Source organism: Lathamus discolor, chromosome 6 (assembly GCF_037157495.1).
Source record: "Lathamus discolor isolate bLatDis1 chromosome 6, bLatDis1.hap1, whole genome shotgun sequence".
NCBI lineage: Eukaryota > Metazoa > Chordata > Aves > Psittaciformes > Psittacidae > Lathamus > Lathamus discolor.
This window is the reverse complement of record NC_088889.1, coordinates 38,127,186-38,263,873: the sequence shown is the minus strand read 5'-3', so window position 1 is coordinate 38,263,873 and position 136,688 is coordinate 38,127,186. Positions and strand designations below refer to the sequence as shown.

At 49.7% G+C, this 136,688-nt stretch overlaps 10 protein-coding genes across 16 annotated transcripts in view; 3 read left to right on the top strand and 7 right to left on the bottom strand.

The window, feature by feature from the left end:
- Positions 1-5,442, bottom strand: part of PROX2 (prospero homeobox 2) — a 7,388-nt gene extending 1,946 nt beyond the window's left edge. Inside the window, exons 1-3 of one of the 2 annotated variants that reach the window (XM_065686122.1) lie at positions 5,273-5,442; positions 735-2,347; positions 121-228 (exon numbers count right to left, since the gene is read on the bottom strand). In XM_065686122.1, coding sequence (XP_065542194.1) covers positions 121-228; positions 735-2,234 — 1,608 coding nt within the window. In that variant the 5' untranslated portion in view covers positions 2,235-2,347; positions 5,273-5,442. The other variant, XM_065686123.1, reaches the window with a different exon arrangement.
- A 2,091-nt stretch (positions 5,443-7,533) lies between these two features.
- On the top strand, positions 7,534-25,332 carry DLST (dihydrolipoamide S-succinyltransferase). Its single transcript, XM_065686121.1, has 15 exons — positions 7,534-7,650; positions 12,100-12,133; positions 13,434-13,482; positions 14,513-14,568; positions 14,914-14,988; positions 15,364-15,419; positions 16,243-16,354; positions 16,852-17,007; positions 17,296-17,381; positions 18,065-18,162; positions 20,026-20,156; positions 20,899-20,972; positions 21,844-21,927; positions 22,452-22,619; positions 23,099-25,332. Exons 1-15 carry the CDS (start codon positions 7,582-7,584, stop codon positions 23,231-23,233), a joined length of 1,383 nt encoding a protein of 460 aa, XP_065542193.1. The 5' UTR covers positions 7,534-7,581; the 3' UTR covers positions 23,234-25,332.
- A 1,216-nt stretch (positions 25,333-26,548) lies between these two features.
- RPS6KL1 (ribosomal protein S6 kinase like 1) lies at positions 26,549-34,029 on the bottom strand. Of its 3 annotated transcripts, XM_065686119.1 has the most exons (10): positions 33,728-34,029; positions 33,285-33,409; positions 32,057-32,149; positions 31,194-31,241; positions 30,680-30,812; positions 28,663-29,391; positions 27,827-27,916; positions 27,658-27,740; positions 27,308-27,403; positions 26,982-27,190 (listed from the first exon to the last, which is right to left on the bottom strand). In XM_065686119.1, exons 1-10 carry the CDS (start codon positions 33,963-33,965, stop codon positions 27,080-27,082), a joined length of 1,746 nt encoding a protein of 581 aa, XP_065542191.1. In that variant the 5' UTR covers positions 33,966-34,029; the 3' UTR covers positions 26,982-27,079. The 3 variants fall into 3 exon arrangements, with proteins under 3 accessions (XP_065542189.1, XP_065542191.1, XP_065542192.1); XM_065686120.1 differs by lacking the exon at positions 27,308-27,403; XM_065686117.1 differs by lacking the exons at positions 27,308-27,403; positions 27,658-27,740 and having other exon boundaries at positions 26,549-27,190.
- Positions 34,030-35,511: 1,482 nt separating this feature from the next.
- PGF (placental growth factor) lies at positions 35,512-42,841 on the bottom strand. The gene is made up of 7 exons (XM_065686103.1): positions 42,686-42,841; positions 42,475-42,514; positions 41,678-41,874; positions 40,169-40,245; positions 38,479-38,508; positions 38,326-38,388; positions 35,512-37,572 (listed from the first exon to the last, which is right to left on the bottom strand). Exons 1-7 carry the CDS (start codon positions 42,749-42,751, stop codon positions 37,551-37,553), a joined length of 495 nt encoding a protein of 164 aa, XP_065542175.1. The 5' UTR covers positions 42,752-42,841; the 3' UTR covers positions 35,512-37,550.
- Positions 42,842-52,718: 9,877 nt separating this feature from the next.
- On the top strand, positions 52,719-59,802 carry EIF2B2 (eukaryotic translation initiation factor 2B subunit beta). Its single transcript, XM_065686099.1, has 8 exons — positions 52,719-52,937; positions 53,515-53,635; positions 54,156-54,304; positions 55,051-55,214; positions 55,492-55,587; positions 56,504-56,641; positions 57,354-57,420; positions 58,436-59,802. The coding sequence occupies exons 1-8, from the start codon at positions 52,775-52,777 to the stop codon at positions 58,591-58,593; spliced, it is 1,056 nt and encodes a 351-aa protein (XP_065542171.1). The 5' UTR covers positions 52,719-52,774; the 3' UTR covers positions 58,594-59,802.
- Positions 59,803-59,865: 63 nt separating this feature from the next.
- On the bottom strand, positions 59,866-80,823 carry MLH3 (mutL homolog 3). 3 transcript variants are annotated; one of them, XM_065686096.1, is made up of 13 exons: positions 80,738-80,823; positions 76,656-80,007; positions 73,023-73,121; positions 72,312-72,382; positions 71,240-71,344; positions 69,110-69,182; positions 68,387-68,458; positions 67,303-67,411; positions 63,869-64,028; positions 62,648-62,671; positions 62,365-62,446; positions 60,979-61,130; positions 59,866-60,348 (listed from the first exon to the last, which is right to left on the bottom strand). In XM_065686096.1, exons 2-13 carry the CDS (start codon positions 79,939-79,941, stop codon positions 60,277-60,279), a joined length of 4,305 nt encoding a protein of 1,434 aa, XP_065542168.1. In that variant the 5' UTR covers positions 79,942-80,007; positions 80,738-80,823; the 3' UTR covers positions 59,866-60,276. The 3 variants fall into 3 exon arrangements, with proteins under 3 accessions (XP_065542168.1, XP_065542170.1, XP_065542169.1); XM_065686098.1 differs by lacking the exon at positions 60,979-61,130; XM_065686097.1 differs by lacking the exon at positions 73,023-73,121.
- Positions 80,824-81,043: 220 nt separating this feature from the next.
- Positions 81,044-82,167, bottom strand: ACYP1 (acylphosphatase 1). The gene is made up of 2 exons (XM_065685138.1): positions 82,016-82,167; positions 81,044-81,619 (listed from the first exon to the last, which is right to left on the bottom strand). The coding sequence occupies exons 1-2, from the start codon at positions 82,097-82,099 to the stop codon at positions 81,404-81,406; spliced, it is 300 nt and encodes a 99-aa protein (XP_065541210.1). The 5' UTR covers positions 82,100-82,167; the 3' UTR covers positions 81,044-81,403.
- Positions 82,168-82,456: 289 nt separating this feature from the next.
- On the top strand, positions 82,457-85,110 carry ZC2HC1C (zinc finger C2HC-type containing 1C). Of its 2 annotated transcripts, none has more exons than XM_065685137.1 (3): positions 82,457-82,571; positions 83,046-84,249; positions 84,909-85,110. In XM_065685137.1, the coding sequence occupies exons 2-3, from the start codon at positions 83,053-83,055 to the stop codon at positions 85,077-85,079; spliced, it is 1,368 nt and encodes a 455-aa protein (XP_065541209.1). In that variant the 5' UTR covers positions 82,457-82,571; positions 83,046-83,052; the 3' UTR covers positions 85,080-85,110. The 2 variants fall into 2 exon arrangements, with proteins under 2 accessions (XP_065541209.1, XP_065541208.1); XM_065685136.1 differs by having other exon boundaries at positions 83,034-84,249.
- A 992-nt stretch (positions 85,111-86,102) lies between these two features.
- On the bottom strand, positions 86,103-111,122 carry NEK9 (NIMA related kinase 9). The gene is made up of 22 exons (XM_065686093.1): positions 110,795-111,122; positions 109,511-109,688; positions 106,465-106,520; positions 105,513-105,583; positions 103,559-103,664; positions 100,837-100,968; positions 99,814-99,924; positions 99,169-99,233; positions 98,150-98,200; positions 96,908-97,100; positions 95,533-95,677; positions 94,397-94,597; positions 93,949-93,995; positions 92,952-93,107; positions 92,471-92,579; positions 91,746-91,907; positions 91,225-91,395; positions 90,936-90,995; positions 90,183-90,373; positions 89,786-89,950; positions 89,023-89,235; positions 86,103-88,647 (listed from the first exon to the last, which is right to left on the bottom strand). The coding sequence occupies exons 1-22, from the start codon at positions 110,981-110,983 to the stop codon at positions 88,525-88,527; spliced, it is 2,895 nt and encodes a 964-aa protein (XP_065542165.1). The 5' UTR covers positions 110,984-111,122; the 3' UTR covers positions 86,103-88,524.
- A 4,431-nt stretch (positions 111,123-115,553) lies between these two features.
- TMED10 (transmembrane p24 trafficking protein 10) lies at positions 115,554-131,654 on the bottom strand. Its single transcript, XM_065686094.1, has 5 exons — positions 131,370-131,654; positions 127,290-127,410; positions 122,784-122,857; positions 118,532-118,658; positions 115,554-117,827 (listed from the first exon to the last, which is right to left on the bottom strand). The coding sequence occupies exons 1-5, from the start codon at positions 131,595-131,597 to the stop codon at positions 117,706-117,708; spliced, it is 672 nt and encodes a 223-aa protein (XP_065542166.1). The 5' UTR covers positions 131,598-131,654; the 3' UTR covers positions 115,554-117,705.
- Positions 131,655-136,688: the final 5,034 nt, after the last annotated feature.

The window sequence follows — 136,688 nt, the reverse complement described above, 5'->3', positions numbered from 1 at the left end:
AGCCCCCGCAAGCCCAGCCCCGCACCGGTGGCCTGGCCCCAAACCCAGCCCTGCCCCACGGGATGGTGACATGGGGGTATCCACAGTGCCACTCCCCACTGAGATCCACATCCATTTTACCTGCACATCGAGGAAGTAGGTCTTCAGCAGAGCGGAGCTGGGGTAACGGGTGAAGAAAAACATCAGCTTGGCCTTCTTCAGGTGGCCAGGGGTCAGCGCCTCCTGCATCTGCCTCGGGGTCAAGGAAAACCTGCATGCAGCAGCCCGACCGGCTCAGCGTGTCCCTGAGCACACACATGCCTTGTGTCCGTGATAATCCCTCCCCAAGGGCTGGCAGCAGGATGAAAGGGGTTCATCCCTGGATGGGCAGCCACTGGCTTTTCCCTTCAGCCGCCCCAGGGAAGCTGCCACTCCTGACAGCTCTTCCCAGGCTGGTGGGAGAAGATATTTCCATGAAACTCCTGGCATAAAATTATGAGACCACAGGATGGCCCAAGAGCAGGCTTGGGAGCGCCTGACTCAGCTATGCTACAGCATCCAACCAGCCCTGAGGAGCAGCAATGCCCCTTCATGGCTCAGGACCCCTTTCCTGCCCACCCCATTTTAGCCCCCTGTGGAACAGCGAGGACCCTGGCCCTGGGCAGTCCAGCTGGGGTTGTGCTGAGCTCTGGGTCTGGAGGACTAGGGGAACATGCCCAAGCCCAGGGACCTCTCCAGCTGCCCCCAAAGGATATATGTGTGGAGGTGAAGGGTGCCCTGTCCACCGCAGCCTGCAGCTCTCCACAGCCATCCCTGCCAGCCGGCAGCAGTGCCAGGCCCTCCATGCCAGCAGGGCTCAGGGGCCACTGCTGCCTCATGACCGATGACCTCAGTTTGACGGTTCCCCAGTGCAGGTTGAGGGGCTCCAGAGGACCCCTCTCCAGAGAAGAGGGGCTCCCGTGAGAGCTGCTGCTCCAGAGGCCATGCTGGCCATAGCCCAGCAGCTGGCTCAGCAGCTGGCTGTCCTGGATGGGGGCAGCCAAGCCCAGTGGGTAGCTCATGCTGGGAGCCTGAGAGTTTTTTCTCACCCCTTTTGAACTGAAGGAGCCAGCGTGAGAGCCCAGGCTCTTCACTGGAGCTCCTGAAGGGGCCTCAGCTTCGGGTGAACCCAGCGCACCCAGTGTGTTCCTGGGAGATGGCTTAGCAAGTGGCTTTCTGCATCTCGCAGCAGCAAAATGCTCTCTCCTGGCATCTGGCCCTGGCACTGGGAGTCTGCGGTGCTGCTGCAGGAAGTGGCTGGCTGCCTTCGGCCAGGCAGTCTGCAGAACAGAGTCCACCACCCGCGACATTGCCTCAGCCAGTTCATGCTTCAGTGCCTGTGACAGAGCCCTTGCTGCAGAGGGCAGGCCACCTGTGTCATCTCTGTCCTCATCCTTCTCTGGCCCCTGCGCATCCAGGATGCTCCTCCAAAGAGGCGCTTTGCGTGGGTCACTGGTGGCGGTGGCTCTGTCCTTGTCCAGTCTGTCTCCAGGATTTCCAGGCAATGGATGCGCTTTCTTGGAACCTTCCTGGGTTTGGGCAGTGTCCGCAGAGTCACAGACCTGGGAGAACTTCTCCTGAAGCCTTCTCAGCTGCTGCTCCAAGAAGCAGAGCTGCTCCTTCAGCTGCTGGCAGCCCTCGGCATGGGGGCTGCCCCCCAAGGGGGCTACTCGCTTGGCTGCCCCTGCACCCTGCTGGGGCACCCTCGGCTTCCTCTTGCTCTCCCAGGACACGTCACTACCCCTCTCCCTCTCCTGCCGGAAAGCTGCCTCCAGGCTAGTGCCAAATGCATGAGGGGTTGGTGGGAGGCTCATGCCTTGGATGATGCTCTCCACCCTGGCCCGCTTGGCTTCTAGGTGCTGGTCAGAGATCTGGTCCCATAGGTGCTGGTCAGAGAGCTGGTCCCTGTCGCCGGCACAGGGCATGGGAGCTGGGGCACAGATCCTGGGGAAAGCCAGGGCTTGTGCTCCTTCTCCAGGAGATGTACCACACTCGTATTCCTGAGGCAGGGTCACTGCCTGAGAGGAGGGGAAAAGGATGGTGGGATCCAGGCTCCTGCCAACCATCGGGTGGCTGAGAAGCTGTGATATCAGGGGTGTGCTGGGGGAAGGCAAGAGAGAGTCACTCTGGAAGCAGGGCTCCAACTTCAGCCGCTGGCTGTGCCCTGAAGTGGCGCAGTCTCTCTCCTGCTCAGGGCCAGTCCTGCCATCCATCATCTCTTCTTCCTGCCAGGAGACCAGAGAGCTGATCCTCGGCTAGTTGAGGATCATTTCCAGTGACAGGCAGTTTCCCCAGCTGTCTGATGTTGCAGCCCACTAGCAGAATGGAGCTGGAGAAAGAGCAAGAAACATCAGTGGGCAGGACCTTACACCACAGCTGTTTATGCACATGGCCAGAGATTTTTCCTCCCAGATTTCCAGGGCATCCCTGCTCTCCTGCAAAGCCTATTTCAATGGTGAATGATCCACGCACTGCAAAACCCACAAGCAGGCTGTTGGGTGACACATGACAGCAGCAACAGCTTGGACACTGTCACAGCTCCCACTCACCAGCCAGGCAATCCTGGTGCCTGGAGTACACTTCACATGGTTTGTGCCCTGGAGGTACCCAGCAGCGCAGACTGCCCACGCTGCCAGCTGCACCCACACTGCAGGCACCTGCGGGAACTCCCCTGTGGGCTGTGGACTCAGGTACAAGGGTGGTGAGTGCCCAGTGGAGCCCTCTGCCACGCACACCAGGACAAAGGTGGCTTTGGGTGCTCCTTGTGCTGGGCAGCAGTAACAGCCCTGGTGAGGCATTCATGGCACACAGCAGCTGGGCTAGGGCACGGCTGCTGCCTGCTTCTGCTGACACCAAGCACCTGCTACCAGGGCCCCAAGGGCAAAGTGATGGGCTATGGGTCCAGGGCAGCACAAACAGGCTAGTGGAAAGGGGCACAGTGAGGATAAAAATGGGGTGTGACCTGCTGCAAGCGGGACACACCGGGATGTTCAGGCTAATACAGCACAGGGCTCCTAGGCACTGGGCAAAACAAATAAAATAACAATAAACCTGAATAAAAGGTATGGGGATTACCGAAGAAGAGAAAAAACTACTGAGCCAGCATCCCTCGGCTTAAAATTGTCACGCTGACCCCAGGCAGGGGTCCACCCCCTCCACCCGTTGGATCACTCAAACAGCTTTGCACAAGAAGGTACAAAAGCTCATATCCTGAGCAATTACAGAATAACCGTCCCTGTGGGATGCTTCTTACTCATTCACATTAATTAGCAGGAGCTTTGCCTCCCTGAAGTAGGACAGTTTGTGTCTTTTCCAGACACCTTTAAAGTGTCTGAGATTCTTTTGCTATACCCAGAAAAATCTGAACATTTTCAACACCATCAGTCTCCTGTCTCTGTGATTTTCTGCTCCACGGCAGGTCCCCCAGGGAAATGAGCAGTGTAGAAAATGAGTTTCTTCTGTCTTTTAGCAGGTAGCCATTCTTTGAACAGCCCAATATTCCAGGCAGGCATCTGGGAGAGCGTCACCTTTTGCAGAGCTCTAGTCTTGACAAACCAAGTATTTTCTGGGTTGTCCTACACCACTTGTTGCTCTCCTGTGCTGTCTCCCCACTCCCAAGCATTAGGGTTTTATTTTCCTAACAGTCCACCATAGTTTACCCCTGGCCAGGGTTAGGCTGGTGTACCAGGAGCTCTCAGCATCACCCCTGCTCTTGTATAACAAGCTTCACCATCGCCTGTGGCTGCCTCTTTGCCTGCCAGCCGCTTCTAACAAAGACACATGGCAAACGCAATGCAGTCACAGATTTCATCCACCCTTAAGCCTTTCCGCATGGCATGGGCATGAGACAGCCGGTCCTGCCACCTCACTCGGTCTGTTACAGAAACACCTTCTTTTGGTTCTTGCTCACAATTTCTCACCTCCTCTGTGTTCAGCAGCAAGGCCAAGGATCTTACCTGTCCCCTGCACTGAGACTTCCCAGCCCCAGAAACTCAGGGCCATACATCCCTCCTAAGATCTGCTCAGCGCTGGTGAGAAGCCCTCCGCTTGTATAAGGCTTCCAGCACCAACATCTCTTTCCCAGACATTTGGAAGAAGGGAGCAGAGCCTACGGTGTCAGGCCATGGCCTTGACTCTCTTCCCACCCACACCTTCCCCAGCACTGGAGAACCAGGAGGTCCTGCCCCAAGCAAACTGTTCCCGCTGATGCAGCCCCTTCCCTGCTGAGTTAGCAGATGCATGCTTTGGTTCCTACTCTTACTGCCAGCCTGCATCAGTATCACCTTCCAAAACACCAAAAACCAGCTGAGACTCCTCTTACCTGATGAAAAAGACTGAGGGACAAAATGAAGATGCTCAGAAGAGAAGGCAAGCATGTCTTCTCCAAAATGGGAGTCATGCCCCACAGGTTCCCCAGGTGCTCCTTGGTAGGAGGGCAATGCATGGAGCAGCCTGCCACTTCCCCGGCACTGCAGTCCCCCCTGAGCCCTCCCCAGCCACTGCATCCCTCTGTCTTCAGCACGTGGTCCCCATCCTGCATCACTTGCACCTCTCTGCCCCACTCACCTCAGCTCCAGGGCTGCAAGGAGCACGGTGTCCCAAGGACAGGCATCTGGGGCTGTGGGATGCACGGAGGCAGTGCCTGTGTGTCCTCCCACTGTGCTCAGCTCCTTCAAAGAGGGAGTGAGGAGGCCAGAGGCAGCCAACCGGCTGGGAACGACTTCTGAATATGCAGATGGACCTCCAGGAGGTCGGGTCCAGCGCCTGCACCCAGCCATCTTCCCTGCTGCTTGGCCATCTCCCAGCTCATAGACCCGTGGGCTCAGCCAGGCAGGAGCCCGTGCCGAGCCGCTGGCTGCACAGGTGGGCAGAGGCCCAGATGAGCAATTCCCCCCTACAATTTGGCCTGGGGATCCCATCCAGGACCCAGGATGGTGAACCAGTGGTGAGATGATGCAAATATACCTGTGCTAGAGGCAGGGAAGGAGCCAGCCCAAAGCTCCAGGTGCTGCCCAGCTCCCACAGAAAACACCCAAGCACTTCCAGCATTCCCCGCCATGGGGACATGGAGGCATTTTGGCTGGCCTGGAGGTCTATGGTGCAGGATGTGGCCAGGAAACGGAATCACACAGGAAAAGCAGCAACACTGAGTCCCTCGCTTATTGCAGGGTGCTTTAGAGACACAGCAGCAGCCAGCAGAGCCAGCACTGCTCTCAGCTGAGCATGCCCTCACCCCAGCCCAGGACAAACCTACCTGCCCCAGGGGCACACGTGCTTGTGAGATGCTTCATGCAGGAGCTGTTGGGTGGCTGTGTTGTCCCAAAAAGCAGGGTCCGTAGCCTGATGTGCAATACCCAGTTCCCACGGACAGAGCCAATGTATTTGTTCATTCCAAGTTTGTGCAGAAAGGGGTGCTGGGTGGCATCCCACAGAGCTAGCACACCACCCCATGCCCAATGCATGTATTTATATAGTTCAGGTTGGTGACTCCCTGTAACCCTCCCACCACGTACCGATTGGTCACTTAATTTACATGAGGTTACATCATTGACTTCTCACCACGCATGCTCCGGGAAGGGTCTTTAACCTGGACAGGGGTTTTTTGACCTCCAGTAGTGATTTTTAATATTATAATGAGGATAGTTTGTCTAAAGGACAGAGTCCTCGTGTCTTGCTGACGCATCAGAGTCACGTCTTGTGGATGACAATGGGTTTTCAGGACGCACCAGTCTTCAAGGATAGCCTTTTCCAGTAAGAGATTCCTTAGCCCCTGAAGGACACCCTAATCAGATCTTGCTGACACACTGAAGTCGTATCTTGACAATGTCGATGGATTTTCAGGATGTGCCAGTCCTCAAGGATAGTCTTTTTTCATAAGGGATTCCTTAGCACACAAGGCCTCCTCCCCAGCTATTAATTCTCTTCATTAGTCACTGCTGTTTCCAGGTCATCCTGACCTTTTAGGAGGTGCTTGTATCCGTCCAGGCTTTTCCATAGCAACAGAAGTTTCCATTTATAATTATGCGCCTACCTAAGCTCCCGTTTTTCTTAACTATATGCCTACACCACCACTTGGCCATCTCCCAGCTCATAGCCCCTGGACTCAGACAGGCAGGGGCCGGTGCCAAGTCGTGGGCTGCACAGGTGGGCAGAGGGCCAGGCGAGCAATTCCCCCCTACAATTTGGCCTGGGGATCCCATCCAGGACCCAGGATGGTGAACCAGTGGTGAGATGATGCAAATATACCTGTGCTAGAGGCAAGGAAGGAGCCAGCCCAAAGCTCCAGGTGCTGCCCAGCTCCCACAGAAAGCACCCAAGCACTTCCAGCATTCCCCGCCATGGGGACATGGAGGCATTTTGGCTGGCCTGGAGGTCTATGGTGCAGGATGTGGACAGGAAACGGAATCACACAGGAAAAGCAGCAACACTGAGTCCCTCGCTTATCGCAGGGTGCTTCAGAGACACTGCCACAGGAGCTATGGGGCAGGTGGGCAAGGCCTAGCCATGTGTGCTACTCCTAGGGCTTCATCTGCTTGGCCTCCACATGCTTAGTGAACATGACAATGTTTGCCATATTCAGTTGGTAGGCAAAAGGCTGTGGTTAAAAGCCGTTGACACCATGGTCTCATTCAAGGATATTAGCTTTTGAAAGGCAGATCACGCAGAAGTCCCTGGCAAAGGGCCTTTCCGGTACTGCTGCCTTTCATTAAAGCAGTCAGCACATTCTCAAAGCCTCAGTCTATCCCCTGTTGGGTTTTATTCAACTTCTTTTCTTTTCCTTGAAATCAATCCCAAGGATGTTTGTTGTGAATTTGCATTAGGAGGCTATTCTGAAGGCTGCAGTTTACCATTCATGTATTATTAAGCAATGGCTAAATTAAGGACACGTGCATAACCTGGACTTGGCTCCTTCAGCCACGTTTGCTGCCAGACAGCCTTTTATGAATACCCCAAGCTAATTCTAAGATTCTGCAAATGGGTTCCTTGGGTTTTCTTCCACCCGTGGTTCCCCACGCATCAACAGGCAGAAAATGGAAACTAACCGGAGGAGTCACAAGCCTTTTCAACATGAAAACCACATCTGAGCAACAGGGCTTGCCTGGGGACTCACTTGCCTGTTTGCCATGGTGAGGTGACCTCCTTGCCCATTTCTAAGCACGCAGCATCCCACTGGCTGATGCTTGCAGCAATATCATCCTACGCGAGCCCCATCCCTGTCAAGGGGAGCAGGAAAACCACTGGTACTGCTGTCCTGACACAATCCCAGACTGGTTCAATGAAGAGTGTCATGGAACGGCACCTCCTGGTAGAACACAGCTGAACCGTCTGCCTGCCACCAGCCCCGCATGGGGTCGTGGGGGCACCTTAGGTATGGTTCAACAGGAGGCTCCTGAGGTACCACAGCCCGTCCCTGTCACACAGCCCACACACCCCCACCCTCCATGGTGCCGTCCCTCTGGCCCCGCTCCCCCCGTCCCGGAGAGGTTGGTCCGGCCCTGCGCACTTCCGGCTTGCGCCGGGCCTGCTTCCGGTGTCCGCCCTCCGGCCGCTCCCGCTGCCGCGATGCTGCTGCTGTGGCGGTCCCGCTGCCTCGGCCGGGTGGTGGGCCGCTCGCTGCGCGCCCTCCGGCAGGTACTGCCCGCTGCGGGGACCCGCATCGGCCGCGGGGAGGGAGGAACGGGGGAGGGCGGCGGGCGGGGACGGCGGCGCCAAGGACACCGGGACGCGTCCCCCGGCCCCCCCCTCCCCGCCCGCGGAGCACCGCCGCGCCGGGGGCACACACACCGGGAGGGGCGGCCTGGGCCGGCGGCGGGGCTGACCCCCGCGAGGGGCCGGGTGAGCGGCAGTGCCCCCCCGCGCTCGGCGCCCCCGGGGCGTGTGCCGCCACCCCTGCCGCCCCGCCCGAGCAGGGCCCCGCCGCGAAGGGCGTCGGCTCGCCTGCGGCACCGGGCAGGGCTGAGCGGCGGCGGAGCTGGCCAGAACCGCTGCTCTCGGGCTCCGCCGTCACCGCCTGTCGCTGCTTGCTGATTTAATTCTGTGCTCGGTTTTCGAAGCAGGCGTCGAACCGATGCGGTGGCAGTAACCTGTGCTGGTGGAAGCTTGGGCTTGCAGAGTCTAACGGCCAGAGTCTGCTACTCCCATCAGCACCGGCGCTCCTGCCGTTTCCTCACTGTTAGTCACATCTTCCGTCTGAATGCTAAGCACACATAGCTCTATGTACATCCGTGTGTAAGTGCGTGCATATGCATACATACATCCACCTACCTACAGGAGGAAGAATATTACTTCCAGCTGACCAGCTGAAGCCTTACAACATGAGATTTCATTTTGCCCATTGTGTAAATGTAGGTGAGCAAGTGTTGACAGCTGATTGTAATGTTGAACATTTAAGTATGTTATGCGATTCATAGAACTGTTCTGTGTTAAATGCTTGTCTCTGGCCTCTACAGACAGATATGTCTTTATAAATGTCTGTGTACATATATATATATATATATAAAACTGCACTATAAAGCCTTTAGTTCTATTTTGTTATATATATATGTAGATACAAATTGATTATAGTGCAGTTTTAAACAAGCTTATTTGAGAGGCATTTTAACAGTATTTAACCTTTGTTAGCACTCAGTGGTTCTGTGTAATTATAAAGAATGGGGGAGGAGCCAGACGGAGTATTCAAACCTTTTACAAAGCTAGTCTGCAAATCAGGAGGGTATAGCTGAGTACTAGGAAAGGGAGATAATTTTTGTTAATCTGTTAGATGTACTGGAAAAGTTGAGAAACCAGGATGGTGGTAGTTGCTTTCCATTTGAGTAGGTGTGTGGGACGTAAGTTTTGATGAAGAGGGTAATACAGGCTTTCTGGAGAGACAGAAAGAAACACCAGAACTTGGCAAACAGAACAAAAATAAGGGTTGAATGGGAGAAAAGCAAAGTCAGCAAGAAACAACAGGGGTAGGGAAGGGTTGGCTGGATTTTGATGATCTTGCAAAAGAGAACAAGGTCGTGGATTCATAGATGAGGTAGAAACCATGAACGTGCATCAGCTGTCTACATCTGAGCGTGTAAAACTTCAGGTAGGTGGGGCAGCTGTTGAAGGATAACCCAAAAATGTCCTGAGAACTAGCCTGAAATGCTTTGAGAATCAAGTCATTCTTTTTACCTGGAGAAGAGTTTGTAAAGAACTTTTTCCTTCCTGCTTGATCCTCCCCACATGCTGGAGGAGTTCTCAGCCTGTTGTCTTAGTAACAGTATCCTTTACTACTCAGCATTGTTATCTCCATCCAATCTTAGCATCTGCCCTGCCAGGCTATATATAATTGCGTTAAAATCCATGGAAGATGTGCAGTTGGTTTGTGTGTGCAGGAGTGGTTTGTGCTCATCCTTGTTGCTAAAAGCAGGAGCTGCTTTGCTTTGAAGAAGCCTGGGCAGGAGAACCGATTGCTCCTTTGCCTGTCGCCAGAGCTGCTCAGCACTGGGCTTCTGGTTGAAATTAACTCCTGTTCTGTTAGTGTCCTTACCTGAAGCGGTCCCTGTTCTCACTGTTAGAGAACAAATCTGTAGGTATACAGGCCGTTGCTTTAGCTGATGCATTACATGATTCATTTCTGTGTGTAGTGAACTACTGGAAGGTGACGTCTCCGTGAAAGGTGTGGCCTGGGGCGCTGTGTGCCAGGGTCACTTTGACATTGGTTGTGAAAACAATTCTGAGAAGCCATGTGAAACATGGGGGAAAAATTAATCACTTGGTACATGAGTCACTAGCTAATTAGACCAAGACTTACTTCTCCAAGTGAAGGCTGGCTGTTTAAAGTGACCCAAAGTGCAAATGCTAGCTAGAAAATCTAAATGTGTCCATTTTCACTGAAGAAATGCCAAGATCAGGCAGAGGGCAGATTTAGCCAGGTGATACCAGGAACAGGAGCAATCACATCGATCCCTTCAGAGAAACAGGGATCAGGAAACAGTGCTGTTAGCCATCTCCCAGAGCTGCACTGTGCATCTTCAAGGTACCATAGTTAAGAGATGGACACACAACAGTTCTGCAGAACAGAAGACAGAGGAGTCTCGGTACCTTTTACTAGTAGCTTCCTCCACACATTAGAGCTCTTGCCCTCATTTCTTAACCTAAAAGACAGAAGCACAGAGTGATACCAATTTTTTTTTTTTCCTTAGTTTTGCAGGACTTGCAGAACCCAGACTTGGTACCTCTCATGGAACAGAGCTGCAGATGTGTTTTCTCACAATAATTTAGTTTGGGACAGGCCTTCTAAACTTTTTTAACCTTACACTGAACTGGTCCTGAGCAAATAAAATTGCCTGTTTGTGCTTCAGTCTGAGGCTGATCCTCTTTATTAACAAATTATTGTCTGGGATGCTAGGAATACCTTTAACCACTTTTTTATAAAACACCCAGGAAAACATTCATGGGCAGGGAGGAGCTCAGGTCACTTGACATTTTATCTGTGATTGACTTCATATGTCTGGGGCACTGTGGAAACTGGAAAGAATTTGATCAATACAGGAACTAACATATGTGCTGAAGATTGTGGTGCTTTAGATACTTGGCCAAGCAGAGTTAAGCTGAAGTTTGTTTTACTGATCCCAGCTCAGGGCTGGCTCTACACAAACCAGATCAGAGCTAGAAGGGGGCCAGTGCTTCACCAAGGTTAAGTGTTCATGATGACTGTGCAGAGTCTGCACAGTGCTCCCTGTTTTCCCTTCCCCAGCCAGACCTGGGGCAGGGGATCCAGTGGGCCCTACCAGAAGCCAGCTTTTCAGGATTGTCTCCATAATTGTTGGTCCCTGCTGTGCTGGAGCTCCTGAGCTCTGCCAGACCAAGGCTCCTGTAGCAGCAGGTCAGCCCAGCTGCCTGCCTCCGCAGCATAGCTGATCAGAACCTTGTTGAACTGCCCATCTGTCATTGAGTTGACTGGGTGTTAAAATTCCAGAAGCCAAATCCATCAGTAAGTTTGGATAATTAAACAGTGAAGGCCAGTTCCAGGCCTGCCAGTAATTTTGATGGTACGAAGTGTTCATTAAACGTATTTTTGCATTCTACATGCACACTGTCTACAGCACTTAGTCCTGTAGACGGTGTGACAAGCCGAAGTATCTCTTTGATTCTTGATCTGTGTGTTGCCTTATCACACACACCTCCACAAATTATTTTGATACTCAAGATCGGTTATATCCCATCCTGCTTGCTCTGGTTAAGCTGAAATCAGGGCTTACAGCAAACTTCCCTCCAGACACTGAAGATGTGATGTTTTTACCTCTTAGCTTAGCTGCTGGGTAAGGGTGCTTTGACCTGTTGAGTAGCTGCTCTTTCAAGCTGTTGTTCCAAACCATCAACTGCATTTTTGTCATGGTTACTGTGATATTTTCCTATAGCTTTTAAAGAGTTCTTAGGTTCTCCAGATCTGCTAGTTCGATGCCAGAGAAATGTATTATGATGATAGGGAAAGTAACTGGAATATCTTGAAATGTCTTTTGAGGAATGTTATGCTGAGCTAGGAGTGCAGTCCATGATGGCATGTGTATGAAGCGAAACATTGCCAGAAGGTGGAATTCCTGGCTCACTGAAAGCAGTATAAATTTTGCCTTTGAGGGCAGTTCTGGCCTTCTGGAGTTCAAAGGCTCCATAGCCTTAAAACAAACAAACAAACAGGTGCTGCATTCATGACTGCAGGAGCAAACATCATGGGATGTTTTGTTATCCTATCCAGTAGCTACCCTTGACCCTCTCATTCATAGCAAATTTTAGTGAATTGGTCTTTAGAAATCTGTTCCTTCTTTAAGAGGAAAATGTGTATGAGAAGGTCAAAACAGCTGGAGCCACAACTGAAAGCCAAGTGCATCAGGTTTAACATCACTGTGCAGGAAGGAATCCTGGAAGGGAGACAAAGCAAAGAGAAGGATGTGGATTCTCTCACCATCTCCCACTCTTGCGCTCCGGGCCTGCAGTCTGGATCATGGAATGATGGGACCTGTCTCTCATCCGGGTCTTGTGGGAAAACCAAGTTGTTCTAGGGTGGGTCTGTCTTTTTACAGTACTGATAGTTCCTCCTCTCTCTGACAGGGGAACTGCACTCTGGCAAGATGCTCTCTGTCTGGTGAGTCTTACGCTTTTATTTCGTTTCAAACTGCCTAGACAAACCGGAGCTGATGATGGAAATGGGTAATAGATTTGATTGGCAATCATGTAATGAAGAAACAGCTGGTGAAATGAGCTTTTTCCATGTGAGTGCCTCCCTTGCTGAATATACATGCTGCCTAATCCATTTGAGTCTGGTGAAGACTTCACAGCAGCAGCACGGTGTGTTTCAGGCATTGCAGTGCTTGAAACACATACTGTTGCAGAGCCTAGCTCTCAGATAAACTCCTTTAAAAATGATGGGTGAATGTGAAGTAACATGTCACATCTAGTATGCCTGTGAACTCCTCTTTAGTGCTTAAACTGGATTTTCCCAGAGCTCTGCTTTTTTCTTTCCTAGCTGTACTGTGTTTATATAACATGACATCACTCATTTCTGATTGCACTTTGAGAAACCAGTTTCATCTGCTTTTTCCGGTTTCTAGAGCTCCAGTATCAGCTCTTTAGGAGGGGATGGTGTCAAAATGTGTAGCTTTTTTAAGAAAATCAAGTGGGGAAATGGTTCTTCCTTCTGGCGTTGTGTGATTGGGATAACTGTGTTCTCCACTTGCTGTGCTGACTCGCTCTAAGATCAGTCTGGAAAACTGCTCAGTGCCCTGAAAGAGATAAAGAACAGGAGATCAGTTTGTAATAAAAATTGCAGTGTCAGGGCATGTGAGCAGAGTGGGAAAGGGCAGTGGGGTGTGTGAAACCAAGAAGCTCTGCATGCAAGTACCTGCTCTGGGTTTCAGAAAAGAAGTTCTTGGGACAGGGGTGGGCAGAGAATGGGGATGATGGTGGCTTGGTGCTCTGCCCTAAACCCTATGTTAAGTTCTTTTTTGATTCCTTACTCCTGTCCATGCAACTGTGAGGCTGCCTGGAGGTGCCTCATAGGTGACTGATGCTTTGTTCCTATTAGAAACCCCTTTGTATTAGGATAACTCAGCAGCAACTGAGGTTTTAGCAGTCCTTCGTAGCTGTTTCCTGGGTTGGTTTGACTGGAGTAGCTGCTGCTTTGTTTGCCCTTTCCAAAGTTATCTTTATTAGCTTTGAGATCAAGATATAACTCTTTTTCCCATCTCTGTAAATCTAGATGAAGGCGAGACTACTGTTCCTGGCAAGCTCTGGGCAGGTTTGAAGGCACTGAGGTGGCTATATTGCCCACTTAGTCACAAGCTTCTTTCAGAGTGGACAGTGATGTCCTCTGCAGTCTTGTACCTGACAAGAACACTCACAGGCCGGACAACATTCCTGTGGGGTAACACCGTTTTCATTCACAGGTGTGGCTGGCAGCCAGGGGCTGGCTTATACGAACAGCAGGAAGCTTGTGTAAGTATCTCCAGGAAAGCTGTGATGGGGAGAGGCTGGGGCTGCTCTAGCCCTGATAAGATCTGGGGGCTGGAAGGCAGAATATGGTTGGCTTTCATAAAATCCCAATGCGCATTATAGGAGCTTGGAGCTAGCCCTAAGAAAGTTTAGGGTTTTCAGGTCAGGATGTGTGGTATGCTTAAAGAAAATAAGCTTTGTTTGGAACCAGATACTGATGCAAGGAAGGAAAAGGAAGGAGAAGGTTTGTGATAGATGGATCTTTACCCTTTGATTATCTGACTAGAAGTTTTGTTTGCTCTATGGTAGCCTCCTGGTAGGATTTGGTGGTCCAAGGAGCTGTTGTTCATATGGCATGGTTTGCATTTCTGAGGTGGTCTTGTAAAAATGTATTTGGAGAAATAACTTTGAAGCATATCCATAATAGCTTACAAAGCTGGTCTGTTTGCACCAAGTACCCTATGTTACAGGAAATGCTGAAGCACATTGGCTTCAGGTTTCTAAACAAGGTGTCAGTAGGTATTAAAAACATCCTTTGAAATGCTTGGGATTGTCAGCTCCCTGTGAAGGGACATGATGGAAAGAAGTAGCTGTCTCTGATGTGTTACCATTGGCAATGTATGTTGCTTTCTCTTTTTTTGGAGCAATCTAGCAGGTTCTGTAGAGATGACAGTCCTGATGTGGAGGTAAAAAATGGTTATTGTGCTAGTCTTGGGCATAGGGTGGTCTGGCTAGGTCAGTGTTTAAACCACAGGGGTTCTTTTGGGTTCTCTCCCCTAAAATTCTAATTCCATAAATGTTAGTTCTCACAGAGTTTCAGAGAGCACTAGTGATGGTAAGCTGTAATGTTTCCTTTCATAGTGGGATTGTTGCAGCTTGAACAATAAGTAGGAGTCCTTTGGAACAAATAGATCAGAACTGCTGAGCAGCCTTTCAGATCAGTTAAGCAAATGTAAATTCTGAGCTTGAGCTTGGTGCCTGCAGCCTGCAAAGAAGAGTGCTTCTGTGTTCACATCTTTCTCTTTTTCTGCAGAGTAAATAGCTCCAGTGTCTTCACTGTCCGTTACTTCAGAACCACTGCAGTACGTAGTAAGTAAAAAGTCAGGAGTCAGCGGGATGGCTCTTGTGCTACCTATTGCTGTCCTGGCAACAGCTGAAGCTCTTCTATCCTAGGCCCACTTCTCTCCCACCTTGATGGATGGCTGAGGGTTTATGTTCCAGGGCCCTAAAGACTTTTGTCTGATGTTCCTGTCACAGTGTGCCTTTCAGTTAGATGGCGGTTTCTTTTCTTGTGTTTAAATGTTATTCAGTATCGAAGCAAGGAGAAGGTCTGTTGACCTACCCCCTCTGCTAGAGTCCTGATGACAAGAGTGAAGCAATGGCATAAGTGTTGAGCTCTGAGTGTGTTCAAGTCTGTCTCTCTCTCTCTCACAGGGGATGATGTGGTTACGGTGAACACACCAGCCTTTGCAGAGTCAGTCACAGAAGGAGATGTCAGGTGGGAGAAAGGTGAGCAGTTACCTCTGAAATTCTCAGCACTGGTGCTGCTACATTGGAGAGATTGGGTTCACTGGCTGACAGCCTGCTTTGTGCCTTTCAGTCTGTGACAAAAGGGGCAGTTAATTGCAGTTCTCCTAAGGGGTAAAGATTGAAGTTACTATCTCAGTACTTCTCTGTCATGGATGATGTTGAGTGAAGGGTGATGTCTCAAAGGGAATTGGACTGACTATGCAGTATATTGATTGTTTGAGATAGACTTTTCTTTAGGAGTCACCAAGAACTGGAGTGAGAAAAGTCTTTTTTAATGGGGGAGGCAGCTGTGGGTTAAGAGCATGGCCAGAGCATGACTCCCTCCTCACAGTGGTCTTCATATCTGTCATTCAGCTGTTGGAGACACAGTGGCAGAAGATGAAGTGGTGTGTGAAATTGAAACAGACAAGGTAAGAGTTTTCACAGAATCACAGAATGGTTTGGGTTGGAAAGAAACTTAAAGATCATCTAGTTCTACCCCCCTGCCATGGGCAGGGAGGGACACTTTGCATTAGACCAGGTTGCTCAAAGCCGCAACTTTTGGACCAAACCTTTTTCTAGTTTCATAATAGGTACTCTGTATGGCTCCTCTAATGCCAAGAGCTCGTAGAGCCTGTAAGCCCTGCCTGTGCCTCCTGCTCCCTTCATGGAGAAAAGCTTTTCTCATCTAGTATGAAAGCTGACTGTGCCTTAAGTGAGAATTCTTTGTCAGCTCTTCCTTCCTCATACATTTGATTAAGCATCAGTGGTACTGATATTTGTTGGAGCTGCAGTTCCCCTGCTCCTTCCAATTTTGGTTCTCTAAGCTTTGAAACCTGTTTGTGTTTAAACAAAGGAGATATCTGCAGAGCCATAGGATGTCTTCACATGGCTGTAAATTTAGCCTTTAAATTTACTCACTCCTTAAAAGAATCTTAAGCTTTGAAGTTCTTGCTGAAACTGCCTGCCAAATTCTGCTTCCATTGTTGCCGTCAAGAAGATGTTGACAGCAGGTCAATTCTTGATTGTATCCTGAAGCAGGAGATCAGGCTGTACGTTACACTGCCACCATCTCCTAAAACTTCTGTGTATCGGCACAAAATTCTGGTGGAGGGTGTGAAAACTGGTGCAAATGGTGCAAGACCCGCTGTATGTGCCGCATAAAATGTGTAATTGCACGTATTGTCATCTGCTCTTGGGCACTTGTTCTCCATCCAGTGGTTGGGGAAATTTCACTGGTTTTCCTTTTTGCAGACATCAGTGCAAGTTCCAGCTCCAGCAGCTGGTGTGATTGAAGCCCTTCTGGTACCTGATGGTGGCAAAGTGGAAGGGGGGACACCTCTGTTCAAACTCAGGAAAACTGGAGGTGAGTCGTGCAAGTTATTGCACAGTTCTTCCTGTTTCCACCAATCCTTTTTCTTAAGATAGAAACAAGGCATTTAAAGGGATCCTGAGAGACAGTAAATGTTTTCTCCATCTGCCTCTGCAGTTGGAAGAAGATACTTCTGTTCTGTTGTCCAAGCATAACTGTAGTCCTTCTGAGGGGGAGCTTTCCTTTTGCTCCCTCTGTAGGAGACTGCAACTCTAAGCTAAAATTAGGTGAGAATTCTCCTGTATAACTCCCTTCTGCATCCTCTTCTCTTTAGCATCCAGTCTCCTGCACAGTGAGGAGATCTAGGGTGTCGATGAGTAAAACACTTTCACCATGGGATCCTCTTGTGGTGGCCTCTGTCAGTTCAATAGTGCTGAGAACTGTAAAAGCACTCTGCCAGAGGGTTAACTTTTATCAGGTTGGTTGGACTCAGGGACACCTGACAATGGAAGTCTTCATTGCTCTTACCATGGTTCTTCCTTGTCTTTTAGCTGCTCCTGCCAAGGCCAAACCAGCAGCAGCCCCTCCTCCTCCTGCAGCCCCTGAACCTGTAGCTGCGGCTGCTCCTCCCCCTGCTGCAGCACCAATTCCCACTACAATGCCACCAGTGCCACCTGCATCAGCTCAGCCCATCGACAGCAAACCAGGTGAGGCAGCAGCTGTTTTCTCCTATTTTCAAGCCTCTCTTCCTTAAGGAGCATATGTAAGGTTAAAGACAGCAAATAGTCTGGCATTTATGGTGAAGGTCCCCTACCCTATTGTCCTGTGTGCTCCATTTGGAGAGCTCAGCCATGCCTGGAACCTGCCCAGCCCAATTCCAGACTGCTTCCACACTGTGTTGCTCGAGCAAGGAGCTCAAATGGGCTTTTTACCTCAGGGCATTTTGTGATCAAGCCCTAACTCCCCTTTTTGACTGATGTGTTCTTTACCCTCAGTGTCTGCGGTGAAGCCGGCTGCAGCCCCCACAGCAGCCCCTCCTGGGGAGGCAGCGCCCAGCAAAGGTGCCAGATCAGAGCATAGGGTAAGCTGTGGGAGTAGTGGCCTGGCCAGCGCTTCTGTTGCTGAGTGACAATCTGTTCTGGCATAAGCCTTGAGCTACCCTGATGTGTCCATATCTACCTGTTCACACCCAGCTCAGTGGGGCTGTGACAGATGGGGAAGTTCTCTACATGAGGGCACCACTTTAGTGGGGTGGAGGAAGAGACAGGTCCAATCTGACACAGCCAAAAGTCTTGTCTCGAGCTCTGCTGATCAAGCACGGAAGGCTCCGTGTGATCTGCTTGGTCTGTCCACAAGCCCTCAGCGAAGGGCTGAGGCTGCTACACCTGCCTTGTGCATGGTTAAGAGAACATGGTTGGGCAGCCTGCTTTCTTAGCAGTTCTTGCTCTTCTCACGTTAGCCTCATGCTGGAAACCCATGTGTGCTTGGAGGTCCTGAGGAACACATAGGTCAGAAGTAGCTACACTGTGATGCATTTCAGCACTGCTTTTCGAATGACCTGTGAGTTGAGCTGGGCAGCTCCATAGTGAAATCGACTCCTCGTCCTGTCATGCTCCTCATGGAGACCTGGAGTGAAAACCTCAGCCCTAGGCATCTATTACTAGTCAACAAAATGGCAAGAACAAGAGTCTTTTGAGTTTCTTGTGTGTTATCCCCCTTGGATGTGCTTGAGGCAGCTTCTGCTTATATCTTTTTACTTTTCAGGTGAAAATGAACAGGATGCGCCAGCGTATCGCTCAGCGGCTGAAGGAGGCTCAAAATACTTGTGCCATGCTGACCACTTTCAATGAGATTGATATGAGGTGAGGAGCAGACCTCTTTCCCTTTATGAGCAGAAATAGATGTAGGCAGTCGTCTTTACCTAGCAGTCAAGACCTTGCTGATTCTCTTTGGAAAGATTTAACAGCCTGTCTTTTGGGACCTCTTTCTTAGGTGTGTACCACTGTCTGCACAGCTTCATCAGGGCTATGCTGGGGTTGTAGTATGAGGGATGCATAGCTTCCTAATGGCCTTTCATTCCTTGGGAGTCATCCACTGATTGTGAAAGGGGCAGTCTGGTTCCTTATCTATGTGCTTCTTGGTTAAGGACTGGTGAATGTTGAGCAGAACAGCAGGAGTGACTGGTATCACTTGTGTAATGGCTGTTAGAAGGCAGCAAGATGTAGCGTCTGTTTTCTGCCACCCCACCAGTTTTCTGCTTTTGGAGGTGGGCATATTTAGGTTCCAAGAAGGTGATTCCCCAGGGCTCATCAGCCTTTTAGGTGAGCATTACATAGGCCTGAGGCCTTTGCTGTCCGACGGTGCAGGTTTCCAGAGGCAGGCTAGCATCCTTCCCCATCCCCTCTGGGCAGGTGGGGGGTCTCCTGCCTCAAGTGCTTGCATGGACTGAATGCACTAATGGCTTTGGAGGGTGGGCAGCTTATGTTACAGTGCATTAAGGGGAAATTGTGCCCAAATCAAATTGTCTTGTGAAATCCTATTCGGCTCCTTAAGACAAAACATGTAAATATTTGGGTCTCAGAACAATAAGGCTGGCAAAATAATCTTGATTGGAGGGGAAGTGCTGCAGCTTTATCTCCTCTCAGAGGCTCATTGAGGTGTCACTTTACGCTGGCCTCGAGCTCTCATTGCATCTGGTAATCTGGTTTGGATTGATTGCTGTGAGGTTGACTCATGAGGACCTGTGCTGGGGCCTCCTTCTTCCCATGGGGGTCAGTGTCTGAAAGGAGGAAGCCATAATGAGCCAGTTTTGTAGCAAACCTCATTCCCATTGCTGCAGTCCTTGTGTCTTGGGAGGCACTAATGTCTTTGGGTGGTAATCTTAGCCCTAAACAAAGTTAGACGCAGGAAAACAAACACTCTAGACCATGGAGAACCCTGCCCCTAGCTGAAATTGTCTCTTGAAAGACTCGAGGTCTCTAGATGGGGGAGGGACCACGCAATTCCAAAGCATCTGGTACTAGCCTGGAATACATAGAGGTTATAGTCATAGATTGGTTGACTTTCTGTAAATGGCCTCAGTTCTGATAAATAAAACAGTGGGGAAACATGATTAGTCTGGTTAAGGGCTGTGGTTGGGCTGGCACCCACTGCCATAGCAGCTGGAAAAATTTCTTTCATGTTCACTCAACTCGCAAAGCCAGAGAGTTTGGTATGGGGGCATCATTGTGCTGGCTGGTGCTGGACTTGCATGATGACTGAAGTCCTTTCCCTCAATCACCATGTGTGTCTTCTCTGCTCTTGGCATTTCCTGGTTTTTAACCCTTCTGGGGCTGGCACAGCCGCAGCTGCGGTTGCTGTCTGTGGTGCCACACTGCTATCAGCACTGGTGTCTTCAGAGAATCGGTGGCAATATCAGGCCTAAGCAGGAAATAGGCCGTATCCCATCTTGCTTTTGTTGCTCAGGAGTGTGGACCATGCAGGCTAACCCTGTCCTGTTGAGTTTGTGGTCCAAGTCCAGTTCCTGTTAGATCCTTTGGCAGGGGCTTTAGAGCCACCTTCAGCCCACTTCAGCTATGATACTTGAAGGATATTTCAGCAAACTGAGGGTTTGCTGGTTGGTGGAGGTTTGCAATCCCAGGGGATGGCACTGAAATCTATTACAGAGCAAGGGAGCAGTGTTTTCTTGGACTCCCTGCTGACCAGTGTTACCATGTGTTTTACAGCAACATCCGGGAGATGAGAGCTATACACAGGGATCCCTTCCTGAAAAAGCACAACCTGAAGCTGGGTTTCATGTCAGCTTTTGTGAAAGCTGCAGCTTTTGCTCTGCAGGACCAGCCCGTTGTGAATGCAGGTGAGTTGCCTTTCTCACCGGTGAACATGGCAGAGTGGGGGAAAGCAGGTAACCAAGTCCGTGGTGAAGCTAGTAGTTTGGACAAGCAAGTCAGACAGGAAAAAGGAGGACAGTCCTACTTACTGATTTTGCTAAAGCCATTTATGTATGGGGAGCACAGCTTGCCAAGAGCCGCTCTATTAGATAGGGATTGCTTGGAGTCAGGCTGGGGCCTTGCATATGCAGTCTGTGGAAGGCAGAGCCAGCAGACTCTGCTGGCTGGTGCAGAGGTACCGGCTGCAGGTGCAGTGCAGTTCCTGGGAGGTGTCGAGGGACTTCCTCGACACAGAGAGAATAACCAAGGGGATGTCTGAGGGCGACTGAGGGTGCAGAGCACTGGAACAGACTGCCAAATACAGTTGTGGAGTCTCCCTCCCTGGAGACATTCAAAACCCACCTGGATGCATTCCTGTGTAACCTGCTGTAGGTGACCCTGCCTTGGACAGGGGTGTTGACCAAAGTGACCTCCAGAGGTCCCTTCCAACCCTGGCGATTCTTGGATTCCGGAACTGTGTTTCCTTTCTGTCTGTCCTTATGTTTCTCCTGCAGGCAGTGAGGGCTTGTGCTTCTCTGCAGTTACGTTTAGCTAGAGCTAAACATAACTAGAGCTAGAGATGAGTTATGGTTTTGTGGCTGCTTCTGGCCTGTTGAGCCCTTGATCTTGGGTACTGCATGTGTAACACATCTTTTTTTCTCCTTCTAGTGATTGATGACACAACCAAAGAGATTGTGTACAGGGACTATGTGGACATCAGCGTTGCTGTAGCAACTCCCCGGGTAGGTACCTTGGCTGCTTTGGCTGTTCTTCCTGCAGCTTTGGGTCTAGGTTGGTCATGTAGTTTGAGCCAATTCAGCTTGAGCTCTGCTGCAGCAGAAATTTACTGATGAGACTGATTTTCTAAATGACGCATCTGAGACATTGTAGACTGCTGAGATGGGTTTGGGGAGAAGATGGAGGACAAAGAATACTCTTCCACTGTAGTAAGAGATATAGTAACAAGGTCAATAAAGATCTCAGTGGCTAATGAGTAGGGCCAAGTTAGGGAAACTGGTTTTTTTTTTTTTCATGGACCGATGAGGATGTGGAATAGACAGTAAAAGCTTTGCATGTCCTGTCCAAAGGCTAATGCTGTTGTGCTGTTCCACCTTTTCTGTAAATAAAATTGCTGATTCAGAGATGTTCCTGTCCAGGTAGAGTATGGGATGGAGATGCAGGTACCTAAGTAGATAGTTCTGTTGTGAGCAGAGGTTTGGCCAGGACTGAAACTGTCACTGCTCCCGAAGTCTAGACAAGTACCAGCATAAAGGGGTTCCACTCTTCTCACAGAGAAAGAGGTGGCAGCTGAAGTCTGCCCAGAGCCTCAACTGCCTTTGTGGACGTGGAGCTGGATCCAGACAGACCTGGTTGATTTTATGGGACAGGCTTACAAGGCAAAGATGAGGTCTCATTTATGGAGTCAGCCCTTGGTGTGTGTCATGCCCAGTTTCCCGGCCAGCTGCCAGGGTGCAAGGCAGCTCTGCCAGCTACCTGCTGTGTGCTGAGGCGGAGACAGGAATGCTGCTGGGCTGAGGCCAGGCTCATGCCCAGAGCAGGTGTCTGTGTGGCACCACAGTGAATTAGCTGATCATGCACTTTGCTTCTCCCTAGGGTCTTGTGGTCCCTGTCGTTAGGAATGTAGAAAACATGAACTATGCTGACATTGAGCGTGCTATCTACGAGCTGGGGGAGAAGGTAAGGAAAGTTGGAGCTTTTTCTGAAAAGGGTGGAGAGGAATGGGAAGAATTGGGGGTGCTGGATAGGCATGAATTGATTCAGTCCCTCTGTTGTCGTCATCTCTGACCTCTGACACACTGACTTGTGCTGGGGGGAGTGATCCAGTTACATCTGTAGCTGTGCCTGTGCCTTACAGGACAGGCCTATTTATTTGTTGCCCTTCCAGAAGACCGCAAACTATGCATTAGCGTCTTCTTCTCTGTCTTTAGAGGCCATGGCTGAAGTGCCCTGGGGTAGAAGTCTCTGTGTCTGTCTCCTGCAAAAGCAGGAGTTGGAAGGAGAGAATCTTTCCCCAAAGCCAGTAAATATTCAGACCTAACAACAGGATACATTTTCAAGTAATTGGTTCTAGTTTTGAGCTGAACAGATCAATAAGTGAAGCTCTTGCCATCATTTATTCCTGGAGAGAGTGAATGTCCAAACCCTCATGCTTTGCCTTCTGTGATTTGTGTGGCTTTCTAAGACCTTCCTTTTTCTTCCAGGCACGGAAGAATGAACTGGCCATTGAAGACATGGATGGTGGCACTTTCACAATCAGCAACGGAGGGGTTTTTGGGTCACTCTTTGGGACACCTATCATTAACCCACCCCAGTCTGCCATATTAGGCATGCATGCCATCTTTGACAGACCTGTGGCTGTGGGAGGCAAGGTAGGCGGAGCTGCACAGGACGTGTCAGTGAACAGAGGAGAAGGCTCAGTGGGATAAGGACTGTAGCCCACATGCTTTTTCTAGGGGCTTGGTGTCAACTTCTAAAAGGCTTTGCTGTGAATGAGGAGCAGGGACTAATGGATATAGGGCAGCTTTGCTGGCACCAGTACTTGCTTGATGTGCACAGGGCATGCTTGTCCTGTCTGTGATGGGGAGAACTGGATAATCTGCTTAGGTGTGAGGAGGATGCTGTAGCCTCTGTGACAGAGAACAGCTCCAGAAAGGGACCTTGTCTTTTATGCTGTGGACCCAGCCTGGGTGTTGGTCAGTGCCTGGGTGAGTGAGTGGATAGGTAATCCTGCCAAGCAGGACACATCCAAGAGGGTCTGAGCCCTGGATTCAGGGTAGGAAAAAGCCTGTGGAGGGCATCGTGCCTGTGGTAGGGCTGAGCTCACTGGTGTCTAATTCCTCCTTTTCAGATCGAGGTGCGGCCCATGATGTACGTGGCGCTGACGTATGATCACCGGCTCATTGATGGCAGAGAGGCAGTGACTTTCCTGCGCAAGATCAAGGCAGCGGTGGAGGATCCCCGTGTGCTGCTGCTCGACCTGTAGAGCAGCTTCACCCCCACGCAACCCACCCAGGGCAGGGCCACAGCACCGGCAGGGCCAATGCAGGGCATTCAGGAACTGGCAGGGGTCATTCCAGTCTCCCTCCCTCCGCTGTGATCGGAGCTGTCCCAGAGGGAATTGTGGGGATAGCTCCTACCTCCTTTCCTATTTTGTTTAGCAAAGGTTCATTTTCTCACGAGGGTTGCTATGCAGTGGGCCGACTGCTGTTTGGCACTGCCTTTCCAGAGCTGTCTGTATGGCATCCTCTCCCTCACAGCACCAAACTCTCACCTCTGGCTTGTCCTGTACCACTGGAAACTGCTTGCTGCTGCTGTGCTAGGGTACCCTTCCCTGCCACTCCAAGGTGGGTTCAGCTTTATTTCCTGGCACTGAGGTTCCTGGGAGGGAGAGGAGAGGAAAGGCTAATCTTATGTCCCTGTTTTGCTTTAAAGTATTTCACACTCATCTGCCTTGCAAGGGCAGTCTGGGGACCTGCAGGCTGCTTGCAGCAGAGGGTTTGATCAGAGCCGGGCGTGAGGTAGGTGTCATGCCTCTGGCAGTGCCCTCTGCAGACAGGCACACAGTGGTGGCAGCTCCCCTGTTTTCCCTTGGAGATTGATTGTCTCTCTCGGGCCCAGTCACTGTGGCGTGAATGTTCACGTCCAGGTGGGCAGAGCCCATGACCTCTGTGGAGGTAGCACTGTTCCCTGCGGGGGGACAACCCTTTCACCATTACATGCCTGACACGGGGGTAAGAACCAGCCCCCAGCAGCTGTCCTTGAATCACAGCTCACTGATGGTGGATCCGACTGCTGGCTTCCTGCGTGCGAGGGCTTGGCCTGCTACCAGCACAGAAAGTGCTGGAGAGGGCCAGGGCTTTAACTGTAATGTATATCCCAGCCTGAGGATGCTGGTTTGGGGGGAGGGGGGCAGTCCTTAATCTGATAGCGCACACATGTATGGGGGACTGAGGGGGTTGCTAGTGCCTGCAGAGTCTATTACTCTTACCCTCTACACAGAACTTGTAACTAAAATATTTAACACAGCGGATTTTAAATGAAATAAAACTGGGCAATGACTGCGAGGTGGGGTGTGTTTGGAGGCGGGGGGTGTGAGCAGCTCCTGGGTCTGGGGCATTAGCTGCATCCCTAGTGTGATGTAAGAAGCCTGTTACCTGGTGGTGTGAGAAAAGAGGAAATTGGAGCTGGGCCCATCACTAGTGGTACTGAATTGAGGCTTCTCTGGCTGTGAACTCTACTGTCCTCAAACCCTCTTTGGCACAGAATTGGCTCTTCCCAGCATAGATGAGGTTTTCAGGGCTGGAAATCATCCTTTTCTTGGTCTAGCAGCAGATCTGTTACAGACGGTTAGGAAATCCCAGTGTTTGCTAAATAGGGTGGTGGCCAAGAGGGAGACCTGGGACAGGCTCTTTGAAGTGCAGGTGTGGAGCCAGGTTGTTTTTTCCCTGCTACAGTGGGAGAGTTGTAAATCATGCAAGTGGTGAAAAAGGCTGTTTGGGTTGCAGAGGGAGGAAGGAGGGAATATCTAAGAACTGTAAAGTAAAAGCTGTCTGTGGTGCTGAGAGTGTTTCCCCAAGGAGCCGTCCCTGTTGGAACAGTTTGAAATTGTTCCTGGATCATAGCAGGGTTTTTCCAGCTCTGACATGAACTTTGGAGGGTGGTTTGCCCTTCCCGGCTACAAGTGAAGAAAGCAGCTCCTTGTAACAGAAAACGATTGCACTCACAGCTGGCAAGCTGGCCAAAGGGAGAGCAGTGCCTAGGACTGGTTCCTGCATCTTCCTGGCAGCTATGGACAAAACTGTGTGTGGAGCCAGCTTCTCTCTGATTGTCGCTGGTTGAAGTAGAAGGTTGTGAGGAGAGGAAAAACCCCATCCTGTGCTGAAAAGGAAGGACAAAGACTCTAGATGCTCTTGCATGAATGAATGGAGTGAAAGAAAAGGTTCTGATTAAGAACGCTGCTAGCACTCAGCCCTCCATGCTGGTTTAGGATACAGACGGCCCATTTTGACTTTGCACATGAGCCTGGGGAAGGGCAATGCCTGTATTCTGTCTGGAGCTGCAATAAATGAGGTCTTTAAACTACCCAGGGAGTGACTGTACAGTCAAGCTCTTAAAATGATGCAGCCTAACAAACAGCTTTATTTACTCTGCAGTGCTGGGGCTTGCTTGCTGTAGGGGGGTCATGCAGCTGCCATGCTCGGAGCTTCATTGGTTTTGGCCTTTCTGGGTGACACTGATGGCACCGTGTTGTGAGGAGCCAGGTGTGGCTTCTCCTGCTGAACCCCCCCTGAGTCACAGGATGAGGTGGCTGGTGGCCGAAGGCGCAGGTTTGGTGCTCGAGGGTTCGGCTACTGCATGCTGCACTAGAGAGGGGAGGCCCTAGGCTTAGCTGCTCCTGCCGGGGCGTAAGTGCTCAGCTGCCTGGTTAGCCCTCTTGCTTCTGCACATCCCTTGAGGCGTCCCCTGCCTGTGCTGGGCGGAGATGAGTTTCGCTCAGGCTCTGCTTCCCTCTGGTGGGCAAGCGCTCCTGCTGCTGCTTGGGAGCCAGGCCGTCAGTCAGGAGCAGAGTGGTTCTGCTGGTGGTTGTGGCAAGCAGGTGCTGGAATCAGCTACCCGCAGAAGAGTTTCACTGGTGCCAGTAATTCCTTACTGTTACGGGCACCAGTGAATTACAATATTCCTTACTGGGGATGAATGAGTGCTGGGAGGGCCAGAACTACACCACTGCCATTGATAGCTCATCCTTCAGCCTACAGTTTTGATTTGCACTGATGAGCACAGCAGCCCCTGCTTTGGGCTGTTAGACACCTTTTGTTCATGCTGCTGCTTCTATCACAGTTTCTTCTTATCTTCCTTCCATCTGTGCTGGCTCTCAACAGTTCATCATCCCTTTAAACCATGGATGACCATGCTGAAAGCACAGCAAGGAGGGCAGTGGGACTGCTGTCCTGCCAGCAGAGAGGAACACTTGGGCACAAGTGCTAAGTGGAGCTAGCATGGGTGATGATGACAAAAATCAAGGCTGGAAGGAGACACAGGCACTCTGCGCCTTTTTCCCAGCTCCAAGCTGCAGCTGCATGGCTGTGCAGACCCCAGAGGCCATGGGGCAGGCGGGGGCACAAAGGGAACTGGCCAGGCACTTGGTGCCATCTTCTGCATTGTGGCTGCAGGGTGCTGACAGCCGGTGGGCAACACCAGCCCAGGGCTCAAAGTAGGTTTTAGAACAGATCTGAGGCTCTCCCTCAGTTACCACACTGGGCCCAGGCCTGGCTCATCCAGGTCAGAAACAAAAGGACACTTCTGCAAGCAATAACAAGTGGTTTATTTTCCTCAGAGGGTTGGAGAAGTGCAGAGGCTCCTTCCCACCTCACCCCACAGCAGGCACTACCCACACGCACATGCAGTCAGGGACAGACAGGCCCCGGGCTTGGGCTCCAGCCAGCGGGGCCCAGAGGTGATGCACTTGGAAGCCACAAAATGTAACAGGGCAAAGGGGGACCACTGTGGTAGGAGCAGAGATACAAACTGTAGTGAGGAGCCCTGGGGCACAGTGCTAAGCTGAGCAAGGGGTGCCCCAGCAAAAGGGCACATGGCCTTTCTCCAGGGGTGGGCACCTGGGCTCCCTTTTCCGCCAGGGAGGACCTAGAGAAGACAGCCAGGCCCAGACCACAGCCTCCTCTTGGAGACACCAACAAACACAGGCAGAGACAACATGTAAGGCTGCAGACCCTTATGTGTAGCCCTCCCCAGGGCAGCCCCTGCAGGCAGAGCTCCCCGTGCCACCAGGGGCAGTGGCTGTGCGCAGCTCTCCGCGGGAGGGACGGCCTGCCTAGCCCACCAGCTTGTTCCACAGGACGGTGCTGAAGAAGGCATGGGACTTCAGCTTTGCCATGCCACCTCCTCCAGAGCCCAGGCGCTGCTTCGGGTTGTACTGCAGGAGCTGCGGAGAAAAAGGATGGGACAGCAGGATGAGGAGAGAGGGGACTTTGGAAAGGTGACCCAGGCTGGATGCTAGCTGGTAGCCCTGTCCTCCCCGCCAGCCACTCAAGCCCCTCACCTCGGTGAGCAGTGAGGTAGCAGCCAGGCTGAGTCCCTCTGGCACATGCAACTGGGTGTGAGGTTGAATCCCTGAAGGGTGGTTTTGGGACAGTGGCTGCAGGAAGCAGAGGGTGATGGTGAGCAGAGGCACTGAGGAGGGTAGGAGCACCCTCATGGCCATGCATCCCCAGTCCTATACAGCAGGATTTAAAACCCAGGGCCCTGCACACCCCGAGACCAGGCACAGGCACTTGGAATCTCATGCCTAAAGCAACCTGGCACCCTCCCAGTGCCTGCATGGCAGGGAGCCCTTAAGCTACAGCATCACCTCCTCCTCCCTTCTCCTTGCACAGCTCTTCTGCCTCTTACCACTCCTGTCAGCAACTCATACAAGAGAGAGCCAAAGCTCCAGCAGTCAGCTGCTTCGGTGGGCTCTGCAATCCCCCCAACTTCTGCAGAAAGAGCCAGAGAGGCGTTAGAGCTGGAGGCAGGGAGCACCAGTGGCTGCACTGTGCAGGGCACCTCCTGCTGCCCTTACCTGGGGCACTGTACAGCTGTTCCCGGGCCTGGCTGCAGCACTGGGGCTCCACCTCTGTCCACTGGCCAAAGAAGGTGAGACGGATGTGACCTGCAAGGCAGCACCAGAGGCTGGTTAAAGCAGGGCGATTAGCACAAAGCCAGGGACTTTGCTTGGAGCACAAAGCCAAGCCCTATCCCAGCAACTGGGAAGAGGCAGGGCCCCTGCCGTGCCCTGAACACAGAGGCACTGCACATCCCCTGGATTCCCAGTGCTTGCCTAAGCAAGCCCACAGACCTCTACAGGCTGTAGTGAGGAAAGAATCATCTCTTAAGGGGGTGAGGGGATAACGTGACCCTCGCAAAGCTTCCTGCCTTTTTCTTTTCCCAAGCAGTTTGTGCCTCTGCAGTTTGCCCCAGATGTTACCAGCTGAGCAGGAACTCGCTCTGACAGTGGTACCCATGGCTCCCAGCGGTGAGACAGCCCCAGAACACCCCATCATACCCACAAGCAGGGAAGAACTGCAGTCCCACTAACCTCAGGCGCAGTTCAGCTGATCTCATCTATCTTGCCCATGCTGGGATTTCCCAGCAGCCAGCCCCTAACTGGGCGCAGGGGCAACGCATTCCTGTGGCTACGGCCCCCTGACCCTCCCGCCGCAGAGCCAAGTCTTGTAACTGCTTGGAAATCCCAACCAAGACCACGTTTCCAGGCTCAGAAACACCCAAAGCTCCCCCGGCTCCCCGCCTCCCCCAGAGCACACTGCAGGAAGCCCATGTGCCCCGAAACGGAGCAACAGGCAGCCTCCCGGCGGCGAAGCCAGCCCCCTCCTGCCGGCAGCAGCCCGCACTACCCACCCGCCGCATCGAGCAGCAGGTTCCGGGGGTTGAGGTCCCGGCACAGCACGCCCTGCTGGTGAAGCCCCTCCAGGGCCAGGAGCAGTTCAGCTGCCCAGAGCCGCGCTTGCTCCTCCCGCACGGCCCATGCCCCGCGCCCCTGCCCGCGGGCAGCCAAAGCCCCGCACTGTTCTGATGGCGGCTGCTGGCCCAGCCCTGCAGAGGCTGCCCGCGACGGCTCCCGCACCACCGGGCCGGGCGGAGCAAATCCTGCACGAAGCTGCCTCTGACCCGAGGGCAGGAGGGACCGAGCCCCAGGGGCCTCAGGCACTTGCTGCGCCCCTCTGGCAGTGTCCAGTACAGGCTGGGGCAGGCGGGGGCCCGCCTGGGAGGCTGCTGTCTCCGACACACAGCCGGTGCTGCGGGTTAGGGCGTCCCAGGGGTAGACGACCGGGCCGTGGCTGGTGAGGTGGCTGGGGCCTTTGGCTGGTGCTGCTGGAACACGGTCCGTGGGGGTGGGAGTCTGCTCCCGAGGGGGCAAGGCAGCAGTGTTTCCCAGTACTGGGTGGGTTGTGGAGCCTGGGAAACCACTGCCTGTCCGAGCAGAGAAAACGGAGACTTGGCTGCTGCTCTGGCAGCTTCCCCCGCCGTCCTCCCTGCCAAGGTCCCCGAGGGCTGGAGCAGTGCTTGAATCCGCAGAGCCCTGCTGGACACCGTACTTGGAGCGGAGGTGAGACCACAGTGTCTCTCCTGGAAAGCAGAGAGAAGAACAAGTAACAGGCAGAAAGCATCCCTGGTTCCCCCTCTGCAGACACAGCCCATTCAGGGGCAGGCCAAGGCCCACACACTGGGGACATGGTCAAGCATCATTAGTCTCCCCTGCAGCAGAGCTCAAGTCCGTGCAGAACACATGAGCACACCATGCTCAGCCTCCCCTGGGACCAAGCACACCACTACCCCCTCCAGTAGCAGCCCTGCTGCCCATCCTGCACAGTCTCCTCGATCCCAGCTCTACCACTTCCACATGTTAATACATGCCCTTGACCCCACTGCCATCCCCACTTTCCTCCTGTGTGACAGAGATGCCAGAGAGCTCCCACCACATGGCACAGAGCCATGGGTCAGCGATGAGCCAGAGCAGCGAGCCCTGAGCCCGCAGCGTGGTGCCAGCGCTTCCCAGCCTCACCACGCTCAGCTGCTGTCTGCAAATACATCCTACAGCAGTGCACAGGGATCGAGGCTGTTCTCCAGCACATCAGCCTGCATTTGTCATTGCTGGACTCCAGCTGCTGCTCTCTACACATCCATTGAACCAGCAGAGAGCGAAGAAGCTTCCTGGGACAAACCTCCACATTATCAAACTTCTTTGCCAGGATCTGGGACAAGCCTCAAGTTTACCCCCATGTTGTACCAGAACCCCTTTATGCCCCAGTTCTCCATTTCCTCTCTTTGGTGTGAGCTCAAAAGCCGGTGTGAGCTCAAAAGCCAGTGTGACCTCTTCTTTTATAACAAAACAAGGAAGTTTTATAAAGCTCTTAGCAAAAGATATTGTTTTGTTCTACACCATCCCAGTGAATCACATCATTTGGTTCTCCTCTATCACCCTCCTGTCACGGTCAAACAACGCCAGTAAGATGAAGAGGTTTTTCTTTTTAAGACTCTGGTCCCCATGAACCCCTTTACCTCAAGGCATGACCATTCCCTCCCATAGGAGTCAGTTGTCCTTAAGGCTAGTTTCCATATAACACACACTCACCCTTTCTCCTTGTAGGTCTCTACAGGCCCATTTCTAGTTCACTTCCCCAGTCAGCTCTCACCAAACCCCCAGAATCCCCAGTCCAGCAGAGCAGCTCCTTCCCCGATGTCTCCAAGCCCTACCAATACCCACCACCTATCTATGAAGAAGACAGCTTGTGCTGTCACTATAAAAACCAGCCCCAAAGCAGCAGGAGAAATATATTTGAGATTTTAAAGCAGGGGAGGTTGGGGATAAGAGCAGGATGCTCCACGGACGGAAAGCAATGCTGTCCCCACTCACCCTGCACATGCTCCAGGTGGAGGAAGATGGAGTCCTCACTCACAGAGTAGCACAACAGCTTGACCATGAAGGGGACCCCATGAGGGATGATGGTCTGTCGCTCACGGGTCTCGACATGGGATTTGGGGAGGCTCTGAGGAGGTACAAGTAGATGGGTGTTACAGCATGGTAGGGACTCCCTGCAACCTAGCACGTGGCAGGGCAGGAGGCCAGCCGAAAAGGTAGCATGCCCTATGGCTTGTACTAAGCACATCTTGCCCACCTCACCCATGATCTGTTTCAGGGACTGGCCCACATTCACATGGTCATAAGGCTTGGCTGGCAGCATTACAAGGGAGAAACAGATGACCGAGGAGAACCACTTCCCTTACGGAAGCTTTATGAACATGAACTTCCTCCACCACCTCTCTGAGCTGCGATTTTTTAGTCCTGTCACCTGCCCCAGGCATCTGCTTGGGCAAGGAGGCTCTGGCAGGACAAGGAGAAGCAGGCAGATGAAACTGAAAGCACCCACCTTAAGTATAAAGGTGGCACCAGTGGCAGGATCCTGGACGATCTGCACCTGGGAGTGGTATATACAATGGTGGTCAGAAACAGTGACTGCTCCCACCCCAACACACAGCCTACAGGAATGGCCCAAGGGACGCGGCTCTGGAACTGAAACAAACTCCCGCACAGCTAGAGGAGTTTGGGCTGCTCAAACCCCTTCTCTTGAAAGCCAAACCACAGGTTGTCAGCAATGAGGCAGCCATGCAGCCAGGGAGTAGAAAGTTAATGAAACCAAGAGGTGGCTCCCATACCACTTTTGCTTCCTTGACAAAGGAGGGCTTCATGCTGCTCCCGGTGGGCTCTGTGAGGTGTGCTGAGCCACCCACCTGGGCCTGGGCAGGACAGGAGGACCGCATCAGCCCTCACAAACTGAGATGTGAGAACGCAGTGGAGAGCAGAGTGCCAGTGTGTGTATGGAGACGGTAAACCTGGCATCTTTGCTCCAAGATCATGAGCTACTAATTAGTTTATTCATGCAGATAGCTTGCCTTCTGCAGAAGCCTCAATTATCCATAGGAGTCCACCATCGAGGTACCTAGGCATCAAGCATAATTCCATACATGGGAAAGAACTGGGTGCGTTAATCTCCTTGGGAGCTCTGGTACGCAAAAGTAATGGGGGCATTAACAGATTTCCCAGCTAACTCCTAAAGGGTCTTGCATCCTTGCCTGCCAATTTTCCTTGGTGGGAATGGTGTGGATGTATACCCTCATGCTCCTTGGTGGGTGTGCAGGGTCCCAGCACCCCCAGCCCAGCTGCCAGGACCATCCAGCTCACACTTTGGTGCAGGCCCAGCCTCACCCCCCCAGTTCCAGGTCAAGTCATTACCTTATCGATCACTCCCACAACCTTGCACCGTCTCAGGTTCTCCACTGCCGAGCTCAGAGTCCTGATGGGCCGGAAGCGCAGGCTGCTGTAACCCTGCAGGCAGTGAGAGGAGAGCATGAGGGACCTAGAAAGCCTTCCAGTACCTGAAGGGGGCCTATAGGGATGCTGGGGAGGGACTCTTTGTCAGGGACTGTAGTGACAGGACAAGGGGTAATGGGTTAAAACTTAAACAGGGGAAGTTTAGATTGGATATAAGGAGGAAATTCTTTCCTGTTAGGGTGGTGAGACACTGGAATCGGTTGCCCAAGGAGGTTGTGAGTGCTCCATCCCTGGTGGTGTTCAAGGCCAGGTTGGATGAAGCCTTGTGTTGGATGGTTTAGTGAGAGGTGTCCCTGCCCATGGCAGGGGGGTTGGAACTAGATGATCTTGAGGTCCTTTCCAACCCTAACCATTCTATGATTCTATGCCGGCGGGTAGGAGGAGTCCCTGCATTTTCCAGGGAAGGCAGCAATACTGCCAGGCTGGTCATCATCCGGAGGCAACACCCCCATGGCCATGGCTGATTCCAAACATCAGCTGGACCATTTTCCTGGATTTCTGAAGTTTCCAGGGAAAGCTTGCACCTGCAGCAGATGTAAAATCACTCCAAAATTTGGACCTGGACAGGGACTGCTTCAGTACTAAGGGGATCTGTATGGATATGGAAGGGAGTTGCCTTTCTCCCCTTGTCCTTCTCACCAGGCCCCAGCTCTACCTGCCTCACTGCCTTCTCGCTTCATTAACCACCTCCTCCCACAATGCAGCCAGGAGTCCTCTTTAGTTCCCATCCAGAAGGGAACAGCGGTGGGAAAGACAGTATTTTTAACATGTTACAAGGTGGTTTCCCCCAGCAGCCTCAGTCCAACCAAAAATGGCCATTTTCATCGGGGTGGCAACAAGCTAAACGTACCCACCTCAGGGGGTGGGGGTCCTGGGAGCACCCCAGCCAAGCTGGGCCCACCTCAGCTCTTTGAGCCAGGCAGGGTGAAGGGCTGCCAGTTCCCTCACAGCCACCAGCATGCCAGGACACTGCAGCTGATGTGTCTGCCATTTTATCTGCACCACCTTATGGTGGCATCTGGCAGAGGCAGTCAAAGAGGCTCGCTGGGGCTGCGTTATGTGTGTGTGTGTGCCAGTGCCACAGATCCGCTGCCATCCCACCCAACGCCGCCCCACGCCAGCCCCTCACCGTGGCGGTGGGGTTGCTGCCCTCTGCAGCCCGCTGGAGGTGGCAGTTGAAGATTTCCTCTGCACGCCTCAGGTACTGTGTGATCTTCCGCTTCACGGCCTCCCGGCGCTCCTTGTTGGGGTCAACTGTGGGCAGTGCAGAGGGCGGGCATGAGAGGCCGCATGCTCCCCGGAGGTGTGCCCTGGTCCCCGGGCCACGCTCCCCGGAGGGATGCCCCGGTGGTCACGCTGCCCGGAAGGATGCCCTGGTCCCATTGCTATGCTTCCAGGAGGGACGCCCTGGTCCCCATTGATACATTCCCCGGAGAAACGCCGTGGTCCCCTCAGCCTTCTCCCAGTAGGGATCACTGCCGCCCTGGCTGCAACCCCTGGAGGGATGCCCCGGTCCCTCGCTGCTCTCCCCAGGTGGATGCCCCAGTTCCCCTCCGGGGAGGCCTCACGCACCCTGCACGCCGCGGAGCAGCACGTCCACGCCGTTCTGGTAGTGGTTGAAGGCCTCCTCGTAGTCCTCACTGACGTCCCGCTCCAGCGCCAGCCGCAGCTGCCGCGCCGCCTCCACCAGGTAATCCCGGCGCCCGCCGCCCTCGGGGCCCGCCGGCGAGACGCGGCTCCGCAGCTGCCCCAGGTAGACGCGGGCCTGCGCCAGCGCCCGAGAGCAGGGCTCGGCCTCCGCCCGGCTCATGGTCCCGCACCGGAGCCGGGGACCGGCAGCATCCTCCGGCGGGCGGGGAGGGACGGAGGGGCGGGGCCGCGCCCCCGGGACGGCGCTGATTCGCTGCGGATGAGGTCATCACCCCCCCACCCTCCCGGCCCTGCACCGGGGGTCCCGGGCAGGGGTGCGGGGGTCCCGCTGCCGCCGCCCCAAGGCCGGGCCCTCACCGTTCGCTTGAGGTGCGGAGAGCGCCGCCGCTCCGCTTGCTCCATTGCCGTCGTTATTCACCGCTAATTGCCCTTAATTAACAAAGCTCCCGTTGTTCATTCAGCACTGCCTTTGCCACGGTGTTTCCTTCCTCCCGTAACACGTAATTCGTTGCGCTTTAAATAGCCTTTGCCTTTACCTGGTGTGCCTGTTTCAGCAGCTCCCTGCTGACCTGACCCGTCATTTCCCATCCCAGGGCACGGGTGGCTCCTTCTGACCTGCATCCTGCAAGTGGGTGTCATTGTTCCAAAGCCCTGGGCTCTTGGCTGTCCCTTGTACCAACCCCCGCAGGCCCGTTCGGTTTTACAATCTTATTTCAGATCTATAGAGGGTGGAGCATCAGCAGAAATGCACTAAAGCCTAAGCGATCAGTGACGGGTGGTTTTCCTCAAGGCTCAGTATTGGAACCAGCTTGTCGGTAACACAGTGGGATTGAGTGCACCATCGACAGGTTTGCCAATGACATCAAGCTGTGCGGTGCGGTTGACATGCTGGGGAGGGAAGGGATGCCAAAGAGAATGGCGCTGACAGGCTGGTAGGACCTTGTGAACCTCATGAAGTTCAACAAGGCCAAGTGCAAGATTGTGCACCTGGAACTGAGAATGGATTGAGAGCAGCCCTGAGGAGAAGGACTTGGGGGTATTGCTGATGAGAAACTCAACGTGACCTGGCAATGTGCACTCACAGCCCAGAAAGCCAACTGTATGCTGGGCTGCATCGAAAGAAGTGTGACCAGCAGGTCGAAGGAGGTGATCCTGCCCCTCTCTAGCAGCACAGAGCAGGGACATGCAGACAGTTTCTGGTCCCCTCAGGAGGGTGAATGGGTGGTGGCCACAAGGCTCAAGGGCCAGGAGCCCCATTCTCCTCCTCAGAGCAGCAGGCCCTCGACCTGACCCTCACTTCACCAATGGTTGCGATGTCCGGCTGGAAGTCCCTGGGACTAGGAGGGTGCCAGCCCTCTACCCTCTGTCAGGAACACGCAGGGGCCTTCACTTGCCAGTGAAGCCGCAGTAAAACACTCCTTGGAGCTGAAGGGAGCCCCAACACCTGGAGATGCAGCTCCCAGACCTCCCATGCTGACAGTAACTTCCCCTGCTCCTGCCCTGCCAGAGCTGATCCTTTCGTCACTGCTGCAGCAGGACAGCCACATCCCTCCCAGGCATCCAGGTCCTTGGTGTGCATCCCAACACTCCATGGCTGAAAACGCTCACTGCCAAGCAGCAGCCCAAGAAGTGATGCCAGACAACAGAAGCTGTTGGGGAAAGCTGCTGGGCAGGAGTTCATTTGATTTTTTAACCTTAATCACTACTCTTGACAAACTTACTTTTATTAATTAGCATCCTCGGGTTTATGCAAGTTCCTTTTTAAAGGTTTAATACTACTGTGGTAAAACTTTTACTGTTAAAACCGATGCAGAAACCATGTACATCCCTCAAGTGCTGCACACTTCTCCTTAGCCTCAAAGAGCAACCAGCCAGGCTGAAACAGCATGGGGGTGTGGGGAGAGCCTGCACAGGCGAGGACTGGCCACTGCAGCTGGGTGCCACATGGCCCACACAGCTCCTGAGTGGCATAGGAAGGGGAACACCAAGTTGCCCTCATCCATGAAGCAGCCAAGGAGAAGCTTCCTGGAAGATACGCCCAGCTGCACAGGCACAGCTTATCCAGTCCATGCATGCTGGCAGCACAGAGGTTCACATCACCTCAACACTCACCCTTTTCCTCCCAGGGTACCACTGCCCCAGACTCCATGCCCCTGTGCCAGCCACAAGCAGCACCAGCATTACAGCTCTGAGGGAGACTGCCCTGACTACAGGCTGCTATGTCAGAAGTGGGGAAGAGCTGCCCTGGATCCTAACACCCGCTGCATCAGGCTCCCTTGTTCCTCAGTGCAGGCTAGACCATGGGTCACCTTGTTTGATGGTAATGCTGAAGCCTTTGCACATCTTGCCCTCCTGCCTTCTGCTTGAAGCTTTCAATAATAACCCTTGATTTTGTTTTAACCCCATGCTGGGGGTGCCCCACAAGCATGCTGGTGTCCAGTTTGCCCTTAGAGTTTCCAGCTATGTGCACCGCTCCAGGTGTGGCTTGCAAGGAGCAGTACAGGATGCACTTGGCAGCCAGTCCCAGCACCCCTGTAGCAGGAACAGGAAAGGGGATAAGAGGATCCCCAGGAGCACTGATTGAGGCACACAGAAACTGGGCTGGCCAGACCCAGGCAGAGTGGGGAAAGCAGGAAATGGCAGCAGCCGCAGCCACCTCCGTGAGGGCCACCAGCCCCCTCCACACCCCAGAATGATCCTTGCCCCCAGGCCAAGTGAATGAGACCTGGCAGAATGCTTCTTGGGTGGAAAGGCCCACAGGCAGCCTGCAACCCCTACCCTAACCTTCCATCAGCCCAACAAGGGAGAAGGAAAGCCACAGGACAGCGAGTGAGGGTCCCCATGCTACAGCGTGGTGGAGAAGGGTATTTTGCCCAAGGGTCTCCCAGTACCCACCTGAGCTCCAGCACATGGGTAGTCCCCAGCCTGGGTAGCAGCCTGATCCTGACCCGACAGTTGCCCGTCTCCAACAAGGGCAGCCTCTTGGATGCTGCAGGAGTTGCTGCTGGGGACAAGCCCTGGGCCGTGGCAGGACTGCCCTCCTCCAGCCTGGGACAGAGCCCATGGGAAGAGCCCTGCCTGCAGGCAGTTGCTGGGAAGCAGACAGGAGCACTCACACTTCCAGTGCCTGCATCCGCCCACCAGGTTTTATTGAGCAGGGCAAGGCTGGGATGTGGCTGCAAGTATGTGAGGAGCCCTGGCAACCCCAATTCCCATTCCTTCCCCTCCCAGAGTGCTTTCCAGGCACCCTCCTGGGCTGCCCCATGCCAAGGCTCAGGCGGACACAGCCCTGCAGCCTTGCCTGCCCCCGTTTCCTTCCTCCCCAGCTGCAGGGCACTGGCAGGACAGAGCAGTTCTGCAGCTGCAGCCCTCCAAGCCTCCTCCACCCATCCCCATGATGCTGTTCCCAGCCAGCTCCAGCAGCACATCCACCAGCTTCATTCCTCATTGCCCACAGGATGCCCTCAAACACCAAGATGCTGCTTGAGCTCCTCATCTTCAGCCCCAGGCCTGGTCGCAGGTCCTTTTGTCCTGCTGCTGATGGTGCAGATGGGGCGAGCGAGTCCTCAGTTATAGGTTGCATTCCAGCCAGGGCCAGGTGAGAGTCCAGTCAGCTTTTCCCTGCTGGAGTCGTGCTCCCCACTGCTGCATGGCAGGACACAGCTCCACAAGTTCCTCACGCCAGGGGAAGACTCTGCTGGCTCAAACCCAAGCAACAGGAGCAAGGCCAGGGGCAGAGCGGAGGCTACCTGCGTGGTGTGCCACATCTGCAAAGAGAGCATGGCATGGGTGAGCACTGCTGGGACTGAGGGACACCAGGACCTCCAGGCTCGCCCGCTGTGCCCCAGGTTCCCCCTTCTCTGTGCTGAGCACCTCCTGCACCGAACCAAAGCGGTAGGGACCACAGACAGCCCCTTAACAGGGAAGAGCAAGGGGAATGGGGCTGTAGGTGCTGGCCGAGCCCTGAGCAGCAGGCTTCAGAAAACAAAACAGGGAAATACAACATGGAAGTGCCAGCCATAGGCATCACACCCCAAAAATGTATGCAGTGAGAGTCCAGCCTGCACTGTTGCAGCAAGTGGCTTGAAGAGTCAGCTAAATGTAAGGAGGCAAAGGGTAGAGTAACCCAAACAATGACCAGCCAAGGACAGCAGGAAGGACACAGCTGACAGCAGGATGAGGCTAAAACTGGAAATTCAGGGATCCAGGAAATCCAGTGTGGTCCGTGATAGTGATAGAGCCATATACCAGCAAGTAACTCCATCCATCCATCCATCCCCACCCTGGATGGGACTGGCCAGCTTTGAGCAGGGGAGCCTGGAAACTACTGAGCCTTCAGTAAGAGGCCCATTTCCCTACAGCCACTCATTGTCCCTGCTGTACTGCTTTCTCCTGTGCCTGCTCTGCACAAACTCCTCGCTGCTTACAGTGTCAGTAAAGACCTAAAGGCTTAATGAAGCTGTTCATCCCGAAGAAATGAACCCACAAGACACCACCCATACCTGCCCATACTCACTTACAGTTCACAGCCTTTACGTCTTGTCCTCTCTTGTCTTCTCTTACCTCGGCCCTTAGGCCTTCTCCTTTGAAAGGAAAGGACCACAAGAAAGGCTGATGTGTGGGAGATGAGACACACAACCCCAGCCCGTGACACTGCCCCTGACATCACTTACCTTCCCAACCTCATCAGGTCCTGCCGGGGCCTGTGGGATAGGAAAAGGACAGTGAAGCAGTTACTAGGGCAATGCTGGCTGTTGGGCTGCTGCCCCAGTGTGCAGCACAATCTACCTGTTATCACTCATGCTTAAACCAGACCAAATACAACTTCCTTTCACGTTATCATTCCCTCAGAGAGGAACTGACTGCAGTAGACAGAGAGAAGACAAAGACAGCAGAGGGGCAGGGGGATGGTCAGCTTTGGCAGCTCCCCTGGGGAAGTGACATTCTGACCATGAGGTTTGGGAAGCACAGGTTCAGTTTCAGCTGCTCTCAGTGACAGCTTTCATAGCTCAGCTGGTTAAACAACATGCAACGTCCTGAGTAACGTGTGGGATTCACTGCAAAGCCTCAGTAGTGGTTCTCAGACAACAGCCACAACATACTTGGCTTAAGCATCCAATATAGGTGCTGAGGCCAGGACATCCACTGCACCCACACTGCATTTCAAAGGGAAGCACTGTAAAGGCATGGAAGGCAGCTTAGGGAGAAGCCGAAAGGTGCTGCAGAAGCAAGAAGTTTACAGAGATTCAAAGGCAGCCTGCACGAGTGCTTGTAGGAGATCCCCTGGGAGTTACCCCAGGTAGGAAGACCACAACAGGCTCAGGAAATTCCCTGCATGGAAAATAGCTGGAAGCAGGGCAAGAGGGGGGAAGTAACACATGTGCTTCTTCCTACTCTCCCTTCTGCATCCACCAGCAGATGCTCCAGAGACAGAGTAGGGCTGGACAAGCCTTGGGTCTACTCCAGCACAGCCGCTTCTACAGCTGCAGGGGAATACCAGCCCCAGGATCCTCAGGCTCTTCTTCCAGGCAAGGATCTTGTGTCTAACGGCTGCCCAGCAGGACATTCAATCCCCAGTTTTCACAATACTGGATCACCCTGGGGTCATGATGGAGAGCAAGTGCCAGGACCCCCCATGCAGGCAGGGTTGAAGAATACTTGTGGCAGGGACGATCTGTGAGCAGCCCTGGAGCTGCTCCTGGCTCCCAAGGCACTGCAGACCCCAGGCAGGGGCCCCATCCTGCCCAAGCTTTCACCGCTTCTGGGAACAGTGAGCACCCCAAGGTGGGGTCTGTGGCAGGTTGGTGCTGTACATTCATACCAGGCTGGCACTGCACGTTTCAAGCTTTCATTTGTTAGTCTGGATGTAAGCCCCTGCTCCAGCTCCCCGGATGGATGGGGCAGCCTCCATTAAATGAAGGTCCAAGGCCCAGCTCTTCAGCTTTCTCTTTGGGCCACAGTCATGCTCAGGTATGGCAAGCCATGGAGGTCTCTGCTGAGCCACCACCAGGCACCTGCCTCAGAGCCACCGGCCTTGCTGTTACCCACGGGCCAGAGGATTACATGACAAGCGCGCCAAGGTAGCCGTGGGGTTGGAAGGCACAGACACGGCTGCTCACAGAGCCAAGGTGCACCAGCAGCTCCAGCCCTGAAGACAATGCATGGTGCAGGGAGGCTGCTGCAGAAGCACAGCGCAGCCTGCACCTGAGCAAGGGCCATAAGCACCAGGAAACAGAGGCAGCAGGGAGAAGGGGGTTCCAGCAGAGCCAGGGTGCCCCCCTCATAGCTCACACACGGTGAGCTGGCAGGGTTGTTCCCGCTGGAGGGGCACAGGGGTGCAAAACTAGCTAGGGGGGTCCCTACCTGCACTCGCACTGCTTGTGCTCGGTGAACGCCATCTCCACGTAGGGAGCCTCCCCATTCGGCTTTATCTTCAGGAGCTGAAAGAGGAGCAAAGGTTACTTCCCAGCCAGCGGCAGGAGGGGGCTGGAAGGGCTCCCACGGCGCTGCCTCGCCACCGCAGCCTCTCGGGCAGACGCATGTCTAACCTGTTCCCCGGCACCTCCGGCAGCAGAGGCTCCACCTCCACATGCAGGCAGCACCGGCCAGGCCCAGCCGCCCCGGCAGCTTGGGAGGCTCTGCTGGTGTCGCCCCGTGTCTTCAGGGCTGTAATTTAAGCCTTATGTTTTGGGGATTTCCCAGCCTTAGAAGAGATTTCTGTGTCCTTGCCTTTGGGGAGAGCTTCCACGCGTTTGACCGCTTCGCACATCTCCCTTGTCCGATGGGAGCACTCGTGTTTTCCAGACCATTCCCATTGCTGCTGCCTCCTGCCCCTCCTTCCCACAGCACGGAGCCTGGAATCATCACCACAGTGCCTCCCCAGCCCAGGGCTGCAGTGTTTGCCCTGTTACATGGCAGTCCATGGCCCAGCCCAGGGTTTGGGTTGGACATCAAGGAGCTTCACAGGGTATGCTCATCATCGCTGTGATCTATGCAAGCCCTTGTGGAAGTACCTGGCCTTGCCATCCCTCACACAGCCATCTCCATGGAAGGAGACCTGTGCATGGGGAGCTGCCCCTTTTTCATCCCAGGTTCTTGTTCCACTTCAGTGGAGACTTTTTGGAGACTCCAACCCTGCCTTCAAACACACTTCCAGCCTCCTAGGGACCAAATTCACTGGTGATTTATTGCAGGCACTCGCTAGTCCATCATCCATGGGCAGAGCGGAGCTTTGCTGTGCTCCCTGAAGCAGGAGTGGGTTGATCCCTGGCAGCACAACGCAAGGACTGCAGTGTGAGGACAACGGCTGCCAGGCACGCTGGGAAAAGGTGACTAGCAGCATGTTTGCAGCTCAGGATCTCCCACCCCACTTCACACAGCTCCCACAGTGGGGGCTGCAAACGTGGCTGGTGCAGCCCTTCATGCTCACCATGCCCCCAGCACACACTCTCTGTCAGCACCACCACAGGCATCTCCTGACACACAGAGCCTTGCTTCTGTCTGTGATTCAGGGCCAGCATCTGCTTTACCCCACCAGGCAGAGTCATGGGTACCTGGGACACCTGCAGCCCCACTGCAGGATAGGGAAGGTTGGAAAGGTGACCACAGTCAGCAAGAGGGACCACACTGAAGGCAAGGAAGCAGGAAGCGAGGCCAGTGCCCCCAGGGATGTCCCCTGGCCTCAGGGACAAGCCCAAAGAGCAGGCAGTGGGACCATCCTGGTTTGGCATGTTGTGAATAAGCCCTCGCCCCTGCTATCCACGCTGCTACGATGCCTGGAGGATGTGAAGCTGCAAGTTCACCCTCCCAGCTATTGGCCATGAGGCCACCACACCCCTGGTGCAGCCACAGCACCACAGCAGCAGCGTTTACCTGCACGGTGACCGTGTTTGTTTCCACAGGGACACAGCGGAGACCCTCATCCCCACAGCAGCCTCCACAGCGCTGCAGGGAGACGCAGGAGGGTCTGAAAATGTACTCCACCTCGTTGGGGAACTCGCTGATGACGTCCACCAGCTGCTCCAGGGGCCGGCAGAAACTACGGTTCCAGATCTCCCGAAAGGTCAGGACTGCAAGAGACCGGGGTGAGGGGCTGTAAGGAGGAGCCCAGAGAGGCTGAGCCCAGCCGGCCGCTGCCGGGGCAGGTGCAGCGGCCGCGGTGGGGTCCTGCTTCCATGACGGGCACCCAGGGACGCAGAGGACCCCCTTGTGCTCCAAGAAAGTCCATCACCGCGCTGGCGGGGACACAGCCACCGCCATGGGCTCGTTCTTCACCTGCCCGCCAGCTCTGCCTCCTCCTTCTCCGCTCTTCCCCCTCGCCTCCCTGCCCCGCAGCGCGGCAGAGAGCCGTCCCTTCGGCTACCCAGCGGGAAGAGCAGAGGGGAGCCGAAGCGGAGCGCAGCCCTGCGCCAGACTTGCCGCCTCCCCGTGCCCGGGGTGCTCTCCTGGGCAGGAGCACTCCTCTCGGGCTCCCGCGGCGGTGCCCGGTGCCGAAAGCGGGGAGAGGGGGCTGCTCCGAGCCCCGGCAGAGCTGCCCGCTGCCCGCCCGGGCACTGCGGCGGGGCTCCACGGGGGATAACAGCCCCAGGCGGTACCGAAACCCGCCCCAGCCCCGCTCGGAGCTCCCCCCCTGCTGCCGGGGCACCGGCTGCCGTCCGCTGCCAACTCACCGGGCGGCTCCGCGCTGGCTGTCCCCCGCGCCTCCGGGGCCTGCAGGGAGGGAAAGGCGGGCGCTGGCTGGGCTGCACGGGGCAACCGGCCGCCCCCCCCAGCGCCGAGAGGAGCTGCACCGGCGACCACGGCCACCGCGGGCAGCGGCACCGGCCGAGCCGGGCTGCCGCCGCCCCGACCCCGACCCCACTCCCTCTCCGCGGCTCTCACCGGGGCAGGAGGCGCCCCCAGCGTCGCGGCCACCAGCAGCCTCAGGAGGGCACCGAGCAGCCGCATCGCCGCTCCGGCAACAACTCCGCGCCGCCGCTACCGCCCCGCCGCCCCCGGCATGCCGCCGGGCCACCGGCCCCGCCGTGCCGCCTCCGCCGCCGCCGGGCCATGGGAGCGCGCTCCGCTCCGCCGCCCTATTTCACCGCTGCCGCCCCGCCCCCGCCCGCCCCGGCCCCGCCGCGGGGCGGGAGCCGGTGCCCGGCCCCGGGGACGGCCGATGCCCCGCTCCGCAGCGGAGCCCCCGCCGCCAGTGCCCGGCACTGGACATTGCCCCATCGGGCTGCCCCGGGGCTTCTATGGATTGGCCCGTGACCGGGGCAATCGCGGAGGGCGGAAAGCACCGGCGCTCTGTCGGGGCTTCCCCGCTCGCTGGGTTCCCCGGACCCTGTTCGCCTCTCCCAGGCTCCGCGTGAGCTGCCCCATGCCGGTCGGGCCACCCCGTGCTCACCCAGCAGCCCCGTGTCCCTCCAGCCACCCCATTCCCTCCAGGGTGCCCTGCACCTGCCCAGCCAGCTCGTCGAAGCCCTAGCAGGGGGTTCCAGCCCCTCAGCGCGAGGGACAGCATCCCCGTCCTGTCTGCCATGGGGTGTCCCTCTCTCTTGGGGGGAAAGGGGGCACAGTGGTTCTCTGAAGCAGATCGGGTCCAAACCCTGCTGCCGAGGGTAAACCCAAAGGAGCTCTATGGCCTTTTCTGTTCTATTTTTAAGTCCCAAAGGCCAGGGAAGCTGGAGCTATGGGAGGTGGGAAGAGAAGTGCCAGCGGGTCCCAGGGAAATAACGGGATGTGTGTCCCTGCCTGCCAGGATTCACGTTTCTGTCCTGGGAGAGCAGGGAGGCTGCTCCAGGACTTCCCTGCCCACCTCTGTGTGAGGTCTGTCCCTGCAGCACGAGGACGCCAGTGGTTTGTCCCCAGCCCTGTGGGGTCTGTCCCCAGGGAATGCGGGACGCGCCAGCTGCCTGTCCCCAGCGCTGCCGAGCCATGCAGGTGGCAGCAGCTCAGGCGTCAGCGAGAGCTCGGCTCCGGATAGAGGTTTCAGGCATGGGTACGGCTGAGTGTGTGAGAAAGCTGCTGGAGCGGGGCCTGGCAAATTAGCAGGGAGATGCAGTGGAGATAAGCGCACAGACACGCCGGCCCCGCCGGGGGTCCGGCAACGCTGCAGTTCATCACTCAGCACCACAGCACAGCGCTGCCAGGGGCTGCCGGGGAGGCATTCGGTGCCTGCTCACGCTCTTGCCCCTGGCTGGACAGCGAGGAGCGGGTAACAGCCTCACCGCGACGGCTGGAGCGTACCTGTGCTCTCCCTCTGCCACGCCATGGACCCGCCTGGGCCAAGGGACCCCACCACCTCCTCCCCAGGGATGGTTTGGGGATGGGGGACGAACGGAGCATTTCCTTCCACTCGAGAGCCCGGACCAGAGGCTGCCCTGAGCAGCAGCTGCTGCCAACTCACTGGACAGACAGAATCCTGTTATTGTGAAGACCGTGACCACACGGGGCCTCACGCCTGTCCTTGCTGGAAGGTCCCACGGGGCCACCTCTCAGACACAAGGCCAGCCTCTGGCGCTGGAGCAAAGGGCTCTCCCCCAGGAGCTGTGTGGCTGGGGAGACCAGCCCTTAATTGCCGAGTGCAATCCTGTTCCTGGTCTGAAGCTATTTCCTCAGAGGCCATGGGCAGAGTTTACATTCCTGGGATGAGCATCCCCTTTCTAGGCAGCACGCAGCACGCAGCAGAGACAGGAGCAGAGAAATCATATTTGGAAACTGGTAACCTGTGACCAGCAACATCCTCCTGCAAACGGGAGAAACACCCAGCTGGCCGGGGCCATGGCTGCTCGCTTTCCCCTCCGCCGTGCTCCTTCCCCGGGGGCTGAGCCCACCCTTCCCCAGCTGCAGGACGAGGCTGGACGTCAGCGCTATAAATGCACCGGCGCGTCCCTCGCACTGCCTCCCACCGGGCCCTGGGGAGCAGAGCTACGCACTTTGGGAACAAGGGACAGAGGAGGCTCGAGGGACATAAGGCAAATAGAGACATTTCCTTAAAGGGCGAATGCCTCCCCCGTGGTGAGCCCCGTGTGGCAGCTGCGGGCTGGGAGCATCACCTCGAATATGCCACTGCCAGCCTGTGCCACCTTTCTGCCGTGCTGGGAGGGCAGCGGGTGGGGAAGGATGGGTGTCCCTGCTCCGGGTGAGCACTGGCAGTCCCGTGGGGCAGACACCCCAGCTAGCTAGAAGCTCACCACGGCACAGCCCTGCCAGGGCGCGGGCTCACCTCTGTGCCTCCTGCACCTTCTGGGTGAGGGCCCCGGCATGCCCATGAGCCCTGAAGCAGCCCCACACAGGCAGCTGCTCTCCCCCATGAAACCTCATCCTGCTCAGCACGGGTGAGGTCCTTCCAAGTCCTGTTTTCCATTAATCTGCCCTATTTGAGCAGCAAAATCCCATCACAGGCACCTTCTCCCCTGCAAAATCCCACGTTCGGCATCTCAGATGAAAAGAGCCCAACAAGACCTCGTCCCTGCATCACTCTTAAGCCAACTGCAAGCCAGGACCTCCTGTGCCACCCCTAAAGGTTTTGGGGAAAACCCCTGAGATCCTTGGGCATTATTTCTGTGCTGCTGCTATTTAGGACACCGGGGTCTGATCAGAAGCCTGGAGGCTTCTGCCGGGAAAAGTGCTGTACCCCTGTGCCCCAGTGCAGGGCACAGCCACCCACTCTCCCCCTCAGGCTGCAGCCACCACTCCTGCCCAGCAAGACAGAGTCCCACCCGCAGCTGCCTACATCTTGCACTGTGATGGGAGTCCGAGGGTCAAGGCAGCATTAATACGTAAGCACTGAGCTTCCCGTGCCTGCCTTTCATCCCAAAATGCCTGTGTTTCACCCTCAGTGTTTCATTTGATCGCCTTCCCCAGCTCTTAGGCTCTCCTAAGCTCCCCAGTAAGCAAGCACTGAGGACTTGGTTTGTAGCTCAGGCTGAGACAAACCGGCTCAGTCTTCCGCAGGCTGTCTCTGCAGTGGGGATGGAAGGCAAAAGGCAGCGGGTTGGAGACTGGCTGTGTGGAGCTGGGTGTACCTGCACATGGGAACGGGGATGGGCATGGTCTGGGAGGGGCTCGCCTCTCCTCACCGGGAAACCCAGGCCTCTCTGCCAGCGATTGATGCCCATTTCTTCCAGGAATCACGGGGCTCGCCAGTGCCCTGGCAGGCACGCAGGGCCGCACCGGTGACCCTGGATGGCCGGCACTGCTCCTCAAGGAAGCAACCTGCAAACAACCTGCGTGGCTCCGGGGGCCTGAAGAGCTCCCAGAGGCAAGCTGTGGTGGCAGCACATCCCTTGCTCCCGGTGGCTGTGCGGTCAGAGCCTCCTCCCGGCCCAGGTGCGCAGGGGGATGTGTTTGTCGAGGGGCAGGCTGACAATAGGGGGAAATGGGCCGTGCTGCTCACCCCGATGGTGGTGGCTTGCGGCCCCGGCCGCTGCTGCCCGCAGCAGGAGGAAGCGTCCGGCCTTAGTCAGCCCCGGGCGCACGTGGCAGGAACTCTGCTGTTTGTTTTGGTTCCTCAGGAGGGGAGTTCGGCCTCCCCAGGGACTGGTGACCGACACCGCAGGCACCTGACAGCACGGCACGGCCCCGTGCTGGGGAGACTGGGATCTGCCCTCCCTGGATTCCAGGCACCAGGGCTGGCCCAGGTCAGGCACGAGGTTTGGAGAACACAGGACAGGCACCAGCACTGCCCAGGAGGGCTCCAAGCAGGAGACCCGGGCAAGAGGAACCTGTGGCAAGGCCTGGCTGCTACTGCCAGGCACAGCTTAAATCCCCAACGACAGGGACAATGGCACCAAGGAGGAAGTCCTTGGGACCACCAGACCCGAGCCCTGGGAAGCCGCAGCCCTCAACCAGCCACCCTGTGCTCCAGAAACACGCTGATGGCTGGCTGAGCCAGTGCCGCTCAGCCGAACGCTCCGTCTTTCAGTGCAGGGCTAGTTTAGTGCTGAGGCTGAGCCTGTGGCTGGGGACAGTGGCCTCCCCAGCAGCGCAAAGCTGCGGGTAGGTGCCAGCAGCAGATGGGAGGGTTAACAACGACCAGCCCTCAGTGAGCGCTGCCCAGTGGGGAGGTGACGGAGGGCACACGCTGCCGGGCGCAGAGCTCAGTGGCCACATGGGCAGCCCCATGTGGCAGGGACCACGGTGTCTGCAGGGGAGCAGAGCCCTGCAGCAGGGCGAGGCAGCGGGAGCCGAACCGCAGCCCCAAGCATACGTGGGTGCCTACAGGTAAGCGTCTCGTCAGCGGGCTCCCGAGGGCGCGCAGGTACCGCGCCAAAACAGCCCCTCGCACACCAGGCGCTGAGAGTCCGGGGTGGACACGCAGCGCTGGCGGCACGGCTCAGCGTGAGCTCCTCGCCTGGAGCCCTGAGTGGGAGCCGAGGCCCCAGGCCCCAGGCAATCTAAGGGAATTGCCTTCTGGCAGCTGCAGAGCTCTCTGCTTGGGAAAGCCCAAACAAGCCGCGGCCAGGACAGGCTGGCGCAGCAGCCTCTGTGACCCTCCACTACCAGCAGAGGTGAAACACCCCAGGCCCACATGGGGCGGGCAGGATGGGGTATGACAGCTCTGGGGCGGATGGGGTTCTCCCAGCAGAGCGGCTGCTCTCCCCAGGGAAGAGGCAGAGGTTACTTTTCCACTGGAGAACAAAACATACTCTGCACATCTGCCATATTTCATCTCCCCGGGGAAAAAGGCATTGAACAGGGAGGAGAGGGGCCTGGGCACGGACCACGCGCTGCTCTGCCACTGCCCCTCGCCTCCCAGCTCTGCCGGCCCAGCCAGCCGGTGGGCAGGGGCTGCCAGGCGCTTTTCTCCCCTGCCAAACTCGAACCCGCTCCACACCCAGCCCAGAGCTTCTGGCTGCTTATCGTGTGGATGCAGTGCTCCTGCTTTTAGCTGTCATAATATTGACACAAAGCAAAATAATAGTGATGGCGAGACTCTGCCTGCCTCTGGAAGGCAAACAGGCGAGGAGACAGGGAGCAGCAGGCTCCGCTATTGTATGGAAAGAGTCAGCAGCCCGGGCTGCTTCCAAACTCTGCTTCCCAGCATCATGCCTGATAAGGGGGGGGGTGGATTTGGGATCCGGGAGGAGGGGGGATGCGGGCTCAGCAGCACGCTCTCCTCTTTGAGGAGCGAACGTGTGCATCGGCAGGGCTTCATCCCAAAGGCTTTCCCAGAATGTGGGTGGAGGAGTGGCTCATCTCTCCCTTTCCATGAAACCTGGCAGCCGCTGAATAACTGCCATCACCCGCAGCAGACAATGAGCAAAGCGAGCCCGGGGCCAGCTGCAGCACCGGCAGCGGAGGAACTGCGGGGAGCTGGCCGGTGACCAGGAAGCAGCCCAGACTGCTGGTGTCATGGACCCCTTGGTAACCATAAAGCTGCCGGCCCTGCTTTGTCTCGCCCCGAGGGCCTGGCTTCCTGCAGCCACACCAGCTTTGCTCAGTGGCTTCTCTGAAGCCAGCCTAGAGGGCCGGGCCCGGGCATCACCGCCCGCCCGGCCTGGCCAGCATGCCACATGCCCTCTGAGTGGTGACAGTGCCCCAGCCATCGCCGGTGCGGTGCCGCTGAGCTTTCTGAGCCACCGGTGCCCTTGGTGGCACTAAGCAAAGCCAACGCCTTTCCCAGGTATGGAGGCCCGGCACACCATTAGCGGTGCTGGGGCCGGCACCTCCTGCCCAGCCCCACACCGCGCTGCCTCGTCCCTCGCTGGGGCTTGTTTTCCTCCATGACATGCAGCGACTTCCCACACTTCCCTCGCCTCTTCCTGACCAGCCCGGCCTTTGAACCGGCTTCTCCAGCTGCCTGCATCCCGAGAGGAGACCTGGGGAACTGCCACAGTTGAACGAGGCGACGAGTGAAGTTCCATATCCAGGGGAGGTGATGGACGCCAGCTTCCCATGCCTCTCCAAGGGGCCAGGAAGGGCGAGGGACACCCCAGCCTGGGCTGCTTCCACAGTGAGCCCTAGAAAACCCCTCCTGCTTCCCAGCCTTGGTCTCTATTTTTGAGGCTCCATAAAGGAAGGGGGCACGAATGGCAAACTTGCTGGCAGGAGACGGTCCTGAGCCAGATTCAGAACCACCTCCTCATTTCCCGTAGGGGGCATGGACTCCATCAGTACCGCAAGGGTCTGGCTGTGGGCTCAGCCTGCCTGTGGGCTGCGCTGACATGAGGATGAGCCAGCAGCCGCTCTCCAGCAGACAGGCGCACGTACACGCGGGCTGCTGAGCAAGGAGCTGCATCCAATCCTTCGTTACCCTGAGGTGCTGAATCCATCCTGTAACTCCCCATAGCAAGCCCTGCTGCCGCTCCTTGGCCACCCAGGCAGTTACAGCAGCCACGCTTCCCTGAGGATGACCAGTTTAGGGGACAGTTGTTACCGGGGTCATCAGCAAAGACCAGCAGAACACGTGCCCTGATACCTGCAGTGTCAGCTGTGAATTTTAAGCATGCTAAAACTGCTGATGACTCAGGCAATGTGTGCGTGCGCCTCCAGACCCACAGAGCTGAGCTGTCCAGCTATTCACGTACCTGCTTTTGATCACCAGCTGTTTGTTTGGGTTTTTTGTCTTTCTTCCCCTGGAAGCTCGAGTTTTCAGCTCGTGCATTCAGCACGCAGCTCAGCCCATCACTTCCATCCCCTTCACTAAGTGACCTACTTTCTCCCCTGTAGCATGCAGAAAACACTGGTTTGGGCTCCCTCAGCCCTTCAGCATATTCACTCCTGCCTCCTTACAGCCCAGCCAACACACGAGGGCTCTAAGCTTTTTGGGCTTGAGCTGACCCCTCCGTTTTTGTCTCAGGTCTTTTAGCATAGACTTTCTGAAGAGCAGCAACGTCACACCAAAGATACCTTCTGCGCAACTTCCTCCTTAAGACTGTGGTCATGTGCCCCCTCCTGCCACACACCATGCTGTCCTCATGCTGTGCTCAGCGAGTGGCTTAGGCACACAGCAACAACCCTACGCTGCCCCTGCCCACGGCACCTACCCAGTCCTCACAGCCTGTGCTGTCCCGACAGCCTGCTGCTGCTCCTGCTGGGCCACGGCTCTGCTGGCTCCTTCCCTTCGCCTGCACTGAGTGTGAGCAGCTCACTGCTTACCCGGGTATTGCAGACAAGTCCAATTACTAGAGTTCAGCAAACTTTGATTCCGTTCCCTGGCATTTCATCCAGCCCACTTATCCACCGAGAGTTTCTAATCCAAACAGCCTCCCAGCACACGATGTTCCCGTGCTCCCAGGCTCTACCCAGCCTCCATCCTGCCTTCTCCTCCCTCACACAAGCACTTGGAAGGATAACATTCAGCCCCTGGGGATGCAGAATTCACTGGGTGGAGGGAAGCAGTGTCTCCAGCAGCCATCCCTGCTGGCACAGAGCAGGACACTGTCCTGGCCAGGCTGGCAGCTCTCCGAGGAGATGAGCCAGACTCCAGCTCCTCTGCAGGCCCAGAAAACGTGCTGCCTTGCTCGGCCGGCCAGCTCATCGCTGCTCAGCTCTTTTGCCCACAGCGCCAGCACCGGCTGCAGTGTGTCAGCCTCCTCGCTTGCTCACACACCAGCTGGGAAGCCACAGGGGCCAACTCTGCCCCAGGGGACCCGGATATACCCGGGAAGGGAAGGGAAGCATGCTGTGCAGGAGGCAGCTGCCTGTGGCCACTGCGGGGAGGGGGTCCTACTCCGTAACACCCAGCAGCTGAGGACCACCAGGTGAGTCTCCTTCCAGCTGCCCAGGGGTGCAACCCCACACACACACATTGCCTCTGCCACAGTGACCATAGCAGCGCTCCAGGCAAGATTCCAGGCCCCCAACATGCATCTTTCCAGCTGCCCTCCCCACTTGCCCCATGCTCCCCGCACTGCCACTCCTCATCCCCACTCCTCTTGAGCCCTCTTGGGCACTCCTTGTCTAGCTCACTGGGTTCTGGTGCAGCTGCTGGCTAGTAACAACCACATGTCTTGTAACCACAGTCCCTCTGAGCAGCCAGAGCCTGGGATTCGCCTTTCAGCTCTCCAGAGAGCCACAGGTTCTGGCTTAGCCCAGCTGCACAGGGCTAATAGCTCCTGAAATCCCCATTCAGAAGCTTTCATTCATGAAATACAAGGCAGCAGCACAAGTGCAGGACTCTGCCCCGAGGGACATCGGATTGCCAGCTGTCTTTGGCTGGCTGTGGCAGCAGTGCCCAGCAGAAAGTGCTGTGGGGACAGGGCAGGAACAGTGTGAGCAGGGAAAAATCTCTGCAGTCAGGCCAGGCCCTGAGAAGAAACTGGCCCGCATTAGTTACTGGGACCAGAGCAGGGAATGTAAACAGCCCAGCATCCACAAGGAGGTCATAACCTCAGAGTCCGGTTTCCCTTCCTCTTCTCCCTCCTGCCTAATCTCCCGGCGCTGCTCTGTTTACTACCCAGAGGAGTAAACAAGCAAAGGAAAGCTCTGAAGCAATGCTTTTTAACTGATTTTATTTTGCCAATTGACTGCGTGCCCCAATCCCAGGGCGGGTCCCCCCGGCGTGGGACCGGGCTCTGCACCCCATGGCAGCCGGCACACAGCCACGCACAGGCAGAGCCGGCAGCGGACGCAGGCAGCACACCCCTGCCTTGCCTGCAATGAGCTGCACAGAGGAGCAAAGGGGGAGCGGTGTTACCCTGCTCAAATGCAGGGTTGGGCAGACCTTGCTCCAGGGAGCCTCCGATTCACGCAAGATGGAAGAAGACAGATCCCTAAAGCCGGGAAGAAGGGGGAAGAGAAGGCAGCAGGGAACAAGGATGTGTCTGGTCAGCACAGTGGGGCCCAGCACAGCCAAACCACCAGCAGGTCAAATGCTGTAACCCTCTGAGTCTCTCCAGAGGCAAAGGACGAGACAAGCTCACCAAGGAGGGAAGCTGACTTCCAGCCAGGGCAGCAGCAACCCCCAAATCACACCGAGGCAAGCCCAGACATGTGGCTTTTCGCCAGGCATTAGAGGGATGCAATGAGCTTTCTTCCCCAGGCTGTCAGGGTCTCTGACTTCCAGGCATGCAGTGGCACTTGGGGAAGCGGCAGGAGAAGAGATGTGTGGAAGGGCTCTCAGTCCACCCCAGGCTTTGGGTGACAAATCACAGCAGTGCGTCCCCGAGACCCTGTGCACCAGCTCTTGGGATCTTGCTGAGACCCAGCACTCCCTGGGCGGCAGCTGCCTGCAGGGCAAGTCCCCAAAGCATCAGGCAAAGCACGAAAAGGATTCGATGAGCACCCAAGGCTCTACGGGCCCCTGCGCGAAGCACCCGCTGAAAGCTTCCATCGTAAACCAGTCAGCTTCGATTTCCTAACCTAAACCAACAGGACACAGAGCAGAGACACGGAGTAAAGCAGCGCCACAGTGAGAATTCCGTGGCTCCTGCCTGCTCCCTAACACAGAGCTCCAGGAACTAGATACAAAGGAGCCACATTCCTGCCTTATCCCGGGCCCGTTCTGGCTCTGCCAGCATGAACAATTGGACTGCCAGGAACTGCGCCTTTCCCACCCCATTTGCTTTGGCTCTTTGTGTCTGGAACACCGCACGGTCCAAAGTAAATTGCCGCGCACGGACGGGCTCTCCCCGCTGCCCCGCAGAGCCGGCTGCCTCCCCCTCCCGCGCAGCAGCACCGACGCCGCGCTCCCTGGCGCAGCCCCCCGCGGGGCCGGCCCGCAGCACTGCCCCGCACGGAGGCGCCGGCCGGCCGGGCGGAGGTGACGGGCAGACGCCTCCCGGGCTGCGCCCGCAGTCACGCCGGGCCCGGGGCCCACCTCGGGCACGTCCCCGGGGAGCCGCCCGCACCCCGCCGGGCCGGCCCCAAGCACCGCCGCCGCCGAGCCGCGGCCCGCAGCCGGCCGGCGTGCTTCTCATTGGCAGCGCCGCCTCCGGAGGGCGGGAGCACATTGGTGGCTCCGCCAATGGGAGAGCGGCGCGGCGGAAGCGGTGCGTGCGGCGGCGGAGCGGAGCTCGGCGTGTCCGCGGCGGTGCCGCCATGCCCGGTGCGTCCGAGCGCGGCTCGGAGCTGTCGGAGCAGATCGAGGCCTTCGTGGCGCGGCTGCGGGGCGGCGCGGAGCGGCCGCGCTCCGAGGACACTGCGCGGCAGACGCTGTCGCTGCTGCGGAAGATCGTCGCGCACGGGCGATGGAGCCGGGCCGGTGAGGGCCGGCACCGGCAGCAAGGCGGCCGCAGGGCCCGGCGGCGGGGATGGGCTTTGGAGGGCGGGGAGGCCTCGGGGCCGTGGGGCCGCGCTGCTGCGGAGCCCGGCGCGCCGGTCGCGGCCGTCAGCTGCGGGGGAGCGGCAAAGCGGAGCTGCCCGGGGAAGCGGGGTCTGGGCTCCCAGTGCTCGTCCCGCCGCACCGCAGCTGCCTGCGGCCTGCCTCGCTTCACGGCGGCGTTGGGCGAGGAACTGGGCCGCCGCAGCCCTGCGCTCCCCCGAGGGGTGTCCGCCCCAGCGCCGGCCGTTCCAGCAGCCGTCGGTTTCCTTTCCCTGACCTCCCTGCCTATGGGCTCCTGCACGTTCGGAGGCTGTGTCGCGGCCATGTGACTCATGCACAGAACACCCGGTGGAACGAGCTGCTCTGCGAGTGGCTTCCCGCTCCTGCCTCCCTGCGCGTTCTGGGTGTTGCGTTCCCGGCACCAGAACCAGCCTCAGCCATTGGGCTGTTGTGGGGTGGGCGCGCCGGTTTGACACTTGCTCTGGGTCGCAGTAACCAGGGCCCTCCCCTCTTGCAGGGGAGCTCATGGCTCTGATCCGGACAGAGGGCCAGAGGATGACGGCAGCCCAGCCATCTGAGACAACCGTGGGCAACATGGTGCGGCGAGTGCTGAAGGTTATTCGGGAGGAGTATGGCAGGTGAAGCGCCCTTCTCTTGCTGCCTGTACCCCTCCAAGGAGCTCAGAACAGCCCTTCCGTGCAGTGTTCTGCTGCTTCTGTGAGGCCTCTTTGGTTTCCATCACTCCATTTTCCAACTCTCCTGTAGGGGGGTTCGGTGATTTTGACATCAAGGGAAACCTGTAACTCTCAGTGTAGCAGATGGCGCTTCCTCTAGTGAAACTGTGCTTGGCATGTGTGTTGCGGGTGCGTGAGAGCAGTCTGTGCTCTGACCTTGGGAGGGTCCATCCTACTGGAGCAGCAGCTTTGATCCTGCTCCTCACCTGTGGGCTGCAGTGTTTGAACACAATTTAGGAAGGCGCTTTCTGGCAGAGCTTCGTGTCTGCCAGAGGCAGTTAGGGAAGCTCTGTGGCATGGTGTGCCTGCTGTGCCTGGTTTTCCTACCTCTCTGGTCACGTCCAGCTGTGCCGTGGGGATGGTACTCCACCTGAACGTGCCCTTTTGCTCTCTCCCAAGGCTCAAGGGCTGCTTCTCCCCACAGGCTTCATGGGCGCAGCGAGGAGAGCGACCAGCAAGAATCCCTACACAAGCTCCTGACATCCGGAGGACTGAGCGAGGATTTCAGCACCCCTTATCCCCCCCTCAGAGCTAATGTTATTGAAGCTATTAACGAGCTACTAATAGAGCTAGGTAGGGATGGGTCTGAACTGCCCCGGGAGTTGGAGTTTCTATGGGATGGGACTGATGCTTCCACCTCCTCTTAGGTGGAAAGAAAACAGCAAGGTTCTGGGAGGCTTAATCTGAAGGAACTAAGGAATAGAAGTCCTGCTGCTCCCTGGACTAATACTAAATCCTCTTTGGCTTGCAGGGGAATGGGTGGGACATTGTGGAGGGTAAGTTGGCTTGTGTTCTTGGTCTTCTGGGAAGTCTTAAGTTGACTTCTCTGAAAAAGTATCAAAAATGTGCCAAGGTTGGACTTAATCCCTGGGCACGTATAACCTGGCCCTTGTCGCAAAGCACGGTGATACGTTCTTTTGCGATCCTGTGATAGATCAGGCACCTGACCCTTCTTCTGGGGAGGCTCAGGTTGCTCTGCTTCTCCTTTCTATGTGGTTCTGGTGCTACTGAACTGTAAAACCATTGAGTTTCTGCCACTAGTTGTGTGGGCATGGTGCTATCTGGAGCAGTGCTGACGTAGTCCATCCCCCCTCATTCAGTACAGCTATTTCTATGCATAGCTAGGGAGCACGGGGCATTAAAGCGCCAGCTTTGTGGTCCCTCTCCACTGGTAAAAAGAACAGGGAGAAAAGCTGCTCTGGCTCTACCAGTGCTTATAGCATTGTTTTAGCAAAAAAAAGATCTTGGAGGACAGCTCTAGCAGCACCAGTGTTGCTTTTCCTGGCTACTTTTCCATCCATGCCTTCCTTCTGTTACAGAGGGCACCACTGATAACATAGCTATGCAGGCGCTGGAGCACATCCACTCCAATGAGGTGATCATGACTATTGGCTACTCACGCACTGTTGAGGCGTTCCTGAAGGAAGCTGCTCGCAAGAGGAAGTTCCAGGTCATTGTAGCGGAGTGTGCGCCGTTCTGCCAGGTAAGGCCCAGGCTGGCTGTCTTCAGGTGCTGCGCTGTGCCATGTGTTCTTACTGAGCTCTTGTCTCTGGAGGCAAGCTGAGTGTTATGGAAGTTCTTCTGCAGTTGAGAAACTGAAGACCACTTGTTGGCCTACCCCGTGTCCATCAGGGAAAGGGCTCTGTTTGTGCTGTCACTCACTATTTTTGCAGTTCAGACAAGAATTGCGTGCTAATGTCTCTACAGCTGCGCTGCAGGAGCTGTGTCCAGGGGACCAATTGGATTCTCCCTCTTTTTAGGGTCATGAAATGGCTGTCCGACTGTCTAAAGAGAACATTGAAACTACTGTCATGAGTGATGCAGCTATTTTTGCTGTCATGTCCCGAGTCAATAAGGTAAGAAGCGCTCCATTGGAGGAGGTTGTTCACAGCAGGCTGGGTGCTTGGGCCTCCCAAACCAGCTGCAGGTTGCAGCAGTGATGGATGCATTTCTTCACTGAAGACTCAAAATCATAATAGGCCCTGCTTACAGCTGGGGTGGAGATTCAGTGCGGAAGCCCAAGTCAGTATGACGGTGACTGACTGCATGCTGGTAGATTTTTCTGCCTTAGTGGCTAACAGGCAGCACAGTTACAAGACACTAAGCCACAAGAGCCTCAAAGGATTAGCCTCAGTTTTTAAAGAAAACAGAACAAGAAGCAGCATTTCCAAAGGGGAGAAACCCATTGCCTGGAACACAAGATGGGTGGTGAAGGGAATCACCAAGGTGTGCCTTTTCGAACAGACCTTTCTTCTGTACTTTTATAGAGGTGAGGACTTGGCACCCCAAACTAAAAAAAGCCAACAAAAAACCCAAACAAAGACAAAATAAAACAAACCCACCAACCACCACCAACCAAAAAGGTACTTGTAACATAAGAAAATCCAGCCACACCATTTTACATCGAGATTGCAGCCAGCAGTCAAGTTACTTGTACAAAGCTTACTTTCGCAGGCTTGTAAAACAGCAGGGAATGCAGCCCAGTTTCTGCTTGGTTTTCCCTGCAGTAGAACATACATTTGTCCTCTCAAGTTTTCTGTGCTGGCCTCATCATGCTGGAGTCATGCTGTTGTTAGAGGGGAACACCTCGGTGCAGAGCCAGTGCCAGATGAAACAGATGAGGCATCCAGCTGCCCTGTAACTCCAGCCACTGGCTGGCTGGCTGTTCTGACAGACTCCTCCTCCAGCTCAACCGGCAGTATCCAAGCCAGGAAGCTTTCCTTCCCCAGTTTGCTGTGGAAGATGTTAGCTAATGCTGATTTGCCTTTTAAGGTCATCATTGGTACAAAGACAATCCTGGCCAACGGCGCCCTGATTGCTGTGAGTGGGACACACACTCTGGCACTGGCAGCTAAACACCACTCCACTCCGCTCATCGTGTGTGCCCCCATGTTCAAGCTTTCACCACAGGTATGTACAGCAGCTCTGCAGGACTGCTTCTGCTCTACATGAGGAGCAGTCCTGCAGAGATGGGGGTGATTTTATGCTTATGGGAGATTAAGTTGGAGAGCACCATCTGTCCCAAGGTGAGGGTGGTAAACGTGCCATCTCCCACATGGAGCGCTGCTACTTCAGAGAGGAGATCCTCACCCGTATCTGGCACACCTCAGGATCTCCTTGAAGCACCCTCCTCTCATGTTGAGTAAGCAGTGCGTTGGGTATAAGGATGTAGACCACTGCCTAGTAGAGACTGACATCACCATACTTACTGTTCTTCAGCCACAATGGATTTCAGTTTCTATGGTCAGCGTTGAAAGACCCTGTGTACTGACAGAGGTGGTAGATAGAAATGCTTGAAATTGTTTCTTACACTCAGTACTTTTTCAGTATTGTCAAGTGAAGTTGCAGATGAGGAAGTCACTTCTTTGCTCCAGTTCCCTAGGCTTTGCAGAAGGGCAGCCAGGTCATAGAAGGCTCTAAAAGCCCTAAGGAAAAACCTTTCATTTGTAGATGTTACAGAGGTTCTAGGCACAGGAGCTACGTAATCATTGTAGACAGATGCAGTGTCACCTGGCAAGTCATCTTCCTCTGCTTTAGTTCCTTCCAGCCCCTAGGATATGTTTTCACTAGGATAACGAGGTGGTCTCTTTTTCATGACGTTTCTGTACTCTTTCTCCTTCAGTTCCCTAATGAAGAAGACTCATTCTACAAGTTTGTGTCACCACAGGAAGTGCTGCCATTCACAGAAGGTACTGCTGCTTCTTTATACAGGCTGGTCAAGCTGGTCCAGGCTATAACTTTTAATATTTTTTTTTCTGTAATAGGATCATAGAATGGTTTGGGTTGGAAAGGACCTTAAGTTTATCTAGCTCTAACCCTCCTGCTGTCGGCAGGGACACTCTCCACGAGACCCTCACACAAGTTTAAACATAAGACTGTCCCGTAGCCCAAGACAGAAAATCCTTTCCTATTTTCTTACACAGGAAAAAAAGATGTTGGGAACCATTCTGTTTTATATGTAACTTTCTATTACAGAAAGTAAAAAAAGGATTTCCTTTGAACACTGTCTTTGCACTTTTGCTTCTGCTCTGAAATAGCGGTTTATTATAGGATTGTGACAATGGTGCCAGGCAGTTTCCTGTGGGACAGAACAGGTGCCCAACAATGAAGGCATCTGTTCCTTCCTACAACTCATGCTAACTTCTTGAAACATGGTTATGAGAAACATGGTTATAAGAAACTTGGTTATGAGATACTGGGTTGAAACCCAGTATCTTTGCAGTGGGCTTCCACACAAGCACCATCTTTAGAAAGGCATCAGCTCCCAAGCCTGTTTTCAGACAGCAGTCTCTTTCAGAGCCCCATTTCTATGTGACAAAGACTTTTGAAATTGAGATACCAGGTTTGGCAGGGGGTTTTAGGTTCGGACTTCTGAGCTTTTCTTTAAAGAATAACTTTGGCAGCATTGGGATTCTTGTGTTCTGATTCCATACTGGCATTTCTTTTGGCAGTTAGTAAATTGGGAGGATCTGGGGTTTTTATCAGTAAAAACTATCAAAAGAAGTGCTGCCATCCACCCAAGATTGCTGTGTACCTGTAATTCAGTGACATCAGTGAGGAAGCTGGAAAGTATTCAGGAAATTCCATCGCTGACGGCAGGGTGGCATATGCATAGCCAGTTTCTTCAGGGACTCAGGAAGATGTGCAGAAGGCTGAATGTTCTTTGAGTTGTTCTGCCTAATGTCGCTGCTGTTCACTTTACAGGGGAGATCCTGGCAAAGATCAACGTTCACTGCCCAGTGTTTGACTACGTCCCTCCAGAGCTCATTACTCTCTTCATTTCTAACATTGGGGGTAACGCACCTTCCTACATCTACCGCCTCATGAGTGAGCTCTACCATCCAGATGACTATAAACTCTAATGCTGTGAAGCATGTCAGTCTCCAGACTCTTCCTATCTTTCTCTTTAGAAAGATACAACAGCTTATTAAAGTGTACGTTGCAAAGACGTGTTGCTGTGAGGAATTTGCTCAGCAATGTCCTTCCTACCCAAAAGCAACAGAAGGCAGAACTCTTGCACAGATTTTGATCTGTGCTGTGTTAGAAGCCACATGGAGCTCCTAAACCCCCCTTCCATTTTGAAACAAGAAGGCCTACATATAACTGGGGCATCTAACCTGTTACTTCAAAATATGCTGTGATAAAGGCTGTTTACAGTGTTTAGCATGTTTTCCATATTTGTTTCTTTAACTAACAGGCATTTTACCAGTGTAGTGAGCTGCCTGCACCCATGAGGCAGTAGCAGGCTTTGAAGTGTGCTTTCATATGCGAGTGTGATATGAATCCATTGGCAATTGTCTTGAAAAGGGATTCTTTGGGTAGAGTTTTCTGACAATTTTTGGTGAGTTGCTGAAATACAGACCAGCTTTTTGTACATGCTGGAATGGAAGTTCCATTCTTGATGAAAGGCAGACCTTCAGAAGTTCCATCAGCCAGCATGTTCTCCTCTATGTTGGAAGGCAGAGCTCACGCTCTTTATTCACTGATTGTAGTCTGGGGGTCTTTCCTGTCCTGTACTAATTGGGTGACTGCGATTAATCTTCCTAGGTGGGCATCTGGTCTTACTTAGGAAGGTTTTTATTTTTGTGACAGGCAGCATGGAATATCTTAGAAATAGCAGGCTCTTGCAGGTCAGTCAGATCACTTTTCCTTAGTCCCTTTTATCAATGCATGGCAATACACTACATGACAGTTAAGGCATCAAATGAAAGCGGTTTCCACTCCCTGTTTTGCTTTTGATTGAGCAGGTGTCACTATATCTCTGATTTGGTTTTAAGTTGGATGTCTGTGATTAAACAAAGACATCATCTTTTTCCGTTTTGAAATGAACTCTACTCCTGTACCTTAGACTGAGACACTAAACAGAACTGAACCTGTAAAAAAAGTCTGCCTGTTGTAAATAATGCCATGGGCTATTTAGCTACTTCTGTGGGTAAGTTTCTGTGCCCTCAGAAGATGGGGCTATGCTAGGATTTAGAAATCTCTTACTCAAGAATGCAAACTGCAAGGAGCTGGAGAAAATGGCTGGTGTGTCATTCATTGCCTAGTTAAATAAAAAGAATGTTTTCTGATCCTGAGGTGGCCTATACATACTCTGAAGCTGGTCAGTCTTCATTCCAACTACTGCCATGAGAGAGCTTTGTGTTCATTTTATTTTATTAATAAATAATACCCATTTCCAAAGCACTATAAAATAAATTAAAGTCTCTCTTATACAGAATCGTGCTGCGTTTGCAGACAAAAAAAAAGCACTTTAGTAACTGTGAATGGCTGTAAATTCTTATGTCAAGCACTGGCATAAGGTGCCGGCTTATGATGCAGTTCCTCGATGTGAAGACACTTCTTCAGGCTACAAGGGTGGGCATCCTGTCACGTTCTCCTGGCTGGTCTCTGCGGCTTAGGTCAGTACTTGGAGCAGAACTTCAGTGACTGCACTGGCTCAGAAACTTAGCTCCACACAGGGCACTGAGGTTGAACAACAGGGGGACCTGGCTCCTACCAACACCAGTGCCAGGTGGTTGCAGCTTACAGTCTGCTTTTTTTGATTAGGCTCTTTTTTTTCCAAAGAGGTGCCATGCCCGTGCCATCTTCCGCAGTCTAGCCAGGTTGGGCTTGGGCTGGAGGAAGGAAAATGAAGAAGCATTAAATCATAACCAAGTAAATAAGCTTCAATGCTTTCATACTCTTCACCCCAATAGAGTAATTTCCAAGGGTTTTTAATATCTAATTCAAAGTCCCACCTGACTTTCAAGAGAATTCAATTTCATAACTTATTATAGCACAGTAATAGCAAAAGGGAAGGAGTAGTGACTTTGTTTTTTTAATGTTGCTATTTTTTCTTTTTTTCCCCCCATTTCATAGCATCTTAAACTTCGGGGAAGTAGGTGTTTGTTTAATTAGCATCTTTCTTTGCCACTAGCAGAGTATCAGAATTTATGTTTTCCAAGTTTTACACTTAAAGCCTGCTAACACTAAGTATTTGCTTAAGATTGGTGGATGCCATTCAAGTCAATGTACTATTCAAATGCAGTATGGTAAGATCCTTGCTAAAGTATTTGCAGGACAGAGGTTTTATGTCCTGAAGTTTTATTTTATAGATAACAGCTGTATAAAATACTCAAGTAAGATAAAGTCAGCGGTGATGGTTTCAAACTGGCCCATTCTAGTTCCAACACATGCATACATGACATGCCTCTGCTAATCCGGAGTGTGGATTATCAGAGGTATATCTGTGTCCTGCGCAGTACCTGCTTGTCCTGCTGTAGATGTTCTGTGTCTGCAAGAGGCATCATGGAAGGTCTTCCATGAGCACACTGGAACGGAAGCTGGCAAGATGATAAAGCTTCAATAAGCCTGCAGCTCTCCTCCAAAGTCAAATGCTCATTGAACTTGATAGCACCTGAAAAAAAGATACAAATTCTTGCAGGTGCTGCCAAAGAGGATGCAAACATCCCAGCAGCCTTCCGTCCACACTGTGCTCTTCACAGAAAACAAGGCAGCTCCCAAAGATTACCTGAGAGGCTGCAGTATGGCAGACTTCTGGCTTAGCAAAATTAACCAGCCTGCTGTGTAAGTATCAGCTTGCTATGGCCTAAACTTTCACCTAACCCAAGCCTGATGGATGGTAAGATTTTTTGGTTTTAATTGTGTGTGTGTTATGGCTAAAGACACAACCAGTTCACAAATTAAGAAGTATGAAACCAAGACGATGGCTAACATCAGTTCCATAGGTTTTACTGGTTCTATGGGCCAGCCACTGACAGGCATCAATTCCAAGACCGGATGCTAGCCCTGCCAATAAATCCTTTCTTACAAGTGAGCAATTAATGGCATCCAGAGGAAATCCAAACAGAACATTAGAGTCATTTCAGACGGTTTTGCAATCTTTAGCTTTCACTGACACACAAGGCCTTTCAGCCACGGGACTTTCTTAGATAAAAATATTAATATATTTCATATTTTATATATTACCTGCCATTTCTAGGATGCAGTGAAAATAGATGCTTTTGGATTATGTTTACCCCTTCAGCATAATCTTGTTAATACTTTATATGGCACAGGAACTGCCACAAGAAGCTAGAGCTACTGCAGTCTACACCTGTAAGAAGTGCTCACTTCCAGGTACTGGAAAGGCATAGTCCCTTAGAAGATGTAAATTCTTACTGCACTCCTTCCAAAAATATTTTAAAGATCCCAGGCACACTTAAACTAGTACTTTTGATACTTATATGAAGTAAAAAATGATTTTTGGGGTAGAGTGTCTAAGTCTTCTTTCCTGCTTGCTTTCAAGCAGATTCCAACACCTCCCCTTGCCCCTTCACAGAGCTGTTATTGGAATGGTTCAGAGCTCACATGGATGAGTGTATCTGTCTCAGAACTTTATTCTATCTGTGTTTCATGTGAGGGCTGGAAATCACGTTAGGCTCATACACGGATAAATCAAAGCAGTACTGCTTGTCCCTCACAGTGCTGACCATAACATTATCTCTTCATCACTATGTAGACACCCCTACACAGTCTGTAATCCTGGAATTCCTGCAAACACATTTGAAACCACTTCCCCAGGGAAGACGTTGTGTAGAGAAAAAAAGGGTTAAAAGAAATAAAAGAGAAGAAAAGTATAGTTTCCCTACCGTGACAGGCCTGGGAAGCTAACACCTTCAGAAACGTCAGAGGCAGTGTCCCTTGTGTTCTTCCTCCTGTGCTCTGCACTAGCTAAAAGTAGTAAGGGAACATCATCTTACTTTCCGTTTAATATAAGAAAAAGGAAGAACTGTAACACAAAGGAAACTAAAATTGAGGAAAAGCTAGTAGATTCCATCTCTCTCATTTGAGTCTTAACACACTTGGTCCCTTTGGTTCATGCAGTAAACTTTGCATTATTATAGTCAACTTGAAAAGAGAATGGCAACTCACCTCAACCTGCTCTTGAATAAGCTCCTGGAAAGAAAAAAGTAGTATCATCAGTTGCTATTTCTCTCTTTCATTGCCCATACCCTGCTTTGTCCTAATCTGTGTGTAATTTACTGTGTAGCTGCCAGAACCAGGAAAAAATATGCTGTTGAGAGTACACTGACGACAGTGTGAAAGATCTAGGTGCAAGTCCTGACCTCTCACAAGTATCTTACCAGACTTTGCACTAATCACTTGGTTCCTCTCTGCACAAGTTTCCTATCTGTAGAATGGGTATAATGGAACTCTTATGCAATGAATTTGTTATCTCTGAATAGCTGCACTTTCTCCTTTGGATAACAGTCTATGTGGAGCTAATTTCTGGTGTCTAAAATGCAATGAATTCATAATCAATCATGAATATGTCCTACTAGTCCTAATTAAAATAAAACAGACTGCAGAACAGATCTGCCAAAATGCTCACAAGATCTTGAGGCATCAGCTAAGAATGAACGCTCTTGAGGCACAGACCTGATCCCCTCCTCTACCACTTTTAGTGCTCTTGGCTCCCAAATCACACCAAAAGAATGAATTTTGAGTTCTTCCCAATTGTAACAAGGAAAAGAAAATGTCATCTGATGAAGCATCTTCTTTTGTTTCTTCTTTTCATATTAAAAGAGATGTATGGCAAGACTAGCCTGGCTCACAATGGCTCAGCCTGGTGGCTGGTTATGGTACTCCAGAAACAATTTTTAAGCAATTCTTGAAGCAGTTATGATTGTGGAGAACTGTTTGCAGTGGAAACTGCAAGTAATCAGTTCAGCAATTTCTTTCTCCAACTTCAGAACATCTGGAACAGAGCTTTTAGAAAGCTGCATTGTGAATGTAGAGATTTCAGGAAAACAACTTTAAACCCTAACAAACAGCATTTCTGTATCAGCGATATTAATCATTACACTGTTCATTCAAGCATTCATGAGCTGTAAATTGTTGAAACATCTGTACTACATACTCTTTTTCTTAGCTTCTCCACTAGTCCAATTCTGGAACAGCTTCCTATTGCTTCTTTAGAGTTCAGGGATTTCAGTTGAAAGACTGTTTAGCTACTTAAAAGGGATGGCACCCACATTTGACAAGGGACTTCAGCCATTGTCTCCCTCATAACAGAGATACTCTAATACCCTGGGCCATTAATACAGAACAAGACCCAGTAACACAATTATTTCACTCGTATCAGCAACTGACCTCTACAATGCTTTTAGTGACAGGCTGTCTTTTCCGTCGTAATTCATTGGCTTCTCTTTCTATAAAACACAGTGGCACTTTCCTTACTAGAATCAAAGACCTGTTGGTCTCAGGAAATGATAATTCAAGACCCAAGTCCTCCAAATTTTTGTAGCAGCATCTGAGGGAAAAAACAAATCAGGAAAGAGAAATCAACCACCGTAGCTCTGTCTCCATGGCATACATAAGTATTTCTGTAGTCCACATACATGTTTTTTCTTGTAACAGTTTCTAATCTCAAAATCCATGCATCATGAGGTTCTAGTAATTCTGCCCTTTTAGCCTACATGCAGCCACATTTTTTCACTCCAGTCAACTGAAATATTTCATATTCCACAACCACAAGATCTAAAATTTCCTGTGTTATGTGAAGAGAAACTCTATGTTTAAATCTATAAATCTATCTTTTCTAAAGATGCACGAGGGGTCTGGTTCAATGCACAAACATTCTAGACACTGAAATTACACAGCAAAAGGATTCCTTTAAGTCTAACCTAAAAATTTGTGATTTCAACTGACACCAATAACAAACTCTTATATCAATTCAATAACAAATACTTACAATGAAAAAAAATATAGTAAGAAATTTATGATGGTTTAATGAACTTTACATCCCATTAAGCAAAGAGAACCCAGGAAAGAATGACCTTTACTTAACCTGACATGTCATCCTGTGGATGGAAAAATACACACAAAAACAGGACTTCACTGTCAGATGAGAACTTGCCTCCAAAATGAAAACAACTGTAATAGTACATAGTTTATTAACTCAGGGAATAGTCACTTAAATTGAAGGTGCTGAAGGTTAATTTCAGAGAACAGATTTGTTGAAGTGTAGCTAATCTACACTTACTAAAGTCAGTCATGAGAATAATACAATGATTAGCCTCCATATGGAGATGACTTGTGCAATTCCACCCCAAATAAGAAGAAATGTAGAGCCTTCAGCAAGAGCAGAGAAAGGCAGAAAAATCCCATCATGGTGAAATGACAGAATCCAAGCAGCCATTCGAGTCAAACAGGCTTTTTTCTCTTTTCTTTTTACGGGGTTAAAGAAAGGAAGTTCAAGAGAGTCACCAGAACAATGCATTACTACAGTGCTTAGCAGACAAATAACAGAAGCAAAGCTGCAGGTGAACCAGAGGTTCAGCTGACCTATTAAACAGCAAGTATAGCTCAAAAGAAAGGTCTTTTAGGGAAGTTAATTTATCTCATTACATCCAACTTTACCACAGAATACAATCATGCTCTGCTAGCACACAGTAACAATCTAGCACACAATAACAGAATTCCTATTTTTACACAGTACTTCATAACTTTTTAGTAAGGATAATCTCACGGAGTGATTGCAAAGAGATGAGCTGCCAATAACCACTGACAAATTGAAGAGCAGCACACTAAAAGCACCAGTAAGGCAGCATCAGTATATGGGAGCACCAGTAACCCTCTTGCATCACCTTGGGTGATAACTGAAAATCACAAGCAGCATCCACTGTGATGCATAATTTAAGCAGTGTCCTTAAAACAAATCCATGCCTCTCATTTCCTTTATAGTACTGACTTTTGTAGTATGTTTGTGATTTAGCTGATGAAGAAAACTAGCTCACAGAAACTATTTGGTCTTTCAAATAAAGACCTCTTAAAAGTAGCTAGAAATGCAAATGCAAAAAGTTGTCATGGATAGAGAAGATTTTTGTTGTCATGGATAGAGAGATTTGTCATGACACTACAGAAGAAAAGGTATGCTGGCAACAGATGGTCAGTGTTCAACATGACATGAGTCCTGATCTGTATCTTCATTATTGTTTATTAATGATGTGGAAAAGAAGAGACATGGTCAAGCAGAAAATTACTTAGGTCAGCTGAGACTAAAGCCAACGTTGAACTCAATCAGAACTTAAGTAGAAAAATGCTGAAGTAAATCAGTAGAACAAATGAAAAAGCTGTAATGAAAAACAGACAGAAAAACTGAATTCACTGCTCCCAAAGACAAATAAATGTAAACTATTAGGAATAATTTAATTTCTTTGTATATTTTGTTGGCTTCTACATAAACAGCAATAATAGTTATAATTAAAAGACGACAACTCTTTAATTGTCATGACCATTCAATAAGCAAGCAGTTCATGCAAGCAGCAGTAACCAAAAAAGCAGTCAAAATATCAGGTGTTGATATTATAGACAGAAAATACGGGCACAACTGCAAAGCTCTGGTGCAAATCAATGGGAAGCCCTCACTTGGTATACTGAATTAAATTTTGGCCATCCAGTCTCAAGCATAGATATCAGAAATGAGACATTCAAAGATGAGTGCAAAAATAATTTATGGACAAGAGGCATTACAAATATTGTGATGTTAGCAAGAACATCATTAAGAGGTGGGAACAACAAAGGCATTCAAATATTACTATGAACAGCAATATGTACATTCTTGTATTTTTCCCTAGGGCAGGTGGAACATAGTGGTGCTTCACACTTTCCTTTGGAATTTCTGGTATTGGTCACTCTCACACAAATACACCAAATGGATACAGAAGTGATACTGTTATGATTGGAATACACCCAAAAAAGGCTTTACACAAACAAGTATATCCCTATAACAGGCAACAATCTTAACAAGGAGTGACTTCACAGCTGCTGAGTTTGCCACAGGAGTAACAAGAGCAGGTTTAGAATAATGAAGTAGTCCTTTGAACATTAAGATGGAGCCTCACCTGAAAATGAAGAATAATGCAAGGGAAAAAAACCTCACAAATGCACGTGGCAGATGAGACAGGGATTTGGGGAAAAAAGTTTGATTAGCATCCAATAAGTCTGCGATAATCCAACAACAAACTGTATCTAAACTCTTTCAGTACAAAAGTATCTTAACAGTTGCTAGGTCACCATCCTGAAACATTTGGGAAACAGTGTTCATTAGTTACTCTTGGCAGGTACCTAGGATTAAGGAATGCCTTTTTGAAGGATTCACAATACAAACTTTCCATAGCCCATCCTTCTTTTCTCAAACAGTGCCTGTTAAATCACTGACTAGATTGTCACTATGGGCACTGCATTCCAGCGCACACTCCCAAGTCCTGAGCCCCAGACAGCAGCATCTACTGGAGACAGCTTTGGCCCTCTTCTGGCCCACATGTGAAGGTTTCCTTTCCCAGGGAAACCACAGCATATTGAGGTACAGAAATGGCACACCACATGGTTTTGTCATGAGATGTTGTAACAATGTGCCTGAGAAGCACATCTATTTTCCCCAGCACAGATATAGCTAACTGGTCTCAGCTCAGGAAAGAGTCAACAGATTCTTTCCTGAGCTTTATGTTAATTCAGCAATATATAGAGATCTTCCTGGTCAAGAGACGATCCCCAAAAGTTTAGAGCCACTGGCTATTACTAACCGTAGAACTCTTCTTTGCTCTTCTGTAACTTTGATCTCCAAAGGGGGAGAGATGGAGGAAGACAGTAATTTCTTCTTGCCACATGCTGCAGCTTCCTTCTCATAGGAATCTGTGAATGAATCGTTTAGAAGTATCCCCTCTTAGAATATTTACCCAGGCATTACCCTTAATGACCCTACGGTTTGGCAGTAATCCCTGTTTGGATTAAAAAGTGACCACAGAATGCCTTCTCCTGAAACTTGCGGAGGACTGGGAATGTCATAAACTAGACATCTAGTCTCTGGGGAAGGGCTGGTTAATGCCACTTTGTTTTTTCCCACCAGTTCCAAAAAAGAGTGACCCTAAATAGCAAAAAACCTACTGATATATTTAGTCCAACTCACAGAGAACAATTTTTTCCACAGAAAAGTCTGATACAAATGGCATTAAGATACTATTCATTAAGCACTTCTCCCTTCAGTCTTTAACTTTTTTTCAGTACCTGACCAAAAGGAGCAGAGTTCTGGGAACCCTCTCTGCATGAACTGTGTAGTGTTTGTTGATGAAAGAGAAGGTCAATGATTTTTAAGTACTTGATGGATGACTATTGTGCTTTTTAACACTGAAACCAATGGCTAATGAGCTCACAGAGAAGACTATTATCCCTTTGCAAACAGTTTCAGATTGTGGAAATTTTAGGCTTTGAGCACAGTATTCAGCTAAAAAGGAACCCAATGAACTATGCTCTTTACTCTGCATACCACGTCTTATTCTTCACAGCATAACCACATAATCTTATTGATGTTGCTCTATTTCCTCTTCATTGTTTTTCCTATCAGTCTTCCTGCTCTTTCATTACGTCAGGATTATTTTAGTTTGATCGTTCTGTGGGTAAGAACGGTATCTTCTAATTCTGGAAACACTGTAACAATTCTCAGCTGCCAATACTATGACTGCTACAGATACTGAATGTCTGCATTCTCCTAGGGATCAGGATAAAGATGACAAATGAATATCCCATTGGTTCCATATATTCCAGATGGCTCATATGGACTTTCCTGTGCACTGATTATCTTTTTTTTCCTAAGACGATCTGAATCCTCACCTGCAATAAGCTGCTCCAAGCGGATCCGTTCATGAGCTGCATGTTGGTCCACCAAAATCAAGAGGTTTCCATCTAAAAATGTATCACAACAGATGAGAAACAGGCACCTTCGTACCAGACAACTGCACAGGTCAGGAAGAGTAACTGCTCCCTAGAGGCCACGTTTAGAAGATAACTATCAGCCAGTTTTCCAGAAATAAAGTGAGGAGGAAGCTATGTTGGCAGAACATAAAGTCACTCACTACAGAACAGAAATGTAGTGATCCAAACTGGCATTTAAATTAAGGTAATAAGATTGAGTCAGGAACTCTTGTCTATTGACATGTTCATCTAACTTCAGAATGAGACCTGAGGTTGCCCACAAATGGGTCTGTTTAATACAATCTTTAAAAATGTTACAAAACCTACTGGTTTTGAATGCCTTTTTTGTACAGCTTCAGTAAGCTTCAACAATGCGTATGTCCAGATAGATACTGTGAGCAGTCTGAAAGATATCCATGATTTAGGTACAATCTATTTTTATAACACTAATCTGAAGGCACTCGGAACATTCAACAATGTCCAAAATAAAGATAAAGAAGATCCAGGAAATTTCAAATGAAGACTAACATTTTCTCTACTCATAATATCATCCCAAGGCAAGAAGAAATAGAAACAAGGACAGGGCTCTCTCTGCAGTCTAACTGTGCTTGATAGGAACTTCATGTTGCTCACCATTCTCACCTGCCTCTTTATCCATTTCATTCCTAGTGTTGATTAAACAAGCGATAAATTTATTGTCCACTTGCTGAAGAACCTGTAAGATACTCAGAAAAATCATTACCCAGTGGTAAACTATTTTTTAAATGAAGGTAAACAAAAGAAGACGACAATCAAAATGGATGAAGTGCAACGAAGAGCTAATAGGATGAGGAGGAGAGTGGAAACCACAGCTTTTGTAATCACAAAGGCTTAAAGGATTTGGCCTAGCAAAACTGAGACTGTGAAGGTATGTAATTATTCTTTATAAACAGTGGGGGGAAAATATGGAAAGGACAGTAATTATTTAAGTTAAAAGACAATACTGGCAGACAGTCAAATGACCATAAACTGGTCATGAAACAGTTTAGTCTGGAGCTAAGAGAAAGCTTCAAAATATTCAATAAAATAATTCTGGATTATTATTTTTTTTTCCCCCGAAGAGAATCATAAAGGAAAGCACTCTAATCATTCTAAGGTAGAGCTGGAAATTCACAGAACAGATGAAGTGGTCATGTAGAAGCCTCCTTGAGTTGGGAGTTAAAGCCATGCAAAACAACTCTGAGTATCTGATTTGCTGGTATCACCAAAAGAGAATGTAAACAACCTTTTTAACCTGATATGTCTTGAAGGACTTGGACTAATCACCTGTAAGAGCCAGGAAGCATTTTTCAACCTTCCTCATTTTCTGATGTAGAATTTGCCCCTGTGACTTGATTACTCCTTCCCCTCAAGCACCAGAAATAAACCAGAGCTACAGGGTATACTGAGCAGGGATGCACAATGCTTTCAGTATCTTATTGCTAGATTTAAATCAATAGATGTGGGAGGAGTTTCTCCTCAAGTCACATAGTTAGAGCTCACTCTGAATTCTCTGTCTCACTGTGCACTGTTCACCTTCTAGGTAAAAATGAATAGATGATCCTATTTCTTTGCAGGGATGGAAGATGCTAATGATTCTTTTTATTCTTTTCCTGTATCATGATGCAACAGTTTTTGCTTTTGATCTTTTGAGAGATTCTCAAAATTGCTATAGGGTATTGGAGGCAGTATTTAGCTTCTTCAGTGAAGGGAAGTGGTAATTTCTTCTAGCTTTAACTTCTTAAAAACATACAAAGGAAAACATTACACAAAGTAAAGTTAATCACAGAACCACTCAGTAAGTTTTAAAAACCAGTTCTTATGAGTGCACAGAAAAATGGTACCTTCTATTTTCTAGCTTTCCTCTTCTGTCTTTGTGAGACATAACCTGTTTACTGTAATAACGTTAATTATTCCTATTATTCTTGCACACACAACATAAGTAAGGGAATCATTTAGATCCTTGTTCACCCTGGTGATCAACATTACCATACCCCACATAGTCAGAACCTGCAATCTCAAGGTCAGCAGCCTGACTCCAAGAGAATAATGCTGACTGGGCCTGCAGGCCTTCTGTCATTGGGATGGAAGATGGGAAGAATCCACTTCAGCATTTCTATCCAGGCAAACCATCAAAGAATGTAAGTTGAAGCTATACATTTACATCAGCTTTTAAGCTAACACTTAAAACATTTTATAAAGAAGCACTTAAAACGGTTAAACTTGACAGTCTGATGCCATTTTTAAGAACCACTTTTGAGGGCAGACATAAATCTTATAGTAGAATTTTAAGTCTTTCCATGAAATCTGGGATTTGCTTCTGAAATCACTCTGCTGAAGAATAAAATTTCTAAGGTCAATAAAAGTGGAGGACACAGAAGACAGATTTCAGGAGAATACAAACTATACAAATGCCTACATTAAATATAGAAAACTGCCCACTGAAATATCATTTAGTTAATATTGTTTCTAAGCAGCGGTAACAGGGCTGCCTCTTGATCTGATTCAACCATACAGTCACGGAATTTTAGAGTCACTTGCAGATAGCAAGTGATCAACCATGAGATGATACTAAGATCTGATATGACACGTGTCTGCTATTTTCACACAGCAACCAAAATTGCCATTTGTGCTTGTGAAAATTAAGGATACTATTTCCCTGGATACCTCTTTCCAACCAGTCAGAAACATTACTAAATCGCATCTCCTGAGTGGGAATTTGCAGGTGAAAAGTAGCAGTAGATCATATTGTACCTGCATTGAATGAACCATCTCTTTGGTGAAACGATAAGGATATAAGATGTTGTGAAGTTTCACAGCCAGATTGTCAGCCTGACTGCTGGTCACATCAATGGCTATCTGTAAAAACAGAATTATGGATCAAGCAAGCTATAAAGGATTTTGTAAAACCCCCAGACAAACACAAAATACCCCAAACAAACCAGCTTTAAGAAAAAATGGAAATAACTGAATTTTGACAAACCAAGCTTCCACAAGAACAGCACTAGCTAAAGATAACATTCAGCAATCCCTGTTTCCATTTTCACATACCTTCCCACCTGGATATTACCTACTAACTTCAATGCATCCAGCTGATTTCAAGTACTTATCACAAAAGCTGAAGTTAATTCTCAGCTTACATGGGGTCTCAATGGATTGCACTACAAAGATGTATTACCCTGAAATGAGTCAGAGTACACGTCACAGCAACAACTGAACAGAATGGCTCCTTTTCAGAAACTCACCAGCAGGTGGTTTGCTACTCCATCCCTATTGTTTGCAGGTGGACATGGTTACATACGTATGTTTACACACACACAACATGATGATTGAAGATAATGCTGCCTCATGACAACAAAGGAAGTTTTTGTAAAAGCTCAAACATTGTGTCCCTCTCACATGCTATAATCCTGCCAAGCTATAAAAACAACTACAGTAAAATGCACTTTTAAGACTCATTGCATCCCAGATGAGAAAGCTCTGTCCACAAAGACGACAGACACTATATTGCAATTTTGCCATCCAAAAACTTTTAAGATTATTATCTCTGTAGAGGGAAAGACAGCTTACAATAATGTTTTGCGTTTGAAATGACATAAGGCAAAAGATTAGGCTCGTATCTGCTTCTCTGACTTTGAATAAACCAGAACAATGACTTACATATGAACAGTCTATAAAAATATAACAAGAAAGTCTACAGTCTAAGATATCACTGAATTACTTATATGCAACAATTACAATATCTGCAATTTTGATCCCCATGTCAGAATATAACACAAGGCTAAAATAATTGCTATTTTAGCATGAGATGCAAGCTAACACTTACCTCTGGGCAGGGAACAAAAACAGGATTATCCCATTCTGAAAGCAATGACTGGAGAGACTCCCCTTCAGTATCTAGGAAAGACCACACAGATAACACAGAGACTGTCCATCAACAGAAGGTGCAAAGGTGCATTGGGTACCTTTACCTCACACAAGTTGGTACGGGGCTTTTTTCTTCATAAAAAGGATTGAATGTACAAATAAATAATGGAAGTCTGTTTTAACTAGGAAAGACACTGCAGCTTTCTGACTCCTAAACATGCTACAGCACAATTCAACAGGCCCTGGAAATGGATGGGGGGGTGTGCAGCGAAGGGAAAGAAAGACCTGTTTAGCTACCCACTTCCTCTGGACAAAGCCACATACCAAAAAGATGATTTCATCCTTTCCACCACAAAAAAAAAAAAGGTGAGGATTGAAGCTATTTTTCACATTCCGAGGTTGGAACGAGTACAAAGAGGGGAGTAGGCAATTATTCTTCAAACTGCTGACATAATTCAACAAAGAACTGGGTATTTCATCCTGTAAATAAGTATCCCCTAACCTGCTTTCAACCCTAAAAGATTTTTTTCCCAGTTCTAGATTTGAGATGACTCACACGGTCCCATTGTTAACAGACCTTGAGTAATTCTGGGTTCCTGTTGGGACATCTGGGAGAATTCTTTGATTTGTTTGCACCACAGAACACCATGTCCTGGAAAACTGGCCCTACCTCTCAGATCCCGGCTTGCTAGAGTCTTCTCTTTTCGAGGTCTAGGAAGGAAGGGTAGCACAATCTCACTTCTAAACGGATGGCACCTGAACTGAATGCCTAAACACAATATAAATTAATGCTGCAGATTCAACAGCACGCAAAATTACAAAAAGCCGTACAATTGTTACATTCTCGTAAATGAGCATGTGTTCAGCCCTGCACAAATTAGAGAATCCCACAGATTTTGCAATCTAACCTTTAGGAAGAACAGCACATATGTAAAAAGTTGAGAATTATCGGACACACCTGCATCAGGAAATGTATTTTTAAATGTTACTGTGCCTTCTGCAGGACTGTCCTTAAAATTTCCTGCTGCTTTAAACATGTAACTATTATTTCCAGAATTAGTGCAATCAGAAGTGTTATCCCCAAAGAAAGAGGAGGCCTATAGGAGTCTGTCAGATATCAAAATACTCTTGAATTCTCTCTGTTAAGGAGTGGTAAAACTGTCAGTCTATCACTGATACTTTATACAGTTATCAGGATCTTGTAAAACTGAAAATTACAAGTCAGTGAGACCACATGAGACACCAGTGTTAGCCTAACAGTGTGTTCCTACCCACCCAGAAATGATTTAATGATATTACAAACTTGCACTGTTATCAAGATTATTAAGCAAAGTGGCTCAGATTTCCAGCACAGTGGTAAACATTTCACCCTTCCTTTGGTACAATTCAGACTTCTATTCTTTGTGAAATAATAATGAATCAATAAAGTTCCTTTCTACTGAGAAATTAAGGGTGTGCATTCAGGAAAAGCGGCAGAGTGATAAGGCCAAAGAAAACCAGCTGCGTGCTGATAAGCTCACTGTAAAAAGGCTCTGTGAGATCCTAGACCAGTCTGTAGGCTGTTGACTCTCGGCTCTATTCCAGTAAGGACCAATGATGGTGTACCCTGGGGACCAAGAATCCTTTCCAGAATCCAAACGGGCAGCCCAGCATGGGGAGAGTAACTCAGCATCACACCGTCACAAACCCCAGAACAGAAGTGAAGATGGCCTGATATGGATCCTAGCAAACTGGCAAATTGAAGAATGCTGCTACATTCAGACTTCAACAGACCTTTGATATTGTCATGGATAGGTATTCTCTCACAAGTTCACAGAAACAGCTATTGTCTATATGAATAGAAGTCCAGTATTTTATACATGTAATAGAGTCATCTCCCTGCTTCTTGTTGCAGGGAAGATCCTTGTTCAGGACATACATTGTTCATAAAGCTAGGATTCTCTTGTCCAAAGGCCACTGAGAATTTGAAGCTGGCAGAGATGTTATTAATGCAATTTTTTCTGACATGTAACGTCAGAAAAAGTGCTGAGGATAATAATGTACCTACTTTATACATGCAAACCACATACAATTACCATATTTGTGTATCCATTTTCACTTGCTCCAATTAGATCATTAAAACATACTACTGTAATGATACATCAGTCAATAATGTAACAAAGGTAACTATAAATGCAAACACAACTGGCGTAACAATGAAGACCAAGTGGAACTGGGATGTTAGCCTACTACAAATGAATAGCATTAGATTATTCAAAAAGGCATCTGATGGTGAAATGAAGCTTGGTAAGTTTTCCTCTAGCAATCATTTTAACCAGTACAAAGGTGCCTGAGTCTACCCTTCAAAATCTAGCATTTCTGTTGAGTACATGGCAAAAGATGGCAGATGGCCATTACCGACATGTAAAAGAGGATATGCATTATTCGTATCTCCTTCCACCTGTCACCAACAAACGTAATTTCCCTAAACTTGTGTATGAGATGCTCTTATTAATAAATCATGGAGCTGTGAAATTCTAAGTCAATACCATAGGGTTACTGATACTTCTTTAAAAAGCAAAATGAAAGCATACAATAGCAAGTGCAGAAATTATCCCTCTGCTAGGCCTTAACAGCAGGCCAAAACAGTGCTCAACTTCAAGAGACATGAATGCTGTGTGAGGACATAATTATGTTTATTCCTATGGCTATAAAAGAATGAACATAATTTGCTTGAAAACATGTGAAAGAACATGGTTGTTGAACTTTGAAAATTTAAGATCTATAGGGTCTAGCCACAGTTCAAACACCTTGTGTGAAGGTTCGGAGGTCCAACCTTCAACCTAAGAAAATTAAAAAAGCTGCATGTATCTCACCAAAGAATAACACCATTGGTGGAGTTAAGAAAGAGTGGCACCATTGATACAATGGGGAGTAACACCAATGATAAGGCTAAGAAAGAATATTGCCATTGGACATGCAACACAATATACATCTTCAAAGACTACAGACTACACATCATCTGAAGCTGTAAGGGTATGTGAGGTATTCTCTTCATAAAAATGAAGGCACTATCCAAACTATTTTGTACAGAAAGTCAAGCTCCACATCTCAGTGTTTTGGCTCTCTAGTAAATAGCACTATGGGCAACTGAAATTGGTAACCCACAGAAATTAAAAGTGTTAGACAAGGAGCATATATTTGCACCTGCAAGTAGTTTTACCTAATAGAAACAGAGATGGTCTTCACCTTGTAACAAATCTACTTCAATGGAACACAATAAATATTAAGAATTATTGGCATAAATTCTTGTAATTAAAAGGGAATAGCTTAACAACTGAAACACCTACTGCACCAGGAAGTGTCAGACAAAAATGGAACAAAACACAATCATCATCTATCATGACTGATTAGGCAAATATGTCACAGGAGAACCATCTAGAAAGAAGTCCAAACTGCTTTTTCAAAACAAATTATGCAGTAGAAAATATAGTCTACATTTGGAATGACTGCATCTTCGCTCACTACAGATGGAATGAAGAACAATTTAGAACACAGATGCATATATATGGAAGGAAAAATTATCAAAGACACGTTTCTGCTGAGCCAGACCAGGAAGGCACAGAAATCCAAACCTGACAAATATCAATGAGGGCTCATGGACACCACAAACCTGAAAAAAACACTACAGTGTAGTGTCCTCTCAGCCCTGGAAAGTTCCACCATTGAACCACCAATGATGCTGTACCACAGCTCCTACAAAGCCAAGTATGAAGGAACAGCCTTCTGCAGAAAGGAGCCTACACATTCTCAACAAAGAGTTAGATTTCTGTTCATTTTCAAGGGTTGTTTTAACTTTGGCACGCTGGTTGAAAAAAGATCATTTTAACATGGGGCTCTCTGCAACAACAGATTCTTAGGAAAATAACATAGTCCTTAGTTAGGACAAAATGGTTAAAACCACAATATTTTTCCGGTAGGCTTACTTTGAGGTATGTTTCTCACTTTCCATATGACACTTACATGTAACTGTGATGATCCTAAATGTCATTATGCCTGGTGGAAACTTGGCAGCTGTCTGCTAATTGACAAGTTGCTGACATTTCTTTTTACTGTTTTATTAAAAAATACATTTAATATCTTAAAGGTTAACGTTCTGCTGTCTCCATAGTTTCCAACATTTTCCTGTTTTCCATACAGCTGTTACATGTAAGGCAGTGGCTATAAACTGTCAGGTTTATAGCCAGCAAGATACTTTATGCACCTTTCATAACACAAACGGTTTTCCTCATCCCACTTTTACACCAACCACCACCCCTCTTACCGCTCTCTGAAACAACATTCACAGCCATTGTTGTTATATCTTGAATGCAGGCAGCTTGAAATCCTGCCATAGGAGGAGTGCTGTAGGTGCTCAGTCCAGTTGTTTTATTGATGTAAATCGTCTTACCCGATGAAACATCAAAATCTTGCAGCCAGTCAGAACAACACACATCATTCCTGGGATCCTCTGTGCTTGTGTTGTATGCAGAGAATTCCAAGTTACTTAGGAAGGTTGTGTGGGGAGCCTCAGTATCTTTCAAATTTTGTTCGGAGGGTCCATCTAACGTACTTTTATCTTTACAGATGACATCAGTACAATCCTTTTTAGCAGGTAATGATAAAATACTGCTTGAAGAGACTGTGTACTCCTCTTCTATGCTGCTGAGCGGTGATGCACTGACAGTATTTTTCACGGACTCCAGTCTTGTACCGTCCGATTGCCAGCACGCATCCCCCTTAGAAACGCTGTAATTACAGTCCTTCATTCTCTCCACTGAGGACTCGTATGTTTGACAAGCATTATATGAAAAATCATTATTTGAAGGTCCAGGAACAAAAGAGTAGTCATCTTTTCTACTTGAATCTCTTGGGAATTGTTCACTAAGTTGTTCTAATTCCTTGGGGTCACCTTTCATTCTGGACAGTTTAGATGACAATGATCCTGGAGATCTTTTACAACTTGCGTGGTTGTTACCAACCTGACAGTAATCAGACAATATCAAAGGACTCTGACAAAGGGCTTGTCTGTCCTCTGAAGTTGCTCCACTGCAGAATAAAGTATATCCTAAAGAAACAACCTCACTACTAGTATCAGAATCTGTGTCTTCCACAACTGGAGTTTCACAAGTGCTCACGTTACCATGATGGTCATTATCATTCCTTGAAAAGTCACAATTAGCTTGTGAATTAAAAACCGGGAGATCAAATTCACTCTGCTGTGACAATGGTTTTGGTAGCGTACACTTGTCTCTCCCATAGTATCTCCTGAACTTTTCCAATGAACCTAGCTGTGTGGACAAGCTCAGCTTCACAGAGGGCTGAGATCTTGGCACAGCTATTTGTCTTCTATTGCTTTTTATAACTTTATTGTGAGGAATACCTGAAGAAGTTGCCAGTGGCAGTTCTGAAATGTCTGATGTCTCATAATGCATTTTACTGGTGGCAATAGACACAGCTGCTTCCTTACTCACCTCTTCTGACAAAGTGTTTTTCTGTAACCACTCACTACCATCAGCTATGCATACATCCCTGGTGTAAAGAGGTGTATATTCTCTATTTGTATTACTGGAAACACCCTTAGAATTTAAAGACTGCAAATTTACTTTGTGGCCAAACACATCCTTGGCACTGACAGGGCCAGGTCTATGTTGCATGTTTAATGCAAGACTTATTTCTGCTCGTTCACATTCATGTGGGGGCTCTTTTTGTGTAACACATGTTATCAGGCCTGTAGAGCACAATTTTAATGGTACTGAACTAACAGCCCGTCTTCCAGCATCATCTGTCAAGTCAGCTGTTTCCCTGTCTTCTCTGCTTGCATTGCAGAGCCTCAGCAGTGAATTTCCAGAGACAGTTTCAGATCCCACTGCTGCTTCAGTAGAGTCTCCTCTCTCAGACGACGAGTGAGTAACATTATTATTTAAGGTACAGACTTTATTGCTTTTCTGCACTACTTTGCCTTGCTGGCTTCCCATGTCTTTTATGTAATTCTCTGCACAATGCTGCAGGTCATCACAACTGTCTATTTTTCTTATTTCTGACCTGGCCCCTTCACTGAAAGAGGAACAAAGATTTCCTGAAGGATTCAGATGAGCATCAGGCGCTTTCTGGGAACTGCTAGTGTCTTTTGGCTCCTGCTCCGAGATATCTGATATAAGGAAATTAGAAGCTGTGTCATCTTTGCTGGGCAGTGGAATCTCTGCTTTATTGTTTCTGCATGGATCAGATGGTTCATCAATCTTCTGATGTGGGGTGATTTCAGTTTCCTGTAGATTTTTATTTGACTCTATAAGACTTGAAGATTTTTGTTCAGTAACAGATTTCCTTTTGACATCTTTTGATTGCAAGTTACACATTTCATAGGAATTCACAATTTCATCACATGCTTTCTTAAAACTGTCCTGGATGCTCTTCTCATCAGGGAGTGAGGGCTTCAGAACTGGGGCATTACACAAACTAAAGTCATTATCTTCATTAAATTCTCTGATGTCCTCACTACATGGTTCAATAAATAAATGTTCTCGTTTCAAAAATATTTTCACTCCTTCCTCTATACAAGTTAGAACAACATCCCAGTTTTGGAACTCAATTAGAGTCTTTGCAGGTTCCAGACACACATCATAGTCACTGTACGCACAGGTCACATTGAGAACAAAGATCCCATACAATTCTGGGCCACAACGGTGGCAACTAGGACTAGCCTGTCTGCTTAAAGGGGCACTTTTTGCCTTGCAAACGACACTTTCTTTTCTTAATAAAAAATCAATTAGTTTATGGAGTCTTGTCTTTAAAACAAGCCTTCTATTCACATATAAGAACTGCATATTCTTGTTGTAATGCCCTTCAGTACTGATATAACCATTTATCTCAAATCCCCCAGACTTATGATTTATTTCTCGTAACTTCTGGGATCTGCCAAGTCCATAAATTTGACAAAACCGTGAGTACACATCTCTTGTCTTAGGGAGCTGAAGCACCATAGAACAAGAAACGTCGTTCCTCAAAGACAGTGAAATAGAGGGATGCATCAGTGAAATAGCCTCTACTTTCTGCCTCACTCTCTCAAACTCCAACACAGGATCCATACACTTCTTCCTTACTGGTAACTGATGGAAGAGATTACACACAGTGACTGTAGTTCCACCGCTTGGTCTGCTCAATTCAGCTTCGCAGACTTCCAGTGCTTGCCCATTGTGAAAGAGCTTCACAAATGTTTTTGCTGTCCCGCTGCTCTTAGATGAAACTTCCACTACGCCGGCCACATTGGCTATGCTTGCCACAGCCTCCCCTCTGAAGCCGTAGAACTTCAGCTTCTCCAAGTCTCCCACCGATTTGCATTTGCTGGTGAAGTACCGCTTTCCCATTGCATTTAAGTCCTCTCTCCCCATCCCAGAGCCGTTGTCCACCACCTGGACCTTAAAAGCTTCCAAATCCACCCTTATAGCTACGCATGTTGCTTTGGCATCAATGCTATTGAGGACAAGCTCCTCAACACACTGCCCCAGTGAGCTGACAGTCATTCCAGAGCGCAGCCTGGCTCGCACATCTTCCACCAAACATTCGATCATGACATCGGATGAGGAACTGAAGAAACTGCAGAGAGCTCACTCTTCCATGCTCCTTAGAACAGCAACCTGCGTGGGGAAAAAAGCAAAATAAAAGAAATGCAAGCCTGAAAAAAACTTTAATTTATTGCACTGCCCTCATAAATACACCTTTCTCCGTTTCCCTGCTATTTTCAGGCTTTTTTGATTACTACTTTCCTGTTTAGGCTTTGACCACATACTGCTGGTGCCTTCAGACTCAGTGGCCCGCATGCTGTGCCTATGCCCCTTACTAACAACATATTTGATTCTCAAACTTAACATACCCAAACTCCAACCATCATGAGGCAAAACTCAAAGAACCCGCAAGCAAAAGGCTTCTGCTTCCATTTGTATCAAAGACGCAGAGTAAGCGTCACCAAGAACCGGGCAGAAAGCTGCCTTCCTCCCTCGTGTACCTCAGCGCCCACAACGCCTCATGTTAAGGAGGCCAAGGAGCACCTGCCGCAACTTGTCTAACAAAGCAACAAACCGCGCTTGGGAAGGGGTGCGGGACACTGAGCCAGCCGTTCGGGAGAACGGGAACCTGCTGTCTCCCAGCCCTTGATGCCTACCGGTCTCCTGGCGGTACCCGAGGGGCACGCCACCCTCCCCCGCACCCCTCACGCAGAGCTCCCCACGCAGCTCCGTGAGGGCTGCAGGCCCTCTCCGGGGCCCTGGCGCTCCGCCTGCGGCAGCACCCAGGGATTCCCCGGCCCCGGGGCCGGAGCAGGGCAGCGACCCCCGCGCCCCGGCCCGCAGCCTCCCGCCCCGCGCTCACCCCCTCAGCTCCCGCGAGCCTGAGGCGGGGCGGCCCCATCACGGGCCGCCGGGCTCCCGCAACGGCGAGAAACGGCAACGGCGAGAGGGCGCATGCGCGGCCGCGGCGCCCTGGCCGCGCAATGCATGCTGGGAGATGTAGTTGCCGGGCCCCACCGTGGCCGCGGGGAGAGAAGGGGCGCCGTCCACCCACGCCCCTTACAGCGGCGGCTCGTGACACCGGGCGGTCCCGCGACGGCGGGTACTGCCAACGGGATGCCGATCCAAGGCCCGCGACCCACGCAGCCCGCACGTTCCACACAAGAAACATGCTCGAAGCAGCTTTATTCTAAAGGATTAAACTCTGGAACAAAGGGAATTATCCCTAAGGCATTCGGAGCACGAAATAACATCTTCAGCGATTCCCATGCTGTCCTTCACGCGACCGCGACGCTGCACAGACAGAAGGAGAGGCTGTGCCCCGAGGCAGCCCGTTCGGCAAAGGCAGCCCACTCTCCTCCACCTGCCAAAGCGTTGCGAATGGCTGAGAGTTAGACTGAGAGCACAACAAACCAATACATTAGAAATACAATACAATAAAAGTTCTCCAGGGATTAAAATTGCCTGACTAAGTACAGGTGTTGTGAGAGCAGCTCATGGTCCAGATTTCGCTTCTTCCTGGGCAAAGCTATTTCACGATCTGGAAGTCACTGTGCTCCAGCGCCCCAAGCTTCTTCTCGTTCCTGAACTCTGCTCGGCTGATGCGGGACTGGGGACTTCCCGTCTTCCTGAGCCATTCCTGCAGCTCCCGCACCCTGGCAGCTGGGCCCTGAACTTGCCCTTGCACAGTGCCATGGCTGGTATTTTGGACCCAACCAACAAGCCCGAGCCTCTTAGCCTCCCCCTGAGAAAACAACGCAGAGCAAAACGAGGTTAATCCACACTGTGAGGAAGTGACAGGACGTTCACCTGCAGGAGCTGACGCTACAGACGCAGACCCCTGGAGAGCTTCCTACAGCTCAGGCTGCAGGGAGGGAAGCAGCAGAGCATTCAGTCAACTCCTCGCGATATTATTCCACGTTAAAAGCCGGGGCTGAAACACACTTTTCAGCCGTGCTTCCGTAACGCAGCACAGGCTACCAGCAGCGCTGACAGGCCCCGAGCCCCAAGCCCTCCTTCCCCCACCCCAGGAGCAGCCGGGGCCCGCGCTGTGGCCACGGCCAGGCCCTGACAGAGGAGCGCACTTGCACCCCGGCTGGCAGGCACAGGCAGGAGCGGGGCCCGGGACCGCACCACGCACCTGGGTGTACTTGCGGAAGAAAACGCCCTGCACCTTGCCGGACACCTCGTAGTCCACGGAGAGCAAGCCCTCGCCCTCCGCCATGGCGACACCGCCGCCGACAAGCCTCGCCTCCTTCCGCGGCAGCCGCAACTGCCGCAAGCCCTACTGCGCCGGCGCGGCCGGCATTGGGGGCGGGGCCGGCACTGGGGGCGCGGCCGGCATTGGGGGCGTGGCCTCGCTCTCCCCTGGGACCAATAAAGAGCCAGGGCCGGTCCCTCATTAACCTCCTCATGAATAATGCACACCCGCTCGCCCCGCCCCCCTCGCCCGGCAGCCGCCCTTGCTCGCCATCGAGGCGGGGCTCTCCGGAGAACAGAGTGGGAGGGGCTCGGCGCCGAGAGCCCGCCCGCCAGCCGGAGCGGCGCAGGAGCGCGCCCGCGTGCCTGTCGCTAGGCAACCGCTGCCCCCTGCGTGCGGGCAGGACGCGGGCGCGCCGGGTCCCTGCGGCGCTGTCGGGCCTGTAAGCGGGAGAGGTGGCAGCGCCGGCGGCCCCGCGGAGCGCTCAGCCCCGCAGGTAAACGCTCGCCCCGCGGTGTGTGAGGGCACCTCATGCACCTCGGGGGAGGGGGCAGAACGAGCCACGGGGAGCCCGTGCTGAGCTTTACCGGAGCCACACGGGCACCGCTGCAGGGCCGGACCTGAAGGGGGGCGCTATGGGAAATACCTCTGGGGAGCGCTGCCAGCTCTCTGCCGGCACAGCGGGCTCCAGCGGCCACCAGGGTAAGGCAGGGCTCACACGGCAAGGAGAACAGCATCATACGTTATTTCTGGCTGCATGAGCGACTGGGACTGGCAGCATGGGAGATTGCTGGATGGAAGTGGTGTAAGGATGCACGGAATGCAGAAGAGTTACAAACCTTTGCGAACATTTATCATAGCCCCCCACTGTAGCCTCCGGGTATAGACTGTCGGGGGGAAAAAGTGTCCATTCTTGGAGAAGATAGATAGTCTGTAATGACTTTGCTTCTAACCTCAGACTCCTTCCCAGGCACTGAATGGCTGCGTTTCCACCAGTGGATTCTGCAATGGGAGCGACTAAGCTTGCTCCCATTTCCCAGCTGGAACACCAGAAGAGCCACTTTCAGCATAAACCCGTACCTGGCAAAGAGGAAGGTTTAAAGGATCTCTGTGCCCGCAAGAGCCAAAGACAATCGTATTCTCTTGCCCCAGAAAACAGTCGGTACACATCCAGGCACAGAGATCCCTGTTCAGGCGGACTGCAGAACACCAGCCAGACCAGGACTCCACCATCTAGATCAGTAGCCAGGCGGAAAGAAGGAGTGGACCGTGCATACCCACTGAAACCAATTGTTCACCAGCAGGATAGGAGTGTTCCAGTGGTCAACAGAGCACGGTTTGGAAGTGGCCCATACACAGAAGAAGCTGCAAACAGCAGCCCTAGCTCAATGAGCAAAGGGAGGTATCAGCCAGCTGCAGTGCTCTCTCCTTGTCCAGCTGAACCTAAACAGTCAGCCTCCCCATACAGGGGGCAGCTGTCCCGCATCCAAAAGCTGGAGGCAGAAGGACGGAAGCTGGAAAAGGACATCCAAAAGCAGAAGGCCCTCCTCAGAGAGAAGCTGGAGAGAACAATAGAGTCGCTTAGGAGGATTCAAAGAGAGAAAGAACTTGATGAGACGGCGAAGAGAAGGTACCCAGAAGCGGAGAGGACCCATAAGCAAATGACTGCAAAGTACCCTGAAGAGAAAACCTTCAGAGGTGCAGTCAGGCCAGACGATGGGGTCCTGCATGGGGCGCAGTCTGCAGAGGCTGTTATCCTCAAGCCTGCTACCACCCTCTGCCCCCAGGAGCTGGCTACGGGGAAACACAAGGAGAGGCTGGTAGCCAGCAACAGCAAAATTCAAGGCCACATACCAATGGAGGATTTAGCCTCTTCTTCAAAGCCAGCCCCAAAATGTGGCTCTTCTCCCTCTGCCATCTCAGAGCAAGTTTCTGGTAATCATCCACCCACAAAGGTGCTACGCATGGAGCCTAGCAGTGCTGTGGAGCAGGGGAAGCTTGGACAGTGCAGCATCTGTGGACGTAACTTCCTCTGCACCAGGCTTGAGAAGCACATAAGTATCTGCAGCAAAATCCAAGGCTCCAGGAGGAAAGTGTTTGACTCCAGCAAGGCCAGAGCTAAGGGCACAGACCTGGAAAAGTATCAGCAGCTGAAGGACTCGAAGGGGCCCGAGGTAACATGCAGTCCTTTTGCCTCCCTTGATCCACACCTACTGCTCAAGTTCCTTCTGCTTCAGTATCTGACGAGACGCAAGCGCCTTCACGTGTACAAAAGGCTAAGGGATACAATGCAGTTATTGAAATGTGCTTGCCAAATGGATAAATAAATCCATTTTAAATCTAACAGATAGGGTGCTGGGGTCCTAACTCACTTGTCTCTGTAATGCATCATGGGTGTACTCCTGGCGAAAGCTCATTCCTTGCTATGGTCAGGATGCAGACTGGGTCTGCCACAGTAAAGCTCTGAGGCATGCAAGGAACTGACTGAAAACCCAGGTAGTAACACAAGCTGTGAAAAGTAAGGCAATGGAAACATGCATTTGTTTCTGCAAAGCAGCTGCAGCAACCCCTTCTGATTCCTTGGCCCTGTTGCTTGTTTTCCTGGCTATACTCAAGCTCTTTCCAAGTATTGATGCCTCTATCGGTATTTCCTTCAAATCCTCCTTGGCGAGGGTCTTTTTGTTCTCCGCTGTGCGACTCAGCTTCCCAGGAAGTGTTTTACATCAACGGGGAATGCCCAGGGATGGGTGACCTGGGTTGGGCCCCGAATGTAAGATTGGGAATGGAGGCCCTTGGTGGTGGAAGTTGCTCTGACTGCCTTTCTCTTCTGCAGAGCAAGCCACCCAGAAAGTATGCCTGGAAACAGAAGCATGCAGCTCTCATCCAGACCATGCATAAGGCCTGTGAGGTGCCACAAGTCCTCGGCAAGAGGGAGAAGATGTCTGAAGTCCCCTCACTGCCTCCCATCAAAACCCCAGCTCATGTTTCCCTGCCCCGACTGTAGATGCTGATTTGATCCAATTGTCTACTTATAACTCGTCATTCTGCTTTTACTGTATTAAACTAGTTCTGCTGTGGAAAAGTTGTTTCCAAACGGTCGCAAGAGTAGTTTGTTTATTCTTTAAGCAGGACTGCTTTGTATGAGAAAGTTGCAACAGGAACCAAACCTGGAACAAGAAAAACCCCATCAGCTCCTTTAGCAAGTCCTTCAGTCATGCAGCAGCAGCAGCTCATGAGACCCTAGAAAAGATCGAACGCTACTAAACTGGACTAGCCAGAAGCTGAGCACGAAGAAACACTCCAGCCTTCAGTGGGGGGACCCGACTCTTGAAAACAGTTGGAGAGCTTCTGTCCTATAAATACGTGCCCTTAGCACACCCTAGAAAAGCGGGAAGGTCCCAGAAAGGGTCAGTGCTGCCCTGTGCCAGCCAGGTACAAGTGTACAAACCAAGAGAGCAGTACAACCCAGCTCAGCACAGATACTTATCTACCCTGCCCCTTTGCCATCATGGTTAGTGTTCCTTGGCACTACTCAGCCTATGCTGTTCACACCAGCTCAGCTTCCTCTTCTGTTACTGCAGTACAATCCCCCTCTCGTAGACATGCTGCATTTTCGGTCCAAATCGCTGGTGAATTTTAAGTCTTTAGCCCAGCTTTGCCTCTCAAGACATTTCAATACTTACTAAAAGCCCAATAAAAACTGAGGAGTGACAGGCATCAAGTACAGGAACAGTGGGTTGAGCAGGCGTCAGGCACGTTCTCCCTTCTGTAGGCCTTAATGCTTACTAGAAGCTGTTGGAGAGAACAGGTACTTTTTCCCTTTGAAGCTCTCTCTTCCTCTTACTTATTTCCCACTTGGCACTTACACTGTTGAAATAAGCACACGCACAAGAACTCCCTGATGTCACTAGGAGGAGATGCTGCAGCAAGAGAAGAGTTGTTTTGCTGTTTGGTTGGGTTTGTAATGACGGGACACAAAACCTGACATTTTTTTTCCCCATAGCAAAGACACCTGCACACAGGAGAATGAGATTAAACATTTATTTAAACAGAAACTCCAAACCACTCCACCCTTTATCCTTAAAAAACAAAACAAAAACCGACAATGACAAACTAGTTTTCAGCCAGAGTGTCAAAGCAGGCGTAAGTTGTGTTCCACTATAACAACTCAGTAGCAATACTAGCAGGAGACCAACATACAGGGAGCTAGCACTGCAAGAAGGGGAGAAGTAAAAAGCTCAAAAAGGCTGCTCAAAAGGCACTTCTGCCCACTTGCCCTTCCGTTTCCAGCCCAAGACAAAGGTGCTGGCTTTAAACTGCTTTTTCGGTTGCATAGCTGGCTGGCGTGAAATCCGTGGTCTGTAACAGGCACAACCTGGATAGCGTGAATCCTCTAAGGCACATATGAGCTTGCAGAGCACAGGGCATCCTCCGTCAGGAACCCTCATTCTCCACTAGATCCAAAGGGAATCCAGTCTGTGCACCTAGCTTCCCAACTGCAGAGCATTGAGAAATGAGGATAGCAGTGCACTGCAGGAGAGCGACTCCCATCAGCTTGATGCTTGCTTATTGGACATGGCTCAGGCTCAACTCTTCACTCCTCAAAGGCCCTGCCGCAACATGACCAACTCCATCATTTCCAACTGCAACAACAACTCTCAGGCCGGGACCCTGACCTGAGAACTGGCTCCAACGCACACAGCGGAGAACAGAGCAGAGTCACAAGGGCAAGGGAGCGGCGTGGCTGCCCCCGGGCACCCGATGCTCACCACCTCCCAGGAGGGCTCTCCTCCTGCCCTGCCTTCAGTAACAACGGATGGGCACACAGGTATGATCCTTGCTCTGGACACTGCACTGGAGAGACTGCAATTGATTCAGCCCCAAGACACTAGCAGTAGGCACCAAAGAAGTACTTGAGGAGCGTAAGCTAAAAGCAAATGGTTTGACATCCACCTCTAGAAACAAATGGGGAATGCTGGCTCCCCTGGAACACTCTCCCAAGAGAAGTAGTCCCGGAGAGGTGAAAGCATGTCCAATTCCAACAGCCCTGAGGCAATTCTAGTGACACGTCACCGATGGGGACAGTCTCGTGAAACCCACCCTCACAGCAAAGGGGAGAGGTACTCAGGACTCCTTAGAGGCTCCACATAAGGCAGGGGAGGCTAGCTGCTCCCAGGGATCCTACCAAGCCCGTAAGCTTACTTCAAAGTCAATCTGCTAAGAAATTTCAGGGGAGCAAAACTTAACCTCATTTTCTGTCAAGAAATGAGGAAATCTTGATCATCAGACCGTGGCTCTTCCCATCTCCGAGTTTCTTGGGAAAGCCTCTCGCTTCCAGAAAGAAGGTGAATTCCGGACAGAGACTTGATCATTCATGGTCACTGGGGAAGGCTGCATCCTGTGACTACGGCATTAACGACCTATTCTGGGCAGGAAACTGCATTCCAGCTTCATCAAAACACTCGAGTGGAAAAACACCGATTCTTCCCACACCCACACAGACTGTGGGCACCAGTGGCAGAGCAGAACAGAAGCCAAGCAGGGAGCAGCCACAGGCTTATGCCAAGAAACCGGAACACTCTGGCACCCAAACCGAGCTGAACAGGTGGAGAAAGGAAGGGGTGACTTAGACTGAGGCCCAGACACTCGTCACCTGGTTGGGAAGCAGGCAGTGTGAAACTGAGAGCCAGAGAGCCCGTCTCAGACAGTCCCTGCTACTGCTGTTGAAAATGACACACAATTCACACATCTCGGTGCATTACCCAGAAGGTGGAAAGCTCTAGGCACCCAGAATAAAGCCTTTAAACTCTGTCTATACGGGCCACTAGAAACAGCCACATGGCCAGAAGCTGTGCCTCATGGCTGGGGACATGGTGGCTACCATTACCTCCCTAAGAGGGAGATCTCCACTGCTTCCAGAATGAGAAATTCTCTGCTTCCTCTGCCCCTAAGCAGAGGGGAGCAGTCTCACCAGCCAGGCCTTACCATGTGGTCGGGAGAGGATCCCAGTCCTTCACCCCTCTGAAGCCAAGGTGGCGAGTCTTAGGGTTCAGCCATCTTAAGTACAAACCACGTCTCCTCCTCTCATCTAGAGATGCAGTGATGAATACTGGGGTCCCAGACGCAGCTCCCAGGAAGCAGTGAAACAATGAAAGGGCCACAAGCCGCTACTGGAGCCATCGCCATAATGGGGCCATCCTGCCTCGTGTGCAGTTGACAGATAAGGTACAAAGAGGAGCTGCTGCTGCTTCAATCACTGAGCTGGCCTAGAGCTCAGTGGCCTTTCCCCGTCTCAAGCTCACTCCTAGTTCATATCAAACGTACATGGGTGCTGCTCTGGAGCCTCCGGCCTCGCTCCTTGTCTGCGAGTGACCCGAAGCCAGGAAAGCCGCTCTCTGCATTCGGTTAGTGTGCTGTGAAGTTAGATGAATCCCAGTGGGCTCAGGAGACTAGAGGCTGGAGCGGCACGAGTCCGTTCCCAGGAGACACCAGGAATCTGAATCCAAGTCAGGTTTTGGATCCACTTCCATCTCCTCTTTGGCTGTTTGTGTTCCTCTGGAATGAACCTCCACCTGCGAAACACACAGCAGTTATCCAAACAGCTCTAGGACTAGCCGCAAAGAAGCCAGGAGCCATACATGGCACAGCTCCTGTTCTCCACAGCTATTTGGGACCCTCCACATCTGACTACTCATCCCTTCTCGTGAGGAGAAAGAAAGGGGGATCCCAAGTCCCTCAAGCGCTGAGCTGTCCTCACAGGAAACTGTGGTCTTGACTTCATTCCTGTAGCTACTATCAGAGCCTGCATCAGCAGCTCTAAGAGGAGACCAGCACCATGTTCAAGCCCCCCCTTTCTGCTCTAAGAAAGACATCTCTTAAGAGCTGCTTCCTTCTGCACAGCCTCCACAATGTACACACAAGCGCAGTGAGCCCAGAGGAGTCCTCACCTGCTGCGCTCCCTCTGTCCCGCTGCAGAACCGCTGGAGCTGGCCACTCAGACGAACGGTTTCCTGCTGCAGCTTCTTCTGCTCATCCAGACACTGTAAGACCAGGGCTCGGAGGTGCGTCACCTCCACCTGCAGAGCACTGCACATGCAGCCCGCAGCAGGAGGCGCAGCCTTCCCTTCACCGCACGGCAAGGTTGGACTCAGGCAAGGAGGCTGCGGAGACAGAGGGAAGTCAGGCCAGTGGTGAGTGCCACTAACGTCCTCCTTCTTCTGGGAAAGCTGCTCCTCTACTCCTGTAACCAACACCTATCTGGTTTACCACCCTTTTGCTAAGCTGGGGATCTGTTCTCTTGGGACAGAAATCTCCTGGAATAAGATAGTGTCACAGGTTGTAATTTCTCAGTGGTTTCCTATTACTAGTTCTTCCTGTCTCACAGCAATGTCTGCTTTCTAAAGTTCTCTTCTGTTAGGGGTCTGGGCCCTAGGTTTCTCCCTTTTTTTTTTTTTTCCCAATTGCATTAACCACATTTTTCCAAAGACCTGATCTCACTATTTTCAATCTGGCCAAGCCCCAGCTTTGTGCTCTAGATTCCTGTGAACTGTTCTCTTTGCAGCATCATCTCTGATATCAACAGCCCTCTCTTCCTCATCCAGACAAATTAGGCCAATTCAAAACTCTCTCCTCACTTCTCCCCGTAATTCAGACATTGCCATTTACAGTCCCCGAGAGCTTTCAGCCACATCTTCACTTGGGTAACATTACCCAGGGCTCCGTTTGGGGCTTGTTTAATCCAACCGGTTCCTCAGAGGCCACTTTGAGTCCTTGAAGTTTCTGGTATGGGAGAGTCTCCTTCTCTGGCTCTGAAGATGCAATGCTCAAGGGAAATGGGCTGTCAGGCATGGGGATGAATTCAGCGTTCTCCAGCTCCTGGGTACACAAAAGCAGCACTGTCAGGCCTGCCTGCCTTCCTGCAGCTGACTTTACCTCCTCAATCATCACACCGACCCCGTCTTGTGGTCAAAAAGGCTGAGAGAACTAAAGGGCTCCCCTCAGCGCACTGCTAAGAACCTTTCAGAGCATCTCTTAAAGGTGCCAGTGGCCACATGCTTTTCCCCAGCCTAGGTCCCTGTTTTAAGGCATTTCTGAAGTTACACGTTACCTTCCGCAGCCAGCCAGGGCAGGAGCTGCTGTCAGCACTGTTGCCTCCCTTAGCTTCTGTGGTGCTGATCCAGCCCCCCAGCTCACGATCTGCTTCCATGGTTCCCCGAAAGCCTCCACTGGGATTGGGGGTCTCTGCTTCCTGTTCATTATCTTCTTCCTCTCCTCCTCCAGTCGTGCAGCTCTGAGCCACTAGCAAACAAGAATGACAACTTTATACTCTTCCCACCTCTGCTGTTCCTGTTGCCAAACACCAGCTGGAGGAGACAAAATGCAGAAATTTGTGGCCACAGTGACAGCACATGCTAGCCACATCTCCCTCAACAGCTTATCCCTTAGCACTACCTGCAGGCCTCCCAAAAGGGCTTGTGTGCAGCAGCCTTTCACAGCTTCTGAGCCCCAGCCCTCCCACAGCTCCAAGAAACTGGATTCCATCTCTCCAGCAGCTGCTCCACAGGCCCCCTTTCCTCATCAGCTCCCTTCAGTGAATTCCTCTCAGCTTTTCCTTGTCAAGTTGAAGTTCCTCAACTACAAAGGCCTCTCTGTATCCATGTTCTTCTCCTCTGTTTCAGCTGTCTCTTTCCCAGCTTCGGGCCGTCCCTTCCCATGCACAGCGCCAACCAGATTTCCTGCCTTGAGCTCTTCCGTGAAGCCTTTCAAAGGCAGAGAAGCCATGCTGTAGCACCGAACCACACCCCCTCCAAACAACCATCGAATGGACTTAAACTGCAGCTCCCCAGGGCGCGTTGCTCACCGGTTCCAATGGACAGGCCGCTGCTGTTGGATCGGATTGTTTTCGAGTTTAACACCTTTTCTGCAAGGACAGAAGCACACTTTCAGCTAAGAGTGCCACATGGAAAGCGAGACAACTCCTACAAAGGCACACAACAAAGCCAGTGTTGCAGACCTAGAGCTTAGAGAGCTTGCCACGCTCTCCCACAGCAACTTGGCCAGTTCCCAGGCAGGATTTATAGTTAAGGTCCTGACAAGCAATACATCGTCATAACCAAGATCCCAAAATTTCATTCTAAACTTACACTTACCAACAATGATGATGGTGTGCCAGCCACGGCATGACAGGTCTGGGACGTGATGCAACGATCCAAATATTGGCCGAGGCCACGAGGTACAAATATCTGAGCCATGGGCTCTCTCGGTTGATGTCATTGCCAGACGTCCATTCCCACCGTTACCCCAAGCAAAGATATGGTTGTCTGAGGAGAGATTCAGGAGCCACACTCTCTCTTGGCCTGGAATTGCTACAAGGATCACAGCCTCTCTGCTGTAACTGCTATCCCAAAGTATCTAACCCACCAGCTCCATTTAGCTCGTCAGAGAACAAACTGAGAACTAATCTAAAAGGCAGCCACCAAGCCAGCACTCTGCAGCGCCAGGGAGAGCAAATGCTTGACACTGCACTGGGACCACTAACAGGGCCAGACAGCCCCAGTCTACGAGGATTTCCTTATTTCAGTGCAGTGCTGCAGGGGTAGTGTAGGCAATTAACCCACCCTGCACATCCAGTTCAAAGGAAACCACCACAACTTTGCAAAGACCCACTCACCGTCAGTAGCAGCTATGGTGAATTCATCTCCACATGAAACCCTGATCACCTGCTTACCCCCCAGGGGGCCTCCCAGCAGGTTAATTCCCAGGTGCTTCTTATAGTCCCCCACACCAAGCTGTCCGCACTTGTTGGAGCCGAAGGTCAGCAGGCGGCCTCGCTCTGACAGGAGGAACCAGGAGACAGTCACAGCAAGGGCCCATAGCAAACTCTGGAAGCAGCCATGCATGCACAGAACCAGCAGCAACAGCCCATGACCAGGAAGGACTCTGGGGAGAAGCCTGCCAGGCTGGGAGGGGACAGTGGCAACCAAGAGGAATGGCTTCAGCCTGGGAACACCTTCCCAGTTCCCTCTCCCATTGCTCCCCTTTGTTGACACTGGGAGCTGGGACTCCTCACAGCCCTCTCACTGGTGCCACTTGAGCAAAGCCTAACTCAGTCATAAATGATTCCTCCACTAGCCCACAGCACGATTCTTGCCCCCAGCTTTTTTCTTCTTTTTTGCCCCTTTAAAGAAACGGGAAGGCTGACCCAAAAGCTGATGTTGTTGCTTCAACTGGCCAAGAGGCCACACTACTGACAAACAGGAATCCTGGGTTCCTGGAGCAGGCATAAGCCTTGCTACCAAGAGCACAACCCTCGATGTGAAGGGCCAGGCTGAAAGGGCTAAGCTGATGCAAAGTAGTCCAGCAACCAGCAGTCACTTCTTAATACACAGGGCTCACCGTCAATGGAAGCTGTGTGTGTCTTCCCTGGAGAAATGGTACGAATCTTGTAGAAGGACAGCTGTTTGGCCAGAGTAAGGGAAGTGGCGTATGGCACCTCACAGTATGTCTGAGAAAAGACACGTGGGTAAACACAGAGTGAAAATACACACGTTCATCAGCTAAAACCTACTCAAGCATGGCTTGGCAGACCACAACATTAACCTAGACAGTCCCAACGCAGGGATGGTAAAGAACTGCCAGAATCCGTGGCACTGGCTAAATCTTCTTGGAGCCGCTCACTATCTGGTTCACTACCAGATATGACATAGGGCAGACAGGAAACAGAAACAAATTGCCCTTCCCACAATCCCAGTATCCACCGTCTTGGACTGGAGCTACCAAACTGGCACAAAGCTAATGAACGCTTCATCTCTGCCACAGAACCTCCATTCTCTCATATACAGCTGCGAGCTGGAGCCAGGCGCCCAAATGAACTTACATCATGGTTGATTATCCCTGATGTGCACTGATTCAGGCCCAGTTTGTTGAACTCGTTGAGTCCACATGCCAGTACTTTGCCTGTCTGGGTGAGCAGGAAAGTTCCATCACAGCCACAGTGAACGGACACAATGTTTAAGGTCTTTGGAACATCCACCTGCGTGGAAGAAATATATCCCAAGAAAATCAAAACCCCAACACCTACTACATAGAAGCTGGAACGTGGAAACATGCGGTTAGAGCAGTGGTTCGGCTAGTCTGGGCACTGACAACAGCCAATGCAGTTATTTTGAATGAAGGCACAAGAATATCAGAAAGCCTACAGCATTCTGAAATTCTGGTCACGATGCAGAAATTCCAGCAATTCTAGACCTCGTGAGCAGACACCAGCGAGCCAGCATAGGAACCAGCAACGTGGTGCACAGGCATCCTGGCCAGCTGGGGTCTACAAGCACCAGACCCAGTCCACTGAGCAGGGCTGGGTCCGTGCTGTATGGGTGATACTGTGTGATCACAGGTATTTGGCAAATCCTTGCTGGCTTCTAACCCCCACTAGGTTACATTACCTCCATTACCCCTACCACTGCATTTCAAGGAGGTTTTACTTTCAACTCATCTTTAACTCATTATGTCAAAGACTCCCGGTTGTTTGCACTACTGCAACTTCCATCTACAAACCCAAGGTATGCCATGTGGTATTTCCTGCTATGATTTCTACCACATTAAGTCTGGCACTTCCAGTTCCAGTGTGGAGATCAGAGCAATGAAGCTCCAAGTCATGATGCTGACTCGTTTGGGAGCAATATGCCCCTCTGCTATGATGCCTAGGAAGAAATGAGGCAAAATGAAAGGAGGAAGCAAAGTTAAAACCCTCACAAACTCTAATTTCTCAGGCGTGCCAGAAGAACACAAGTGAGTGTCAGGCAGTTTATATTTACAATCAGCAATTAATCTGAATTTATGCCCATGCAGATGTTAAGAATTAGTCATAGACCTACCTTCTGAGGGGTGTAATGATCTTCTTCTGAATCCAAGCCCAAGCGCCCTGCATCAGTGAAAACACTGCAATGAGAAAAGGCCTCGCAACGTGCCAGGCCCTAAGAAATGGTATTGCCTCTCCACAGCCCCAAAGGAATCTCCCTACAGAACTAGAAACCCACTCCTCTACGTGCATCACTGCCTGCCAACCCCCAAGGTGACCCAACCCCACTCACACTACAAGTGCCCTACCCACAGAGAAGCCAAGTGGCACCCTAGAACTTCCCAGAATAAAGTTCCAAGGGCTCAGGTCCCCATCCTTACAAGGGAAGAAAGTCCAAAAGAAGCAATGTTCTTTGCTATATAGCCCCAGAGTATACCAGACAGCCCCCACCTAGGCCCTGCATTACACACCTGCACCAGCCCGCTTTCTGAAGCAGGCATGCCCCAGTGCCTTTAGGTTCCTACCGTACTCGCCACAGCCCCACGTGTAGACTTCTCTGTTCCTGGTCAGCACTGCCACGTGGTTATCTCCACAAGAGACTTGCTCCACGGGGTTGGTAAGAAAGAAATCCAGCTGCAAAGGCTCGAGCACTTCAGAGCCATAAGCCTTGTCAACGCCGACGCAGCCGTAATAGTCCGAGCCAAAGGCATACACCTGGCCCTCATCTGAAGGACACAAGGGAAGCTTGGTCACACACAGAGATTGTATTAGGCTGCACACTAACCTCTTCTGACACAGCCAGAGCAACCTCTTTTCTCTAAGCATCCTCCTCTTCAGTGCAGAAGATGTCATCAGGAGACTATGGAATCCTTTCTTGCTCACGGTAAGACGGATGACATTACACTAAAACCCGCACTTATTTCAGGCCACCAGTGTCAAAAACTCGTGGGTTGAACCTGCCACTTTTTTTCAACAGAAACCCACAAATTTATCCTGTGGCTCCCCAGGTCGCTCCTCCAGCTCACTGAGCATCTGAGCTTATCTCTGTCAAACCTCTGCTTTTCCAGCACTGGCAAAATAATATAGAAACTACCTTGTCGAGAATTGTTTCTATGGCGCAAGCAAGATTCAAATTCTTCCGTAACAGACACCACCACAACTAACACACCTTTCAATGTATGAGCAGAGCTAGAACTAGAGACAGCTACCAGGTCTCAAGCTTTCTGATTAAACAGCAGATCTCAGATACACTTCACCTTTTATCACTGAGAGATTCTTTCCTCACGCAGTCTGGCAAGAGTTTCAAACACATTTACAGCCTTCACTTCAGGCTCCTCTCTAATACAGACGTGTGGAGGCAACACATGCACTGGTAAGAGCAGGGACTCTGCACAGCCACAGGGATCTGTGCTCAACACCCAGCTTCATCACCGAAAAGGAGCATATCCTTAGCAAAACACCCAGTCTTCTTGGGAGTCAGTATCTTCCTCTGTATCGTAACACTGATCTAGCTCCACTCCTGCACCTACTAATCTTCAAAACTAAGGGCTGAGAAACATACGGGGCTTTCTCCTTTGTGCACTCTGCTAATGTTATTGCGACAGCAAACACCTCCACCATGCAGCAAAGCCAGGGGACAGCGGTGCCCTTCAGCTCTCACCTGTGATGCACACTGTGAAATCATCTCCACAGGACACCTGGCGAATGGCTTTTCCCTGGAGCTTCTCAACGTGCTTTGGCTGCCGGTAGGAGGCTCTGTCTCCATGTCCCAGCTGCCCGTGCAACTTGGTGCCCCCCTGCATATTCTGCAAGACAGAAGCATCTTGTAAGGTTATGTATCCGTGACCCCAGAGGTGGTCCCAAGTTAGGGCACCTCAAACAAGCAACAGAAGACAGCAAAGAGAAAGAGAAAGCGTGCTACTTACTCCAGGGAATGGACTGCTGTCTATGTGGGATAACAGCAGGCAACATTCTAAATGGCAGCGCAGGCATTCAAGCCTGTTAATGCACTAGCAGGGAGTGATCCTATCTCTGGCCACCAGATGGTGAGGAAGCCCTGCTCCTTTCTCATCTGCCAAGCTACAGAACCCACTCCCTGCCGGCAGGGCTGAAATTCATCCCTCAGTTTTTTGACCAACTTTTCTAAATCCTAACGACTGCAAAGAAATCCGTAACGTGAAACAAATGCCACAGAAGGGGCCAGACCTACCAATTCCATGGGAAAGCCAAAGCAACTCTGAGTAGTGTTAAAGCTAAAAGTAAAATATTAATAGCCAGCTGGAAGTTTTCGCTGGCCATTCTTGCAGTAACACCTACCAAATGACTTCAAATTGCTCTCCTGCTTGGATCTCTTTCTTCTCTCAGCCACCTACCAGTACTTTCTAATCTGTTTTAACATATTCTGTATCATCAATCCAACCGCCTGTGGAAGCCTGGAGATGCAGAACCCCTCCATGTAACACACCATCTAAGCCTGAGAAGACTGGATTCAACTGTTTTAAATGCATTATATGTCACCATTTTTTTATTCGCTTCAAACTATCACAGAACTTCCACTCATCATGAAAAAAACCCAGAGCTGTTTCATGTAAGACATCTCGGGTTTCGTCCACAACTTGCCTCACAGATGACGTGTATTACAAAAAGGTCACTCACCCCATCCATTCCGATCTCTGAAAACCTTCCTCTAAAACACACAAAGCCGACAGAGCATCACAAAGCCTCCAGTGCATCTCTAATAGTCAGGAAGGGGAGGCAGAGATGTTTGACTCAGTGTCTAAGCCTACCACTCCACCACCTACAATCCTCAAGAACTCGATGGGCATGGAAATGTCACGATGGAAAACTTCTCCCCAGAACACAACTGCCTTGAGGCTCGGGTCCTAAAGCACATGCCCCCGCTGTGTCACTGCAATCAGATTGCTCCTTTTCCAAGCTTTTGGCTCACATGGTTCTAACAGGTTCACCAATGCTCAGCAGTGGATCTGGACTCTCCTTTCCCACCCTTACCCCCTCCTGCAATTTCTCTCACTTACCACCCAGGTGTAGAGCTCCTTCTCCACTGTCACCACAGCAAAGTGAGTGTTACCAGCACACACCTGGCGTGCACTGCAGCCACTTTTGATAGCATCCAGCTTCTGGGGGGTGGACTTCCCACCCCCCCAAACATACACCTCACTAGTGCGCGAAGTCACGACTGCAATGGGAGCCTCATTCACGGTACTTGACCTGCGCAAGACCCCCCAGAACACACATGCAATAATGAGTTTGCATTCACTGTCATCACGCATTTTCCTGCTGTTGTCCAGCAGTTTTCCCTTCACAACCATTTATGGGTTTTATTTTCACCAACTGTTCCTTTTTGTTGAGTGCTCATGAGGCCTCAACTGCTATACAGAGAACTCAGGATCTAACCTGCCCCAGAGCAGCAGAGAAAGTAGCCTCCAGGAAGCATTTTACAAAGCCTACAACCCAGTTTGATGTTATTTAAAAATCATGGGCTTCCACTGAATAGCCGTGGAGCTGTTCTCATTTGTGAAATACGAAAGCTTTACCAACGGTCATGAAATCTTGCTCAAAATACAGAAGCATCTAAAAGCTTCTAATCTCCCTCTCTCCTCTATATTTAAACGACAGGCTTCTATCCAAGGGCTAAAATTTAACTCTTCAATCCAGTTAAGAATCAGTTCACAAGCAGACTGCAAGGTGGAAGTCTAACCAAACCAAACTGTTTGCAAGCAACCCATGAAATGGAACAATTCACATAAAGTGCTCAGATAGTACTTCCAAGTTTATGAGGAAAAAATACCAAATTCTATCTGACAGATCAACAGAAAAAGAGCTATACATGTCACGGGAGCTACCTGCTTCACAGAGCAACCTCTGCAGCTATCCGGTTTTATAAAAGATATTTATATTCATTTGATATTCAGCATTCAGTCATATCCCTCCTGTCGAAGGTAACCTGCATGAAAGGAGGCATCTACACCACGTTGTCAGATATGTAGTCTGTAAAGACTACAGCCTCAGTAGGACAGGTCAGAGCTGCACTGGACCTGCTGAGGCAAGGCTCCAGCCACACAAATAAGCAAGATATAAAAGGCAGAATAAAACATGGGACAACAACCATGTACAACAATGTCAAATTCCTAGCATTTAGGAATTGGGAACCTACACTATTCCATTAAGGTTGTCACAGACTAGCACTCTCAGCAAAGTTCCTCTCTGGGGACCTGCTCTCTCCAGACTTCCATTCAAACACATGCCCAAATAATTACCTTGGTCGCTTATTTGGCCCATTAAGCAGTGTGACTTTCTCTTCCATCTCCCTGCCAAAGGAGAAAAAGCGTTTTAGGAAACAGAAACATTGCTCAAAGCAATTTTCTGACAAGCAGCGCACACAGACAGCAGTCCAACGTGAAGCTTTCCTTTCCAATGGGAAGCTGCTCCCTCTTGGAGGAAACGTGGCAGCTGTTTGCCAGCTCACAGCAATAGACCGTAAATAGGGCTGAAGTTATGTACCATAGAGCTACAAAGCTTCCAGGAGAGCTAAGGACAACAAACTACACATATTCCAGAATGTGGCCAACCAATACCCAGACTGCACAAGAATGACCTTAAATGGCCAAACATTATCACGATCTGGGCTTTCACCACTGCATACAGCAAGACAAAACTCAAACTCTGCTGACCACCAAGTAAAAGAATCTTGGCATAAAGGACTAAGTCTGCTGGTTCCCAAAGCAACCAATGTGGGATGCAAACAGTTCACCTTTCATAAAAAGACACTGTGTGCAGGCTGATGGTCAAACCAAGCTAAAATGCACCATTCTCAATGCAACTCTCTCCAGAAGAGGGAGACAACAAAGGGGGAAAGCGAGTGTCTCTATATTGCATGATAAGTGTATTTTGAAAGGCCTTGTCCCGTGATCATAAGAGGATCTCTGTGACCCTTCATTCAAAGAGATTTAAAGAGCAGGAACCAGCATTCCTCAAAGGAGCCTCAGAAAGGGATGCCTCAAGGTTCTCAATTTAATAGCTTCCAAGAGAGGAGGTGCAGAGACCTTTCTTACCATACCCATGCACCAACAGAACATCGGACCAGAGATGTTCTGATCAGAGAGCAAGAAGGCACTTCTCCCCTAAAGAGGATGCAGTGTACTTCAATAACTGCCTCACATCAGGCCAAATTAACCTCAGGACTTTGCTACAGAAGGATAACCACCGCTAGTCTGCACAAACACTCCTGCTCTCCCTGACACCAGGCTCCAAGATTCAGGTGAGACCACCTAATTACCTCCTGCGTTTGCTGAGAAGGGGTTGGTCAAGCAATTCATCTGCAGTGGGTCTCTTCTCTGGATCCTAAAAGAAGCAAACCAGAAGTCATTCCTTGGGAAACGCTCATCATCTGCAACAAAATCTTGGGCCAGAAGACATCATTCAGGCCCACGTGGGCCTCCTTCCCTGACTCCTTTCGAAAGAGAAAGGAATTCATTCAATTAATCGGGATGAATACAAGTTAATGCCGGGGATGTGCAGGAGGGGCCTCCAGGCTCTGAAGGTATCAATACTGTGTTTGCTTTCAAGAAATTAATTCCCTTCAGAAAGACAGAGCCAAAGTCAGAACAACGGAACCTTAAGAGATTGTACTGACATGATGCTTCCACCTCCTCAGCACTGCATCACAAAATAATTGCTTCTGCCAGCCCACTAAGTAACTGTCGTCAGAGTAAACCCAGCACTCCTCCAGAGCCTGCACGACTGAATGGCGTCTGGAGACAAGGCTGTCAGAGGACCGGAGGAAGCCTTAGTAGGCCTCACAGAAATTACCCTGCATCAACAGCCCTCATGCTGGAATAGGCATGTTGCGCCCCTTCACCCTGAACACCACAGCTCAGGCAGCTGGAAAGGGGTGTCTGAAAATTAAAAGTATTTCGCCAACCTGATCAAGGCAGGAATTCACCATCTGGATCAGTTCCCAGGAGTAGACAGTGGAATCAACCTCCATGGCACGATTTCCCTGTACAATCTTCACACAGAGGTTCAGGGGATTCTAGGCAGAAACCACGGAGTTGGATAAGGTGTCCAATAGGAAGAGATGCTACAGGCCACTATTATTTTCCTCCTCTGGTCTGGACACATCCTTCTTCCCTGCCTAGGAGATCCCCAGAAACCTAATAATTCCTGCAGGAACGGTATCTCTGATAGCTGGGACTCGGTGGCAAAATCCAGCTTTTCACCAGACTCATGAACAGCAGGGTGATGATCCCAGGTTTCTCTCTGCATCGAATCTCCTACGCAGCATATTGCCACACGAGCAGCAGTTACTGAGGACTTGGTAGCCATGACATGAGGAAGTCAGGAAAGGATGGCATTTTCATGTTGTCTCTTTAACGGTTACCAAATCGTGCACCAGGGTAGCTAGCAGCTTTTCCCATCTCATGGTACAAGCTGGCAAATCATACACGCCAGCCAGCCAGCAATGCTTCCTTTCACCCTCCCCATGCCAGCTTGACCACACTTCTCTTGCACCCAGACTTTGAGAAAGAGTAACAGGATTAAATCCTATAACATCAGAAGGCTGCAAGTTCTTGCTACAGAAACCTGCACAGAAAATTCACAGCTAGTAATGCTGGGAAGACAAACCAATCAACCAACCAACCACAATCACAGACTTCCTCCTTGTAAAGAAAAGAATGGTTCACTCACAACCATGATACAGATTAGCACAGCTCGTGGCTACAGACTATGGTGGGTTTGGCAGAAGCTAGAGAGGCACCTGCGGCGCAGGGTAAAAGCAATCATGCAGGAATTTTCTCTGGCACTCCCAGGCCACTGTCTTCTTAATCAGAAGATTTAGACAACAACGAAAGAAAAACTTGAGTTAAGAAAGCTATGAGCCAAGGGTGAATCTCAGGCTGATAGACAATAAGGTTACGCAGTCCATCCTGGGCTGCAGACTTACAGTAGCATCAAAGGTCCTCTTCAGAGTAAGCAGCTCAAAGATGACGCAGCCCACAGCCCAAATATCAGACTTGAAGTTGTATTTCACACCCTGGCAGAGCTCTGGGGACATGTAATATGGAGTTCCCACCAGCTAGGAAAAGAAAACAAAACAAAAACATTCAAAAATCACAAACGATCCAGCAGCCTTCAATTCCGGAGCTCTGCATCCATCATGTTCGCACAGGTCCACGAACACCAGAGCTAGATGCAGCCCTGACATGCACTGAAGTGACACATACGACACATCCCACCAGCACGCTGGCGGATGGGAACAAGAAGCACACTCCTTCCCTTCTCATCCACAAGCCTGTGCCTCTGTTTCTTAGAAGACCCTGGATCTCTGCTCAGCTCCCGATGTGGTACGTACTTCTCAATGAAGTAACAGTCTTAAAAACACAGCAAGGACTTGCCCCTCTCTTAAAAATACTACATTTAAGAGGCAACCAGGGGCTTACATACTGACCAGGCATATGGAAACCCTCATAAGAGATTGAAGAAAACAGGATCTAGCAAAGCTTCCAAGCATAGGTATGAAGACACGCTTCCTGATCACAAGGTACTGCCAGAACAGACTACTCTGTCTCTGATGAAAAAGAGGTTACTTTCGGTTCAGTAAGTAAAAAGCTGGCTTGAGTCACACCTGAAAGGCTTTGACTTCACAAGTGGGCTTTCCAAAACCACTAGTTTAAAACAAACAACCCCCACCACACAAAACATCCCAAAAGCCAGCACTTACATACTGAAACCTTCCCAGGTACAACTGAAATAGGGACGTTGCTCGAGACAGAACAAACATGACAGGTGCAAGAATAAAGGTGCAAGACGAACACAGCTCATTCCCTAGCAAGGAATTAGACAGCAAAGTAAAATGAGAAAGAATTTAGGAGAAGGGGAAATACTTACAGTTGCCCTCTTTTCAAGACTCTCAGCAAAGCTCCGAGGGAAGCTTGCCCTTCATTAGGCTCTTCTACTACACTACATACCTAAGGGATACATCCAGAATCTGCCACCTCCCTTCCATTTCCTGTTACAGAGCGTGACAGCCACAGAACTACAAGAGTCCTAGCCACAGGAACATTTAGAAGCACAGTATAATACGGAGAACTAGGACACTGCACCTAAGCCTTGTTTTAAGCAAAGCATTACGTAAGCTTTCTGTAAGACAGACATGTATTTTCTTTATCTTTTCTGGTAAATGGGAGAAAGAATGATAAATTGAAAAAATCAAAGTGAGCAAGACATAAGCATTTCACAAAATCATAACCTGACTGTTACAAATACGGACAATAACGTGTCCTGCGCTCATTTCACAAAAGATGACTTCCAGACTGCCCCTGGTCATTAGAGAGCAAATTGAGCAACTAGCCCAGAGCACACCCAGCACATACAGAATGCAAGATGATTTAAGACCAGTTGTTCAAACTTTTTCTGAAGTGAAAAAGGGGGGAAAAAAGCTTGCATGTGCAGATGCACACACAGACCAGGCAAAACCAAACCTGGAAGTTCACAGCACAGACTGCACTTTCTCTCAAAGCCAGGCGGCTATGAAAAATGGGACAAAACATACGTGGGTTTGCTGCGAGGGCTTTATGCAGTAGCCCTGAATTCCCTCTGACTGTGCAATTATACAGTAGCATGCATGTTCTGGAAGGAGGTTGGCAAGTATTTAACTACACATCCTAACAGAACACCAACAGCTTGCCTTAAATGTAATCATATGGTCCGGTAAGAGGAAGTGCAAGCTGGCTCGCATCCCAAACTATAATAAAGGCCTCTAGCAGATAGGAGCTTGACACAAGGTCTCCTTTTCCAAGCCTAGAGCTCATCACAGAAATTTATGGAGCTGGGAAATCCAAGCCGAGCCTTTCAGGTGCCTGCAACACAGCTCAGCCTGTGTTATTAACTCTGGCTGCAAAAACACTTTCTGGAAGGGTCTGGAACAAAGCCAGGCTTGACAGCCTTCTCGTAGAATTAATCTCTCCTAAGAAAGCTCTGCCCCTCTCCAAGAGCATTACCAACAGACTATATCTGTGGTTACTCTAAGAAGCACAACTGCCTTGCTTGCTTCTTTGTAATTCAGCTCAGAATCCAAATATTAAAAGAGATAGGAGACCTATCTGTGGCACAGTGCAATGACAGGCAAGCACATCCCAACTACCCAAGATCCAGCTGAGGTAAAATACTCCTGTTAGCACACGGGCATGACCAAATTCATTCAATTTGCTAAGTTGGGCTTAACTCGCCCAGAGGAACAGTGCCATACTGATACGACTGTACTGCCGTCCCTGCACCTCTGGACAGCACTGCTGTCATATAATGTAGATTCACCTTTGGAAGTACCAAGCCTAGGTAGCAGTGAAAGAAAAGCGGTGCTCTCTAGCACGGCTATATTGGCACAATTCCATGCCCACAAGTGGCACTTATCTTTAGTCTATTACTGCTTTGCACAGACAAAAACCTCCAAAAGGCAACCTGAGAACAAGGATAACTTTGGGCTGCAACACGCCAGCAACTATGCCAATGTTAGTGAGGTAACATTGAGGGAAACCGAGAGGAGAGTGAAGGGAAAACTACAGAAAACAAGCAGCAAGAATGTACAGCACCCCTGATCTTCCACAAGGCATGCAGAGATGAAGGAAAAACACACCTCAAGTTTGCACAGAAAGGCAGCAGATACTCACAGTCTCAGCCATAGAGTACTCAGAGTTCAGCTTCTTCGCCAACCCATAGTCTCCCAATTTAATCAGGTTTGCCTTGGTTAGAAAGATATTTAATGTCTTTATATCTCTGGAAGAAGAAAAAGAAATGCAGACACATCAATATATCTCCAGATTTCAGTTCTCCACACATTATTATACCTCCCCCCAAAACGAGGTACTTGCTACTCTATTTTCTCTCACACACACAGAGCTGTCCAAAGGCAATTTGATCCCAAGTACTGGAGCAGTAACTGTAGTTATCCATATTTTATCAAATCCCTGTGCAAACTCAACACAGTCTAAACAGCTCAGGCTCCAGACACCTATATAAAGTCCACAGATCAAAGACAGCTCTTTCCCCCCTCTCAGTCTCATCTTGTATGAAGGTCATTATGCAGTCCTATTTTTCCTGTTTTATAACTAGACCCAAGCCAGGAGTCACTGAAAACATAGCTCACCAAAAACATAAATGTAAGCATGAATATGTAAGTATGCAAATACAAACACAGACAGTGTGAAACAGATGACACTCTAGAACTTAAACATAACATCCCTCTACCTCATGCCTCAAGAACAACTCTTTATAACATGACATACTACGCCCAGAAAATCAAAACACTGATCAAAAATGCTGAATTCCAAAACTCCTTGAAAACACTTTCTCCCAGAGAGAATAACTCGTATGTAGTTTCAGAGATCAATACAAGAGGCTGTAGATATGGAGAGGAAGCCCCCGCAGTATGATACGCTTCCCATGGCCAACACCTCATAACATCCCGTTTTCCTAACGTACCAACAACTTCCCAGTGTAGATCAGGACATCAAGTAAAGCAGCACTTTGCATTCATCCACTTGGGGCATCGCAAAGTCCTGGGTCACTCTGACAATGTCTGCAGCAGAAGGAAATCACTGCAAACATTTAAATAACTGTTCACTTCGTTATTATGGAAGGATTTGGGGCCACACAAGTTCCTGGACTGTGAACCCTGCTGTGAAGATGGGCAACAGAGGTGGTAAGCAGGAAATCACTGCAAAGCAGGACAGACACAATATCTGCTTTAGGCCAAAAACTTAGGCACTACTTTGTCAAGTGTAGGGTACCAACCCTCCATTAGCAAGGCTTCCAACTACCAAAGATTCAGCATGGCAGCAACCAGGATGTTATCCCACAGAAAACATCCTCACACGGCTATGCTCATTAGTTAGGGAAGGATATTGGGCAGCACACAATCCAACCATGCTGGGAAGAGCTGCCCACACATGTGGTACTGCACAGAACATCATGGCCTCCTTGAAGCACAGGTGAGACATAAAATTTACCCCTCCCAAACAGAAATGGGCAACAGAAAAATCTCAGTCAATGTCAAAATTACCACTACAAGCTGACAAGCTGTATTACTTCCTTAAATAACAGGCCAAAGAAATGAGATTCAGCCAAACGCAGGACAAATCTTCTCCATGGTTATACTACAGCAATGCACCAGTGTAAAATCTTCATCGCTGTTACCCTTTAGGAATTACAGAAGGACGTCCATTTGGTTTGAAGCTATTAATTGCAGAGAGGGTAGGAAGTACCTTTGGCCGGCAGTAACTGTTCTTCCTACCCACTTTAGCAAACATCATTTATGTGCTACAGCAATAAAGGGCCAATTTATTTCCTTCACGCATGTATTAACTCTTTGTTCACAAAGCGTCAGCATCAAAGACGGCAATTCTATCTTCATATATAAAATTTCTTGCACGTTTATCACAAGACTGTTTCCAGCCCAATAAATTCTTTACAGAAGGGATACTTAACATCTAGGCAGTCCAGTTATGCTTAGGAGAAACGCTCAGTGCTTGCTTTAAACAGAGAAGCAAAGGCTACTTAGAGGATTTCTGCACTTACTCCAATGCCCGCACTGATTACCTTAGCATTACTGCATGCCATACTTACCTGTGAAGAATTCCTGCTCGATGAATGCAGCTCACAGCTGATGCAATTTGAAAGAGATACCAAACAACCATCTGCAAAGGTAGAAAGAAGAGCATTATTTGAGGCTTGCAAAATCCCAACAAAATACCAAACCCCGTATGTCCCTGTCACAGAGTCACAGCAGAAAGGCCTGACCGGACCATTTAGATCTCCTTCAGGAGTATGAAAATACAGAATTTCCTGGTTTGTAAATCTCTGAAAAGACATTCCAAAGGTAGACTGTCCTAGTGCCATTCATAGTGTCTGTCTTGACAAGTGTCACAGGATTCAGTGAGTGAAAAGACTTATAAATGACAGCTGACAACCATCTGGGAAAGATCTACAGTTGGGCTCTCTGGCATGTGAACTGTAACCATTTAATATTCCCCATGAGACGGAAGGCCTCAAAAGTCATTACATAAGATAAAGAAGAATAATCGTTAATCACCTCAGTTTGAGGTGGAAGCAGATAGCAGAAAGTAAGTTTAAAAAATCAAAGAGAGAAAAAGGAACAAGGAAAAAAAAATGTCTGTGGTGGGACAGATTCAAGGTAATTACTCAGAAAAGAACCTACAAAATGGTTAAGAAGAGAGAGAAGTTGAGTACCAACTAGGAACAAACACAGGAAGAAGTTTTAAAGTTAAATGTTAGCCAAGACGAGAAGCTGACTAAAGTCAGTTAGGCGCTCTCTTTCACTATTCCTCCCTTTCAAGCTTATACTGCTTGTGGACAGACAAAAGGGAAAATAAAAAAACTTTTGTTAGTCCATAAATGCTTGCAATGTTCAACAGGAGAGGAAGGATGTCAGTCCTCAGACATACACAGAAATTCCTCCCTACCAGCACTATGGAAAAGATATTGTATACTTGCATAACCAGGCAGATACCCAGAACACCAGACCAGCCCCACTGCTCCCTCAAACAAGTCCAATTACCTCTTCTTCAAATAACTTGTCTTTCTGCCGCAGAATCTTATCATAGAGGTTCCCTCCTGTAATTAGAAGTGAATGATAAGACAGAGAGTTAATGGTAGCAATAACTCTGCTCAGGTACTACTGGGAATACTCAAATCTCCTAAGGGATCTGATGAATCACAACAGCTCTGCCTCAGCACTCCTCACTTAAACTGGTCAGGCACTCGCAAAATTAAGATTTTCTTAATAACTTCACCAGCATATCTAAGCTTAAGCAGAGATGATTCTTTTGTAACACCACCATTCACTACTATGTGAAAAGTGAATCTGTAAAATAGGCTAGCAATCCCTACTTTTTACCTGTAAGTGCTTCTTGTAATACATTAACATTTATAACCTGTACACTAAGTTATGCGAGATTGTCCTGCTCAGCATTATATGTAAATATGTAATACATTAAAAAGGAGAAAGAAAATAATTGTAAGTTCAGCATAGTCCCTGAAAGCACAAGTTGCTGCCTTTCCCTACTTACTGCCCAGCTCTGACCCGCCTTTCTCCTTCATCTGCCTTGTTAAACACATCGGTGCAGAATTCAGAAAGCCTTGGCAACAGCAGCACCACTGACAGAAGCCTGGAATCAGCAGACTCTTCGGGGCACCTCACAATTTCAAGATGGCAGACTGAATATCAAGGAGCTAAAAGAAATGATGCTGAGAGCTGCAGGCAGCAAGAGTCCTTGTCAGATTAGTATCCTACCAGTCAACCCCAAATCTCTGATCACATCCTGTTGCTATTCCATTTCCCAATTATCATATATTATATTCTAATACTAACAGACCACCAGGCCCTTTCCTATTCCCACGGGTATGGTGCAAGACAGCTTTCTGCTGTATTTCCATGGGCCTGTCAAGTCATAGATGTCCAAGCAATGGTCGCAGTGGCTCCTTTTCCTCCTCAGGGGATTTACTTCTGTATCAATGAGATTTTTCTTATATTCCAATTAAGATTCCCTTTGCTTAATTTCTTCTCATTCAGCCTTGCTGTAACCTCTCAGCATTTCTTTTTTCTGCCTTATGTTCACATTTGCAAATTATCTACAAATCACAGTGACAATTTAACCAAAGTATTCACTTCTGCCTCTTCTTCTGAACCCTCTTCCTAGCAATTCAGGCTATGTAGGCTTTCAGTGAATCATGTCCCTCATCTACGATTTTTTGCCATCTTTTTTGAGCTCTTCTGAACCAGAGCAGAACAACAGGTACTACATTGCCAAAATCTTACACAAGCAGGCAAATTAGCTCGACTCAGATAACCAATACGCCTATGCACACATACTAAAAAGAACCATTTATTTCTTTAATCTAATCACATCTTACCTTCCTTCACACGGTTCTCTCTTCAGCAAACATATTTTGTAGGATATTTCTTTCCAAATAGATTTCAGATGTATTTACTGATGATATCCCATGATAAATCCAAGTCTTATGGTAGCATGATATACATATTCAGAACTATAGGCAAATAAACCAGTAACTTGACTTGCTCCCCTGTAAAATGGGGACAAAATCTACTTAAATTTGAACGTCTTTTCTAAATCTCCAGGAGAGACGTGCCAGTTAAACAGTAAGAACTCTGGATTCTGAGGGTGTCTGATAGTGACTAGTCCAGCTTTACTTTAAAAATTACTTACAAATTATCTCGGACTTGTACACCTTAACAAAAGCCACATTAACAGCTATTAACACATTAGCAGAACCAATATTCGTAAGTCTAAATGTGATTCCCTCTTCCTCATGTTTCTAGTTCTGCACCACTTAGGCATATCCAGGCAATGCAGGCTATATACGCGTCTTGGTTGTTGTCCCAGAGTAAAACAAACTGTTTAGAGACATTAGCAAACACGCACACACATCAGTACTATGCAGCTTCTCTCTACAACCTCAAAGGAACTTATAATGGCCCTATGCATGCAGTCTTTTTGAAGCAGCTAAATAACTCACACAGAGTACTCCTAAAACAAATGGTGCATCGAAGAGCTAACATTCCCTTATTCTTGCACTGGACTCCACTGTGAATAAGAACAAAAAGCAGAGAAGCAGAAACAGCTTTGGTCAACCTGCCAAACAGGGTGTTTAACACCCCTCTAGAATACTTGGCAAGACTCCACTGTCCTCCCCAACCTCTCCCAGTGAAAGCAATCTGTTCAAAATGATCACAACATGATGATAGCCCCTTCCACCAAAAAAAAAAAGTTTCTGCTGATGAGCCAAGGCTTAACACAACCCCCAAACACACACAGGATACCCAGTCGCACTCATCCAAATAGGAACTATACTGCATTTCTAGGTAGGTATTCTGTTCCAGCAGTACCAGCTGCGTATGACCTCCTCTTCCAGTTGTGTAAGAGCAGCTGCTACTCACACCTTCACATCAAATCCTTCTACCTCTCCATCTCAGCTAGCACTGTCTCCACTGCAAACTCCAAACAATACCATGTGAATTACTCTTGGATGGAATTTTAAAGTTTTCTCCAGCACCAGAAGGACCAGATTTACATATATATATATATATATATATTTATGGTAAATGTAGAAGCTGATACCACAACTCAGGAAGAAGTCCTGACTACAGCTTTTTTAAGCTTTGATTTATAATTGCCAAATGGAGGGCTCTATTTAAGTGATGCTACTGAGAAACAGCCCCACTCAACACAGTACTCTGTACAGGCAGGACCCAATATCCTCTGACCCTATCCCGCTGTCCTCCTAAAAAACCACAGCAAGATGAAGCAGAAAGGTACATTACCAATAACCCACTTCTTCCACTGCACCGGCTCCAGAAATCACCCAGTGCCTGAACTGCCTGCACTAACCAGTGGGCTTCTTTCTTTGGCACCTGAAACACCAATCAGTCAGGAAGTTTCTCAATCCTGTCTTCAGGAGCTATGCAGCAGAATTCTCCTCTGCTCCCTAGAGAACACCCCAGGAATACTCCCTGCAGGTTCTGCAGGAGGACAGCACAGCAATGTGGCAGCTGCCTGTTTGTAAGTGGGATTAGGGGGTCTCACCATTACAGTATTCCAGCTCAATCAGCAGCGTGGTGTTATCCATGAAGTGATTGTAGTACGCTATGATGTTCTCATGCTGCAACAGTGCGAGGATCACGATTTCATTCAAGGCATCGCGACGCTCCTTTTCTGACAGCCGCGTCAGGTCCACCTCCTTCCACACTACAAGTGAGTCATCCTGAAACACAAAAACATCTTTTAATTCAAACCACGCCACTAGGAACAGTCTGTGCCTTTATAGCAGACATTCAAATTTCAGGAAAGGCAAAAAGATTTTACCTCTTATGGATTTCAGACAGAGATTCTTCACAACAGCAAGTTTTAAGGTTTCTTTTTGTTGCTAGGAATAGCAATGACCTGAACCCATCTTTCTAACTGGCCAGCACTCCTTTGGGGAGGAAATTCACCAAAGAAGCCATACTACAAGGTTTCCAAGGAAAGACACAGAGTTTGCTTTGTTTCAATAAAGACCAGACATACTCCAGTTCAATGAAAGGAAAACAGTGTATTTCCAATCCCAAATCTGCAGAGTATTGTACCTGGCTATAAGCCATTACAAGTACCCCAAAATACCCAGGTAATCTTAAAAAAAAAGGAAACCAGAACAAACTTAGATTGACCTTGTTGGGCCCATCCACGCTGTCAGACACACTGACAGTGCTCACCTACAACTGTTTGAGCTGTGTCACCTCAGGGTGGCCTTCCCCCAGGAAAAAGCCTGAAGAACTTCCCTTGGGAATCAAGTCAAGTGCTCTTCTCGGACAGCCACTAAAAACCACAACTACAATCGAACTGAAGGGGATTAAAGGACTTGGGAGCAACGGGAAGACTGGCTTTTCAGCCAGTTTCCCCTGACCATGCCGAAATGCTGATCACGCAAGAGAATTACCTCTATGAGATGCCCCCATGTCCTCTGTAACTGGAATAAAACATAGAAAAATGAGGAATCTATTAGCATCACAAGAGTCTACGCATGTCCCTATGGAACTTTAAGGTGACCAAGAGACTGTTGGCACTCAAATATGCCAAACCCCAAACCCTGTGCCCCTCGACACCGAGGGCCGAAGTCACCGCTCCGCACCAGCGCTGCTGCCGGGGCTGTCACTCGGGGAGGGGGGGGAGCCCCTTTCCGGCTCTTCAGGCGCCTCCAGGCACCCATCCTCCGGAAACCGCCCCGCTCGCCCTGACAGCGCTCCTCGGAGCAGCCCCCGAGGCCCCTTCCTCGGGGGGGAAAGGGAAGGAGAAGGAGGAGAGGGCCCCTCTCCCGCCGCCGGGGCAGCCTACCTCGGTGCGGCGGTAGAGGGTGGCCTCGCCGAAGGCGCCGCGGCCCAGGGTGCGGATGGGGATGTAGTGCAGCTCCTCCTGCTCGCCGGGCAGGCCGCCGCCGCCGCGGGAGCCGCCCCTGCCCGAGGACTCGCTGCCGAAGTCAGAGCTGATGGAGTCGCAGTGCCGCTCGTACTCGCCCAGCGACATGGCGGCGGCGCGGCCCCGCTACGGCCCGGCTCTCCCTCAGAGAAGCCCGACGGGCTCCATGTTGGCTCCCAACCGCGACCCGGAACCACTTCCTGCCGCCGCGGCGACCTCCGCGCTCCCGCCTCCCGAGGCCGCCGGGCCCCGCCTGCCGCTAGCGGCCCCGGAGAGCGCTGGGGACGGTGCTCATGTCCGTAGCGGGGCACGGTCGGAGCCGGGAACGAAGCGCAGGCGGCCGGAGCCTCCTCTTCCTCCTGCGCCTTCCGCCGGCTCAGAGAGCCTGCACCAACGCCTCAGGTCTAAACAGAGGCGTTGTTTTACTTCCCTGGAAGTCAGGAGTTCGAGGTTATTGTCCTTAAACGCTTTCCGTTTATATTTCGGTAATCAAAACGGTCAGGTTGGACGGCGATTTGAGCAACGGGGTGTAGTGGAAGGTGTCCGTGCCCATGGCAGGGGCGTTGGAACTGGATGAGCTTTAAGGTCCCTTCCCACCGGAATCTGTGATTCTGTGGTATCTATGGAAAACTGCCCGAAGTAACCGATTTCCATCAAAAGAAGTCATTGCTGTTTCTTAGCACACAGACGTTACTATTTCCTGTTGCTTAACTGTACCACACGCTACGTGCATTAGTGAAACACCCCAATAAACACCACGGCTGCATCCCAAGCTCAGAGGTCTGCTGGGAAGATGAAGGCACCTGCAGTGGATAGGTGTTTCACACCGTTAGTAACAGGTAGCAGTGTCCCTTACCGTGACACTCATCGTTTGTGACTTTCCTCTCTAACCAAGATGAAAACTTCAGAAATCACATTTTCTATCTGGAGCTGCAGTAAGTTCTCTGTTGTAAAGACGTACTAGTGACATTAGTTTTCAGTGAGCGATTGATTTTCTTCAGAGATCATCCTCGTTTCAATATTTTGTTTTCAAAGGCCAGCAGCACAACCACAGGTGGGAAAGCGGAGTTGAACAATGGAGAATGTTCACTTCAGAACACGAGATCGGACATTTGCAGGAGGTGGCAGGAGCTGAAGAAGAAACCCCTAAGAACAGGTACAACAAAGCCCGGTTAGCTCTTATCCCACTACCTCAGGAAGACACTTTATTGCTCAGAGCATGAAACAGCAGGCAGGGTTCCTTACAGTGTGGAGAAGGGTAAAGAGCTGTTCAGCATGCTATGATCCTGTTTTAAAAGTAACTTACCCATCCAGATTTATTTGCTGTGCATCATAACTGCTTCTGTACAAAGATGTCCTTCCAAGCAGCAAAGACAGCATGTCGGTTTTAGAATGAAGGGATTTGCAGGAACATACGAAAAACCTCAGACATGTTCTGCTAAGGATTTATCTCCACGGCGAGAGGAGTACCTGGATAATAATAATAATAGTAATCAAGATGGCAAAATCTCTCAGAAATGGGACTAAGGAATCTGTAGAATTGTAGAAAACCAGAATAGTAACTGAAGAAGCTCAAGCTTCATTTTTCCAATTTGAAAAGTAGAGTTATCTCGCCAATTTTATCTACAGTACTACACAAATACTCCCATAAAATTATCACAGTAGCAGCTACAATCAAGTTTACCCACCCCACAGTGCTGCCTTTACTACACTTTAAAATGCAGGGCAGTAACTGTCACAGCAAGAGTCTTCCTAAGTTTCCACTGAGCATCTAAAGAAATTACACCACCTAGAGGCAGTGTGCCATTCTGCCTCTTACAGCATCATTGCTCAAGCATGAATTTGGATAAAGGTAGGAACACTTCAAGGTTATTTAATTCAAGGTTAATCGTAGCAACTATCTGCCCTAGTTCAAAGATCTCATTCATGGTTTTCAGAGTTAAGACAATATATTGATTATATTGCTAAGACAAGGAAAGAGAAGCCCACACTGGAAAGTAAAAAGTGGCAAGGCATCTACACGGTTAATTATAATTAAGAAACACCACCATGAGATTCCAGTTACGTATGTATAGCAACTACCTTACAGATGATAGAAGATTATGCAAACAACGTATATTGAGGGGGAAATAAAAGACCAAGCAGCTGGCATAGGTGAGAAAACCCTAGAGCGTAAAGCTCTGCTAGCAGATCAGACCAGAGCTGCAATGGGAGCTGGAAGACACCAGCATGCCCTCCTCTCTGCTTGCCTCACCTGCCTGATAGCTGTAAGAACAGCATCCCCAAGTGACCAAGAAAGGCCAATTTCATCTCATTACAATTCCAGCAGAACATCCTGGTGCAGCTTATGCAAAGATTGTATAATGTGTCTGACTTGAAAGCTCAGGGAAAAGATACCTCAGGAATATCAGCCCCGAAAGGAAATTAAGTGACAGGAAACCACAGCAGTGAGACAGAGCAACGTGAGCATGGTTTTGTCATTACCTTTTTTGAGTAACATGCCCCCAAAGGAAGTTATACAGCCTGCACTTTTTATTGCAAAAACTGAAATAAACGTCAGATGGGTCCTTCTGAACATGGCAGCTTTTTCCAAACATGAGCTAAATGAATGATCCTCATAGCAAAGATCACTGGAACACACCTGGAGATCACAGGTTCTCTGGCAAGCTGTGTCAGCAAGCTGGAAGTGCACAAGCTAATGCCTTAAGGTGATAAGCCACATGGACCTCTCGCAACAGGAGGAGCAACCAGGCATCTGTAACAGCCATTTTGGAGAAAGTTTGAGTCACTTCAGCTGCAGCTGAAACAGAGCAACTCCTTGTCCCTGCCAGTGCAAAGCAAAACAGGCTTCCCTCAAACACTGCTGGGCAAATGCAAGTGTTTCAGTGTTACATCAAAAGCTTGGGCTCACTCATTTCAAGTTAATAAAAAGGTCCAAGAAATGCTGACAGGCAGTTTTTCCCTTAAATCCTCTGCTCCTTCCACCTTCCTCAGAGAAGGGCAGCCCTGCCAGAGCCACCACACTGCCAGCAGCAGTAGTCTAGGGGAGGAACAACAGAATAAGCACATGCCTGACAATTTTTCCAGGTGAAGGGGCAGCAGATGAAACTCCCAACCCTGAACTCCTGCAGTCTTCACCAGACCCTGCGTTTTTCTCTTGTGAAAAACATAACCATTTCAGGTTTGTGCTCTTTCCTTCCCAACAAGCCACCTTGGGCATGTGGGAAGTTAATTTCCCAGAGACTTTGTTCACTAAAGGCAAGGCCTTCCCAGGCAGCTGAAAGACAAGTACAGCAGAGGGATACAGGTAAAGGTGAGAGAGACAGAAATACAGCCCATGAAGTGGCAGGGGTGAGGAGAAGCCACACGGCTTTTTCAAACCTCTGCTGTAAGACCCAGTGGAAGGCACAGGCAGGAATCCCCCTCATGGTCTCACCAGCCAGTTGCCTAACTAGTTTGAGTTGTAAGTCCCTGATGTGCCAGTCAGGAAACAACACAGGTGGTGGGCTACTTCTCACATAGAATCATAGAATAGTTAGGGTTGGAAAGGACCTCAAGATCATCTAGTTCATACCTGAGCAGCTTCTAAGAAATGAGCAACAGAGTGTGTAAAATGCTTATCCCCTCGCGCGTGCACACAGACAGCTGCAGCAGGTACTTTGTACAGGGTAGAGCCTCTGCTGGCATAGCGGGAGGGCGAATACACGCAGATAAGCCTTACTCAGGAATGCTCACTCGTGGTATTAAGTAGTGTGATAATTACATCGTTAGTCACATTGATAAGTGGGTGGAAGAGGCTGGAAACGTCTGATGCAGTTTGCTACAGGCAGTTATAGATTTAGCAGTGATGCATCTGTCACACACAAAGATGGGCTCAGACCCAAGTATCTGCAACAGCTCAACTTTAACCTACTTCCCAGAAGTGAAATGGAACGAAGACACTAGCTCTGCATGCAGGGTGCTGTAAAACAGCCCAGGCACACCACAAACCTACCGCATGACAACAGCTGTACGATTTCACATGCTCAAACATTCATTCGTGAAAGAACTTGCAAAGGCTAATCCTTATCCAAAGATCTAGGAATTCCCCTTCTTTAAATCCTCCCTGATAATACTAACAAGTTATGGAGCACTCACATGCCACATAACAGGACTCTGGGCACATGTTACTTGGTTACTGCATGACCAAAGGCTCACAGGCTCAGCAGAGATCTGACAGCAGTTCAGTAAATATTTAGCCACTCTCTTCCGTGAGCATCTGCCCCTCACACATGCCCAACTCATCTTTTCAACAACTTAAAATTCCCATTAAAGCACAAACCTGACAGTCAATTCCATTTGTCTTAATGAGCTAAATTTTACATAGGATCTGATGGAGAAACCCAGGATCTGTGCTCTAGAGCACCAACCTCTAAATTCCTCCACATAGAGGTATAACTACGAGGAGGGGCAAAGAAAGGCAACAAATGGTAACCGGAGACACCTCCTCTGCTGTGCTGGTCCCGCTCAGCAGAGAAGCTGGAACACCCAGTATGTTTCCAAATCCTGGAATTCTCAAACTCCTTTGAAATTTGTGGCTACAGAAACCCGAAGACTTGCCAGTGGGGCTGCATACTGCAATACATCAGCTTGCGCAGGAACGTGCACAAAGAGGACAGACTCACAGAGACAACCGAGGTTGGTTCTCCCAAAAGAAACTTTATTTGAGAAAGTTGACAAAAATCCCCCAACCATTACAGTCATTACAGGCAAATCCACACCAGCCCCCTCACCTGCTCCCCAGTAACCACACCGGTACAGTGGAGATCAAAACGTAACACCAGGACGATGATAGTGTAACAGTGACCTGGGGAACTTAAGGCCTCGCCACCATTTTTAAGATGAAGATATCTTTGTGTTCAGATAAGGACGGGGAGAGCATATCAAAACAGTAAGACTGGAAAAGTCCCTTTCTTGTACTGTCCTTTCAAGTGATATAAAAACAAAAGCAAAACCTTAACAGATCTCAGGCTTCAAACTGTAGGACCTAAAACTACCTTCAAATGACTTCTGTAATTAACTCTGGTGGCATCGCGGCTGTTCTGCACTGTAACAGCTTTCAAAACGTACAAGGATAAAATGGATGCAAGGGCAGAGGAGTGGGCTTGGGTTCTTAATATGGCTTTATCAAAAAAGAAACAAATTAAAAGCAATCTAAGCACTTGCCAGTGGAACTAAACTCCAGGAACTTGGCAATGGCAAAGGGGAGGCAGAGTACTGGTGTATTCAGATGACAAGAGGTCATCTTTCCATCCTCTTTCCCATTGCCTCACCCTGGGCAACCGTTTCCTTCCCAGCAATAGATCAGATTCAGATCTGATATTATAAATCCATGCTATTTTTCAAAATGATAGGCTGGGCCCAGGGCCATGACAACCCCTTCTCCAGCCAGAAGTGTCTTAGGCACAGGACACTGCAATGCTGTTGCTGCCGAACCACTTGCTCTGAAGCAATGCAAAGAAGTTGACAGAATTTCAATCACTGCCTAAAAACTGCAGCACATCAGTCCCGGAAGTGAACCTGCCTGTTTCTTCCCAACCTGGCTTATTTAACATCATGCCATTTGGACAGCTGAGATCCAACAACAAGCTGCTTGTTCTGTCTGTAGTACCGCACAGGAGAATTATAGAATTAGAACAATTCTGTTGAGGGCACAGTTCAAGACTCCCCTCAGACACAGAATTAGCTTATTCCTACCCTGTGCTGCTTCTTTGAGTTCATCCACATTCTTCTGTCTCCTTTGCCTACCTGCAAAGCACCTTGCACCCTTCAGACCTCAATGCAGGGTACAGGCCCTCATGGTTCGTATGAGCAGCATCCCACCTTGCTTTGAGGTCTCAGAAAATAAGATTCAGCCAGCTGCCTGCTGGATAAACGCTACCCAGTTAGATGGGAAAAGTCTCCTGTTCATTGAAAGACCACGTTTCCTAGCATAACCTGCGCCTATTTGCTCTGTGACTGTATCTGACTGAGGCCTCCTGTCTGCACAAAAGGCCATCCCTGACCAAGGCTTTCAGGAAGGCTGCTGTATCATTTCAGACCAAGAGAGGCAAATCAAAGACAAACATGTGGAGCAAGGGCAGGACCAAGGCTGGACAGCATATCTGAGCAAAGCAGGCTTCTCCTTTTCACACTCAAACATGCTCCCAAGCCCTCCTTCCAAGGCTCCCTGAACCACCGTAACTCAAGTGCCCTGACCTGTCAAGCACAAAGACACCAGCTCCCACAGGGAGAAACACAGAGGTCCACAACAGGGACCAAACCTTGGACTTCCCTCTATCCTCAGGCCCTGCTGGAATGATGAATCCTATTACTTTGCACTCACCTCCATTTACACGAGGCTTAGATCCCAGCCAGTCAGAACAAGGGATCCCCCACTCTGCCCATGCTAGCTGCATGGCACCTAAAGAGCTCAGCAGGGTCAAGTGGCTCAGAATAACGCTACAGTCACAGAGAGATGGGAGACATCATCAAGCCAAGATTATACAAGGAGAACAGACAGCGCAAAAAGCTTGCTGCAGCTGTCATGGAAACATCGGTTTTTTATTATTTAATCGCTGCCCCAGGAATACCCAAACCCATCACAACCTCCCCCACCCTCAACATCCAACAGGATTCCACAAGTCCCCCGTTGCCTCCAATGTTTAGGCTCCCCTCCCCTTTAGGGTCCAAGTTCCTGCAGAAAAGCTCCGATCAGTGGGTATCATCTGTGATATGGCTCCAGGGGCCATAACTGCGTCCCAGGGGTGTCCAGCTCGGTCTTGAGAGGAGGGGGAGGAGGACTTGCTCCTTTATTCAATCAGTTTCTTGGCCTTGAAGAAGCGGCGCAGGTAGAAAACTTGCCAGGTGGCCAGTCCAATGAGACAGCACATGGAGAAAATGCTGAAGTACAGAACTCGGGTGTTCGTCGACTCTGAAACAGACAACAAACCATTAACGGGAGTCTGACATTGCAGGATGCGCCTCCAGAGGACAAAGCTCCCAGGATTTTCTCTTCCCACCCATCAAAGGCAAGATAGGAGGTAATGACCTCAAACTGCAGCAGGGGAAGTTCAGATTGGATATTGGGAAAAAATTATTCAAAGAGGGTAGCTGGGCATTGGCACAGGCTGCCCAGGGCAGTGGTGGAATCACCATCCCTGGAAGTGTTCAAAAACCATGCAGATGAGGCCCTTAGTTACATGGTTAGTGGTGGATTTGGCAGTGCTGGAGTAAAGGGTGGACCTGGTGATCTTTTCCAGCCTGGTTGATTCTATGATTCTAGATCATCCAGCATGAAGGCAAGGGCACTGAAGCACTAGCAATACTTGAGAATAAAAGCAGAGGAAACAAAAAGAGGATAACAAGGTCAAACTGAGGTTAACAGGCAACATTAAATGGCACGGAGTAATTCGCATTAAGAATGGAGACAGAAAGAAATTATTTCTAGAGGTGGGACACACAAGACTCAGTGACTGCTTCAGAAGGAGAAATATCAGCAGGTTTCCCTTACTAGGGAACAGAACAAGCAAAGACCATTATAATTGCATCATCTTCAAATTCTGTCCTAAAAATACATTCAGCAGAAGTAAAGAGTCCGAGAGCTCCATGCCTCTGAAGGGGCACACAGTCTCTTACCATTTGTATCCCTCATCTCCTCTTCTCGTTTCTTCATATAAGCAAAGTCGTTAACGATAGACTCTGAAAGATCTTCCAGGCGCCTCAATTCTACTTCCAGAGGCTTCAACTTCTCCACTTTAGCAATCTAGAAAACAGAAGAGTCAGGCAATCATTGAGCCAAAACCAAAAGCTCCCACATGGGTTTTTACTGCCAGTTTGAACCACTCCTCCTCACACAGTACAGATTTGGGGCATCCTTCCCCTAGGGAAACACCTCTACAAGCCAGAAACTACCACTGCATAAAACACTATCACTTCTCCCACCTGTTCTCTGAAACACACTTTCCTACTACTCCTCCTACACAACAGAGAAGCACAGTATGCACACAAGCACATTTCTTCCTTATTCGGCCTAATGTTAGCTTATTCACAGTTGGCTTCTGAGGAGTGGGTAGAAGAGCTTGCCACATGACTAAAGCTCCAGTGAATACAAGTCAGAGACTGAGATACAGGTGACTAACTTACATACGCATATGACATTGTTCTATAGGCACGCAGGGTATTAGCACTGAGACTCGCTTTGCTAGCTGTTGCCATATGCCCCAGAAAGTCTGATTCCCAGAGGCAGTTGTTTGATTACACCCACAAAAGCTCAGGGCTTTTATCACTTAGACTGATAACCTCAAGGGCAGCATATCCTCTCGGTAGGTTCCACGCAGCTACGAGGTGCGCCATCTGCCTCAAGCCACCAGGTGACGCTGCTGGAATACTTATGGGACAGCCTCCCCTTGAGCCAGCGTCAAGGAAAAAATACACTTCCCTCCTAAAAAGGGGTTTTACAGGACACCATTTTTGTGCAGAACATGCAACCCACAGTCCTACTAGTCACAGACTTGTATCCAAAAGGAAGAAGCCGGACGAAATTAAATTAGAAGGCACAGTCCACAACAGCAACTATTGAAAGCTGAACGTGTCCCTTCCCCAGCCCTGGCTGTAACCTGACTACATGTTACGTAAAATCTGTGACAACGACGTTACTCAAAGGAAGCTAACTTGCAATTCCTGCCACTGCTACAGCATAGATTTTGGGTAACTCTGGTTCTGGGGTAGAATTTGTCACCATTACCAACATGTGACAGGCCCCCACCATGAAGGTCAGATGCTGTGTCCCTAAGCAATGCAGCAGAAGAAAGATGTGCTACAGAAAACACACAGAGCACATGCAGCTCAGCACCAGTCCCACAGCCACACAGGATTCCTCAGACATAAGCCACAGGATGGCATCCCTCAGTGGTCCATGCTGACAGGCAGGCAACAGGGTGCTCACTGTGCAGGCATCCCCGAAACATCACTTCCAGAGGCAGCTGCCTGGGCACCAAGAGCCCATCTGAAGAGATGCTCGTGACCAGTGCTAGCTCATCAGCCATTTCACTGAAGGGTCTTCACATGACACACATATCCTGGCAAGCTGCAGGCCACCAAGCAGTCATCTGAGGACTTTTGTGCTGAGGCGAGCTGTATGTCACAGCTCTGCCAGCACAGCAGTATCAGTTCAGAGTGCATTTGTGAGGATGGGTAGGAAACAAAGTTAAACCCCTCCTGCTTTCTAGCCAACAGGTTGCGCTAAGTAATCCCTGTGGTCTGGACACCTATCTGCTGCCCACAGAGCTTTGCTGCCACCAGTGTAAGCATGCTTATGGCCCTAACTGCTGATACAGCTAGAACAAGGGGTCTGTAACACACACAAGGTCTCAGGCAGCTGTACTGACAAGCTAACCCCCACTGACTGGCTCCATTATCTTCCTGGAGGGCACTTTTCCACATTCACAGAAAGCTACAAAGGTTACACTGGGAAAAAACAAGGCTTGTCTGCTCTATCATGCATCCCTTCAGCTTCTCTGAATAGGTGTGAAACATCTGATGGCTATTTTTAGTCCTGTGTGTACTCCAAGACATACCTGGAACCTCTTTCATCCCTAGTGAAACCAATATGCACAACTGCTCCAAGGGATTTTGTAAAAAGCCCACCAAGCATCTGTGATGGCAGAACACCATCATCCTAGAAGGAACATCTGGACCACCAGACCAACTGAGACAACAATGCCATTAAACTTCTAAGGGGCAACTCAAAAGATCTGTCAAGACCTAACTCTTCCACACTATAGCCAATAGCCAAGAATTGACAAGGAGTAGCTGATCTGGAAAGGAACCTGTATCATTAAACCTCTGTGCCTTCTGAAAAGTCTTATCCTTTTCCGTAATCTGATTTCCACTTACTGAATGGATAAAGTCATTCCTTACCCCAGAGAACTAAGGTATGACACTGCCATGCAGTTAGGTTTTCTAACCCAGCTCACTCTCCCAGTTGCTTTGCCCAAGAATGTCTGGATCTTACGAAGCCAGACTTGACCACCAGCCCTCTTCTCACTGCACATATCCATGCACAAGCAGGACAGTATCGGTGACCCTTGTTCAACTCCTTGCAGTAACTCAACAAGAACTGGGTGGGAAAGACAGGTCACCGGTACCTTACAACAGATGAGCATCACAAGCAAAAGGCTCAAAAATGCAGCAATTCCAGGAAAGACAACCAAGCAACAGTCCTGCCCTCCAAGGCCTTATAGCAACCTGTCAAGTCAAAACCCATGAATACTACAGCAACCTTGGGAGAGAGATGATGAAAAGAAGAAAACACACTGCAAAGCAGTTTGTCTGAACATCCACAGCAGCTGTATAAACACTAACCAAGTCTGAGACACGCTGCTCAACAAGGCTTAACAGCCTTCCACTCTGAGAGGTCCCCACAAGCCAAGGATGCTTGCCAGTACTGCTGAGATCTGCATTTGGTATCAGGTGGGACTGAAAGTCCAAGTTCTTTTTGTACATGGACCTTTTCCATCCATCTCACTATAGTGACAATGGTAACAGATTATTACTTTTATTCCAAGAAGTTTTATCAGTACAACCAGTAAGTATGCAGATAAATGAGCATTAGAGAACCTTTCTGCATAGGGACAATGCTTCTAGGTAGCACTACAATAACATAACTCGGAGTATGCTGCGGGGTTGTATTTAAAGAGATTCTTTACCTGTAGTCATCATAATCCAGTTATGCTGTTAGGGGTTATCCCATGACATTTCAACATCTTGTAATCCTGCAGCAGCTGCTGGCCAGACAGCTGGCCCAAGGATTGCTCTGCTTTGCCCTGACCCCAACTGCTGCTTTACCCTCCATGTAGGATGTGCTCCAGACTGACTTAGGCAACAATTGCTCTGCTCCTCCCTGACCCCAAGCACTTTCTTACTCTCCACATAGGATGTGCTTTAGAGTGACGTAAGCCACACGGCACCAGCTAGCCCAAAGCTCAAAAGATTATAAGAAGTCCAGCATGACCATCTCAGAAATTCTTTTTCCAACTGACACCATACACAGCCTCCTCTGCCACCCAGTGCCCTCCCCAAGTCATCTCCCACACTATTGTGTGCAGTGGACCCAGCAGTCATTTTCAGGAATCTTTCTCCACCAACAGCTCTCATTTCCTCAGGCACAAGCTCTATGCTGTAGACTGACTGACCCCAAGTTCTAGTGAGCCAAAAGCATTAGTAGCAGCTATCAGAATTCATCATCTAAACCAGCTGGGACTGCTCCAGCCACAAAGCAACTGCTATTCCACACAGCTGGCTTTTGAGTCTAAGAAAGGCATGTCCTCCTAGGACAGAAATGTTTAGGCTTTATGCCTACTTGCAATGTCATGCCTTCAAACCAAGTACTCATTTCACACCAGCTACTACTCTGCCAAACACCACTACACTGATACAGTTACACGTATGCCAGTTCTTAGCAATGCACAAGTGCCATCTCAGGGCTGTTAAGCCAGTAGATCTTACAGTCAGGAAGAACAAGAACAATATAACCTGACCTTTAGGATGGTCTGATATTAACCCAAAATGCCCCCCACTGCTGGGCATTTTAGATCTCTGTCTCTTTTTGCTTCTAATGCCTATGCCCAGAAGCTGGGTCACTCTGTTCTAGCAAAGAAATTCACACATTAGGCTCCAGTCCCCAGAGTGCAGAATTAATTTTAGTTGATGTCTGCCCTTTTTCTTTGTTCTCCCCTAACACACAAAGCTTCACTGGAATTGTAGGTTGCAAGCCGGCTTTCATCACCGCTGGGAAAACAGCTTCCCATCATGAGCCCCAGATCCACAAATGGCATCACGTGAGTGCTGGGAAAAGGGAGCCTGCAGTGCAGGCAGCCAGGGGACATACCTCCTCGTAGTTCTTTGCTTCAACTCCATGCTTCATATCCAGAATCACGAGCTGGTCCGGCATCCTCCCTGTTCCTGGAAACATAATGAAAGGATTCATTGTGCGAAGCATTCAGCCTGCCAGGAAATCACCAGCTCTCCCCACCACTAAGGAAGAACTCACAACATCACTCCCCTCCCTCCATGTCTGCAGCTAAGTGCGGAGGCAGCACAGTACAGCCTAAAAATACAGAGACTTCACAATAAATCCTGGCTGAAGGAGAGCCTCACAAAGATAATGAGAACAAGCTGTAACTAAAAGTGCTAAGTGTGTACAGGATGCAAATCACTGCAAAAACTGCAGAGATCAGAAGATGAATACCAGCTGCTACAAGAGAGCCTGGCAAAGGACAAGTCATCAGAGGGACAAATATTCAATTGGGAAGCCCACGTTCCTCCTCGCAGGAAGTACACCAGCAACTTGTCAAGGTTACTGGGGTTGTAAAATGGTTTTACATTCAAAGGAGCAGAAGCTAAACGCTCCAATTGAGGAATATGGCATATGGGGACTACTGACCCTCAGATGCTGCAGTTATCTGCAGAAACAAAAGCAATCCCTTTACCAACACATCTTTTCAGGAAAGGAACAGCCCAGAAGTCTGAGACCCACACTGCTAATGGGTCTTCCCTGAGATGGGAAGAGTCTTCTGAAGCTGAGAAAGCATCACTTCAGAGAACTGTCAGCTGGAGCTGCATGAACAGCAAGGAGGATAGGGCTGCAGTCAGCAGCACAGTAGGTATCTTTTAAGGTTGTAGCCTCCAAGCCAGGGACAGCTACAGCTAATAGCTTCTTTTAACTGCTACGAACTGTCACATCTGAGAACATTCACAATAGGGGAAAAAAATATCTATCTATATTTAGGCGACGCATATGATATACCCTAAAGAATGCAGCATGTCAGCGGAGCCGAGTACAGTATTCTACTATACCACCCACCAAGGAAATATCTGTACATAACACATTCCGAAACCCCTGCACATTGGGGCATACAGTTGTCCTCAGCTGGCTGCCAGCAAACACAAGGTCTGAATTCACTTATACCACGAATTTCAAAGTCTTTACCCAGGAGCATGTCCAATACTCACACTTTGTCTTAGGAAGCTGCCAAGTGGACATTCCCTCAGTCCACAAACAAATTCAATGTACAGGTTACACTGGGTCACTCCAATCAGAACAAGGAAGATACTCCAGGTCTTCAAAACAATATGCCCAAATTTTCTCTACCCACCAAACAGGTCTTCAACACACCAGAGCAGAATCACCACCACCTTCTATTGCTAGGAGAACATGGAATAACCTACTGACAAGATGGTCCGTATCAACTGCAAAATGTTTCTTCAGTTTTCTGACGGATACAGGAGCTCAAAATTCAAACCCAGGTATGTAAGAGCCCAATGGGAAAATTAGGATTAGGATGGATTTTTTTTGTTTTCTTATAAAAGTCTGGTTACTGTGAAAACAAACTAAAATCCCAGCACTGTTCTTCAACAGACAGGCTGTGTACAACCACCCAATGCTCCTTACTGCAACCACAAGTTCTGGCCACTTAGGCCATACGTATACCATCATGCCTAGAGACTGGCAGGTAGGACAGCCAACAGTAGCTGCAGAAGAAAATTCAAAGCACACAGTTTAGTGAGGGGTTGTTTTAGCATTGTTTAAATTGCAGCAACTTGGGTGGAAAGCTGGAGCTTCCAGGAAGAGATGAGAAAAATGAAAAAGTTGGTGGACAGGCGTACAGAACTGGAAGGATTAATTCATCAGGCTGGAAGAGAGAGCTGCCAAGAAGCAGTAAGAAAGCAGAAATCTTAGAGCTGCTGCTGGGTGCAAAGGGATGGAAAGCAGACATTCTGCAAGAGGTTAACATTGTCAGGGACTGGCCTGGAAAAACTCAAGCTGCTCTTCTACAAGCTTACTAAGGCCAAGGCACTAGGCAGCTCCCTTCACACTTATCAGATACTCAGTAACTCCCTGCTTCTCGTGCAGCCTGGGCTCTCCAGAGCAGACTGGATCAACAGCAAAGAGAAAAACAGTTAAGTCCCAGAGATCTTACACTAAACTGATCCCTACATCCCCCAGGTGGTCTTCAAGAGGTCATTTCACATGAGCACAGAACTGTTTCCTGGAATTAGAGGAGCTCCTAGTTTGCAAAGTCATTGGAAAACTGGGATAGTTGAACTGCCAGGTGGACAGTTCAACCAGAAGAAAATGAGCCATAATACTCTTAAGAAAGTTTGGGAAGAGGATTACAGAGGGTCAAAGAGGTAAAGATCTGCACACAGGGGAAGTCCTTCAGGGGAGCATGTAGTAAGGCCAGGCTGTTCATCTCCAAGATTAGCATATGGTGCAAAAGTAAGTATGCCTGGGAACAGAACACTGGTCAGGGAGACAGGACCCTTCCACCCTGGAAGAGGGGAAAGAAGCCTGTTGTGCTAACACTCACAGCTCCAAGAAGCACCCTAAGAACTCCACTCTGACAAGGTAGACCTTTCAAATAGTCCTTCTCACTTCCCCTTCCTCATTTCTGTGGTTAAGGATTGAGAAATCCCAGTTGCTTAGATCCTTCTCGTCCCAACGGCTCTCAGCTTCCTCTACCAACAGTTTTTCCTCTTCCAGTACTCCACCAACATCCTCCTTGACTGATGCGCTACAAGTCCTGACCACTTTCTTGATAAGACTGTAAAAAAAAGAAAAAAAGGAATTTCCAACCCTTTAAAGAGAAACACGGGGATAAAACAGCACTTGGTCAGTTTCCCCATTCCCATGCTGACCTTATAGAGGAAACAAGGCACTTCTTGTGATGTGGCTACTTCCTACAGCCTACCTTAACCAAGTCCTGCAGGTGATTAAGACTTACAGTGCCACCTCCCTTACCTAATTACTTCCTCGATTTCCAGCAGAGGGATGAGATACTCCCTAAACAGCATCTCTCTTTAGCAATGAGTTTAGGGCATCTGGGTCCAAAAAGAAACTGGCAGCTTGGAAGCTCCTAAAGAAGCCTCCAGAACAGGATGCCCCTGCTCAATTGAACAGGTCCACATTTTGGCACCTCAACATCCCACTGGTCATCAGGTAGAAACTGCATTTAAAATATGTTATCCTCATCGATAATGAAAGTTTTAAAACAAACTTGCAACAATACAAAGGAGCCAGGGAATAAACATTTGCTACAATCAAAATAACTATAAGGGACTCAGTCTAAGCAAGAAACCTCTAGTCACAAGCACTGAAATAGAGTCTAGACACAACTAAAGAAAGAAGCCTTTCCCACTTTGCTGTGTGATCACATGGAAGCTATGAAAGGGTTTGTGGAACTGTCTGGAGACTTCCCAAATATCCAGGTGTTGGACAGTAAATAGCATGAGTTACTCCCAGATGACTCACTAATGCCTACATGTCTCGATGTGTTAAAGAGCATTTGGAAGCCCTACCTTTGAAGAGAAATCCTAAGCATTTGAGGTCACTGTCTTATTTGTAGAATACTATAGAAGAGGTGTTATACGCAAGAGCCTTCCTAATCCCAGCAGAGAAGATAGCCTTCTCTTTCTGGAAAGTTCTCTTCAACTTACAAACTATTTGCATCTTGTACGTGGAGCAGAACAACAGAAAACAGAGACTGTCTTTCAACAGGTATGAGGAATGCTGCTAGTAACTGCTTTGGGATCTTTAGCATAAGAACTGAGAAAACCTGGGTCCAGGGAGCAGAACTCTTGACACTGATTGTGAAAAGATACAACCACCTATAAACCTGCACATGCTCACACCACCACAAATGAGACTGGAGCCCACATGTTTGCCATTTCCAGCACGTTTGTCCTGAGGTTGAGCCCAGCCACTCAAAAGCAGCACATGCGTCACTCACAGGAAATGAGCCTCGGTGCTCATTAGGCAACAATCCCTCAGCACAAATGCAAGGCTGACATCCTGCTTATTTCCCCTTCCCTTTATTGACCACTTAGAGAGCAGTTGTGGGTGCAAACCAAGGCCACATTCTCTGTACACACACCCCCAACCCCAGAAAACGGTTGCTAACCTAACACAGGATTCCTGCCAAGTATACACTATGGAGAGATTACATCCCACCAAATGGGGAGGGACAACCAGCTGGGGAGAAGGAGTATCCTGGCTTGACTGCAAGATGGGCAGAAGCATGAAAGGGCAAACAAGGTTTGGTTTGCTCCCAGGTATTGCCACTTATTGCAACTGAAATGACCTCTGCAGGAGGAGCACACGATTCACCTTGCAAAAACCCAAGCACTCTACACGACAGCCACAGAGGATTACTTCAGACGCAACACTGACAGCAGATATTCTGCAGTGAGACTGCTCACAGCCTCCTGAAGATCAGCTTTAAAAGTCAACCAGTGTTCTGTGGACCACACTCACAATCACTTTACTCATACTCCTAAATCTACATATCTAGGTGATCAGAAGCTAGGAAGCAGCCAGACCTTCCACCTCACTTACCCACAGGAAGCTTGCTCTCAAAGCAGGCCTCAAACATATCGTAGTCTTCAGTGGTGAATGCAAACTTGCCCTTAGTGGCATCCTCCTTGGCATACAGGATGTGCCCAGCTGAGTCGGTTATCTGCAAGAGAGACAATGAGGGTAAGAAACACAGTGCTTCACTGCTGCGGGCTCACGCTGCCTGTGCGGAAAGAATTCTCCTACCCTTCCCTTTGGATTTGCTGCTTTCTCCTTTCAACATTTTCCTTCCTTCCTTGCAACCATATCAATTCCTCCCCTCCTCATCCCCACTCTAGGAGCTGGCAAAGTCAAGAGTGCCTCTAAGGGAATTATTGACTCTTATACAAAAAACAAATCAACCCACTAAAAAGCAATCAACTAACCAACCAAAAAACATAAACCACCCAAAACCCACACTAATTCCTCTTCCTCCTGTAACCCTTGAACAGAGATCACATTTAGGAACTCTCACTGAACCACACTGTTACTCATTGCCTTCATTTTACAACAAAATTCATAAATTTCCATAGCAACAGAGATATAGAAAAGCCTTATGGGACAAAAAAAGACTAATTCCCCTGAAGATGAAATGGAGAAGGGCACATCTGTTCTCTAGAAATGAGGCATCAGTGTGGCCCTGAGTTACACAGGGAAGGTTTGAGTGCCAAGATCCATAGAAGTGGCCACTTCAGAGAACAATTCAGACTACCCAGACAGAATAATAACTGCGTTGTGCCAACTCTGTGAAATTACCAAGAATAGGCAAAAACTGCAGAGGGTCTACAAAAATGCTTCACCGAAAGGACACATGTTTCATGGTGCACATTTTGTGCTCAGTTAAAAGCTCTGTCCAACTGAAATGCTCTGACCATGGAGAGGGGTAAAAAGTGAAGGTGTTACAATACTGCATGAAAATCAATAGTGCGTGTTGCACTGTAATGCTTCCCAGTTCTCCTCAACTTTATGTTTCTACAAGTATGTTTGAAAAAGCGTGGATGTTGAAGTTACTACGGGTCTCTGAAAGTCTCAGAGGTGAAGAGACTAAAAGGCTTGGGAATGTTGAAGGTATAAAAGATGGAGGCACACAAACTTATTTGTGGTATGGAGAAGGTAAGACATTCTCCTTTACTCAATCTTGCAACAGAAAAATAACCTTGTTTCCTTGTACGAAAGCCACACAAAAGGGCTATGTACACAAAATTATTCTAAGGAAACACTCTTCATTTTTATTAGAATACCAAATTAACTCCCTGCCATGGAATACCACTGATGCCAGTCGCCTGCTGGACTGGGAACAAGTACAGACTATCACATGGATGAGAGTGGCTGCATTAGGCAGGAAAAATAAAGTATATAAATCCTCGTGCCTCAGGATATAAACCATAGCAGGCAAGACTTTAGGAACAAGCTTCCTCTAGATGTAGATTATCCCATAATTGTCTGTTATAGGATTTGCTGTAGCTGCCCCTGCACCATATGGTATTTGTCAGCATCTGAGAACAACGACAAGCACCGTTCTCCTCCCGCACTGTAATTTCTCTCAGAGCTCTACCTGTGTTCAAGCGGTGAGCAGATGAAAGCATGCTGCGCGGTCAGGCACAGGCAGCTGTGCTGCCATCCCCCTGCCACAAGCCACCAGACACAAGCCACCTCCTGTCTGGAAGCCACCAGACTGTTGGAGGCTCAAGTGAGCAGGCCCCACTGGAGTGCAGGACTGTTCACATTTGACCACACAAACACAGAGCAAAAGCATGTGTTCTGGCCGCCATATGGCACACACCATTTAATAGGGCATTCCTGATTAACTGAGATGTTAGCTTCATGAGTATGATACCATATCATCTGCACACTGGGTTCTCCACCCCAAGAAGTGGTCATAAGAACACAATGAAGAAAGCTCTCAAATGTCGCTATTATTTTGAGCACCATTCCCTTAGGGCTTTGTAGACACCAGAGCTAATCTTTAGCTAGAGAATATTACGTAGCTTGATCCATTTTTGCCCTTTGCAGCTCCAGCAATAGCCTGCTCATGAACAGGATTCTGGACAGTAAAAGCTCTGCTATCTGCTTTCATCAAAACTGAATAGCATTACCCAAATCAGCCAAAAACATGGCCCATTCAGGCGGGCTGCGGGGGAGGGAGATGCTGCGAATAGCCTGGCCAGAACACTTGTGGGGGAGTTGACCTGAAAGGGATTTTTTATGCTATTCTAACGTTATTTACGGTAACGCAGTCCCCTACAGACAGGGCATTGTTTGCCCTTGACAAACAGCCTGACAGTTCTCCAAAGCACCCGCCTGGACAATGGGGCAAGGGCACGTGGCAGGGCCAAGCGGGACCTCCGCCGCCCCAACACCATCCCTCGGCAGCCAGCTGGCAGGGCCTGTGGATTCCTCCGACACAGAGGGTGCCACTGTTAGCACAGGGTGTTGCACGCACACAACTGAGCTCACCGGCAGGAACCGAACCAAGCCCAGGCAGAGCTAGCTACCAGCCTCCTGCGCTTGGTGTCTCGATGCAGGTGGCTCAAATAGGCCATGAGGTGCAGAAGGAGAGACAACCTGTAATCGCGATGTCCTGAACCAACCTGCCCCACACAGGCACAGACAGGAAGCACGCACCTAGCAGAGGGGTTACAGCACTTGAAACAAACCCAGCATACTGGGATGTCACAGCACACCTGAACAGTACAAAGAAAAGCAAGATTGCATAAATTACTGTTTACCCTTTGTAGCTTTTCAAACTAGTATAAGACTTCCTTTTATTTTTCTTTTGCAGATAGAATACAACAGAACTTCCATGAGCAATCCTACCTGGATACCAGCTTCAGCAGCCAAGGCAGACTAAAACCCAAGAGTGGGATTCATTGCTTCACCACCTCCCTAGACAAGTCCTGCCATAAAAGTGAGTTTTTGGATGAGACTGTGGGATGGGTTGATCTAAGAGTGGGCAACCAGAGAACCAGGAGGCATGATCACCAGGTGGCAAGAGGCAGTTGGGAACACAGCACTTGATCTGAAATACATGCACGTTACCACACAAATACTATAGAAATGTGTTAAAGCATTAGTGCCGCTTGGTTCTGCCTATATAGAGACAAGTTTCCTCTTACAAATGATTTAAGAGCAGCAGAACAACGTTTTTTTAAAAGCAAGACTGCAGAAACAGCCTTTTCTAGCCATTCCCAAGCACAACTGCCACTAACACAAGGCCTTCAGGTGTCTGTAGGCTGATGCTGGAAGGCCAACTTGAGTTCAGATCCCAGGAACACTGAGTTTAGAGACTCCTGATACTATTTTACCTCTGTTTGCTTACTTTGGAAGCCTCTGGGAGCTCAGAGAGAAACAAAAAGCGCTTACTCAGCTAGGTGGGGAATGTGAAGACAGCCTGGGCAAGAAACTGTGAACAGAATTAAAGGGAAGCCGTAGAGGTTTTAAAAGCTGCTTGTCACATAAGTGTATCAGTCACATATATTCTGCTACCTTCTGCCTATACTCCCTAAAGATCCCTTGAGATCATTTTCTTCCCTGCAGCAAACACCTGCCTCCTTACAATCCATGTGAGACATGATATATTAAGACGGGAACATCCCTTTCGTGTACCAAAACCTGCTTTCTAATCCCCCACCTTGCCCTATCCCTGCAGCAGGCTGCTCCATCCCTTAAAGCCACGTCACCGTAACTCCTTCCTCCTCACACCCTGCCAGCAGCTTATCGCTGCGGTGCGGCCTGCCGGACGCCGTAGAACCCGAACGCCGAACGGATGCCCCCAGATCTTTGGGGTGAAAAAGCCAGGTTTTGGCTGAGCCCAAACTCCTGCCTCACTCCCCGCCACCCCACCCGCCGGCGGCAGAGCCCCGCGGGAGCAGGCGGGCCCCGCGCAAGGCGAGTGCGGCCCCACGCCTCCCCGCCGGTCAGGCGCACCGCGAACCCACGCGCGGCCCGTGTCACGCATGAAGAACGTCACCCTTCCCCACGCCCCGCCCCTGCACGGCCGGGGAGGCGGGGCACGCCGCCCGCCACGGCCTACCCCCGCCCGCCGCCTCCCGCCGCCCGCCCGGGCGCCGCTTGCGGCCGCACCTTGAGGTTGGCGGAAGGTCCGGTGGAGGAGCCCGGCGGGGCGCCGATCTCGTACTCGCCCGTGACCAGCGTGTCGCGGTGGATCTCCTCTCGCAGGCACTTCCGCGCCTTGCCCGGTAGCTGGAAGGAGATGGGCCGCGCCGGGCCCACCACCACCGCCAGCAACAGCAGCAGCGCCGGGAGCGGGGCCTGCCCGAGGCGGGGGCGGCCGGGAAGCGGCAGCGGCATGGCGGCGACTCCGGGTGCGGCGGGCCGGGCCTCCGCCTCCGGCACACGTGACCAGCGCCGCGGAGCGCGTCACGGCGGGGGCGGGGCTGCGCGAGTCGCGTGGCGTGCGCGCAGGTTGGGGGGGGGCCGGGGCGTGCGGGTAGCGGGGGTTGGTGCGCGGTGGGGCTGTTTAGTCGTGACATAAGTTATTAATGGGGTGAATTCGTTAATACCGGCGGATAACGATGAACAGTGGTTGCTGTCATTAAACCATTGGGGTAGTGGGAGGTGTCCCTGCCTCAGGGACAGCCTCCTACGACAACCCTGTCGCAGGGCTGGAACCAGGTGAGCTTTAAAAAGCGCTTTCCAACCCAGACCGTTCTGCGGTTCTTTAATCGAAGAAATAAACCGTGGTGTGAGGCAGAGGAGCGTGCAGAGGGTGGACAAGCAACCTGGGTTTCACAGAGACTTCCATACAATTCAGCAATCGCTGCTTAATTCATGTTTGGTGCTGCTTCGGGGCTTGGTTGTGTTTTGCATTTCTGAGGAATCTCCCTCGACTTCTTCAGCCAAGAGAAGTTAGTATAAAACTATCAGATGCCTCACTTTGCATCCGCACCCTGCAAAATGCCGTGCAGCAGTAGCAATGTGTGGTTTTGGCAGCAAATAAAATTATGACGATTTTTAGAGATAGGCAGAAGTTTATTTTTTTCTCTCCTTTTCCAGCATATGCTCAGGTCTACTCTTTCTTCTTCACGCACACCCCACTCCCTCCCCATTAGCCTATTTTACTGCTTAGGAACACAGCTTTAAATAACCCATCAATCAGCTTTGGACCACTGTTTCCCCGGCACCCACCGCTGGCTTCTGTCCCCTGTCAGCACGGCTGGGGAGCATGTGCACAAGTGGAGAAGCAACGTAGGTTGTGGTGTAACCTGCCTTCACACAGGGACGGGGAGGAGCAAGGCTTCCCAGGTGTGCAGTTACGATCACCACAGATGCCAACAGCTGGGTGTGCTAAGGTGTAAGGAAAGGCAGGAAGAAAGAAACAGCAATATCACTGGAAAATAAAAAGATCTCTTATTTCTGCTAGATTGAGTAAATACAAAAAGTTACAGCATTGTTCCCCTTGTATTTCATAAACATCACCGGTCCTCTCTCTCTCTGGGCAAAACATGCCTTTGATGACAAGCAGTTCAAGGAATCAGCACAAGCTTCAATCTTAAGAGGCTTAAAGCAGCAAACTTCATGCTTGGATGTTCACGTGCAGATCCAGACAGGCCCCATCATGGCCAGAGCACTTTAAAGAACACTTCTGTGCTTTCACATCCTTGTGCTTGTGTTTACCAAGACAATATGACGAGGCCCTCTGTATGAAGGAACAGAAACTAAGCCCAACTGAACAGTGTTGGAGTGACCTCTTTGCCTGAGGGGAAATGAAGAGAACCCTCAACAAAAAAACCAAACCTCCCAACACAGGACCTTTGCCCTTCATTTAAACGGCATTTTAGGGAAACACAGTTTTCCTCAGCAGAGCATGTGAGCACCTTTTAAGTGAAGGTTGACCGTGCTCAAATACTCAGTTCATTAAGCTCTGGTTTATTGTCCGAAATGGGATTGCTGCTCACTTACTGCACATTTCACGACATCTTTATTTTTCTAACCGGTTCACCAACTTTTCCTTACTTGGACAATTAAATTATTTGGAAACTTAACAAAATAAATATTTAGCTCTTTCTGCAATATGTCAAAGTATATTTGCACAACGAAAACATTCTTTCCGTTGCAGTACTTAAGGCAGAAATAGCTATTATTTCATAAGGTTTAAGAAACCTAGATTACTAGAATCTAAAGATATGAAATGTTGTAATGTTGTACCACAAGATTCCTGATGCAACACATACACCACAGATCTCTCCATGCAGAACATTCCTAATGCCAATGATGCATACCCAGCCTTCTAGCACAATTAAAACATTCAATGATGCCTTATTTTCTCGGGCAAATATCAGAGCAAGTGGCTTGTTCATGTTGAAGTAGCCTGATTTTCTAAAATCAAAGTGTGAAGTCAGCCATCAAAGAGCAAATATTTAACTGCCTACAATCGCTTCCCATTGTGGCTGTTCTGTCACAGTACATTTTTAGATCAGTTGTAGCTTCTCTCATATGGATGCATTATGCCAGAAAGTGCCGCGCAGGCAAGTTCAGATCTAATTATAAAACCCTATCAGAGATGCTTCAGCGTGTTGTTAAAGAAAATAGTAGGGAGCTGTTGTGAGCCTCCTCACAGTCCCCAGCTTTTCACTTTTTAAAGCACTTGAGCATGCAATGGGGCAATCTTCCCTGAGCGTGCAAAGTAATCTATAGCAGAGGGAGAGCATTCTAAGATCCTTTCAGGTGCGGGTTTAGAAATAACTGTCTTGCAGGGACATGCCTTAATGTTTCCACATAGTGGAGGCTGGCAAAATACTTCCCATAATTCTGAAACACTTAGGAGAAGGAGAGATTGATAACTTGTTACACAACTTACCAGATGAAGCGATGACCTATTTTAGCCTGATTGCTCTGTTAAGCGTTGTGGGAGCTTCGCAATGAGCTGGGGAGCAGGTATTCGTTTCACTGCCGCTAACCCAGAGACAAATGGGTGTATCCCCAAAGTAAATATTACCCTTTCATCTGCCAATCATGAAACACTGCCAAAATTGAAACCATTTTGGTTGTGTACACCTTTCGCATTTCCAAGCACCCCTAATGCAGTTTCACTGCTGTCTTGAAAATGATGGAGAGAGCAATGAACTAGTCAGCTTTCAGCCCTGTGTTAACAAAGGAGAGCTGGGAATCATCGGGTATCTCTGTAGTTTGGGGCAGCAATAGCCACTGAGAAAAATATGCCCCTTCCCAACAAATAAATAGCTTTTTCTCCAATAGCAAAGAAGTCCACAGTAGGCAACTACATTTATCTATGGTAAATGCAGAAAACAACACTAACTTGCTGTCTCCATGAAACAACGTGTATGGATGTGTCTGAATGATGTAATTAGACTCGGTTTTTGCTGTTTCTGCGTCAGATGCTGTGGCATTTCTGCGTTATCTTCTTTTAGACAATAAAAAGTTAAAACGATTTTCTTCTTAAAAACTATTCTAGACTTACTTTCATGCTATAATCCTTCTGCCTTCTGCCTTGCACCTGGCAATCCACTACAGGCTACTGGGAAACTTCTATAAAAACTACACAGGCTTTACGATGCTAATGGCTGTTTTTACTAAGCATGCAAAATTATTCATCCACTTCTTCTGGAAATTGCAAGGCCTCTTCTTTTAAGGGGCTATATTTGAACTCATTGCTGGGATATAACCATCACAGTATATCACCATCGTGATCACAATCCAGATAGGGATGTTATTCAGTCAACTAAAAATAAGTCAGTGGCTAAACAGCCATAAACCAGCATTGTGCTGCTCTGCCTCCCCTGTAATCTGTCCCAGAGAGCCCAGGTACCGTGTGCTGTCCATCAAACTAAAATATACAGTGTTTGGGTAAGAGGTGTGGAAAAAACCCCAACCTTTAAGGCATCAGAAGCATAAGGTAATTCCTTTGAGGAGAAAAACTATTTTGTTATAATACATGTATACATATCTGTTTCCATTTCACCCAGTGACTGAAGTTATTTGTACCGGAAGTAATTAAAAGTCTTGCATGAGTGTGAATGGGTTTTGTTTGAAATCAAGTGTATGGGGCTTGATCTACAGCATGAGTTGGTTTAGGGAAATGAAACATCCTCCATCAAAGACAACCCAGGTTCAATCACACACAAACCACTTTGAGGAAGCGAGCATTCACGATGCTTCTCTCATCTCTCCCCAGCACTCTGCCTGCTGCCAGGCAGGTTGTCAGCTTTCAAGCAACAGCCTGGCAGGCTCGCGAGGCTCCCTCCAAGCTTTCTGAGGAAACCTCCCACTGCACGTCCCAGCAGCTTCCACCTACTGCCTTCCTGGGGCGCAAAGTTCCCATTGCCATGCCCAACAGGCGGCTCCGGCCGAAGCCCTGCTTGTCCCAGCAGTGTGCACCATGCGAGCTCTGCGGCTGGCATAGTCCTGATGGCCGCCCCGTCTCAGCAGCAGCTGCATTGGGATGAACTTTCTCAGCAAACACCGACAGAGAGTCCACCTAGAAACCTTCACCCTCTGCAAGAAGCACCTGGCTTGTTAGCTCCCCTCGACATCCCAGCCCCTGTCCTGTCCTCCCCTGACCTCTGCGATAAACATGCCTCTGCTCAGGGAGGGTAAGAAACTGCTGTGTACACAGGCTTTCAAGAAGCTCTACAAAAGGTTGCGTTCAATTGTGTTATCTAAACCACAGCTCTAAAAAAAACCAACAGAGGCTTGGGGTATTGTCAAGTCTTAACAGGCAAACTCTCCAAGTTCAGTCATACCAGTATTTTAATTTCAGTTGTGAAACACAGTGCAAGCTCAGGGCAACACAAAAGAGAATACGTTTCAAGGTGTGGGGCATAACTTTATGGTTATTCTTTCTTAAAGACTAGAGCTGAGATCCACCTGATCCATCTTAGGGGCTGCACCCCCTTTCCAAGCAATGGAGAGAAAGAGGTTCTCATCTCACCCTGAAGCAGACATCTAAATCTGGTGAGGTAAATCCCACACCATGTTTCTTCAAACTGAATTTATGCTGAAATCAAGGTCTAATCGGCGGTTACGCTGTGTGTTGTTCCTCTGTACAAGTCTGACTGGGCAGTCTCTTCACCCATGAAGCAAATCAATGCAATGGAGAGATAAAGCCAAGTTATAATGAACAGCACCTTAAGTAACAGATGGTTGGCCATGCTGACCCTCCCTCCCTGCAGATCAGGTGGAGTTCTCACTCACCTCATCCCTGTCAACTGCTGGTGACCCACAGACCAGCTCCAACAGCCCCTCAGACCACATCCCCCACTCTCCTGTCTCTGATAATGGTTAGTGGTGGACATGATAGAGGAGAATGGAGAAGCCCGCAGCAGAAAGACAGGACATATTTACTCCAGCATCAAATCTTTACTAGTTAGAGCTAGCCAGAGGACCTCGGAAGAAGACTCGCTATCCTGATAAAACATACAC

What these genes read in the sequence shown, in the direction of transcription:
- MLH3 (XM_065686096.1), bottom strand. Translation starts at nt 79,941, where the DNA reads ATGATCGAATGTTTGGTGGAAGATGTGCGAGCCAGGCTGCGCTCTGGA. An exon ending in TTTTTGTTCCCTGCCCAGAG is followed by an intron (nt 71,345 to 72,311) that starts GTAAGTGTTAGC and finishes CTGTTTTTACAG; the next exon opens with ATAGCCATTGATGTGACCAG. An exon ending in ATCTACAGCAGGACAAGCAG is followed by an intron (nt 60,349 to 60,978) that starts GTACTGCGCAGG and finishes TCCTTCCTCCAG; the next exon opens with CCCAAGCCCAACCTGGCTAG.
- EIF2B2 (XM_065686099.1), top strand. Translation starts at nt 52,775, where the DNA reads ATGCCCGGTGCGTCCGAGCGCGGCTCGGAGCTGTCGGAGCAGATCGAG. An exon ending in ATTCGGGAGGAGTATGGCAG is followed by an intron (nt 53,636 to 54,155) that starts GTGAAGCGCCCT and finishes TTCTCCCCACAG; the next exon opens with GCTTCATGGGCGCAGCGAGG. An exon ending in TCATGTCCCGAGTCAATAAG is followed by an intron (nt 55,588 to 56,503) that starts GTAAGAAGCGCT and finishes TTGCCTTTTAAG; the next exon opens with GTCATCATTGGTACAAAGAC.
- TMED10 (XM_065686094.1), bottom strand. Translation starts at nt 131,597, where the DNA reads ATGCCGCTGCCGCTTCCCGGCCGCCCCCGCCTCGGGCAGGCCCCGCTC. An exon ending in TGAGAGCAAGCTTCCTGTGG is followed by an intron (nt 122,858 to 127,289) that starts GTAAGTGAGGTG and finishes TTATGTTTCCAG; the next exon opens with GAACAGGGAGGATGCCGGAC. An exon ending in GGAGATGAGGGATACAAATG is followed by an intron (nt 117,828 to 118,531) that starts GTAAGAGACTGT and finishes TGTCTGTTTCAG; the next exon opens with AGTCGACGAACACCCGAGTT.
- DLST (XM_065686121.1), top strand. Translation starts at nt 7,582, where the DNA reads ATGCTGCTGCTGTGGCGGTCCCGCTGCCTCGGCCGGGTGGTGGGCCGC. An exon ending in CCAGCCCGTTGTGAATGCAG is followed by an intron (nt 20,157 to 20,898) that starts GTGAGTTGCCTT and finishes TTCTCCTTCTAG; the next exon opens with TGATTGATGACACAACCAAA. An exon ending in TTGCTGTAGCAACTCCCCGG is followed by an intron (nt 20,973 to 21,843) that starts GTAGGTACCTTG and finishes GCTTCTCCCTAG; the next exon opens with GGTCTTGTGGTCCCTGTCGT.
- ZC2HC1C (XM_065685137.1), top strand. Translation starts at nt 83,053, where the DNA reads ATGGCTGCGTTTCCACCAGTGGATTCTGCAATGGGAGCGACTAAGCTT. An exon ending in AGGACTCGAAGGGGCCCGAG is followed by an intron (nt 84,250 to 84,908) that starts GTAACATGCAGT and finishes TCTCTTCTGCAG; the next exon opens with AGCAAGCCACCCAGAAAGTA.
- ACYP1 (XM_065685138.1), bottom strand. Translation starts at nt 82,099, where the DNA reads ATGGCGGAGGGCGAGGGCTTGCTCTCCGTGGACTACGAGGTGTCCGGC. An exon ending in TCTTCCGCAAGTACACCCAG is followed by an intron (nt 81,620 to 82,015) that starts GTGCGTGGTGCG and finishes TTGTTTTCTCAG; the next exon opens with GGGGAGGCTAAGAGGCTCGG.
- NEK9 (XM_065686093.1), bottom strand. Translation starts at nt 110,983, where the DNA reads ATGTCGCTGGGCGAGTACGAGCGGCACTGCGACTCCATCAGCTCTGAC. An exon ending in GGGCCAAATAAGCGACCAAG is followed by an intron (nt 97,101 to 98,149) that starts GTAATTATTTGG and finishes GGTCTTGCGCAG; the next exon opens with GTCAAGTACCGTGAATGAGG. An exon ending in CAGGGATAATCAACCATGAT is followed by an intron (nt 92,580 to 92,951) that starts GTAAGTTCATTT and finishes GTCTTTTCTCAG; the next exon opens with ACATACTGTGAGGTGCCATA.
- RPS6KL1 (XM_065686117.1), bottom strand. Translation starts at nt 33,965, where the DNA reads ATGAGCCGGGCGGAGGCCGAGCCCTGCTCTCGGGCGCTGGCGCAGGCC. An exon ending in GTGCCACCTTTATACTTAAG is followed by an intron (nt 30,813 to 31,193) that starts GTGGGTGCTTTC and finishes GTACCTCCTCAG; the next exon opens with AGCCTCCCCAAATCCCATGT. An exon ending in ACAGCTGTACAGTGCCCCAG is followed by an intron (nt 27,191 to 27,826) that starts GTAAGGGCAGCA and finishes TTTTCTCCGCAG; the next exon opens with CTCCTGCAGTACAACCCGAA.
- PGF (XM_065686103.1), bottom strand. Translation starts at nt 42,751, where the DNA reads ATGCGGCTGCTCGGTGCCCTCCTGAGGCTGCTGGTGGCCGCGACGCTG. An exon ending in GACCTGATGAGGTTGGGAAG is followed by an intron (nt 38,389 to 38,478) that starts GTAAGTGATGTC and finishes TTCCTTTCAAAG; the next exon opens with GAGAAGGCCTAAGGGCCGAG. An exon ending in AGACGTAAAGGCTGTGAACT is followed by an intron (nt 37,573 to 38,325) that starts GTAAGTGAGTAT and finishes CTCTCTTTGCAG; the next exon opens with ATGTGGCACACCACGCAGGT.